The sequence below is a fragment of the Sus scrofa genome, chromosome 6, assembly GCF_054392235.1.
Source record: "Sus scrofa isolate SSC_HxYL_T2T_F1_AM1 chromosome 6, Sscrofa_HxYL_maternal_Yorkshire_Landrace_v2.0, whole genome shotgun sequence".
NCBI classification, from domain to species: Eukaryota; Metazoa; Chordata; class Mammalia; order Artiodactyla; family Suidae; genus Sus; species Sus scrofa.
In genome coordinates this window covers 172,333,202-172,473,231 of record NC_139388.1, presented here as the reverse complement: position 1 = coordinate 172,473,231, position 140,030 = coordinate 172,333,202, and the positions used below count along the sequence as shown (strand labels likewise).

The 140,030-nt window shown below is 50.3% G+C and overlaps 5 protein-coding genes, 3 long non-coding RNA genes and 1 pseudogene across 19 annotated transcripts; 5 read left to right on the top strand and 4 right to left on the bottom strand.

Moving 5' to 3' along the window:
* The first annotated feature begins 19,064 nt into the window (after window positions 1-19,064).
* Window positions 19,065-40,177, top strand: CFAP144 (cilia and flagella associated protein 144). 3 transcript variants are annotated; one of them, XR_014805198.1, is made up of 6 exons: window positions 19,065-19,262; window positions 22,842-22,901; window positions 24,853-24,956; window positions 29,121-30,817; window positions 35,199-35,378; window positions 36,060-40,177. XR_014805198.1 is itself a non-coding variant. In XM_003128082.5 (4 exons), exons 1-4 carry the CDS (start codon window positions 19,130-19,132, stop codon window positions 29,229-29,231), a joined length of 408 nt encoding a protein of 135 aa, XP_003128130.1. In that variant the 5' UTR covers window positions 19,065-19,129; the 3' UTR covers window positions 29,232-32,606. The 3 variants fall into 3 exon arrangements, 2 of the variants coding, with proteins under 2 accessions (XP_003128130.1, XP_003128131.2); XM_003128082.5 differs by lacking the exons at window positions 35,199-35,378; window positions 36,060-40,177 and having other exon boundaries at window positions 29,121-32,606; XM_003128083.5 differs by lacking the exons at window positions 29,121-30,817; window positions 35,199-35,378; window positions 36,060-40,177 and adding an exon at window positions 25,579-26,374.
* Window positions 34,413-42,233, bottom strand: EBNA1BP2 (EBNA1 binding protein 2). The gene is made up of 9 exons (XM_003128081.5): window positions 41,983-42,233; window positions 41,817-41,900; window positions 41,445-41,614; window positions 40,507-40,630; window positions 39,084-39,173; window positions 36,858-36,933; window positions 36,553-36,646; window positions 34,770-34,932; window positions 34,413-34,606 (listed from the first exon to the last, which is right to left on the bottom strand). Exons 1-9 carry the CDS (start codon window positions 42,046-42,048, stop codon window positions 34,550-34,552), a joined length of 924 nt encoding a protein of 307 aa, XP_003128129.1. The 5' UTR covers window positions 42,049-42,233; the 3' UTR covers window positions 34,413-34,549.
* Window positions 42,234-42,281: 48 nt separating this feature from the next.
* Window positions 42,282-104,191, top strand: CFAP57 (cilia and flagella associated protein 57). Of its 5 annotated transcripts, none has more exons than XM_084959093.1 (23): window positions 42,282-42,387; window positions 42,657-42,831; window positions 47,958-48,274; window positions 49,688-49,974; window positions 51,683-51,773; window positions 54,872-55,024; window positions 58,864-59,003; window positions 59,807-59,972; window positions 60,699-60,812; window positions 66,175-66,387; window positions 68,625-68,798; window positions 72,597-72,758; window positions 73,863-74,018; window positions 74,807-74,900; window positions 75,502-75,692; window positions 78,150-78,323; window positions 80,198-80,356; window positions 82,678-82,821; window positions 89,128-89,244; window positions 90,828-90,962; window positions 91,043-91,186; window positions 98,216-98,348; window positions 103,824-104,191. In XM_084959093.1, exons 2-23 carry the CDS (start codon window positions 42,675-42,677, stop codon window positions 104,036-104,038), a joined length of 3,636 nt encoding a protein of 1,211 aa, XP_084815219.1. In that variant the 5' UTR covers window positions 42,282-42,387; window positions 42,657-42,674; the 3' UTR covers window positions 104,039-104,191. The 5 variants fall into 5 exon arrangements, with proteins under 5 accessions (XP_084815219.1, XP_084815216.1, XP_084815217.1 ...); XM_084959090.1 differs by having other exon boundaries at window positions 51,683-51,890; XM_084959091.1 differs by having other exon boundaries at window positions 42,654-42,831; window positions 51,683-51,890.
* Window positions 68,992-69,102, top strand: LOC146403037 (U2 spliceosomal RNA; annotated as a pseudogene).
* A 4,429-nt stretch (window positions 104,192-108,620) lies between the features above and the next one.
* On the bottom strand, window positions 108,621-116,237 carry LOC146403035 (uncharacterized). The gene is made up of 3 exons (XR_014805197.1): window positions 116,189-116,237; window positions 113,048-113,129; window positions 108,621-110,763 (listed from the first exon to the last, which is right to left on the bottom strand). It is a non-coding gene; the product is annotated as an uncharacterized LOC146403035 (long non-coding RNA).
* On the top strand, window positions 115,991-119,251 carry TMEM125 (transmembrane protein 125). 2 transcript variants are annotated; one of them, XM_003128079.5, is made up of 3 exons: window positions 115,991-116,080; window positions 117,436-117,578; window positions 117,947-119,251. In XM_003128079.5, the coding sequence occupies exon 3, from the start codon at window positions 117,963-117,965 to the stop codon at window positions 118,620-118,622; it is 660 nt and encodes a 219-aa protein (XP_003128127.1). In that variant the 5' UTR covers window positions 115,991-116,080; window positions 117,436-117,578; window positions 117,947-117,962; the 3' UTR covers window positions 118,623-119,251. The 2 variants fall into 2 exon arrangements, with proteins under 2 accessions (XP_003128127.1, XP_003128126.1); XM_003128078.5 differs by having other exon boundaries at window positions 117,819-119,251.
* A 9,494-nt stretch (window positions 119,252-128,745) lies between these two features.
* Window positions 128,746-132,238, bottom strand: C6H1orf210 (chromosome 6 C1orf210 homolog). 5 transcript variants are annotated; one of them, XM_003128076.5, is made up of 4 exons: window positions 131,899-132,238; window positions 130,766-130,858; window positions 129,827-129,943; window positions 128,746-129,703 (listed from the first exon to the last, which is right to left on the bottom strand). In XM_003128076.5, exons 3-4 carry the CDS (start codon window positions 129,843-129,845, stop codon window positions 129,384-129,386), a joined length of 339 nt encoding a protein of 112 aa, XP_003128124.1. In that variant the 5' UTR covers window positions 129,846-129,943; window positions 130,766-130,858; window positions 131,899-132,238; the 3' UTR covers window positions 128,746-129,383. The 5 variants fall into 5 exon arrangements, with proteins under 5 accessions (XP_003128124.1, XP_003128123.1, XP_084821507.1 ...); XM_003128075.5 differs by having other exon boundaries at window positions 131,991-132,238; XM_084965381.1 differs by lacking the exon at window positions 131,899-132,238 and adding an exon at window positions 131,326-131,441.
* Window positions 132,081-134,773, top strand: LOC110261245 (uncharacterized). Its single transcript, XR_002345241.2, has 2 exons — window positions 132,081-132,254; window positions 132,575-134,773. It is a non-coding gene; the product is annotated as an uncharacterized LOC110261245 (long non-coding RNA).
* A 1,628-nt stretch (window positions 134,774-136,401) lies between these two features.
* LOC110261244 (uncharacterized) lies at window positions 136,402-139,427 on the bottom strand. The gene is made up of 3 exons (XR_002345240.2): window positions 139,196-139,427; window positions 137,414-137,463; window positions 136,402-136,690 (listed from the first exon to the last, which is right to left on the bottom strand). It is a non-coding gene; the product is annotated as an uncharacterized LOC110261244 (long non-coding RNA).
* Window positions 139,428-140,030: the final 603 nt, after the last annotated feature.

The window sequence follows — 140,030 nt, the reverse complement described above, 5'->3', positions numbered from 1 at the left end:
ACCAAAAAGAGCCTACTTCAGCTTTAAGGACACACATAAGCTAAAAGTGAAGATATGGGAAAAGATATTCCATACAAATTGAAACAAAAGAGCTTGCTAGCTATATTTATATGAGACAAAATAGAAATTAAGTCCAAAACTGTCACTAAAGACAAAGAAGATCATTATACAATAATAAAGGAGGAAATTCATCAAAAATATAAAACAATTATAAATATATGTGTATCTGACATCAGAGCACTTAAATATATAACCAATTATTAACAGATCTGAAGTAAGAAATACGCAGCAAGACAATAATAATAAGAGACTTCAAGGGGTAGAACATCTGGACTAAAATCAATAAGGGAACATGTGACTAGAACTACACTTTAGGCCAAATGAACCTAATAAACATTTATAGAAAATATCATTCCACAGCAGCAGAATAACCACTCTTCTCAAGCACACATGGAACATTCTCTAGGATAGATCATGTGTTAGGTCACAAAATAAGTCTTAACAAATTAAATAAGATTGAAATCATACCAAATATCTTTCCAATCACAGTGATATGAAACTAGAAATTAATGACAAGTGAAAAGCTGAAAAATTCACAAATGTGTGAAAATTAAACAACATACTTTTAACAACTAATGGATTAAAGAAGAAATCAAAAGGGAAATCAAAAAATATATTTAAATGAGTGAAAAGGAAATATGACATACCAAAACTTATGAAGTGCAGCAAAAGCAGTTCTGAAAAGGAAGTTTATAGCAATAAATGCCTAAATAAAGATAAAAGATCTGAAATAAACAACCTAAATTTACACTTCAAGGAACTATAAAAAGAAGAACAAACTAAACCCAAAGTTAGCAGGAGGAAAATAACAAAGATCAGGAGGGAAATAAATGAAACATAGATGAGAAAAGCAATAAAAAAGATTATTAAAACTAAGGACTGTTTTTTTTAAGGTAAACAGAATTGACCAAACTTTAGCTAAATTAACTAAGAAAAAAGAGGGAAGACAAAATTATAAATAAAAGAGGAGACATTACAAGTAATAGCACAATAATACAAGAGACTACAAGAAACTACAATGAACAATTAAACACCAAAAAAACCTAGATAGCTTCAAATAAATGGATAAATTCCTAAAAAACCTGAAACCTACCAAAAAAATTTCTTGAGGAAATAGGAAATCTGAACAGACCAGTAAGGAGAAAGAGACTGGATCAGTATAAAATATTTCCAAACAAAGAAAATCCCAGGACCAGATGGCTTCATGTGTGAATAATACCAAACATCAAAGAATTAATACCAACCCTCCTCAAAGTCTTCAAAAAATACAAGATGAAAAAACACTTCCAAACTCACTTTATGAGGCCAGCAGTACCTTCCAAAACTAGACAAAGCTACTACAAGAAAAGAAAATTACTAGTCAATATGCCTGATGAAGATAGATGCAAAAATCCCTAACAAAATACTAGCAAATTGAATTCAACAGCATAGTAAAAGAATTGAACACCAAAACCAATTGGGATTTATCCCCAGATAAGATAATGGTACAATATATCCAAATTAGTAAATGTGATTTATCACATTAACAGAATGAATGGTAAAAACCATACGATCATCTCAATTGACAAAGTTCAACATCTTCCACAATAAAAATTCTCAAAAAAGTAAGTATAGAAGGAATGTACCTCGACATAATAAAGACCATATGACAAGCTCACTGCTAATATCACACTCAATGATGAGAGGCTGAAAGTTTTCTCCTCTAAGATGAGGGCAAATGGGCCTACTCTCACTGCTCCTATTCAGTATAATACTAGAAGTTCTAACCGTAACAATTAGTCAAGAAAAAGAAATAAAATACATACAAATCAGGAAAGAAAAAGCAAAATTGTGTCTGTTCGCAAATTATATGATATAGATAGATAGATAGACAGACACAGACAGGCAGACATATGTACATAGACAGACAGAAAATTCCACACAAAAAACCCAAATCTGTTACAACTAATAAACAAGTTCAGTAAGGTTGCAACATACAAAATCAGTATACAAAAATCTGTTCCATCTGTATACACCAACAATGAACAATGGAAACAGAAATTAAGAAAACAATCCCATGTATAATAGCATCAAATGAAATAAAATACATAGGAATAAATTTAACCAAGGAAGTCAAAGGTCTGTACACTGAGAACTATAAAACATTGATGAAAGAAATTGAAGACACAAATAAATGGAAAAGTATCCCATGGTCACTGATGGAAAAACTAATATTATTAAAATGTTCATACTACCTAAGGTGATCTACAGATTCAGTGCAGTCCTTATCAGAATTTCAAGGGTATTTTTCACAGAAAATAGAGAAAAAATCATAGGAACCATAAAAGACCTCAAATAACTAAGGCAATCTTGAGCAAGAACAACACAACAACAACAAACTAGGAAGTTATCACTGTGGTGCAGTGCATCAAGGATCCAGCATTGTCTCTGAAGTGACTCAGATAACTGCAGAGGCACAAATTCAATCCCTGGCCCAGCACAGTGGGTTAAAGGATACTGTGTTGCCACAGCTGCAGCATAGGTTGCAGCTGTGACTTGGATTCAATCTTTGGCTAGTGAACTTCCATATGCAATGGGTGTGGCTATTAAAGAAAAAGAACAATAAAACTTGAGACATCACATTTCCTGTTTCAAACTGTTTTATAAAGCTATAGTAATCAAAACAGTATGGTATTGGAATTAAAAACAGACTCCTAGATCAATGGAATAGCACAGCGAGTGTATAAATAAACTTGCATGCATATGATCAACTAATCTTCCACAAGGTTGCCAAGGATACACAATGGGGAAAGGATAGTCTCTTCATTTAATGGTGTTGGGAAAAGTGGATAGTCACATACAAAGGAATGAAATCAGACCCTTATACACAAAAATCAATTCAAAATGGATGAAATACTTAATTGTAAAACCTGAAATTATAAAACTTCTATCAAAAAACAGGGTAAAATATTTTTGATGCTGCTTTTAGCAATGATTTGTTTGGGGGTATGACATGAAAAGCAAAGACAACAAAAGCAAAAATCAACAAGTGGGATTATATTAAACTAAAGGTTTATATAAAGAAAACAATCAACAAAATGAAAGGACAACCTACAGATTAGAGAAATACTGAAAACCCTACATTTAACAAGAAGTTAATATTCAAAGTATATAAGGAATTCATACAACTCAAGAGGAAAAAAACAATCAAAAATGAGTAAAGGAATTGAATATATATTTTTCCAAAAAAGATAGCCAAGAGGTATACAAAAATTTGTTCAACATCACTAATCATCAGGGAAATGCAAATAAAAACCATAGTGAGATATCACCTCACACCTGTTAGAATGGCTATGATTAAAAAGTCAAGGGAGTTCCTTGGCAGCTCAGCAGGTTAAGGATCCAGCACTGCCACTGCTATAGCTCTGGTTACTGCTATGGTGCAAGTTAAGTTGCCACCCCAGGGAATTTCCATATGCTCTGAGTGTAGCAAAAAAAAAAAAGTCAAAAGATAACAAATGTGGAAATGTAAATTGGTACAACCATTATGGAAAAATAGGGACGTTCCTCAAGAATTAAAAATAGAACTACTGGATTTCCCACCATGGTGAAGTAGGTTAAGAATCCAACAGCAGCAGCTCAGGTCACTGCGGAGGTGTGAATCTAAAGAAGTTAAACCCATAAATATATGAATAGAACTGTGGTTACCAGGAGCTGGGGGTGGGAGGAAATGGGGTAAATTTTAGTCAAATTGTACAAACTTTCAGTTATAAAACACATCGTGATGACTTAAAGTACAATATAGTGGTCATAATTAATATTACTGATGGTATACTTAAATTTTGCTAAAAGAGTAAATTTTAAGTGTTCTAACCATACAGCAAAAAAAAAAAAGGTAACTATGTGACATGACGGATATGTTAATTAGCTTGATTATGACAGTTTGCAATGAATGCATGTATCAAAATATCACACTGTATACTTTAAATACATACAATTTTTGTCAATCATACTTAACAAAGCTGAGAGAAAAAAGTATTAGATTTTAGTAAACATTTTTTTCTGCAACTATTCAAGTGGTCATATTTTTTCTTTATCTCATTTAATCTATTTTTCAATATATATATTTAATTTAGCTAAATTGTCAAAATTCTTAGAATAAAATTGTTAAGAATACATTTTTATTGTGCATTGTGATGTCTTCAGATTTGAGGTATATCCTCTTTTCTATTCCTGATATTAATAATTTGTGGTTTTTTTCTTTTCATCATTTGTACTCAGTGTTTAATAGTAATATTAATAAAAAAATAAAAACATAATCAAGTAAATGAATACTGACAAAGAAGAATGAAGAAAGTAATTTTAAAATACATAAATCAATAAAATAGAAAAAGACCATCAAATTTATACATGTTTTTGAAAATGATGACTAAATACAAAGATATAAATGATAGACAACTTACAAGAAAAAAAGATATTACAAAAGACAGTAAGGGTTTTATTTTAATTTTGAGGAAGTACTACATAAAATTTTATAACACCAAAAATCAACTATAATGGAAAAAATAAAAATCATAAAATAAAAAATAATAAAATAAAATTTTATAACGGTAAATTTGAATATATAGATCTAATGAGTAGTTTTTTTAGAACAATTTACCCAGTCAAATCTGCTCAAGAAGTAAAATCTCAAAGTAAAAATCTCAAAGTATACCAAGAAAACAAGTTATTATGTTAGTCAAGAATCTATATTTTTTAAAAAGTCTTGGAGTTCCCACTCTAGTGCCATGGGATCAGTGGCAACTCTACAGTGCCAGGAAGCAGATTCATTCCCCAGCCCCACGCAGTGGGTTAAATGATCCAGCACTGCAACAACTTTGGCTGGGATCTGATCCCCAGCCCAGGAACTCCATATGCTGCAGGGCTGCCAAAAAAAGGGAAAAGAAGAAGCTTTAAAAAATAAAAATAAATTTAAAAAAATCTTGGAGCCCAAGAATGATCCTACTACCCGACTAACCCTTTTACCGAACAGATTCTTCCCATATTACACAAACTGTTCCAGAGTTTTCTTCCAGAAAAGATGGATGCTTCCTTGTTAGGAGACTAATAATATAATTGGAGAAAGAAAGATAATACAAAATGTGAAAGTTAAAAGCCAATATTTCCCTTGCAAATAATAGATATAAATATCCTTAATAAAATATTAACTGTACTGTAGCAGTATATTAATACTGCATCATAACCAAGTAGGATTTACTCATTGAATGCAAAAAGGATTCCAAATTAGAAAATATATTAATGCATTGTCCTACATTAATAGATTTAAAAAATGAAAACTATACACAAGATGAACAAAGAAAACAAAAGTAACATACCTTCCAGTTATTACCAACATAGTCTGACGTCAGGGAGCCTGATTTCTCCAGCTCCATTTTTCTTCCTCAAGATTACTTTGGTTATTTGGGGTCTTTTCTATCTCCATACAAATTTAAAAATTTTTTGTTCTAGCTCTGTGAGGAATGCCATTGGTAATGATAGGAATTGTATTGAATCTGTGGATTGCCTTGGGAAGTACAGTCATTTTGACAATATTGAGTCTTCCAATCCAAAAGCATGGTATATCTTTTCATTTATTTGTGTCATGTTCTATTTCTTTCAACCACATTTTATAGTTTCAGAGTACAGGTCTTTTGCCTCCTTAGGTAGGTTTATTCCTAGATATTTTATTCTTTTTGATGGAATGGTAAATAGAATTATTTCCTTAATTTCTCTTTCTGATCTTTTGTTGTTAGTGTGTAGGAATCCAAGAGATTTCTGTGTATTAATTTTGTATCTTGCAACTTTGTCAAATTCATTGATGAGCTCTAACAGTTTTCCGGTATCTTCTTTAGGATTTTCTATGTATAATATCATCTGCCAACAGTGACAATTCCACTTCTTTCAATTTGTATTCCTTTTATTTCTTTTTCTTCTGTGATAGACACAGCTAGGATTTCCAAAACCAGGTTGAATAAAAGTAATGAGAGTGGACATCCAACATAATGGGGAAAAAACTAACATTTGTAACTGAGGAAAAATTATATTTTTTTAAAAAATCAGCTTATTAATAAACATTTAAGATCTATATGAAGAATGCCACTAAAAATAAAGATAGAATATATATATGAATTGGAAAGCTCAACATTGTAAAGATGTCACTTCTGCAATTTATTAACTCAAAACCCAATCTAAGTCTCAAAAATATATTTATAGAACTTGATTAGCTGATTCTAAAGTTTATTTGGAAGAAAAAAATGCATTAAAAAATAGCTAAAAGAAAACTTTTTCTGCTAGATCAGAAAACATATTAATTGATCGATAAGAGTTCAAAGTAGAATCATAGTTACCTGGAGCATTTGACTATAGTTATGACAGAATTTCAAATCAGCAGGGTAAAGGATGTGTTATTCAATAAATGTTATTGGTACAATTGGCTCTCAGTCTGGAAAAATATTAGATCTCTATTCTCCTCATAACAAAAATAAATTATTGGAGTTCCCATCATGACGCAGCAGAAACAAATCCAACTAGGAACCATGAGGTTGTGGGTTTGATCCATGGCCTCCCTCAGTGGGTTAAGGATCCGGAGTTGCTGTGAGCTGTGGTGTAGGTCACAGATGCAGCTCGGATCTGCTGTAGGCCAGCAGCTGTGGCTCCAATTAGACCCCTAGCTGGGAACCTCCAAATGCTGTGAGTGCGGCCTTAAAAATAAAAAATAAAATAAAATAAAATAAAAATAAAAATAAATTCTTGATAAATTAAGGAGCTAAAAGCACATGTGAAAATGTTAAATATTTTTTATGCTTTTAAGATGTAGGTTGCATTTCTAAGTAAGATCACATATACGCAGCCATAAGGAAAAGGACTGATTGATTTGACGACAACAACAACAAAATGCCCCAAAACTCAAAAGAAAACTATAAAATGGGAGAAAATATTTACAACACATATAATACAGGAAAGAGATAAATATGCATTATATATAGAAGTATATAAATATATAGAATATATATTCAGAATATATATTTTAAAACTCATAAAAAGTGGACTATTATAAGTAATTTTTTAAATTAATATGGTCAATAATCCTTTTTTTTAAATGTCCATTTTATTAGTAATTAGCGGCATTTAAATAAGATGCCAGTTCATCCATCAGGTTGGCCAAAGAAAATTTTTTAAGTAATTGTTAACAAGAGTGTCCTCTTTTACCACTCCTACTGAACATAGTACTGGAAGTCCTGGCCAGAGAAATCAAGCAAAAAAAAAAAAAAAAAAAGATATCAGAATTGGAAAGAAAGAAGTAAACTATTTGCAGATGACATAACTTTAAAAAGCCCCAACGTCCCCATCAAAAAACTGTTAGAGCTAATAAGGGAATTCAGCAAAGCTGCAGGATATATTTGTTTACACTAACAACTGATATTCTGAAGAAAAAAAAATGATTCCACTTAAAACAGCATCAAAAACAATAAAATACTTAGGAATAAATTTAACCAAGGAGTTGAAAGATCTCTACTCTGAAAACTACAAGACCTTGATGAAAGAAGTTGAAGACACAAATAAATGAAAAATATCCTGTACTCATGGACTGGAAAAAGTAACATCGTTAAAGTGTCAATATTACCAAACCATCTATACATTTATTGCAATGTCTATCAAGATTCCAATGGCTCTTTTTTCTTTTTTTTCTTGTTCTTTTTATTTATTTATTTATTTTTTTTTTTATTTTTTGGCCGCCCCGTGGCATATGGAGCTCCCAAGCCAGGAATCAGATCTAAGCAGCAGTCTCCACCTAAACTGCTGCAGCAAGGCGGGATCCTTAACCCACTGTGCCGGGTGGGCATTGAACCCAAGTCCCAAGATACTGCTGACTCCACTGTGCCACAGTGGGAGCTCCTCCAATGGCATTTTTTACAGAAGTAGAAAAAATAGTTCCAAAATTTATATGGGACCACAAAATATCCCAAATACCCAAAGAAATCCCCGAGGACAAAGAAGGAAGCACAACACTTCCTAACTTTAAGCTCTGCTAAAAAGCTACAGGAGTCTCTACTGTGGCACAAGGGGTTAAGAATCTGACGGCAGTGGCTTGGGTCACTGCAGAAGTACAGGTTTGATCCCCAGCCGGGTGCAGTGGATTAAAGGATCTGGCCTCAGACTTAATCCCTGGACCAGGAACTCCCATATGCCATGGGTGTGGCCATAAAAGAAAAAAAAAAAAACTATAGCAATCAAAACAGCATGTTACTGGCATAAACAAAGACACGTAGACTAACGGAACAGCATTGAGAGCCCAGAAATAAACCCATGCATATACAGTCAACTAATGCTTGATATGGAAGCCAAAAATACTCAAGGGAGCAAAGACAATCTCTTCAATAAGAGGTGATGGGAAAATTGGATATTCACATGTAAAAGAGTGAAATTAGACTATCTTACAACACTCGCAAAAATTAACTTGAAATGGATTGAAGTCTTTTTTTTTTTTTTTTTTGTCTTTTTAGGGCCATACCCACAGCATATAGAAGATCCCAGGCTAGGGGGTCCAATTGGAGCTGTAGCCACAGCAACTCAGGATCCAAGCCCCCATATGTGACCTACACCACAGCTCATGGCAACACTGGATCCTTAACCCACTGAGCAAGGCCAGGGATCGAACTCGAGTCCTCAGGCGGGTTCGTTGAATCACTGGACGGGAACTCCATAAAGTCTTAAATGTAAGATCTGAAACCATAAAAATCCTAGAAGAAAATACAGGGGGGAGAAAAAAGCTCTTTGACATGGGCTTGCAAAAGGATGTTTTGGATATGACCTAAAGCACATGCAAAAAAAAATCAAAAATAAAATGTGGGACTACAGCAAACCAAAAGTTAACCCAGAGAATGCGAGAAAAATGTTTGCAAATCACATATTTGATAAGGGGAAAATACTCAAAATATATAAAGAACTCATACAGCTCAATAGCAAAAGCAAAAAAATCTGCTTTAAAAATGGGCAGAACAGGAGTTAGCAGAAACAAATTTGACTGGTATCCATGAGGTCGCAGGTTCCATCCCTGGCCTTGCTCAGTGGGTTAAGGATCCAGTGTTGCCATGAGCTGTGGCACAGATGCAGCTGGGATCTGGCGTTGCTGTGGCTGTGGCTTAGGCCAGTAGCTACATTCCCTTTTGGACTCCTAGCCTGGGAACCTCCCTATGCCATGGGCGCGTCCCTAAAAAGTGAATATAAAATAAAATTAAATTAAAACTAAAATTAAAAGTAAAAATAAAAATGGGCAGAACAACTGACGAGGTTTCCATTTTTCCAAAGACATACGAACAGCCAACAGCTACACTCAACATTATTGCCATATATTAACATATACAATTAACATATACCATCAATCATCCAGAAAATGCAAAGCAAAATCATAACGCGATATCACCTCACACCTGTTAGAATGACTATTGTCAAAAAGACAGGCAACAGCTAGTATTGACAAGGACGTGGATAAAAGGGATCCCTGGCGCACTGTTGGTGGCAACGTAGATGGTCTACAGCCAGTACGGAGAACAGGATGGAGGTTTCCCAAAAAATATATATATATGTATGTATTTATATATATATATAACTACCATATGATCTAGCACTCTCTCTTCTGGGCATACATCCAAAGGAAATGAAACAAGCTATCACAAAAATGTTTGCATTCCCATATTTATTGCAGCATTATTCACAACTGCCAAGATATGGAAAACCTAAATATCCATTAACACTTGAATGGGTAAAGAGGATGTATATATATATGTATGTGTGTGTGTATATATATATGTATATATAAATTATTCAGCCATGAAAAAAACAGGAAACCTTGCCATTTGCAACAATATAGGTGGACTTTGAGGACATTGTGTTAAGTGAAATAAGAAAATACTGCATAGTATCATATATATGTTTCATTTTTTAAACATCAAACTCATAAAAACAAGATCAGAAAAACTGCCAGGAGCGGGGAGAGGGGGAACACAGAGAGAGCTTGGTAAAAGGTGCTACACAACTCCAGCCGCGAGATGAGAAATCGGTGGACCTACCATAAAACACGAGGACTGTGGTCTTCCCATGATGGCCTTGGTCGACTCTACATAATTAAAATTTACTCGGAGCAGAACTTAAATGTTGTCACACACACACAAAATAGCGAGTCTGTGAGACAACAGAGGTGTTCATTACCTAGATGGGAGGAATGCCTTCGCAAGGTGTACGTGTATCCAATCACCGTGACATACGTGCGAAATAGCTTACAATTTTATATGTCAATTACATCTCAAGAAGCCTGAAAAAGGTGTATCTATCTTTTGACCTAACAGTAAAAATAGTATGTCATTTATATCATTATTATATCAGTATGTCCTCCATCTTAAAAAAGAAAATCATATTTTTACATGTTTGTATGTATGTCATGTTAACGCATATATTTAAAGAATCTGGAAGCAGATTTAACCTCTTATGTGGGGACCAGAAGTGAAGTAAAAATCAAAGGAGACTCTTACTTATCTGCGTTGTTTCAACATTTACAGTAAGTGTTTTAAGGCCTACTTGTGTAGTCAGAGATAAGCTAAATTACAAATAATAGCAGTAAAAACACTTCAGTGGTTTCTGATGTAACCAGGCTATCACTGTCACCTTTAAGGCTCCTAAGAGCTCCAATCATCATAACTGACTTGCACGTCAAGGTGGAGAAAACTTCTCAGGTAACTTATGCTACCTGAATTTAGGGCCTACTTTAGGTTTGCGACATGACTTCCCAAGCAAAATCAAAGGCCCCAAACTGAGCTACTGAGAATTCCCCACGAGATGTGCATTAACTTGACACTTCCCAGGAGGATAAAAAAACTGTCAATTACGTAGACTGCTACACTCTCCTAATCCCAATTAAGCCAGAAGAAATGTCTTGATCATGCTTCCCAGGTCCCGCCCCTGCTGTGAGTCTCTAAGTCTACTCCCCAGTTACTGGGAGCCACTCCTGGGCCCCTCTGCCCCAGGAGTGCTCCCTCCAGGCTGTGGCCCAATTAAGCCACAGTTGCGTGGCTCTGAAGTGACAAGTCCTAGGAGGCTTGTTAAGTTCAGGGCTTGAGGACTCAGGAGGAACATCGTTAAGAACTTCAGCTCGTTAAACAACTGGGCCAACAGCTGCAGCTAAGCAGGAAGAGGAGAACGATCCAGCGTCCCTCAGAGGCATCTGAAGAAACTTCTCTTCACTTGTACCTGCCTTGATCCCACGTGTGTCCCCTCGCTACAAAGCACATACCCAAGGCACCGTAACGTTCCCCACGCCATCCCTCTGTTATTTTCATCAGACGTTACATCATCATCTTCACCTCGTCACCCCACCGGTACGCTCATCATCACTTTCAGACGCCACCCAAAAATCATCCTTCCACACTGCATTAGCCTTCTCAGTATCATCACCCAACTCAACACCTCACCATCTCCATCCCCGGCACATCACCCCCAGTACCCCTCAGACACCACCACTCCGCTTCACCACGTCATCACCAGCACGCTTAGAATCACCACAATGACATACACCTGCAGCTCACGACAAGAGACCAGTGTCCTGAAAAGTCAGAGGAAAAAACTTTGTGAGAAAAACAGACACGAGAAATGGTTCTAAATAGCTCTTCTCTGATCTCAACCAAGTACAAAAGATATCACTTACATGTGGAATCTAATAAAAATGATACAGAAGAACTTATTTTCAAAACAGAAACACAGCCTTCCCGGCGAAGCTCAGCAGAAACACATCTGACTAGGAACCATGAGGTTGCAGGTTCAATCCCTGGCCTCGTGGAGGGTTAAGGATCCGGCATTGCCACGAGCTGTGGTGTGGGTTGCAGATGCAGCTCAGATCTGGCATTGCCGTGGCTGTGGTGTAGGCTGGAGGCTACAGCTCCGATTCGACCTCTAGCCTGGGACTCTCCATGTGCCGCAGATGCAGCCCTAAAAAGACAAAAAATAAAATAAAAAACAGAAACGAACTCATGGATTTCAAAACCAGTCTTATGGTTACTATAGATGAAACCACTGGCGATGGGAGAACTGGGGTGGGAGGAATAACACATCCACACGACTGTATAAGATAGATGATTGGTGAGAGCCCACTGCGTAGCTCAGAAAATCTACTCGATAGTTTGTAATAACATATATGGGAAAAAAGAATGGATATATTTACATGTATGACAGATTCACTTTGCTGTACACCTAAAACTAACACAACATTATAAATCAACTATGCTCCAATAAAATTAAGTGTAAAGCATAATATTTTTCTTGAAAAAAAAAGAATAAAGCAGACCATGATGAGAAGTAGCAGACTAAGAAGCACGCATTAAGTACAATAAAATAAAATTTGACACAGAAGTCCAGATATAAACTGAAATGAAGACATAAGTGGGACAACTGACCTTGCATTAGAAATTTAAATATTCCCAGAACACATGGGAAAGGAAAGAAAATTACGGTGATTACAGGATGAAGGGTAGGTTGTGTCAGGAAGGAAGAGATTTTCCTCTACCCTTCTAGGTTCTTCTGGCTAGTCTAAGAATTAAATTGACATAACACAGTTTAACAGGAGAAAATCACACAAGTTGAATAACATGTATACATGGGAGAGACCCCCCAAAAATGAGGGGGGAGTCACCCAAATGGCTGAACCCCTCACCTTATATACACTCTTCAGCTAGGGACGAGAGAGGGCGCTGGGGCTGATGGTTTGGGGCTTTAAAGAGGAGGTGATAATCAACAAGGAAATGAAAGCGTTCCCTCTGTGGCTCAGTGGTTAACAAATCCAACTAGTATCCATGAGGACGCGGGTTCCATCCCTGGCCTTGCTCAGTGGGTTAAGGGTCTGGATTGCCATGACCTGTGGTGTCGCTTGCAGATGTGGCTCAGCTCTGGCTATTGCTGTGGCTGTAGCTGTAGCTACAGCTCCAGTTCAACCTCTAGCCTGGGAACCTCCATATGCTGTGGGTGTGGCCCTAAAAAGACAAAAGACAAAAAAAAAAAAAAAAGAAAAAGAAAAGAAAAGGAAATGCAAAAGCAAATGCTTGACAATGCAGAGATAGCAGGACACAGAGTGGGCGCTGACCTCTCCCAGTTTCCCCCACCACACCTAGTCCATATTCACTGCAGATATCGCTGGTGATAGCTTTATGCCTGTAATAGGTCCTCTACCTAAATTCTTCAGGCAGTTAGCACGAAGGTCAAAGTTTCTTCCTGAGTCTTTTAGGCCTCAGTTGTTTTCAGCCTGAAATAATCCACATGCCAAAGAGATGTTTTGGGGTGGCAAATTTTCTTCCCTACAGTTGCATAGATCCAACTTACAAGTATATAAGAATTTCTAAAGAAGACAACAGTAAAGGGACTAGAGGTATTCTCCAAAGGTATAAATAAGAAAACTTCCTGAATCTCAAAAGTAACACTCTGAAGATCCAAATGCTCCAATGTACTCCAGGGAAAATGGATAAAGTGGTCTATACCTGCACATCACCTGATAATCCACTCCTCACACTGCAGCCAGAATGATCCGTTCAAAATAGGGATCCTTTTTAGGAGTTCCTGTCATGGCTCAGCGGTTAATGAATCCAACTAGCATCCATGAGGATGTGGGTTCGATCCCTGGCCTTGCTCAGTGGGTTGAGGATCTGGCGTTGCTGTGAGCTGTGGTGAAGCTTGCAGATGTGGCTCGGATCCTGCGTTGCTGTGGCTGTGGCATAGGCAGGTGGCTACAGCTCCAACTCGACCCCCATCCTGGGAACCTCCATATGCCGTAGTGCGGCCCTAAAAAGACAAATACATATATATATATATTTTAGATCAGTTTTCAAATATCATCCCCAGTTTTAAATATTTTAATAACTTTCCAGTGCTCTTAAGATAAAAAACAAAGTTCTAAGGTGTTCCTAAGGCCCGAGGTTGGGCCTTACACATCTCCACATGCTCCTCCCTGGCTTCCTGCCTAACCAACCTTTCTGTTCCCTGCACACTAACCTTTCTGTTCCCTGCAGGTGCCATGTTCTCTCTGACTTTAGGAACTCGGGATGTGTTGTTCCTTCCTCCCATCAGTTGCCTCTGGCCAACTCCTACTCTAGGATCTCAAACATCACTTCCTCAAGGGAACCTTCCCAGACCAACTAAATACACCTATTACATGTCCTTGTAGCACCACACACCATTCCACCTTAGCATTTATAACAATTAGGTTTATATTTATTTGTATAATTCCTTTATTACTATCTGCCTCTCCCTCGGAGTATCATATCCACAAGGGCAGGGACCAAGGCATCAAATCAAACTTCAGAGCATTATACAAATAGGCAGGATATACACTGCGGCATGCAATTGGCCCACATATCCTTGCAACACAAAAGGGGGACGTGCAGGCAGCCCTCTCTCCTCTTCCTGCCTTGGGGCGTGGGGGTGGCCTCTCCCGTCAGCCTCCTGCCTTCAGTATTCTCCTGGTAGGAAGGAGGCACGGGTCTCTTTTATCCCCAAAACCCTAGGAGACACATATCAACCTCTCAGTCTCTCAAGGTGCCCCTACCCAGCTGCATTCTGAGACAGGGATGGGGAGGAGGCCTAGAGTTGCTAGAGCTCAGCAGGAATCTCCCTTTGCATCCTGTCTAACCCATTCTCTTGAAGCTTCTCTCACTTGAGCTGTGAGGGGTAAGGGAGCACCCATTCCTCTCTCTCACTAAAAGGGAAAAAGGTAAGACTCAACAGCAGTCTCTCTTAGGAGAAAGATGATACCAAACATTCCTATTTAGTGAACCAATATTTCATATTTCAAGTCTTTTTATATAGTCTACCAGTGTGTGATGATGAGCTGATGCCATAGGGTTGATTCGTGCTTAGCAACTCATTGAGACTCTTTGAAAAAGTGGAGTTTAGCCAAACATTTGATACAACAGGAATGGTCAGTCAACATCCTGCTCCTCAAAGACCACAAGATAGGAAATATAATAGGGAATCAACCATACTCCCACTTTTCTAAAACCAGTGGTATTTTTTAGTGCATTTTCTTTAACTATTTTATTAAGTACAAATTTTGCATGAAATTTATTTATTGTATACGGGTCATTTTGTAGAGTGTTTTTTTCTCTCTTCCTGTTATATCATATGCAGAGTGTTTTTTTCTCTCTTCCTGTTATATCATATGCATTGTTTCCAGTTGTTCCACATTCACTCTGTCCACCGTCTTAAGTGAATACCTAATAACATGAGCAATTTGACAAAACCTTCTTTTGTAAACAATACGAAATGAGTATCTTTACACATGTAGAATTCCTCATTCTTAGACTAATTCTTTAGGAGTGATTGCTAAAATTGATGTTACAGGGAATGTTGGACATATGAATTTTCTGGCCAGTATCCACTTCTATTCTTCCTAATTGTACCTTAAAGATTTTCTCCATAAAATATTTTAAAAGCCCATAAATTCCAATATACTAAGTAGATTCTAATTTTCTACATAAACAAGCATGTCATCAAAGAATAAAGACTGTTTTATTTCTTTTTTCCAATGGATGCTTTTTTTTTTTTTTGCCTTTTAGGGCCGCACTTGTGGCATACGAAGGTTCCCAGACTGGGGGTTGAATCAGAGCTGAAGCTGCCAGCCACAGCCACAGCAATACGGGATCCTAGCTGTGTCTGCGAACTACACCACAGCTCACAGCAACGCTGGATCCTTAACCCACTGAGCGAGGGCCAGGGATCAAACCTGCAACCTCATAGTTCCTAGTTGGATTTGTTTCTGCTGTGCCATGACAGGAACTCCCAACGGATGCTTCTTATTTCTGTTTCTTGCCCAGGGCAAATGGAATAGAAGCAGTGAGAGCAGACATCTTTGTTTTGCTCTTGATCTTAAATCAAGAAATTACTTATGCCCTTTGTCATTAAGCATAAGTTTAGCTGTAGATTTTACAGCTGCTCTTTATCAGGTTAAGGAGTCCCTTTGATTCCTACTTAGCTGAGAGTTTTTGTGAGACATAGATTTTATATGTTGTCAATACTTTTTCTGTATCTACTGAGATGGTCATTTGGTTTTTGGTTTGTTAATATGGTGAATTACACAAGTTTTAAATATTTTGATAACTTTTCTCATGTCAAGCCCAACTTGCATCCCCACAATAAATCCCACTTGATCATGATGTATTATCCTTTTAATATATTATTGGATTTGATTTGTTAAAATTTTGTTTAGCATTTTTGCATTTATGTTCATGGGAGGCATTGATCTAGTTTTCATTTCTTATAATATCTCTGCCTGCTTTTGATGGCAGGGTAATGCTTCCCATATAGAATGAGCTGGGAAGTGCTGTCCTCAATTTTCTGGAAGGGTTGGTATAGCAGTGGTGTTATGTCCTCCTTAAATGTTTGGTAGGATTCACCAGTGAAACTCTCTGGGCTGGAGCTTTCTTTGTGAGAATTATTTTAACTAGAAGTTCAATTTATTTAATAAATAAAGGGCCATTCAACTGAGTCCTTCAAGGAACATAATTTTTAATGTTATGAAACGGTTTAATTTTTCCTTCACAAAAGCATCATGTATTCACTGTTATATTAATTCCCCAATAGTTCCATCTCTTACTAATGCAAACGGTATTTTATTTTTGACTCTATTTTCTGGTTGATTTCTCTGTTAGCTTGGTTTCTGTATCTGATCCTAATTGAGAGACAACCCAGAAATTTTAAGAAAAATCTATAACCTCAGACACTGGATGAGAAGCTAGAGGGCCAAGGCCATAATGTTTTCCAACGCTCTAGTATTCCTCAATACCTGGTCTTGGAGTTTAGAAGTACACTGATGGCTTGGAAGCCAAGGCTGGACTCAGAGGGCCACCGGGCTTGGCTGGCCTGGGCTGAGCTGGGATATGATATGCTCAGGGTTCAGGTCCAGGGCTTCTGGAACACATAAGGAAAGATGAAGCTACAGAGATTCCAATCCCTCCTTTTTCTTGAGACTCTACCTAATGCTAGCCCTGCATGGAGAAAGGGCTACTGCACCACTGGCCCAAGCTAAAGAAAGCTCAGTTTAGCATGGGGAAAGTATAGTCTTGCTAGTTGTCCCAAAGCTAATAATGTGACCTCCCCCCCCAGAAGTTTATGGTTCATTTTCTTCTTATCCTTGGGAAGGTAATGAAGATTCCAGTAGGCTATTTGACTCTTGCTAGAAAAAGGGACCCAGGGAGTTCCCTTCGTGGCTCAGCAGTTAACAAACCCGACTAGGATCCATGAGGGTACAGATTCAATCCCCAGCCTCGCTCAGTGGGTTAAGGATCTGGTGTTGCCATGAGCTGTGGTGTAGGTCACAGACATGGCTCCGTCCTGAGTTGCTATGACTATGGCTGTGGTGTAGGCCCACAGCTACAGCTCCGATTCAACACCTAGCCTGGGAAACTCTATATGCCACGGGGGTGGCCCTAAAAAGCAAAAAAGAAAAAAAAAAGGCAAAGAAAAGAACAAGGCATCCAGGCATAGCTCACAATGACAAGTAACAAAGGTGCTTCTCTAGCTCATCCAAGTGTGATGAAACGTTCACATTTCTGCATGATGTAAGGGTTTATGTCATGAGGTAAGCAGAAAGAAAACACAATGCCATCTGGTCAGATATGCAGTCAGCCAGCAACATTTACCAAACACATCCATCTGTATATATTGTACCAGACAATGGTAGTGCAGAGATGGACTGGAGATATATTCTTATTCTCAAGTAACTTAGTTCTATACAAATAAGTTTAGTAAGTTATTTTAAGCTGCAAATTGGGGGTAGAGCATCACACAAAGAAAAGTTAGGGGCTGTGGATGCCCAAAAGGTTTTTGAAAGGAGCTTAATGTAAGCTCATTATAAACCATGGGTGGGTATTCCCCAGATAGACAACAGGGCAAAGACTCTTCCAGGCCAAGGAAAGGTAGCAGCAGGAGCTAAAGCAAGGATCACCACATCACTTGCTGAGCTCAGGAAGCTACAGACATATCCACCCAACTGAGATGTTCAACATCATGTCCCCAGACCTAAACTCACTGGGAACACACTGTCTTGAAAGGATGCGTGGATGGATGGATGGATGGGTGGGTGGATGGGTGGATGGATGGATAGGTGGATGGATGGATGGGTGGGTGGATGGGTGGGTGGGTGGATGGATAGATGGATGGATAGGTGGATGGGTGGATGGGTGGATGGTTGGGTAGGTGGGTGGATGGGTGGATGGACATGGTGGGGAAGAGCATAGGCTCTGGAGTCAGTGTTTAGGTGCTTGTGAAAACCAGGGGTGGCTCCTTTCTCAGTGTTAGGACTACTTTTTGTTCTTGGAATATAAACTATATGATATACGGTATCCCGAGCCATCAAATTCACAGGAAAAGTAAACTGGCTGCCAAGGGCTAGGGGAAAGAGGCCATGGGGAGTCGTTTAACATGTATAGAAAGTTCTGCTTCACATAACTTAACTATATTTCACACTGTTGAACTGCATACTTAAAAATGGTCCTAAAGTATTTTTAGGTCTAGGAAAGGGTTATTCTCACATCTGGCATAGGAACCGAAATGCCTTCTAAGACGGGAAACCTCTGCTGTTTTGTGATAGACACGGAGGGTCTTGATTCTGGGTATCTGCTTTGAAGTAGGAGAGGTCTCTGACTCCTTCCAAAATCTTTTCTAGGAAATGAGTGGCCAAGGTGAGGTCCAGTCCTAAGCCCATGACCTCTGTAGCCAGTCCCTGGACTGCAAGTCCTCTTCTTTCCAGCAGCTATTCTGTAACAAGGATAGGTGCTGAGAAGCTGGGAAGGTGAGGGGAGCGGCCACCGTGGGCGGGGTGAGGGTTAAAAGATTTGGGGAGGGGGGATGGGAGGCAGGAGTGAGGGCTAAGGGAGGCGGGTAACCGAGCACGCGCGCGTTGCCTGGAGACCGCTTCGGACTCTGTTGCCTGGAGACAGCCTTTGCCTGGCACCAGATGAGCTCCAGAGGCCGGCAGTGAGAGGGGGCGATACTGACCAGACGCAGCACCGGCGGGGCCATGGCTGGACGCCAGAAGGAGAAGGTGATCAGAGACGAGGTCCACCAGAACCAGATCCTGCGAGAACTGTACCTCAAAGAGCTACGAACCCAGATACTCTACACTCAGTATCACGTGAATCCACTCCGCAAGGGTGAGGGGCGCTGCGGGATGGAGGAAGGGAAAAGGGGCGTCCCCTGAAGGGCAGGAGGAGTCCGCAGGGGTGCAGGGCGGGGTGCTGGGCAGAGCACAGCCCAAGACGCCTCTTCTGACCTTGCCTCGCTTCATAGCCGTCAGGAACTACGACTTTGGGGTTGGCGAGGGCTCTCACCCCACATCTCATCAAATATGTTAGAGATATTAAAATGCATCAGTGTCACAATTAGACAGTGTTTTATTGTGAAAAAAATTTGAAAGTCTTTTATAGTATTGCTTTTGAAATATTTTGCAGGGTTTTACGGGGTTTTTGTGTGTGTGTGTGTGTTTTGGTTTGTTGTTAATAAGTTAAAGGTTTTTTTCAGGCTGCTAATACTGTCTTAAGATCTTCGGAAAGCTCAAGAGGGGAGTTCCCATCGTGGCTCAGCGCAAATGAATCTGACTAGAATCCATGAGGACGCAGGTTCAATTCCTGGCCTCTCTCAGTGGGTTAAGGATCCAGCCTGGCCATGAGCTGTGATGAAGGTCACGGACGCTGCTCATTGCTGTGGCTCTGGTGTAGGCTGGCAGCTACAGCTCCCATTCAACCCCCTAGCCTGGGAACCTCCATATGCCAAGACAATAAAAAAGAAAGAAAGAAAGAAAGCAGATTCAAGGTCCATCCCTGATAAAGGGCCTCTCCCCCACTCTTCTCACTTGGCACATTCCTGGGGCAGTTGCATCTGGTCCTGTACCATCGGCTCCTCCTGAATGCCACAGAGTCTCAAATGGAGCCCCAGACCCAAGCCCTCAGCCGCCTCCTGGCTCCCTTCCTCTGGACAACCCGTAGGTACCTCAGACTCCCCCATGCAGAAAACTAGGCTCATTTCACACCCCGACCAGCAACTACCTGAGAGTATCTCGGTTTAGCCACAGGCAGCAGAACCATTCTCTCTTCCCAGTTAGAAGCCAGGGAGCCACTCCTCCGTCTCTCCCTCCCTCCACGCAGCTGAGCAGGCACAGTCCTGTTGCTTCCCCAACATTTCTCTCACCTGATGGGTCCATGTTCCTGCCTCAGTGGGAAACTCCCTCCTGCACGGGGAGGCTTCCCTATCTCGCCTCCCTGGTCTCTGCCCCCTCCCTCCATCCTCATTCCCAAGCCTCAGTTGGTCTGACAGGTTCCTAACTACCTCTTTCCCTCCAGGCCCAGCCCTCCCACCTTCCCTCACAGCTGGCCAGAGCTGCACCCAAGGGCATTTGAGCCTCCAGTCCCTCTGGCAATCCCCAGTGGCCCCACAGCTCCTGAGCTGAGGTTCACCTGACCAGTACAGAAGGCTCCTGTGGATCTGGCTCTGCGGCCAGCCCGCTCCATCCCAACGCCCCTCTTCACCCGAATACTGTTCCCTTAATAAATATTCTCGTGCCTATTCTGCACCAGCCACAGGTTCTTTTCTATCGCACCGTATCTAAATACATGGATTTCCTAAACTGCCATGCCATCCCCTCCTCTGCACTCTCATAAACATTGTTCTATCGTCCTGAACTTCTCCAATTCTGGTCCTGATTAACTGTAATCCACTGCAGCCCCCCTAAGTAAAGAAAATATAGTGTCATTTTTAAAATTGGAATTTGCATAGAGTTAAGGTGACATGCTTAGATATACATATTCTTAGAGGCGATGTTTAAATAGACTTACACATGTGCACAGGGAAATGCACAGCTAAGCAGCATATCCACCTCCTCCCATACTTAATTTGTGTCATGGGCAGTGAAAGTGCAGGAAATGTAGTGTCTTCATTTTGCCTATAACTAAGCCGGCTTTCCCCTGGACCCCTCAGAGGAAAACAAATTAACGTCCCATTCTGTTTAAACTTGGCCCTTTTCAACAATTTCAAGAATCCCTTCAAGCCACGTTCAGGCTTCCTAGGGAAAGTGCTGGTCTCCCAGAGCACATCCCTTGGGCGCATGATTAACATGATTCATTGGGGAATTCCCGCGGCGGTGCAGCAGAAACAAACCCCACTGGTATCCATGAGGATGTGGGTTCAATCCCTGGCCTCGCTCAGTGGGCTAAGGATCCGGTGTTGCTGTGAGCTGCAGTGTAGGCTGCAGATGTGGCTTGGATCCTGCGTTGCTGTGGCTGCAGCATAGGCTGGCAGCTGCAGCTCCAATTCAACCCCTAGCCTGGGAACTTCCATATGTCACTGGTGCAGCCCTAAAAAGACAAATATATATATATATATATATATATATATATATATATATATATATATATATATATATATATATATGATTCACTGGGATTAAGTGAGGAAATAGTAGAGCTTGTTTACACTTATGGAAAAAGAAAGAGGGAGCAGTTTCTCAGGGCTACCTGAGATGCGCCTTCTGGGCTTAAGTCCTAATTTTGCCCCAAATAAACTAACTCTCAACTTTCAAAAAAAAAAAAAAGAAAGAAGTGATGCTTTGTTAATACAGTGGCAATAGTACACAGATACTGTATAAACAGACATTTAGAGAAGTTTTTCACTGGTGAGGCTTTAGGAGAAAACGCTTAGATTCCTTTTGGCCTCTGCTCATTTACTGCTGCCCTGCACCCAGCTCTCTGCACTTGAGTTACTCGGCCTCTCGATGCTTCCCTAACTCTCACCAAGCTCACTCTTGGATCCTTCCCATGTATCTCCACACAGCAAGGTTATTCAGGACTCTGCCCTCACGCATCTCCTTAGAGACAACCCCCACCCCCCGCGCTACATCCCATCATCAACATGGATTTACCCATCTAACCTGTTTATTGCTCTGCATCTCATTTATATTTGCCTGATATTATATGTAAGTTTATTGAATGTCACCACAAATAGAGTGGAAGTTCAGGGAGGACGGGACCTTCTCTGTCGGGTTTGCAGCCCCCTCTCGGCTACAGCAGGAATTACGGGCGGAAGAGATGTCTCTGGACCCGACACCTCTTATACCACGTGGCCTCCTGCGGATATAACACGGTCTCTGGCTGCATCGCTGTAGACCAGGGCTGTCCGAGAGAACACTCCCTGACCATGAAAATGCTCTCCATCTGTCTTGCACGAAATGGGAACCGGGAGCCACATAGGGCTGTTGACCACTTGAAATGTGGCTGGTGGGACAGAGGAATGAATTTTCAATTGTATAACATTTTAACTATTCGAATTCAAGTCACCATATGTGGTGGGTGGCCCCCATACAGGACAGTACCTCTCAGATTGCAAGGTCCTTGAAGGTCTTGTTTCCTAGTGCCCAGCACAATATCTGACACGTGACATTCAAAAATGCTGAATGGGTGTCCAGCCTAGGGTAGGTCTTAAAGGAGCCAGGGAGATCCTGCGGCATATGGAAGATCCCCTGACGATCAGAGCTACAGCTACTGACCTACACCGCAGCCACAGCAACACGGGATCCGACCTACACCACAGCTGATACAACGCCGGATCCTTAACCCATGCAGCGAGGCCAGGGATTGAACCCTCACCTTCATGGATAGCAGGCAGGTTCGTTACCACTGAGCCATGACGGGAACTCCAAGATTACTGTTTTGACTTGAACCTGTGATACTGTTTCTCTCTAGTTCATACAATCGCCAGAAAGCCCATGTCTTGGCATGACAACCTGGAGGAACCTGAAGATGGTAAGTCTGGGGTTTGAGAAGCACTGATACAGAGCCCAGAGAGGCAGATGGCTGGGAGACCCTCGGGGTACTGTCTCCTCCGGGCGAGCCTCGCTCCTCTGCGTGATCATCTGAAAACTGGACTCGTGATGACGAAGCTCACAAGAGACCGACACCCTCAAACAAACAGGCAGTGTATCAGCTGTCAGGCCAGATAACACGATCCTAATGCCCTGACACTGCCTTCATTCCTCCCTTCAGTGCGCAGCCGTGACAGGCGCAGGTGCTACAGTCCCACCGACTGAATTCAAATCCTGGCTCTGCCGCTCATCAGCTGTGGGACTTTGGGCAAACTTTTTCATCTCTCTGAGCCCATCTCAAGAGCACTGTAAGGATTAAACAAAATAGTGCGAGTGCTTCGAACAGCATCTGGTACGTGGTGATCAGGACCAGCTCCTTTGATCATTTTCATTATTGCCACGTAATAGTCACTAGGATGGGGTCACACATCTCACACCACAGTCAAGGAGACGGATAAGGAAATACACAAGTAAGCAGCGGGCAAGGTTGGGATGGCAGCCGCACGGAAGACAGGGGCCCAAAGCAGGCAGTGGAGTTCTGGGCCGTCTTCTTGGAGGAGGTGATAATAGGGGGAGGTGATGGAGTATGGCAGGTGTAGAAGAATGTGGAAGATCATTCCAAGTTATGAGGAAAAGCACAGAAATAAGATGTGAGTAGTTTGGCATGGCTGCGAGACACGGGTGGATGGGGCCACATGGGGGGATGAGGGAAGGGAGATATTTGATGGGACGCTTAACCCTCCCGGCAAGCTCTCCTCCTTCCCCTCCACCCCCTTGGAGTGAGTTTGATAGCGGCAGGATGTAGGATTCCTGTAGGAGGGAAGTGGGGGCGGGGGAGGAGCGAGGCGCTCTCAGCATCGTAGAGACAGACAGGTGAGTAGGCCAACAGAGACCAAGCCGAGGAAGCAGGTGGAGGCACCGGCCTGGGCCTGGCTGGAGTCCGGGGCGGGCGCTGGGGCCTCGTAGCAGTAAGGACAACATCAGGCGGTGAGGGTTCTACACACCAGGCGGGCGTTCGCTTCTAGTCACCTTGTACCCGGGATAAGCCCCGCCCAGGGCCAGGTCCTTCCGCGAGCTCCCATCATTTAATGCTCAGACCCCTCGCTGGGGCCGTTATCTTCCTCCCACTCTACAGAGTGGCGTGGCGGCCAGAGAAGTTAACCCCCGTGTCACGTTAGTGGAAGGACGGGATGTCTGAGTACAAGCCTGCGTCTTCCCTTGTCAGACTGCCTCCCTCAAACGGAGACGTGACAGGCAGGGTAGACTGGAAATGAAGTTTAAGTCCTTAAGCCGGGTACTCACATGTATACCTGGTATTGGCAGCCATACCTATTTCAATACAAAGGATTTGGCCTTGTTTCTTTCAGCCCCATTGCTCACTCTCTCTGCTGCATGACATTGCCCAGACTCGCTCACGCCCCAGGGCCTTTGCTCTTGCTGCCTGCAGCGTACCTCTCCTCTGCCTCTCAGGGCTGGCTCCTGCGAGGCATCCGGGGAGGTCTCCCCTCACCATCCTAAGCAGCCCCCCTGCCTCCACGCCCCCTTGCCTGTCCCTTCTTCCGTTTGCATCACTGTCCGCCACCGTCTGGTTTGTTTTCATACTTGCATATTGTGTCCCTGTCCCCCACCTACACCGCGAGCTTCAGGACGGCAGGACCATGTCCGTCTCACTCTGCTCCACCTCCAGCGCCCAAACAGTGCCAGCACAGAGTTTGTGCCCAACCAGTGTTCGTTGAGAGATGAGAGGAGGAACCAGACACGAGGGGCCCGAGGCTTAGGCAAGCTCTGGGGCTGCGCGCTCTGCCTCTAAGGGCAGATGTGGCAGCATCGGGCCCAGGATCTCTCAGTGGTCCCAAGGCCTGACTCCTTCGTAACTCATGCCTGTCTCCCAGCCAGGTTTCTAAATCTCATTCACCACGCCGCCCAGGGACCAAGGAAGAAGTACCCGGAGACGCAGACTGAAAGCCAAGAGATTGGATGGGACTCAGAGCCCTTGGTAAGTGTGGCTCCCTCACTTAGAAGCTCAGAGGCTGTCCAGTGGTGCCTGAGAGAACAGAGCTTAGGAGTTCCTGTTGTGGCTCAGCAGTAACAAACCTGACTCGTATCCATGAGGACGTGGGTTCGCTCCCTGGCCTCGCTCAGTGGGTTAAAGGATCTGGCATGGCTGCAAACTGTGGTGTAGGTCACAGAGGTGGTTCGGATCCCTTGGGGCTGTGACTGTGGTGTAGGCCAGCAGCTACAGCTCTGATTTGACCCCTAGCCTGGGAACCTCCATATGCTGGAGGTGTGGCCCTAAAAAATAAGACCAAAAAAAAAAAAAAAAAGAGAGAGAGAGAGAGAGACAGAGAACAGAGCATGGAGCCGACTGCCTGGGCTTGAACTCGGGCTGCCACGCATTAGCGGTGTGACCCCGGTAAGTGACCGAGCACTTTGGTGACTTGGTTCCTCCTGGTCCAACGAAGCTATCAGAGCCCTTGTCAGATTGTTCGGAGGATTCAGTGAGGCGGTGTTTGTCAGGTGCTCCGAACAGCGCCTGGCACATGGTGAATGCTGGGGAGGTGCAGACTAAGGAAAGCGTGCTGGTGACAGCCAGCCTGCGTCTCCTCTCGTATTCATAGGTGGTCTCAGGCATGTACGTCCCTTACATCTACAAATCTTGTCCCTTTCTCTGGAAAACGGCAACGACAGGAACGGTACTCACATTAACCGGAAGCACCCCGAAGTGCGAGCCGCCCGGGAAATGGGGTCTTCAGCACACGTCTCCTTGCATGACCGAGGGCTTCTGTGCCTGAGGAAGGAAAGCATGAGTTTGAACAAACAACTTGAACAGCGTCCCAGCACACTTGTCTTTTAACTCAGATTATGTCTTTCCTCACACAGAGGGTTTTTAATTGGGGGAGGGGGCGGGCATACCCATGGCCTTTGGAAGTTCCAGGGCCAGGGGTCAAACCCACACCACAGCCGGGACCTGCGCCACCGCTGTGGCAACGCTGCATGAACCCGCTGTGCCACCGGGAACGTCCAGATTTTAATTTTTAAGTAGTCGAAAGCACCGGTCTTTTCCATTATGATTTCGTACCTTGCTTCAGAAAAGCTTCAACATCCAGAGTTACAGAACAACCAACTGCGCTTCTATATATCCTCCTACGTTGCGGTCGTCAACATTTGGCTTCGAGTCGGTCTGTCTATTTCGTGGAAGATGTGAGGTTGGGGACGCCGCTCCTCGGCTATGTCAGAACGTCCTTCCTTACCCCGAAGTCACCAAGGTCTTAAAAAAAGCAATAATAGGAGCTCCCGTGTGGTTTCACTGGTTAAGGATCCAGAACTGTCAAAGCAGGAACTTCCACATGCCCCAGGTGCCGCCAATAATAATAATAACTAATTGATTAAAAATAAAATGTGTGAAGGCACGGACCTTGCATACCCTCTGTCTTTACATCTGCGGCCCTGCAGCAGCCTCCTGGCCCCCAGGCGTCACTCCTTGGGGAAGTCCCACTCCCCCTTCATGACAGCCCAGGAGTCACCTCTTCCGTGACACCCGTTAAGACACTTCTGCCCCCACATCCCGCTGTGCTTCTTTAGCACCATGAGTCCCTGCTACTGCAGCAGGCAACTCATCAACACAGCGATGTAACACGGCAGCCCTGGAGCTAGACCTGAGTTCAAATCCCCAGCTCCAACTCCACCACTCTCTAGCTCTGTGAACATAACCCCCCCCCTTTTTTTTTTTTTTGCTTTTTAGGGCAGCCCATGAGGCATATGGAGGTTCCCAGGTTAGGGGTTGAATCAGAGCTACAGCTGCCAGCCTACCCCACAGCCACAGCAAGAAGGGATCTGAGCCATGTCTGTGACCTATACCACAGCTCACGGCAATGCCGGATCCTTAACCCACTGAGCAAGGCCAGGGATCGAACCTGCATCCTCGTGGATACTAATTGGGTTCATCACCACTGAGCCACAATGGGGACTCCTGAACTTAACCTCTTTTAATTTCCATTTATCTGTCTCAAAATCAGGATAATAATATCCATACTTGAAGGTTTATCGTGAGTAACTGAGACATATATAAACCGCTTAGGATGATACCCAGCACATCATAAGTGCTCAGTAAATTCAGGCTACTCTGATGCTGAAGAGGAAGAACAGACATGAGGGCACATGGCCCAACTGAGGACCAAGCAGGTGCTTCTCCCGGCGCTTTGGCTTAATCCTTGTTGTCTTAATGTGCGGAGTCATTCTCTACTCTGCTCTCCTCCCAAGAACTCCCCATACCCTGTGGTCCTTATATTTCTACTACAGGGTCCTGACTCTCTCACTGTTTTATACAACTCCAGCTGGGTGTGTGACTACAGCATAGAGATTGGAATCTGGCTCAGTGAGTCGGTTTTACCAGTGAAGAGTGCAAATTGCTGCTCTTTTGCAACAGCTCCTCATCGGATATGGGTATCACCTTGGAGGAGGAGACTTGGGGAGATGGAGAGGCTTCCAGTGGAAACCCCCACCCCTTACCCAAAGGAGGACTGAGTCAGAGGGAGAGGCACGGCTGGACAGCAGGGGAAGAGCTAAATGCTCAATGGCAAAAGGAAGAGGATGGATGGGGGTGGGGCATCTAATATATGCGAATAAGGGAATGGAGAAGGGGCTTGTGGACAAAGAAGGGCCGAGCAAAAAAATACACTCCAAGTTAGATAACCAAGCCACTTAGAAAAATATTGCAAAGTACGAGTAATTTTTTTAACATTTTTCTTTCCATGGCTGTACCTGTGGCATGAGGCAGTTTCCAGGCTAGGGGCCAAATCGACCTGCTCTGCAGCGTGTGGCAATGCTTAATCCACCGAGCAAGGTCAGGGACTGAATCCACATCCTCACAGACACTATGTCAGGTTCTTAAGCCGCTGAGCCACAAAGGGAACTCCTGCAAAGCACAAGTAATTTGACTCACTCTTCTTCATTTTCTTGAAGAGTAAAAGCCTGGGAGTTCCTGTCATGGCTCAGCGGAAACAAATCTGACTAGCATCCATGAGGACGCAGGTCCCATCCCTGGCCTCGCTCAGCAAGTTAGGGATCCAGCATTGCCATGAGTTCTGGTGTAGGTTGCAGACTCAGCTCGGATCTGGAGTTGCTGTGGCTGTGGTCTAGGCTGGTGGCTACAGCTCCAATTCTGACCCCTAGCCTGGGAACTTCCATATGCTGCAAGTGCAGCCCTAAAACAACCAAAAAAAAAAAAAAGGAAAGGCCTGCCTCCCATGGGTACAAAGTACAAAGTGTAGGGGTGGAAATGTTACATCTTTGACCAGCACATCTCATAGGAGTGAGAAGTGAGACCAAGCTTGCAGCCCCGCCCTGCTGGGACTCCCCTCGTCCTTGCAGACTGACTGTGTGGTCCCCAGATCCCTCGTCACTATAGAGTTGCAGAGGGTCTGGAAATGTGCCGAGCCTCCTCATCACTATAAACCTGGGGGCGAGGCCATCCATGGCGCAGGTGGCACAATAAGAAAGCGCACCCAGATGACGTTAGATGCAGGTGTTATGCGACCATAAAAGGGAATTAAGCTGGAATTTCAGAGTGACGTGGTTGGAGGTGGAAGAGGCTTGATCAGCCCCAACTTAACTTAGGGCTCCGTAATCCCCCTCGCAGGACCTTCCCTTGCGCAGGGAAAACCCCTAAACTGGGACACTGTGGAAACCACACTCCATGGATACCACTCCGCCTCTGGTCTCCTGGCAACATTTACTGAAAGATTATCCTTTAAGTTAATTGCACCGTGTAGCTTCTGTGAGATGTGTGTGCTCCAGGGCTCACTCGTCCTCAGTTCTCTGTGTAGCTCCTTCAACAAGAGCCATTCTTTCACTCAGCAAATATGCATGGAGCCGGGTATGTCCTGGATGCTGTTCCAGGTGCTGGGGACACAGACAGAGTAGCGCGTACCCTCATGGAGCTTCCATGCTAGTGTGGGGAAGGGTCCACAGGCCGCCAGGGGCCCAGGGAAGGGCAGCGCCGCCAGTCTGCGAGCCGATTCTCATGCCATCTGCAGGTCTTTTGATGTAAATGTCCTGGTCATTTCGGAAACTGGGGCCTGATTCAAGCCCGGGGCCCTGCAAACCCAGGTCTTCCCCCTTCCCACAGGCTTCTTTCTGACACCTGCCTCCCCCTCTCTAGGTCAACCCGGCACGTGATGACCGCAGGCTGAACCACTTCCGGGTCTACAATGACATCACCCTGTACAAGGCCAAAATGTGGAGCTTGGGAGAAAAAGATCGCCACAAATAGGACGTCAGCAGTGCCGGCAGTCCTTGTCCGGAACGCCCGAAGTCTCTGCTCCCCAGATAAATCCAGATTGTCAAAGCCTGGCTCTGACACATCCTATCCTGGATCTCACATGTCTCCTTCCGCCCTCGTCCGCTGGTTCCGATTCTTAATCCTATAAACGAGTGGGAGAATTCCAGTTAAAGACGGCCCACTACGTGCCTTCCAGACCCCGATAAAGGAAAATAAATGAATTTTTTAAAGGTATGAACCCACAACAGAGAAAACAGAGAGAAACATGAGCAACCAAGGCACGTTTAGAAGGTGGAGAGATGACGGAAGGGGTGGAGGAAAATGCGAAACACGAGCCCAGTGGGGCACCTCTGGGCATAGAGCCCCCCCTCCCGGAGCTCTGGAGAGAGGTCAGGACTCTGGAGGGTGGGGAGGACACCGGACATGGGCGCTGGGAAGTGAGCTGCAGGAAGAGTCACCCACACACCCCAGCACCAGGCATGTAACATCTCCCAAGCTGGAGGCTTACTCTTGGAGAAGTGGGAAAAGCCCAGGGTTCAGGGACACTAAGCAGACATGGGATGGGAGAGAGATGGGAGACTGAAGACAGTCCGGGAGCATCTGGGAAAGGAAGAGAGAACGCCTCGCCCATATATGCCGAATTTGCACCCTGGGTTTGGCGCTGGAGGGCTCCTTTCTAGGAAAACGAAAACAGCTGTAAAGACAAGACCCCCATGGCCTTGTCTGGTGGCTCAGTGGTTAAGGATCCAGGGTTGCTTCTGCTGTGCCTTGGGTCGCTGCTGTGGCAAGGGTTCGATCCCTGGCCCTGGAACTTCTGCATACTGTGGGCTCAGCCAAAGAGGGAAAAAAAGACCCCCAGATGGTACTACCTGAAGGTCCGGGAAAGAAACAGCCAGGGAACTGCAGGCTGCTGGGAGAGCTGCTCACACAGGGAAGAGCAAGGATGCTCTGTGCACCCACCCCGACTCCCCTGTGCTCTGTGTCTCTCCCATTTGGCTGTTCCTGAGTTATGCTCTGAAAGGTGAGGCCACAAACTGCTGAGGTCACTCCTGCTTTGGGCACCAGACAGGATTAAGTGGAAGCCTGCAAACCTGAGTGGCCTCACGCTGGCAAACATCTTTATACAATAAATGATGAGCCAGCTGAATTATGAATGACCACATCGAATCTAGACGTGTACCAGTATCTCATACTCTTTCAATCATTTTGCTACAAAGGATCCACGGTCAATGACCAGGGGGTGACCTGTGATATCACTGAAAGATCTGGTCTCTGTCCTGGTTCCTGACAGAGCTCCTAAATGCCCAGCAATGTCCTAAGTGACAGGGGTGGTAGGACATCTTTTGTTCTAATGAGGTGACCCTTAGCAGCTTCTAGACAGTTCCAGGATGGGGGCTGCTCCCCAGAAGACCAAGCCTTGCTTTGAAACTTGCAACTTTCAGCCCCACCACCCAATTTCTGGGGAGAGAAGAGGCGCTCGAGATCGAGTCAACCACCAATGGCCAACAATCTGGCCCATCATGCTGGAGGGAAATCTCCATAAAATTCCTAGAGTGCAGGGTTTGGAGAGCTTCCAGGTAAGTGAACCCAGCAGGGTGCTGGGAGGGTGGCAGGCCTGAAGAGGGACAGAGGCTCTGTGCACCCTACACACACACCTGTAGCAAATTTTGTCAAAATTTATTGAGATGGCTTGGCATGATCTCAGCAAGCAGGTCGTTTTTATGGTCCTGCGCTCCTAAGCAAAGTGCAAAGTTGCAAAGTAACAGCTTTCTCTTTTTGGGGGGGTGGGGGGGTGGTACAATGTTGGGAAGGAGGTGAAAGCAGAAGAAAGACGGTTGCTGTTTCAAGGTACAGACCTGCAAGCGCACAGGACCACTTGCCGAGCAAACAATTTTGTGATGAAAAAGAATCCGGGACTTAATCTATTTGAAAAATTATACCAGATCATAAAATCAGGCTCACATCTCTGCACATCAACTCATCTACTTCTGATGCCCTCCTCAAAGATACCAGACTTGTGATGATGGATGAATTTTTACATTTTGTCAGAGTAGAAGAAAATGGGAAGAAAAAAAAAAAAGTAAAAATGTTTACTTAGTAGACCAAAATTTAAAATAGTAAGAAACCCATCTTTGGTTTCTTTATAAAAATCAGTGCATGCCTCCTTCTTCTTGTACAACCTGATAAGGAGCAAACGTCTTTCCTATGTCTTGGCAAACTGCTTTACTTTTCTAAAAAGTCTGAATTCACTCCCGACACTTCATCACTTGTACTTTGAATGCCACGAAACATCTCCAAGAGTCCCTTTAATGTGAAGTTTGCTGCCAGTGTCACTACCCTGACACCACCAGCCTCTCCGTCATTTCCCTCCTATGCTGCTAAGTGCACGTCCACTGTTGCTCTGGCTGCATATCTGTCTAGTCTCTAGAACAGCAGCCGCGTCACTGGTTCCCCTGCCACCTGTTTCTCCCAGAACTCCATATCTGTTCTATTCAATTTTCCTTCCAACCTCTTCACGTTTCCTTTTCTCTGTGGTACTTTTGTCTCTGTTGGTCAATTCTCTCTTTTCATTATCTACATTTTTGTAAAATGCCATGTGGGTTTATCACCGGAGATGAGGCGGCCACACAGCTGTACCCTTTGTCACCTGTGCGTGAGTAACAGATGAGCAGAGACCAATCACCCACATACATCAAAAGTGATTTTTTGGTCACCAATCATGATGTATCTTTTATGCAGTGGTTTATGGAGCTGCAGTCAAGTTTCTACTCTGTGCAATTACTGGGTTAATGGCATTTTGTAACTGAAATGTGAAGAGTGTTGTTGAGAAACTGCTGTTCCAACTGCACTTGCACAACTCAAGTCCGTGCACACAGGCCCTGAGCAAAGCAAGAACCCCCTGGACTTGGTAATGAGAACTGCTAGCTCCTGCCTACCTTTCAGTGCATGCAACTGCATTTGAAATCAACACGAGGGCTAATACCGCTTGCAGCCTGATTACTACTTTAAGGGATGGCATGGTAAGAGGAAGGGAGGAGTTCCACAATGTGCACCTCTGGAATTAAGGGAAATTAGTCCATTTACTACAAAAAGGGAGGGAGGGATGGAGGGAGGGAAAGAGAAAGGGAAGGAAGGAAGGAGGAGAAAGCTTTCAAGACCTTTAAAAGTTCTCCAGTCACTAACACGCCTTTGCCCACCAGTGTGAATTGCTCTCAACTTGTTTTCCTTTCTTAAAATTCAGTTATGTCCCAAACATAATTCAAAGTCTCTGAGCTGAGGGTCCTTACTGGAATTACATTACCCCATTCACTACTGTTGTACAGTTGCCAAAATAGGTCAGAGTAAAACACTGGGGTCTTCTGAAAACATGATCTGTTTGCTCTGAATTTTGTTCATTAGAACTAGTACACAAAAACTAAATTCAGGGAGTTCCCTTCACCGCTCAGCAGTTAACAACTAGGATCCATGAGGATGCAAGTTCCATCCCTGGCCTCGCTCAGTGGGTTAAGGATCGGGTGTTGCCATGACCTGTGTCTTGGATCCTGAAGCTGTGGCTGTGGCGTAGGCCAGCAGCTACAGCTCCAATTCAACCCCTGGCCTGGAAACTTCTATATGTCACAGATGTGGCCCTAAAAAGCAAAAAAAAAAAAAACAAAAACAAAAAAACAAAAAAACAAAAAAAAAAAAAAAAACAAAACTAAATTCATTCTTTTCGGTCTACAATTTCAGTATCATTCATTATGAAACCAGAGAGAACCTTTTTTTAATGTACGATGCTACAAGGAACCAAAGCGAAAATGAGTTTTTCTGCCAATAAACAGTGCTCAGGTATCTGTGGCCTCCTTGACAGATGGTTTTGAAACCGGACTAGAGGGAAGGCTGGTACGCTGCCGTCCCTTTCCACTTTTCAAGACGGGGGGAGCCCAACATGTAACTCAAGGCTGACAGGAACCCCTCGACTTTCACACAACTCACTTCACATGGCCTGCCCACCACATCTAACCTGTGCTCAGCTCCCAGCCAGCACTGGGGAACTCTCGACTATGTCCCACTGCTCCAGCAGGCAGACAGTTAGGCATGAGCAGAAAAGGGGGGCATGGGGCCAGCTGGCAGAAAACCATATGTCATGCAAACAGCAGGGTCCACGGGTGGACAGAGAAAAGCCAGAACCGTCACACTGACAGGAAACCGTACCTTCTGGGGTGATAAGGGCCCTGAGGGCAGACAAAGAAGGTGGAAAAGGGTGTGAATCTCCGATGTTCAGATGTACCCTGCTGCTCACTGTGCCTTCGTTACAGTAAAATCAGCTGTGCAGGTAAGAACAGCCATCATACACCGACACCGCGACCCTTTCGATAAAAAGACAAAAATCCCCTCTCCTTTCGGGAAGGTGAAGCTGGGATGAAAATTAAGGAATATGACCCCCAACCCCACCTTCCCAGCGAACATCCCGCCCATACAATTAGATGCCCGGTATAACCGGTGTGCCAAAAAACGCAGGGCAGCTGCCCGCCTCTCCTTAAGAGGTCTATTTATCCCCTAAATAAATCCTCAATTTTCTTTCTCAATGTCCGTCTCGTTTGGTTCCCAGGCTAGGGGTCCAATTGGAGCTGTAGCCGCAGGCCTACGCCACAGCCACGGCAACTTGGGATCCGAGCCTCCTCTTCGACCTACACCACAGCTCACGGCAACGCCGGATCCTTAGCCCACTGAGCGAGGCCAGGGATCGACCCCTCGTCCTGGAACTCCATCGCTGGTGAATTCCTTCTGCTCTGAGACAAGAACCTCTGCTTAGGGACCACCACCACAGTTCCAAAGACATGAAGGAAAGCCTCCCCACCCAGCAAAGAAATCCCACGCAGGTGTACACTCTCACTCCACAGCAGGCGGCACTCTAGCATTTACAGACATTAACTCAAGGCTGACGGGACCCCTCCTGGGTTTGTTTATCATGTCTACAGAAAGGCAACAAAGCACGGAAAACTCAGCTTGCCCCTCGTCACAGTGCAAGGAAGCCGCAGAGCGAGGGGTCAGGCCCAGCGGTCCGGCCCGGGTCCATCTTCTCGACGTTCACACTACTCAGGTGTTGACGATGGATCACCGGCAGTGTTATTTAATATGTAAGGGTCACGTCTACATCTTTAGTCCTGAGTTTTTAACCAAGAACACAGATTTCTTCCAAAAACTTTTCTTTCATTTATCGAAGGAATTTTTACAACAAGAAACCAACAGAAGGAGTCCAACTGTACAGTGAAAGCCCAAGTCTCCACCCCTTTCTCCTGGTCTCTCCATATAAACGCGCTCTTTACTCAGCGGCTTCTGTTCTTGCTCTTCATTTTCTCCCGTGTCCGCTTTCCAGGTCTCTTCTGCAGAAAAAGAAACAGCACGGTGAGGTGAGGGCAGCTGGCCTTCCGCCCCGGGGCCGGGACAGAGGGAAGGAGGGGAGCACCTGCGGGGCGGGTGGGGAGGAGGCAGCCCCGGCCCCTCGGTGATCGCCCCGGCCCCTGGCCGATCCCCCGGCCCACTTACATTTGACCCTTTCTTTCCAGGCCTCTTGAGGCCCTTGCCGTGAGCGGTCCTGGCCCGGAAGCTGGACACATCGTCATAGCTCTCGCGAGTATTCCACTTGGAGCCTTTCTTCTTCCCACCGTAACCAAACTTCTGGTTTTTATAGCGTCGTTTGGCATTGGGCCTGCAACAAAGGGGTCTTACAGGTTACCCTCAGCTCTGCAAATCCTGATGGACTCACCTGCAACACCCTCCGCTCCCGGTCTGTAATCAAGGCCCCTCAGCACGCGTGTTGCCCAAATCTCACTCTCGGCCCTCTGTCTGCTCCTCACATTCCCCGGCCAGCTGGCCTATTTACTGTTTCAGCCACCAGAGCAGGCAAACAAAGCAACAAGCAGGAAAAAACCCAGATACACCACGTGGCTCCCCACTTATCTTTTCAATTTACAGGTTTTAAATTTCTCGGAATCACCCTGTTGTGTCTCTCCCTCTCCATAAACATGGCTAACGTCTAGCCGTCACCCATTTGAAAACCGGTCATCCCACGGAGTCGCCACCCAGCGTACGCAAAGCCACACGTCATCTCCCTTCCGACGGGTTTCACCTCCCGGATCTATGCGCTAACTTGAGGTCGGTGGTCCTGCCAGCCACTCAGCCACCCAGGTCAGGAACCTGGGGTTGGCCTTGATTCTTCTTCTTTCACTGTCCACACTCAACGCAATAACCGAGTCCTGCTAATCTAACCGCTTGGCTATTCCTTTCAATCCATCTTCTCTTCTCTGCCTCCACGACCACTTTCGGATCATTATCCTTGATCTCTGGACTTTTCTGACAGCGCCTGGTCAATTTCCCTGCCTGCCTCACTTACACAAATGCCTCCAGTGTTTATACAAGTACCACTGTAACATTTAAAGCATGAATATGACCAGCTCACTGTTTTGAGAAAGGCCAGCATCTCCCCACTGACTGCTGGATACAGCCCAAGCTCCTCACAGGGCCAACAAACACTACCCTGTACTCAGCCCAGGCCCCCGGCTACAACCCAGCACTCCTAGCCTCACCCTGTACCCCCCACCCCCGTGACAGTCAACGCTGGCCGTGCCTCACACGCAAACCTGCTGTTCTCATCTCTATGCTTTTGCTCATCAGGGTCTTCATTCTTCCTAAAACCCACACATCTCTCTTGTTTGCCTCGTCAATTCCTACTCATCCTTTAGGCTGAGCCCAGGTGGACCCTCCTCCAAGAGAGCCATCCCCTGACCCTGACCCCAGCCCGAATTTCTAAAATGCGCTTCCATTTTACTCCCTCAGCGCCTCGATCACCGCGGGTACTGGGTTATACTGAAATGACCGCTTCCCCAGGACGAGTGTCCAGAAACACAGAGATAAACTAACGAGACCACTAATAACAGCCAACGTCATCTCTTTTAATCCCCCTGACATTGCTCGGCACTGACAGTTTGCTCCCTTTCATGGACGAGGTAATTAACATTTAAAAGATGAAGGAACTTGCTCCAAGCGACCCTCCTAATGGGCAGCAGAGTCCAGACCGGCACCCCAGGTCTGCACTGCCAGACATCACATGGCGGCACGAGGAGTCAGCGTCTACCAAGCACCCACTTAAAATTCGCCAGATCCTGAAAGCACCTCACTTTAACCTTCAAAGACAGATGTGGCTGAACGGGCCCATCACAGGGCCTGTAAGTCTGTCCACAGGCAAAGCCGCACTCTCTCTCTACCCCGAGGCCGCTCCTGGGCAGGGCCCCGCACACACCACCGCCAAGACAGAACCGAACACACGTACCCCCTCTTCATCTGCTGGCCCTTGGCTCCGTCCTTCGTGCTCCGCGCAACAGGCTTCTGATCTCCCTCGAGGAAGTCCAGCTTGTCAGAGAAGCCTGGGAGTGAAGAAGACCTCCGATCAGCACCGTCACGTTTTAAGAAAAGATTAAATTTCCAAAGAGGGATGTGATGGAATCCGTGTTGGGAGGCACACCCTGTCTCCCACACTCTTCCCAAACCTTCCGTCCAGGCTCCAGAGCCCCACCTGTCTGTGAGGCCTTGCAGGTACCCCCGCTCCCCTGCATCCCTAGGAGAGCATGTGCTCACCTTTCTGGTACTTCTTGATGGCGCTCATCATGTGGGCTTTCTCCCGCTGCCGCTTCTGAAGGACCTCTGTTTGCACCTGGACGTGGACACGGGATGTTAGACCCACTCCTGGGCAGCACTGCAGGCGCCTCCGTTCTCCCAGTGACTGGGCTGGGGCAACGGCACCACTCCTGAACATCGACTCCGCGCCACAACCACGCTAAGGCTCTGGGTGTCTTCTCTATATGTCGCTTCAACAATCCGGTGAAGTAGAGGCACAGAGAGGTTACATAACTTGGCTGAGTCACACAGCGAGAAACGTGCGGAGCTAAATAAAATTCACACCCGGGGGCAATCTGCACTCTTATCCCCTGCCACAACCTGCCTACGAAACCACGCAAACCATGTCTATGCCAACATCCAATTCTCCCACTATTTATACTGGGGCAGATTAAATATCTAACTTACTGAGGGTAGGCATGAAAGTGTGAACAGAGAAAACAATCTCCCCTCAAACCAGAAAAAAAAAGTTCTTAAGGACAAAAGGAGAGGCTTCAACTCCAAGGTAGGGTTTTCCAGCTCAGTCTGGACAGGATCACGCTCCGTCAGGGGGAAAGCCTGTCCTGAGCACTGTCGAAGGCCTGACATCCTCCCACCCGCTACCGCCACCAGCACACTCCCCGCCAAGATGTGACAACAAAAAAATGTCTCCAGACATCACCACGTGGTCCCTGGTGAGCAAAACTCTCCCCCAGTAAGAAAGAGAGCCCGGCGGTTTCCTCAAATTAGAACCCTGGGGCTGGCAGGTCCGATTAAGTTCTTCTTTGCTCTTGGCAATTATTTTATGTTAAACCCATGGCCCAGGTCTCCGAGTTGATCTCAACCATCCACAACCACGTCCATCCACTAGACCCACAGATGCCCTCGTGCAGAGCCCAGCACGCTCTTCGGCTCACTCCGTGCTGCTGAGGGGCCGTCCGTGCCATGACTCAACGAGCGGACGTCAGCCCAGCGCCCGGACCACAAGTGTTTATGTCCAAAATGCTGGCAAAGTCTTAGCACCCAGGTTCATCCTCCAAACACACTTTTCTTCCCACAGCCCCCTATTTAATTCCGGGCATCGTCCTTCTCAGGTGACCACGAAATAAATAAGAAAATCAAGAGAAGTTTCAAGGAGGAGTTGCCACTGTGGCTCAGCAGGGTCAGAACCCGACACAGTGTCTGTGAGGATGTGGGTTTGATCCCTGGCCTCACTCAACGGGTTAAGGACCCAGCATGGCCGTGAGCTGTGGCACAGGTTGCAGATGTGGCTCAGATCCAGCATGGCTGTGGCTGTGGCGGAGGCCGGCAGCTGCAGCTCCGATTCACCCCGAGCTGGGGAACTTCCATATGCTGCAGGTGCAGCCATAAAAAGAAAAGAGGGAAAAAAAGAGTTTCATGGTATGCCTTCCGGTTTTACACTGAAATTCAGCCACAGTTCAAACATACTGGTGTCACTTTTTTCTCTGACCGGATAACAATCAATAACATGACGGATTCCTCCAAGGACTTTACAATCACCTAGGCCAGTGGTCACCAAACCAGGGTGTGTACTGGAAACATTTGAGGAGCTTCACGGGAAAGGAAGGAAAATGCGCAAATTCCCAGAGATTCTGAAGCCTAGAAATCCATTTTGAAAAGTTTCCCCAGGAGTTCCTGTCATGGCTCAGCAGTTAAAGAATCTGACTAGCATCCAGGAGGACGCAGGTTTGATCCCCGACCTCACTCAGTGGGTTAAGGATCTGGCATTGCCATGAGCTGTGGTGTAGGTCGCAGATGCGGCTTGGATCCCACGTTGCTGTGGCTGCGGTGTAGGCTGGCAGCTACAGCTCCCATTTGACCCTTAACCTGGGAACCTCCATATGCCGCATAAAAAAGAAACAGCATAAAAAAGAATTTTAAAAAACCAAAAGAAAGAAAGAAAAGTTTCCCCAGGTGACTGTGCTGTGAGGTCAGGTTTCAAAACCACTGATCTGGATGCAACCCTTCACTGCACAGCTATGCAAACTGCAGCCCAGAGAGGTGCACGACTCACCCGGAGTGACCACCCTTCCTCTGGGGACACGCAGGTGTCCAGGAGGGACCAGGCTCATGGACACCGGCACACACACCACTGTGAGGTAGTAAACACGCGACAGAAACATGCTCGGCAATCTGGCTGACAAACACCCTTGGCCCCATCCCATCCGTGCCCGTTTTCCTTCCCACCTTCTTTCCGTATTTCCTGAGTGCTCGCAGTTGCTTAGCCTTTTCTGACTTCTCCATGGCCGCCTGTTTAGCCTGCAGCTTCTGTCGAATCTAAAACAGAAAATGTTGTCCACTCACGTTATTTGAAAACGAGATGACGGCTGCTTAGAGTGCGCCGCGGCAGAGACCAGGCAATGCCAGTTCTGCAAGCTGTAAGGCTCAAAAGAACCTTGTAAATCATCTATTTCCAGCCCTGTGCTTCACACCCGAGGACAAGACGGTCCAAGGGGTAACCACTTTGTCCCAGACACCGAAAGTCTCAGCCTTGGAGCCAGAACTTCAAAGCAACGGTCCTACCCCCAGCGTGCTGTTTGATCCACTAAACAAAACAGCCCGCCTGCTACTGTGCCAGGAAAGAAGACTTCTCTCCACTCATACTGTCTACAAACTGTGGTTAAACTGGTGTGTGGCCTCAGCCCCCGTGCTCAATACACCACATACACAATAAAACCTCAAACAGCTATCAGGTACCTGGCGGTCTGCATTAAACATACGCATTTTAGTTAAAGGATGAGCAGCTGTCAGTTTGAATGAGATCGGTCTGCGCTCACCTCCAGATTAGCTCCCCCGAGTACCACAGAGACAGGAGCTCCCCCAAATCCAGCTTGAGACCCGAGGGAACTATTTAAGTGTATCTTGGGTTAGGGGTTGGTAATTTTCTTCCTCCCAAAGTTGAGTGGGGAACCGAGATCTACCTAACTCCAAATTACACCAAATCTGAGCTGTATATTAATCCCTCATTTTATCAAAGATAAAACTGAGGCCCAGAAAAAAGTTAACTGTCTACAAGTTACAGCCCGGCTCCCCAAGGAAAGGGCAGGAAAGAACTACTGTCGTTCACAGAGAACAGGCCTGTGGTTGTGGGATCAGCAGTTGCAAACTGTTATACAAAGTGGGTAAACCACAGGGTCCTATTGTAGAGCACAGGGAACTATACGCAGCATCCAGTAATAAACCGCAATGGAAAAGAATATGAAAATGTGCAACTGAGTCACTTCGCTGTACACAACACTGTAAATCGACTGTACTTAAATAAAACAAACCAAGAAAAAAAAGAACTGCTGTCTTTGCCACACACTATGCCATGACCGTGCCAGCCAGGAAACGCAAAAGGCCATCTTTACCTCAGGGACCGCACTTCTTCAAGGACCTTCCTCCCCTTTCCTAACTGTTTAACCTAGAAAAAAAGTCATCCTTGTATGTATCCAGTCGGTGGTCAACGGCATGAATCTGAAGTAGATAACAGATCATTTTCCTCTGACAAGTGGCTCCCTATTAATGGACTTAGGCCTGTGTTCATTTAAATACTAAATGAAATAAGCCAGCTGAGTGCACTTAAGCACAAAGCCTCAGTTTCCCAGAGAACACCTTCCCTGTTTCTCACCTTCTGCATCTGCTGATCGGTCTTGGCCATCTCTGCAAAATAGTCCGTGGGCCGCTTGGTAGGGACTTTGAGCTGATGGAGGCGGGGCAGTACCGCAAGCACTGCTGCCTGGGCCTGACGGTAGCTGAAGATACAGGACCAAGTGTGAGAGGCTAAGGGAGAGAGACCTGAAATCCTCCCCACTGTCTCTCATGAGTCACCTAAGGTCAGAGAGCCTCTCAACACCTGAGCTGCACCAGCAAGAACACACATGCAAACAGAAACAGCAATAAAACCTCACTAACTTTTTAGGAGAAATTTAGATGTACACTCTTTTTAAAGGGGGTGGGGATGAAGACTGTTACATTTGGATGGATGGGCAATGGGATCCTGCCATGTAGCACAGGGAACTATATCCAATCCCTTGTGATGGATCAGGATGGAGGATAACATGAGAAACAGAATTTCTATGCATGTCTAACAGGGTCACCTTGCTGTACAGAAGAAATTGGCAGAACATTGTAAATCAACTATATTATAAACAAATGCACAAATAAATAAAGGGGGTGGGGAGGACTGCTAAAAAGAAATTAGCCGTTTGAGAACGACCACTTTAGAAGAACCCATCAATTTACGAATTCCAATTACATATTCTTATTAAGTCACTAAAAAAAGCCCACAGGGACCGCCCATAAGGAAATTCTTATTCTAAAATCAATTGCACACACACAAAAAACTTTAAAACTGAATATCTGAACACACTGGACTTTAAGCTGTGACTGCTGGACCAAGGGGCTCTTCTCTCAACCAGGGAGACTCTCCTAGCTCTTTGGTCCAAAGAAGCCCTCCTCCCGGCTCCCAGGGTTAGGAAATCCCTACTGGCTCACGGCCTCCCCCCTCCTCACTCTCCAGCACGTTCTCGGGGACCCACAACCTCTGCCACTTGAAAACAGACGTACAAGCTCATCTCACGCTGGAAGTCGTCTTCTGGATCAACAGCTTTCGGATCCTTGCTCTGGGAGGCTGACTGAGGGGCAGTGACTTCCGGCACCGGACCCAGGGTCACGTCGAGCCTTTCAACCCACTCCAGATCCCGCTTAAATTCGCCCAGACACTGCTTCAGGCCATTCTAGGAAATCCAGACACGAAGCTCACAGGGAGGAAACAGGCCAACAAACCAAGCGTTAGCCCTCGAGACCCCGACAGGTCGTGGACCCCCCTGGCAATGCGCAGGCTGCGTCTTCTCTGGGACTAGAACGCAGTCTCCCGGGCACAACCGTGCCTCGTGCGCACCCCACGCCCAGCCCCTCCCGCCCGGCGCCCGAGCTCACCACGTCGTTCACGGCCTTCTTCGGCCCCTCTAACACCACGTTGAGGCCTGGCTTCAAGAGGCCCCGGGAAAACGCGTCCTGCAACTACAGGCACGACCGGCAGTCAGTACCGGAGAACCAGGACCCCTCTCCCGTGCGCAGCCCAGCAAGCTCGGCGGACACCTACCTCTCGGTCGGTGACCAGAGAGTCATCAGAATCGGAATCCGAACCTGAGAGCGGGGGAGTATCCATCTCGCAAAGCGCACGTCCACACCCGCCGGAGGAGGCAGCGGAGCCCTAGGTCTCCGCGGCTACAAAAGGGTGCCCCTCGCCGCCGCCGCCGCCTCCGGCTGTCCGGCCGCTGCCCGCCCACCGCAGCTCCACGTGTATCCGAACACCACCAGGGCCCTCAACTCCCCGCCGCCACTCAACCCTCTGAGCGGGACTTCCGCTTCCGGCCGAAGACACACTTCCGGTTTGCCGTCGCTATAGGAACCGCTCCGGCGTCGGAAAGTGCGGGGCTGCTTAGGATCCCTGGGTAGTACCCTGCATCCACGAGCGGTCTGGTGATCCGCAGAGCAGAAGCGACAGGTGGGACGGGGCTCTGGGGATCGTCCGGAACAGGGAGCCGCGAAGGCAAAGGAAAGAGGAGAAGCAGGAGCCGGGTCGAGGGCGCGGAAGGAGGCTGCTGAAGGGAGGTGGGCGGAGAAGGCCCTGGGGGCGGGGTCTGGCTCAGGGGGCGGGGTCAGGGGCGGGGTCAGAGGCGCGTCGCGGGGGCGGGGGGGCGGGGGGGGCGGGGGGGGCTCGGTGGGGGGTGACGCGTGTCTCCGAGCTCCCCACCTGCGCTTCATCTTCAGCAGAACTCTTTACCCGGGACCATGTCCACCGTGGTAGCTCAGTCGCTGCATGTTTTTGGTTTTCGATCCCACGTGGCCAACAATGTCTTCTTCTTCGATGAACAGATCATCATATTTCCTTCAGGAAATCATTGTGTGAAATACAATGTGGATCAAAAGTGGCAAAAATTCATTCCAGGTAAAACACTTTCCAGTCTGACATACGTAACCATGTGTGCCAAATATAATCCCATAATCCCATCCCGACGATTGAGAAGGAAACCTCTTTGACCAACTTGGGATATACCTGTGGTTTTATAAATGTGAAAGAAATATGGGTCTACGTGCCTTATTTGATGTATAGATTAATGAGTCGCACATACACAGCTAAGATTACATGTAAAATCATGTTAATATTAATGCACTTTTTAAACTGTGATTTAATGAAAGAAATATTTGGAAGAGTTTCATGCATCTTCAATATCGCTGTCTTTGAGTTTTACAACAGTTTTCCAGAGTACACCACTTTCATTACAGCACCTTTTGAGTCTATGTGTGATGACGACCCTGGAGGTTTTATCCCAAATCACAAATAACCATCCCTGGTGTGTTCACAGTGGTCCTGCTATTGATTTCCGTGGTTTCCACCATTTAACCACCTGCTCTTTTTCCGACTCCTTTTTTGCATGCAGCAGGTCTTATTGTGACAAATGCGTACAAAAGACTTTTGCGTACAAAAGATCTTTGAGCCTGCCCGTAGGATAGGAAACAGAACATTACCAGTTCCAGCGTTTCTCCCTGATTGCATTCTTCCCACGTGCATGCCCACTCTCACCCCACCCTGGACTTTGCTATTATTCCCTTATTCCTCTGTGTAGTTTTACACGCCTATCTGTGTGGCTTTAGGTAAGATGCCGCTTTTTTTAGTCTGTGCTGTTTGCCAACTTTATTTACATGTAATCATAGTGTATGTATTCTGTGACTCGCTTCTTTTGCTCAACAGTATGCTTTTGAAATTCATGCATCTCGATACATATTAACTGCGTTTATATTATTACTGTACAGCATTCTGTCATATGACTCTAGTATCTCAAACGTATTTATCCATCCTAGTGTCGATGGCCATTTCAGAACCAGCATTTGTCACTGTTACTAACCACGCTGCTACAAACATTCTTGCCTTCATGTGTACGCATCTCCTTGTGCAAAGATGCTCCAGGACATGCACCAGGGCTGAAATTACTGGCTCACGTGGTAGCACCAATCCACACTCCACCAAAAGGCCGTGGCAGGAGGAGGCCATGCCTCCGCCAGGGCCTCACCACCCTTTGCTGTTATTTTACTTCCTAAGTTTTTGCTTGCCTAGTGCTTGAGAAGGGGTATCTTACTGTGGTTTTAACGTGTATTTATCTCATACTAATGAGGATGAATATTTTCACACAGGTAAGGGGCTACTCCTATTTACTTTTCTAGGAAATGTCTTATCTTTTTTTTTTTAATTATTTTCCACGTTTCAGGGGTGGTAATATTTCTAGTGATTTATGGACACACTTTATATATTCTGTATACTAATCCTTTGCTAGATATGTATATTCCAAATAATTTCTCCCAGTTTAGGGCTTATGTTTTCTTCCTCCTTATGATATCTTGATGGACAGAAATTCTTGGCCTTAATGAAGTCAATTTTTTTTTTTTTTGCTTTTTTTAGGGCCGCACACATGGCACATGGAGGTTCCCAGACCAGGGGTCGATTTGGACTTGTAGCTGCCAGCCTACACCACAGCCACAGCAGCCCCAGATCCAAGCCTCGTCGGCAACCCACACCACAGCTCACAGCAATGCTGGATCCTTAAACCACTGAGCAAGGCTGGGGATCAAACCTACATCCTCATGGATGCTAGTCAGATTTGTTAACCACTGAGCCATGACGGGAGCTCCTTAATGAAGTCAAATTTATCAATCTTTTCCTCTTCATGTCTTGTTAAGGAATTATCCCTTACCCCAAACTATTAATATATGTCCTATATTATCTCTTTGATGCTTTACACTTTTGCCTTTTGCCTTCTAGGCTCTGGGTTAGGCGGGTAGTAAGTCTATGAGGGGGATAGCAAGGAGATCAGTGTGGCTGGAGTTGGTGAATGGAGGAGCAAAAGGTGAGGCAGAGAAGTAATGGAAGCAGCATCCCATGGACTTTGAGGTCAGAGCTCCTACTCTATGCGAGATGAGGAGACATGGGGGATTCTGGGCAAAGCGACATGATCTGACTTATGTTTCAGCAGGTGCCTTCTGGCTACTGTACAGAGAATAGATTTAAGGAGCGGGCAAGGGAGGAAGCAGGAGGTCAGCTGAGAGACTAGGGCTATAGTCCAGGTGAGAGAACATGCTGGCTTGGAGCAGGTGGTAGGCAAGAGGGATGGTGAGAAGAGATCAAAGCTGTATTTTGAAGGTGGTGGTGACAGGTTTCACCTGGAAGAGAAAAGGAAGAAGCAGGGTTTTGGCCTGAGCAACCGGAAGGATGGAGTTGCTGTAAACGGAGACAGAAAAGACTGGAGAAGGAGCAGGTTTTGTGGAGCACATCCAGAGGGTAGTTTGGGCTTGGTAAGACTGAGGTGCCTCATAGATGTGCAGATGGACTCTTAAATGAGCACTTTGGTGTCAGGTCTGGATTCAAGGGAGAGAGGTCCAGGCTGAGGGTAGACATTTCAGGGCCATCAGCATAGAGACAAAATATCAAGTGCTTCGAATGGATCTGGTTCCCCCAGGGAGGGAATATGTTTATGAAAGAGAAGAAGCCTAAACCTCCTACATTTCATGCTGGGGAAATGAGGAAGAACCTGCAAGAGTCTTTGAGGGAGCAGCCAGAAAGATGAGAGGAAGTCCGTAAAAGAGATGAACAGATTTCAAGGAAGGGTCAGTCGTAACTGGGTTAAAACAATGGGAAATCATTTACAAACCCTGCAAGAAGTCAGCCTATGTGAAGCACCCACTGGGTGCCAGGCATGCTGATTGAAAGACTGAGTAAGCAACAAAGCCAGGGGCCCCAGCCTCCAGGAGCTCTCAGTATTGTAGTGGGGGCAGGTCTGTAGTCACATGAGCAGGACTGTGTAAATGAGCAGGTCATGTGCTATGCCAGGCACAGCCCTGGCGCAAAAGCACAGAGCGGGGAGGAAACTGTGCTTCCTCCAAGCGACCTCATCTACATGCACACGTCCCAGTCCCCACTGTGACCTTTACCTGGAATCTGTATTTCAGTCCGAGCATCTCCCCCAGCTTTCATCGCCTCCCGCTGCCTGCTGGACTTCTCCACTTGAATGTTCCACAGTGTGTACCTCACCAGCAATAGACCCAGGATGGAATTTATCACTTCCTTTTTTGCCCTCTTTCCGTGGGACCCCACCTTGCCAGATATCCAAACACATGATAAAGATGTGATTACAAAAATAATGTAGACCTAGGACAAATATCCCAGAAACCCAGTAGTACATATGTAAATGAATTTCAGTGTATAAATGAATATATAAATGCATTCAATGCAACAGAATGTGGCATTAGTAATAGTGCTAGGACAACTAGTTAGGCATTTGGGAAATAGGAATCCATTTAAATCCTCACTTCAAACCTGTTACTGTCATGAAGCTGAGAGGGATTAAAGACTTCAGTGTAAAAAAAAATAGAAATCATAAAACACTGGAAGCAAATAAGCATGAATAAATCACAGCTCTTTGGAAGGGCTGTTTTCAGCGAAAACTCGTGGATGCCATCTTCACCATAACCCTAACCCCCCAGGCTGTGCCCATCCCAGGTGTCACGCCACTCCCATCGCCCAAGCCAGAAACCTGAAGGTCTTTCATTGCTCTTTTCTCTCCATCAGCCCCTCATCCCGGCCTCACTGAGTCCTCCTGGTTTTGCCCCTGAGCATTTCTGCAACCTCCCCATCCCATCGCCCTGCTGCCTCCTGTTACATGTTGCCACCGTGTCTCCTGGTTTTTGAACTAAGCTGCTGAGGTTTCCTTCCTTCCTGTGCTGTCTTCCACGCAGTTGTCAGAGGGATCTTTCTCCAGCCCACATCGGACCCTTCCTAAACTCTCCCGGAGCTCTCCCTTTGACCTCCTGGTAAAGTCCAAACTCTTGCGCAAGGCTCTCGGGGACCCAAGCCCTTGGTTCTTCTCAGAGGCACAGTTACACCTTGCAGCCCTTCCAGGGAAGCCCCGCAGGCAGCTGCAAATTGCTGCAGCCTGTGTGGCACAGCAGCAGGGGCCCATCCTGTCACTTTCTAGCACAGCTTCCCTTGCTGCCTTCACTCTCTGGCCATGGGCTTGTGTCAGGCCAGATTACCAGGAGACACAGCCTGGGCACCAAGGCACTTCAGGGACCCAAGAAAATATTTTAATTTTAATTTATTTTAAAATCAGAAAAAAATGAATACTAATGAATCCAGCACGGGTTATATTCCTCTTTAAGCAAATAGGTCATAAAATACAATTTTTACCACTTTTTAATGGAGGAAGGGGCCCATGAAAGCAAAAGTGCCTAAGTGCCTAGGGCTCAGGAAAATTGTAACACAGACCTGATTACATTACCCAAACAAAGTATTTGCACTTTAATCTTCATGTCAGGCTCTGCTTTCTAAAGGTCCTTTGCTTTCATTCTCATGCTTGTTACCTCATGGTTACAAGAAGACTGCTCGATCGCCAGAGATCACCCCTATAGTCCAAGAAAAGGGGTCACAGTGCATCCATCCTGTTTTTCAAAACAGTATAAGCTTTACCATGAAGCCTGTCCAGGTGACCTCTGCATCCCTGTGACAGCCAGAATGTCACATGGGTCACCTAACTGCAGGGGAGGCTGCGGAATCCACTAGTTAGCATCTCAGACTGGAAAATGGAGGAAGAGTACTCAGTGCTGGCTGCTCAGGCCATAAAGGCCTCTGTGATCTGACGTTCCTCCACCCTCCAGACCCACCTTTGGTCATGCCCGGCTCGCAGAGGATGCTCATCCATCTCCCACTGTGTATGACTGCCTCGCCATCCGTGACCTTCTCACATCCCCACCTCGGCCCTTCCTGTCCTGCCCCCTCACCCCATCCCACCGTGTCCGCCACAGGCATCCTTCCCCGACTTCTCCTCCCATCACAGCCTCAGCGAGGGGCCCATCCTACTTATTTTCATACTAGCCCAGACACAGCGGTACCAAGGGACGCAGGAATGGACAATTCTCTGTCTCTCACTTTCTCTGATTGCGTGAGCAGGTCCCGCTGTGCCTGGTCATGCCGAGTGGTGATGAAAGCGTGATCTCCCCTCATCACCACCTCTCCTTTGTTCGCAGGCTCAGACAAGAGCCAGGGCATGCTGGCCTTGTCCATCAGTCCCAATCGGCGATACCTCGCTGTCTCCGAGACTGTGCAGGAAAAGCCCGTCATCACCATTTACGAACTGTCGTCCATCCCTTGCCGGAAACGTAAAATACTCAATAATTTTGACTTTCCAGTTCAGAGGTTTATTTCCATGGCTTTTTCTCCAGACTCCAAATACCTCTTGACTCAAACATCACCTCCAGAGTCAAACCTTGTCTACTGGTTGTGGGAAAAACAGAAAGTAATGGCCATCATTAGAATCGACACTCAGAGCAACGCCATCTACCAGGTGCCTTCCAGCATAACAAATATTCCTCCCCCCCCCCTCGTTATAGAAAATACTACGAGCTGTCTCTTACTGAATGCGTTCTAAGTACCAGGAAGAGTGCTATTTTCATAACATGCATTGTTAAGTTTAGCCTAACAGTGCCACATAAGGTATTCAAAATTATTGCTCCTATTTTACAGATGAGGGAACCAAGGCCCCAAGATTTTGGCAAAGGCCAGGGCTTCCTGCCCCTGGGGCCCGTGTTCCCTACTCTGGCCCAGAACCGCTCACGGGTTACACGTCAGGCCCAGAGGTGGTGGATCAAACTTGCCCTCTCTGCCTGGCCCTGGCCTCTTCTGAGCAGCATCGCTGGGCGGTGAAGACTTCAGGAAGGTGATGGGAAGTTGTAGTTACATGAAATCACACTCACACGGAGAGCAGAGGCTTCTGTCATGGCTTGAGGGCAAAATGAAGAGGACATGTCAGGAAGCTGGTTGGGTCCCAAGGAGGCGTCATCTTGGAGCAGTCAACCCAGTCTAGGATCTAGTGCTAGTTTTACAAGTTCAAGAACTCAGATCTGTTCGTGTTCAGAGATACTGGCCAGAAAGGGTCTCAGTCATAGACTCCGTTTTTCTCACAGCAGCTGGCGTGTGAATCGGCGTGTCGCAGCTGAACACACATCACTTCTCTAGTGTCATAGAACCCTTGGGAGGTGAAATTAGTAATCAGGAGGTTGCCTGGTGATCACAGAATCAGAGCAAAGGCAGGTGGAATCTGAAAATTACCTCATCCAGGCCGTGATGAGGTGTGATGCGGCTTCTTGCTCAGAGCAGGGAGCACCTCCTCTCAAACAGACTCAGGACGCATTCACTGGACACCTGCAATGAACTCGGCACTGGGAATCCAGAGACAAAAAAGCCCCAGCCCCTCCAGCAGCTCTCCATCCGGGGGGGCTGACCGTCCACCGCCCAGGACTGCACTTTGGGGTGAGGGTAGAAATAAAGGAAACATGAACAGAACTGAGTTCTTGAACTTGTAAAACTAGCACTGGATCCTAGACTCGGTCTCTGACATGCGGTTCCTTCCCCCCTGGACAGGACTTGTAAACCTGCCAGGCTCTTATTTTTCTGTGTGTTTAGCGGAACCTTCACTCCCTTTTGTTGGCACAGAGTTTGGTGATTGTCAAGACCTGCTCATCCTGCTTTGGGGCCTTTGTCAGATGACGTGAAGGTTTCCTAGTTTGAGTCCTGCCCTACAAACATAATGGATGGGGAGTGGTGCCCTTGTCAAACATGGTCCCAAAACAGTACCATCGAGTGATGTTTAAAGGCTCCTGTGAGCTTCCTGGAATCACTAGTAATTAGTAACCTGGGAAGTAACTCCATTGAGTTTAGTCTTACATACCTTTTCCTTTTAATCGTTCCCATTTGACAGGTGAGCTTCAGTCCCCAGGATAACACTCAGGTTTGTGTCACCGGCAATGGGATGTTTAAGCTTCTCCGTTTTGCTGAGGGGACCCTGAAGCAAACTAATTTTCAGAGGGGAGAACCCCCAAACTATCTCGCCCACACCTGGGTGTCTGAGGACAAGATAGTTGTTGGCACTGACGCGGGCAGGCTCTTCCTCTTCGAGTCTGGAGATCAGCGCTGGGAGACAAGTATCGCGGTCAAGGAGCCCACCAGCGAGACCAAGAACCTGGGGGTGATCCAGGAGTCTGAGAGGTAATGGCCCCCCCGTGGGCGGGGCTCTCAGGATTACGCTCATGGCGCTCATCACAGCACAGGGCAGCGGCCTTCTGGAAGAGCCACGCCTATCCCCCTCCTAGGGGTCATCCCCATTCAGAGGCAAATTTGACAGTCATGACCATGGCTTAGATACAGTTCTTTTTATTTTTCTACCTGACCTCTTTCTATGTGCATTTTAGTAGAAGCAGTCTTCAAAACAACAGATTTTCAAAACTGTGTTTTCTAGCTAGCGCCTGCCTGGTGTACTGAATCTATCATAACGTCCCCCGAGCCCTTGCAGTGTGCAGGCTCTGTGCTTGGGGTCGGGGTCCTCAGGACCTTGGAGTTGGGTAGGAGGCCTCAGGAGACGCGAGGAGATGCTGTCAGTCAGCCTGACAGAAGCACATGAGCTAGAGTGCGACCAGGATGGAGCTGGCACTTTTAGCCCTGCTGCAGCCAGTGAGAGCCATACCCATGCGTGTTGGAAAGTACCGCCGTGGTTCTAGACCCTGCCTTACACACTTCATGTGTATTCCCATCTGAGTCTAACCCGTGCTTTACGGTACATATTATTATCACGCCCACTTTAGAGACAAGGAAACAGAGGCTCCAGGAGGTTGACTCACCCCGGATCACAGCACTGTGAAGTGACAGGTCAGGACTCAGACTGAGACCTGTCTAACCCCGGAGCCTGCGCCTCGGCCACCATGGCGCACTGTAGGCTCTTCCTCCTCAATGACTTTGGCGTCACCCAGTTTTCACTCCCCCACCCCCGTGATGATGACACGGCTTTTTGGTCGTGATGATGTTGAGAAATTCTCAGTAAGATCCTATGCCATCCAGTTTGCTGTGTTCGCCCTCTTTCAGAGGGTCCAGGGCTCCAAGAATAAACAAACTCCTGAACTTGGCCCACACGTCCCCCTGCCCTGACCCACCTTTAATCTGGGGCATCCTCTCCCGCCTCTCTCCCCCACGTGCCACATGCACGCTCCTGCTTCTGGGCTTGGTCACTATTCCTCTTTGTCCTTGGGTCTCAGCTGGGAGCCTCAGCCTCTGCGCATCTCAGGCAGGTGGTCCTCCTCTCTGACTGCCCTCAGAACATCCTGTCACCTCTGACCAGCAGCTTCCATCCTACTCAGAAGCCCCTAAGAGTGCTCATCACACGCCCTGTAGGCTCTCGGCGTCTCAGGGCATGAACTGAGTCAATCTCATCTACCACTGTTTGATGGAGTCGTTAACACAGCCTAACTCCAGTAAACGATGTACGAAAGAATGAAGGAGGAAGAGGGGGAGGGAGGAAGGAGGTTGGAAAGGGAGGGAGAGAGGAAGAAAGGAAAGAAGGAAAGAAAACAGTGGGAAAGGAAGGTGGGAAGGACGGGAATGGAAACCTAGATTCAGATTCAGCTCTTCCGCTTACTCATTTAGAACTCAACCCCTCCGAGCCACTTTTCCCCCAAACAACCAAAGAAGTGAGATAGTAACAGTGACTGCCCAGGGTCGCAAGACGTCCACCCAAATGTGTGGCCCTCCGTCTTCCATGGAGGGGCCAGCCTTCCCAGCCAGAGGGGAGCAGGTGGGTCATGGAAAGCCTCTGACACTGGCTGGTTTCTCCCACACCCAAGGACGGCCCTCTTCCTCATCCCCAGCAGAACTCACCTCCTTGGGATTGTCTCTGTTAACTCTCTGTGCTGTTTTCTTTTTCCAGCCTGATCCAGTTTCCAACGCTCACTTCCCCAGTCCCTTCCTGCGAGCAGGTCACGATGGCCAGCAGCCGCAGCCAGCTGTCCCCGCCCCAGGTGTTTGCCATTGCAGCCTATTCTAAGGGATTCGCCTGTTCCGCCGGGCCAGGGAGGGTTCTACTGTACGAGAAGGTGGACGACAAGGAGTCGTACCGTGAGAGCAGGGAAATCCGGGTAAGGGGGGGAGGCGGGGGCAAAGCTGGGGCCCGACTGGCATTTGTTCGGGGGCAGCAGGGCACCGACAGGGCGGGCGTTGGATGGGGAGAGGCCGGGGTGCTGAGCAGAAAGGGACTTGAGACATTTGCCTGCGGGGAGTTTTAGGATGGGCTGGGCAGAATCGAGGTTAGAATCAGGGAGATCTGGCTCTGAATCCTGGGAGAGGACTGTGGCAAATTCGGTTTTCTCTTTGAAGATCCGTGTTCCCATAAACTTGTGTGATTATGATGTCTCTGACACTTCATGTCGAGAACACTGCCTGGTGCGAGCATCCAGGAACGTTCGTGGAAGAAATGACACAGACGGTGGAGGGAGAGCTTATCTGTTTGGGGAAGAACCGGGAAGGCCTCAGGTGTTTGAGGCTAATCTTTGAGGAGGGGTCGTAGAGGGTGGGTGACATTTGACAGGAGGAAAGAGTCAGGAATTCCAAGGGGAAGGGACAAATTAGGCAAAGTCACCAGTGATGGAGAGCAGGTGCTGTGTTTGGGGGAGGTCCGTTGCCCAGTGGAGGGGCCTGAAGTCACTTAAAGGGAGAGAGAGGAGCTGCGAATGGTGAAAGGTGGCAAATAGAAACGCCAGCCTGGAGAGCGTGTGTGTAATTCGGCAGGTGTCCTGTGTCCGTGGAGAAGCATTATGCTTCAGAAAAGTAACCTGCCTGTGTTGCCTGGTGCGGGTGATTTGGGGGCATTGGATGCGAAGTGGTTAATTACCCATGGAATGAGTTAGACCTGACTCACTTTTACTGGCTGAGTGACTTCACATGGGTTGCAGAATCTAGAACACTCGTAAGATAATGGCGCATCCCTGCTGGTTATCAAAAGAATGGAACAACAGCCATGTAATCACTCTGTGTACTGCCTGTGCTCGATAAATGCATTAGTAGCTATCCTTGCCACGATCAGGAGTTAGTTCTGAGGCTTTCAGGTGAGGGCTCGGCAGTGAGGCGCACAGAGAGCCTTTGCAAAGCTTAAGTCCATAGGACGTTCCCTGAGCAGATGCAGGAGCCCAGAGATGAGCAGCTCTCAGAGAGGATGCGCAGGCTGTGTGCTGCATGCCGGGAAAAGACGCCAGGATGAGGGGTGGGTGAGAGCAAGGCAGGCGGTGTCGGGGAAGGAGCACGGTGAGTTTACTTGCCTGTAATTCATTCTTTTGTGTGTTTATTCACTTAACAGATGTTTATTGAGTGTTTCCTCTGTCTCGGGCTCTGTGCTCAGGGCTGGGATACAGTAGGGAAGCAACCACAGTAAGACTTGTCCTTAGAGCTCAATCAACAAGCAAACAAATATGAACAGCTTGTCCGATGAGACCAATGGTGTGAAGAAAATCAAGCCAGGAAGGCACAGGGAGCAAGAGGGCGTCTGTTCTAGAGCCAGTGTCCAGGGGAGACCTCGCTGAGGAGTGCTGACTTTTGACCAGAGCCCAGGATAAATTGAAGCAGTTGGAAATGTGGTTTAGACCTTGTGCGTGAGATCGGTCTGTCCATCTCTCTCTCTGTCTCTCTCTCACACTCACACACATACACACACACACACACACACACACGTAGTGCTTGCCTTCTGTCTCGCACATAGACTCTGCTTTATTTTCACTACTTTAAATGTTTATTGTTGTAATTACTTTACTACTGTTGTGTCTTTGAACCCTCATGTTAGTTTAAAATCACTGAGCGAGGAAAACAACAGTGTCCTGAGGACAAAACTTAGCATTTCCAAATTTCAGGAGTGAGACAAGAGGAGAACCCAGCAGGACACTGAGAAGATCCCCCACTCATTCATTCAACACATGTCTGTCTTGCCTCAACCACAGGCCGGGCTCCATGCTGCGGCCTGCGGTGGGAGAATCAGTCGTGGCCACTCCCCTCCTGCACCTCCTTGGAGGAGGACCAGGAGGCAACACCATCCGTTCACTGCTGTGTGCCAGGCGCCAGGAGGTGGATGTGGGCACACACCAGGTCCTCAGGCTGCAGGCTCCCGTTCTACTTTACCGCGGTGTGATGCATGTGACAACCGAGGGGACCCCGGGTGCTGAGGGCACATTGAGAGACTGTCAGGGCCCACCCAGCCCAGAGCCGTCAGGGAAGGCTTCCCAGAGCCCTTGCTGTCCCGGGGAGTTGACTTCATGAAGACAGGTTAGGAGCTATATAGCAGACAGAGCTCCAGGCAGAGGGAGGGCAGCACAGGAGCCCAGGGCCTTCTAGGGAGGTGGGTGCCTAGGTCACTGCCGTAGGTGCTAAGAAAGCCCAGAAGGTGAGGGCCGAGCAGGGCATTGGGCTGTGGTGATAAAGAAATTTCTAATGGTCACGAGGACAATTTCAATACCTGACGCCTTGGAAACCACGTTATAAGAGGTTAAGAACGGGGTGGAAGACAAGGAAGCGGAGGTGGTACATGCAGACCCGCCTTTTGGGAAGTTTGGTTGCTAGTGGAAAGAGAGCAAGAGCAGGGAAAAGGAAATCTGGTTTTCTAATGTCCACTGGGAACTCCAGGCCCCGAGACTGCTGGCAGGAGCTGTGGGACCCCTTCTGTTCTCTGCCCTGTCACCCAGCCCACGTGGTAGAAGGGCTGCCACCTTCCCCTCTGCTGCCCTGAAGCTCACTGTGCACCTGGTGCAGGTGGGCGCCCGCACTGGGCCCCCAACGGCCAGGGGAGAGTGGGAGTTAGACTAACACCTGTCCTGAGGGGGGATCTCAAGTTGAAAGGCACAAATTTACCAGTTTCACCTGTGCCCCTGCTGCCTTATCATTCCGCCACTAATGACTTAGAGGTGAGTATGAAGCCCACGGAAGAGGAGGCACCCCAGCCCCCCCTTCTCCTCACCTAAAGAGGAGCCAGGAAGCAGAGCCAGGAGTCTGTGAGCTGCACGTATGAGAGGCTCCAAAAGCCCAAGGACACCCCGATAGTGCGTGGCCATTGCTGAGCGCTGTCCCGTGTCCTGGGCAGATTCCTGTGGACCCTCAGAGCAATGACCCAAGTCAGTCCGACAAGCAGGATGTCCTCTGCATGTGCTTCAGCCCCTCTGAGGAGACGCTGATCGCCAGCACCAGCAAGAACCAGCTCTACGGCATCACCATGTCCCTCACGGAGATCAGCAAGGTGCGTCGCCCCGGCAGCGCTCGCTTCCTGCTCGGGGAGTGCTTACCAGGGGCACATTTCCACCCAGTTCCTAGTGTGAGCTCATTCACCCCTTCATAGCAGAGCACTAGAAACTCTAATTTCGAGACGTCCGGGTGGAAGCACACTGATAGCCGGGGCGGGGGTGGGGGAGGTGCGGGCTGCGGCCTCTGCCTCTTCGATGGACGCCTTGGAGCTGTCTGTCAGCTTGTACGTGTCTTTCACTCAGCACATACCCTTGGGGAGCTTCATGCACGGCTCTCTCTGCTCAGAGATGTTTGGTTGTTGCTTGTTGCTTTTTCTTTTTAAATGACAAAGGAAGGCAGTATAAATACACTACAGACATTGCAACCAAAAAGCCACATTCAAGATAAAGCAAATGGAGTTCCCGTTGTGGCTCAGCAGGGTTAAGGACCTGACATTGTCTCATGAGGATACGGGTTTGATCCCTGGCCTCGCTCAATGGGCTACGGATCCAGCTTTGCCACGAGGTGCAGTGTGAGTTGCAGAGGTGGCTTGGATCCAGCGTGGCTGTGGCTGTGGCTGTGGTGTAGGCTGGCTGCTGTAGCTGCACTTCCACCCCTGGCCCAGGAACTTACTTATGCTGAAGGGGTGGCTAAAAAAAGAAAAAAAAAAAAAGGATAAAGTGAATGTGCACTCGTAAAAGGCTCACTTCATAAAGCAGACGTTACAGTTTTAAATTCCTATGCACCTGATAGCATGGACTCAAAATAGACCAAGCAGACTTTGGCAGAACCAAAGGAAAGGAAAATAAACCACCTACAATCATAACAGGGGAGTTTTATGTATATTCCTCAGTAATGTTTTTTTTAGAATAACAGTTGTATCGAGTTATAATTCATATACAATTCACCTACGTAAAGTGTGCAATTCAGGGGGTTTTGGTGCATTCACAGAGCAGTGCAGCCATCACCACAGTCAATTTTAGAACATTCTCATCGCTTCAAAAAAAAGTATGCCCTTTACCTATTATGCTCCCTCCATGCCACCTGCCCCCTTCCTAGCTATAGCCAACCAGTCATATCTTTGTGTCTCCACTGGTTTGCCTTTTCTGAACATTTCATACCAATATGTGGCTGGTTTCTTTCACTTAGCATAATGTTTTCATGTTTCATCCATGTTGTGGCATGGATCAGTACTCCATTCCTTTTCATGGCCAAATAGTATTCCATTGTGTGGATATACCACTTTGTTGATCTAATCATCAGTTGGGGAACATTTCCGTGGTTTACACATTTTAGATGTTATACATACTGCCACTGCAAACATTTGTGCACAGATTTTTGTATGGATGTATATTTCCATTCATCTTGGGTATATACCTAGGAGTGGAATTGCTGAGTAACATAGTAACTCCATATTTAACCATTTAAGGAACTTCCAGATCGTCTTCCAAAGTGCTGTACTATTTTATATTCCCATCAGCATGTATGAGTGTTCTGATTTCTCTGTATTTTTGCCATCACTTGTTACTGGATTTTTTTTTTTTTTAATGGCTGCACCCAAGGCATATGGAAGTTCCTGGGCTAGGGATTGAATCTGAGCCACAGCTGTGATCTACACCACAGCTGCAGCAACACTGGGTCCCTTTAACCCACTGTGCTGTGCTGAGGATCAAACTTGCACCTCCACAGAGACCTGAGCTGCTGCAATTGGATTCTTAACCCACTGTGCCACAGGGGGAACTCCCAGGACTGGGCTTTCCGACCACCGTGAATCAGCATCTTCTTTCTGCCACACAGCTTCAGCCCACACTCTCCCCTCTGCCTGGAGCACTCTTATACCCTCGCCTTCCCCACCTTTATTCTTGCTCATCCTTCAGGGGAAAAGAAGCTAACAGGAATGTGAGAGTAGAGATGGGAGGTTGAGGACATTGGAGAAAGAAGGAATAGGAGATGGAGCAGAATGGCAATAATCTGCGCCTGTCCCCTACCCCAGCACAGCACCTCTTATTGACATAGATAAGGATGGAGTGGACACAGGTGATGTATAAGTGGGGGAGGGTCTGGATTTGAGTTGAGGGAATTCCCAGCTCAGCCTTTGCCTTGGTTTGTGAACAAAGTAGTACACCTTATTAAATCTCCCAGTCCTGGAGTTCCCGTCGTGGCGCAGTGGTTAACAAATCCGACTAGGAACCATGAAGTTTCGGGTTCGGTCCCTGCCCTTGCTCAGTGGGTTAACGATCCGGCATTGCCATGAGCTGTGGTGTAGGTCGCAGACGCGGCTTGGATCCCGAGTTGCTGTGGCTCTGGTGTAGGCCAGTGGCTACAGCTCCGATTGGACCCCTAGCCTGGGAACCTCCATATGCTGCGGGAGCGGCCCAAGAAATAGCAAAAAGACAAAAAAAAAAAAAATTAGTAAATCTCCCAGTCCTGGGAGTTCCCACTGTGGCACAGCAGAAGCAAATCCAACTAGCATCCATGAGGATGCGGGTTCGATCCCTGGCCTCGCTCAATGGGTTAAGGATCCAGCGTAGCCACGACCTGTTGTGTAGGTCGCAGATAAGGCTCGGATCCTGTATTGCTGTGGCTGTGGCATAAGCCAGCACTGTAGCTCTGATTTGACCCCTCGCCTGGGAACTTCCATATGCCATGAGTGTGGCCCTAAAAAGACAAAAATAAATAATAAATAAATAAATAAACCTCCCCATCGTCACTGCTCATCAGATGTCCCAGGAATAATGGCCCTGATGACAGACACCTGGAATCTACACAACTTGTGCGATAGGATGCAGTTTCACTTAAAATCATCTACCCACCTCTCCTGCCACTGCTGGTAGAGTAATACAGTCTCTCAGGAGAGGAGTTTGGAAGTTCTCAGCAAGATCCTCAAACTCATTCTCTATTTTGCCCTGTATTCCACTTCTGGAAATGCATCTGCTGTGTGGGCCCCAGCCTGCTGATAGTGAAGCCAGCAGCGAGGAAAGCCACAGGGGCGGTGTTATATCTCCAGCAGGCGCCCCGGGCGTTCCCCCTACCAGGGCCAGTGCTGTGGCTGGACCAGCCCTTTCCATTCTTATTACGATTGCAGGATGCACGTTAGCCTAAACCATCAGGGAACTTTGGGAACAGGATCTCTTGCTCACGGGTTCTGGAGGGTACACAGCACGCCCACAGGCCACATAGTGAGGTCGTGGGTAGAGAGAGGCAGATCTGGGGTTCTGCTTTTAATTAGGGTTTGAGGGTGCGGTGTCTAGGGTTTGGAGAGTTCACCATTTATTTAATGAGAATTTAGCATGAGAGTGGGAATTAGGGCACAGAAAGAAAAAAGTGGGGTCACTAAAGCAGTCGGTTATTTAAGTTATCCAGGGCTTTCTGAAAAAGAGATCTTCAAGGGTGGGGGGGCTTAATTCCGTGTTTGTGGGATTGTTTTGCTAGTAGCTGTGTCATACAACTGGCGATATCTTTATTCAAGACCGATGTACATTGAAACAGATGCCTTAAGACTCAAAAGCTTAATGTCAGGTACACCCCGGTGTCTGAGGAAATAATCAAGAATGCGTGGTCCATCGTTACCCCGAAATAACAAAACTGGAGACCATGTCACTGTACCCCACAGTAGAAGAAGAATGGCCAGATTAAACTCTGGTATGTTCAGAGCATGAATATTTTATCGCCATTCAAATGATATTTTAAAATAATAATAGCATAGGAAAATATGCATAATGTGAAGGCAATCTGCTCACGGCCTGATTCCTGCGCACCCAGGCTAATTAACATCCTTAAGTGGTAATGCGAGCTAGAATGTGTAGCCAGCCTTTCGCTTCCTCTGCCCCAGCTCATTCTGTGTGATTTCTCCAGGGGGAGCCTGCCCACTTTGAGTATCTGATGTACCCGTTACACTCAGCATCCATCACTGGTCTAGCCACTTGCATCCGCAAACCCCTCATTGCCACCTGCTCTGTGGATCGGTCCGTTCGCATCTGGAATTACGAGTCCAAGTAAGGAATGAAAGGCTTTGCTACTGCGGTGTGCAGGACTTTGGTTGTTAATTTTTTTCATGTGAACTATTTTAATGAGAGAGTTTTAAATTTTAATCGCTTGGAAGCTTTCAGTTGGAAAAGGTTTTTTTTTAATCGTCAGCCAAACCACTTTTGTTTCTTTTCTTTTCACTCTTATGTGAGCTAGAAAAATCACTTGGTACTTTATGTTTGCTTTGTGCTAGACACTATGCTAGAAGCCAGGGACGTAAAGAAACACTCCAATATCTCACTCCCTTGCATACCCTCCTGTGTCCTTCTAGCTCTCCTCTGCCCTCACTCCCACTAGATCTGCTGTTTGCCTCGTGGAGCTCTCCAGATTGGATGCCTGCTTTTCAACCGGCATCACCGCCCCAACCACGTGCAGCTCCCTAGCTGATCTCCCTCTCCTGACATAGCTTCCCTGAGATGCGCCAACCTAGACTGGCCCCACGATGTAACTCCTTTGCTCTTGTATGTAGTTGCTGGGGCTGCTAGAAAAAAAAAAAAAAATTGTGCAATACTTCTGATCTGGGAATCTAAATGGAGCTGTGCCTTCAACATCACTGAACAATTCCTTGATCAGTCCCCCAACTTGCCATACTCATTGCTGGACACTATCCTCAAGTAACCAAAATCTAAAGAATAAGAGGCATCAGTAATTGAAAGTAATAAAGTATCTCAAATGCTATGATAAAAGTATGTACTGGATACAAGAGGGGCCCCTGAGCCCTAATGGGACTTAGTGGGCTAGACTTATGTTCGATAATTTCTCTTTTTCACAGCACTCTGGAACTATTTAAGGAATACCAAGAAGAAGCATATACAATCAGCCTTCACCCATCTGGACACTTCATTGTAGTAGGGTTTGCTGACAAACTACGCCTTATGAATCTACTCATTGATGATATACGTTCTTTCAAAGAATACTCTGTCAGAGGGTGCAGAGAGGTAAGAACTGCCCGCTGGAGATAAAGGTCCAGTTTCCTGGAAAGCCAAAGCTGAAATATCAGGAACTAACCCACCTGGGTAGGTCGGACGGAAGACTGTCTTAGAGAATGTTAGTGGCTTTAAAAAAAAAATCCAATTCTCCCACCAAACTTATTGAATATTGATTGGTTCTACCCCCTTTTTCTTAATGCCCACCAGAATGTTTGACTGAACTAAACCTTGTGAGGTCCCACCTTCCATTAGTCCACCCTGGGACTGTGGAGTAATTTTTTAAAAACATCGAAAAGAAAGTTATCACAGAATCAGAGTCACAGCTGGAAAGGCAAGGTGGGCAATGGGGAGTGGCCAGGGGAAATGAACAACCATGAGAGGTGGTCGCAGTCCATCAGATTTCCCCGTGATGACATACGGAATCAAGACAGTGGTGTTAGGAATTGCTTCCCTGCCCTGAAACTTCTTCCGCATTCAGAACAAGTGCTCTACCCTCTGATCCAAGCAGCTTCGTGACTAATGCACATGGTAATGTCAGTATCTTGGCCAGGATGAGCCACAGGACTAGTGAAAGTTCAGACGTCGGCCAGTTCTCAGTGCTGTTGTCACCTCTCCCCGGTTCCCAATGCTACACATGGTTTCAGCCTAAACTCTTTAGGCAAAGGCGCTCTTGATGATAACCGCCAAAGAGGCTGCTCTACTTTCGTCCTCCTCTCTTCCCGTATTTCCTTGTAGTCTTCCTTTAGCAACGGAGGCCACCTGTTTGCTGCAGCCAGTGGGAATGTGATCCACATTTTTTCCACCACAAGCCTGGAGAATGTCTTGAACCTGAAAGGACACACAGGGAAGGTAAGTGAGTGTCCAGTGTCCAGAGACACAGAGGCAGAGAGCCAAGCATCAGGCCAGCCAGTGGGTACAAGTGAACAAAAGAGGAGTGATTCCTTCCCTCTCGGAGGTCCCTGACTACTTGGGGGGAAAAGACCATACAACAAATGCACAAACAAATTCAATTACTAATTGTAGTCAATTCAATGAAAGAAGCACATCAGTTGTCATGAAAATACGTGATAAGGAGTTGGCATGGAAACGATGAAGTAGATTGGGGCGTTCACAAAGGCTTGGTCCTCAGGAGTGGTTAGGAATTAACCAGACAGTGACAGTGCTGGTGGGGAAGATTTTTATAGGGACCAGAGAGCCTGGGATGGGAGATCACTCGGGGTAGAGAACTATCTGTGGGGCTGAAACATGGGCAGCAGGAATGAATCTTGGCACAAGCCGAGACTGGTGAGGTTAGCAGGGGCCCGAGTTCATGAAACCTTGTAGGCCTTTTAAAGAGTTTATACTTTATCCATATTCCTTGAAATCATTGAAGACTTTCAGGACAAGAAATGGTATGACCAGGTTTGCACTTTAAAAGATTACTTTGGCTGCAGAGTAGAGATTGCACTGAGAGACCAGAGTGGGAATGGTGAGGAAACTGTTAATGTCTGCACAATAGATGGCAGTGTTTGGGACTAGGACGGAGGTGGTACCTACAGGAAGAACTGGATGGATACAAAATGTATTTAGGAGGTAAAACCAGTAGTTCCTGAAGATAGAGTGGAGCCTGGCAAAGATTGCAAGAGTTAAGAAGAAACCAGCAGGTGAATTTGGAGAGAAAAGGCGATAGGGAAGGAGAGACATTCTAGGCAGAAGGACAGGTGACGGAGGATCGGAATGGGAGTATAAAATATGATGGTGGCTTGTGGTTTATAGGGCTGGAACACTGAGCACATTTGAGGCGTCGTAGAAGAAGGCGCCGGGAAAGTTGGCTGCATCATAGAATGTGTAAGGAATTGGACATTAGTCCACAGGCGATGAGAGACTATTGGAAGGATTTAAGAAAGGAAGTAATGGGATGAGGAAGATAATTCTCCAAGCAGGACTGAGGATGGATTAGATGAGAGGTGAGTTGGAATGGAGGAGACCAGCCGAGAAGTGAGGGTGAAGGAGGAACAAGAAACTAAGCCATGGCTTTGATAGTAGGGACAGAGAGAAGAAAGCTATTAAGTTCCATTTTGGACATGTTACATTTGGTGTGTCTAGGAGTATGCTATATAATGGTAGAGGTCATAAAGAAGTCAAGGCTAAAAATTATGACCTAGGGGATTAGGTGGTAGGTAGTGGAAGTCAGAGGCATAGATTAGGTCACCATGGGCTCACATGGAATCCGAGGTCTTGGGCAGGAGACAGGTGACCAACATTTTAGGGATCTGGTAAAAAAGAGAAAGTCTGCCAATGAAGATACAAAGAGAATCTGGAGTCAAGGAAAGGTATCATAGAAGCCAGGGAACTATTTTCCAAAAGGATAAGGTAGTCAGTGGTATTAAATGCCAGAAAAAGCTGCTGCGAAGTCCAAAACGTAACCATTGACTGTAGCAATTAGCAGGTCATAAGTGAAAGTGCTATGAAGTACAAGCAGTATTGAGAGCTGCTGAGCTGCCTTGGCTCCAACAGCGTGACTGTGGAGATGCAGATGAAAGCACACCAAGTAATGTCATGTTCCTTTTAGGACTATGCACATCCCCAAAGGAGGCCCTACCTCACCAACCCAGGAGAGCAGCCATTTGCTTCATCACTTTACAAGATTTAATAACACTTGTTTCTAATCGGGGATATGTTAGGCTTATGTGTGTAATAGTAAAAGAAAGTACAGATAGAGCGTGTAGCTAAAGCCACGCATACAGGGAAATTTATAACATTAAATACATACATATATTGGGAAAATGAAAATCTATGATATAACCATCCATCTCAAGAAATTAGAATGGCAAATTAATTCAAAGAAAATAAAGGAAATAATAAGAATAAAAGCAGAAGTTAATGAAAAGAAAACATTCACAAGGGAGTTTCCTGGTGGTCTAGTGGTTAGGATTTGGTGCTTTCATTGCCATGGTCCGGGTTTAGTCTGTAGTTTGGGAACTGAGAGTCCCACATCAAGCTACTGCACGTAGCAGCCAAAAGCAAAGGAGAGAAGGAAGGGAGGAAGGAAGGAAGGAAGGAAGGAAGGGAGGGAGGGAGGGAGGAAGGAAAGGGAAGGAAGAAGGAAGGAAAACATAAGACATTTACATAGCAACTATAACAAATAGCACACTTGATCATGAAATTATGAAAGCATTCTCTCTGAGATAGAGGACAAAACTCAACAACTTCTGTTAGTCTTGTCCTGAGTCCTATCCAATGCAATAAGGCAAGAAAATGAAATACACCTTACTCCATGAGGCTGTCATAACAAAATAGCACAGACTGGGCAGCTTATAAACAACAGAAAATTCTTCTCAGTTTGGAGGGTGGGAAGTCCAAGATCAAGGTGCCAGCATCGTCAGGAGAGGGTCCTATTCCTGGTTGCAGATTTCTTATATCTTCACATGGTGGAAGGGGCGAGCTAGCTCTCTGGGGCCTCTTTCCTAAGGACATTCGGCCCATTCATGAGGGGAGCACTCAGGACCTAATAACCTTCCAAAGGCCTCACTTCCTAATACCATTATCTTTGGGGTCAGGATTTCAACTTATGAATTGGGGTTGGGTGGTGAGAAACTCAAACATTCAGACCACAGCAAAAATTAAAGGCGTGAAGGTTGAAAAGGAAAAAATAAAGCTATCACCATAGACAAAATAATTGGGTATATAGAAAATTCATCAAATTTGCAGATACATTCACTATTAAAATTAGTGAATCTCTAGGAATATTTTTGTGGAAAAAGTATATTTAAGTGCACTTTTATATAATAATGACAGACAATTAGAAAATGCACTTTAAGAGGTGGAGAGGAGGCTGAGAGGTGGCCGAGGACATGGCTGACAGGAGTCATGGAGACACCCAAAGAGGTAGCCTGTGGGTCAGAAGACTGGTTGCTTATAAGGAAATTGAGAAAATATGTAAATATGTTGGAGATCACAGAAGCCAGTCTTTCACTATTAGAAAAGGGAGTTATAAATATGGAAAGGGGGAAAGGCTAGAATGATGTTTTTATTTGGTTGTTTTGTTTAGTGACTTGGCTGAACTAATTCTGAGAAGTCTTTTTTCTTTGCAGTGTGCAGTCTGGGATGTCTCTGCTCAGATATTTTTTCTTTTTTGACCTTTTATCCTGGCCACCTAGGGCTTGCCCCTGGGTTGACCTAAGTCACTTATTAGCCATAGATTATGCTGAAGCCCCCTTAGCCAGTTAGATTTGCACCCTTTACTCCTGGGTTGTGTGGCTTAGAGGCTGCTATTCACAGTTCATGGAGTTTATGTTTTTGCTCCATGTTTAGCCATAGATTAGTCATTTGGAGGTTTTCTCTCTGATTGCACCTGAGAGAGTGTAGCCTTGGCCATGCACACAGCTTTCCAGGCTGCCGGGCATGAGCATGATTTTATCTCTAAGCCTGACTTCCTGGGAAATGCCCCTGGGTCAGGAGCTTATTATTCAGTTAGTGTTTGGTCATATGTTGTGTTGAAACCCCTTGTGCCTTTGAGGCTTCTGCCCTTTGTTAAGGGATCGTTGTGCAGCCTAGGAGATGCTTTCAAGTGTTTCCCATGTCCTGCTCTGATGGCTGTTGATTTGGGTGCAGCCTAGCACGTACGCATCACCTTCCTAATACCCAGATTGTCCAGGATCACAGAGGGCTTGACTGTCTCTTTCCCTTGTTCTGTTAAAATCCTGTTGCTCTGGTATTCTGCTTCTATCAGGGAGTTACCAGCCTTCTCTAAATGGCCCTCCACCTAGATCTCCTTCGGTTTATATGATGCCCATAGGATGGAATTCTCCATGCTCTGTTCCAAATAAGGCAGTTTCCTCAAGCAGAGCTGTGGAGCTCCGTGTCTGATGGCTGACTCCCCCCTGAGAAGAACCCCTGCTCCACCTGAACTGAGGGAAAGGACATTCTTTTCCAGGAGTGACATTCCTACTCTGTGAATGGCACTTGCAGGAGGAAGAGGGGTGGGATCCCTCATCTTTTCAGCTCTCCCCTCTTGGTATGGGACCTCCACCCTCTGAGTTCGCTGGGGCACCAGGGTTCTCGTGGCATGGAGCTCACACCAACACGGGGGCACCGGCTGGGGAACAGAGATGCAGGATGAGGTCCTCTTGGCCACACCTGCGCGGAAGAGAGCTTCTGGGTGGGGATAAGAAATACATCAGGTTTCCCAGGGTGTAAACGTAACCAAAGATTGAGATCTAGGCAGAGAGGGAGCCCTGTCTTTTGGCCACACCTACCCAGACTACGCAGGAGTGACGCCTACAGCTGCGGAGGGTAAAGGAGCAGGTTGTGGCTTACATGCCACACTCTGTTCCTGCTGAGATTGAATGGACTTTCTTCAATGAATGTTTCTACATTTGCTATATGCCCTTAGGGCCATTTCTAGAGACTTTAAATAAATGCTTTTATGAAAGTTATAGTTGATTTACATTGCTGTGACACTTTATGCTGTACAGCAAAAGTGACCCAGTCATATACACATTCCCTTTCTTATGTTATCTTGCATTGTGGTCTATCCTAATAGACTGGATATAGTTCCCTGTGCTGTACAGTAGGCTGTTAACTATTTTATGGGGGATAGGTCAGCTGAGGGCCTTACTCTGCCATTTGCAAGTATCCTCTATCTTTTCTTTCTTCTTTTTTTTTTGGCAGCTTCCTGTGAATATATAATTATTTCAAAGTACAAAAATTTTTTGAACATAGAAATGATTGTAGCATTATAGGAACTATTGTGATTCAGCCTTTACGTCCATGAAGTAAAATGAAGGCGTTCCCATTGTGACTCAGTGGGTTAAGGATCCAGCATGGCCACAAGCTGCAGCGTAGGTCGCAGATGTGGCTTGGATCCGGTGTTGTCATGGCTGTGGCGAGGGCCTCAGCTGCAGCTCTGACTTGACCCCTAGCCCAGGAATGTCTGTGTGCCACAGGTACAGCCATTAAAAAAATTTTTTTCATGGGAATGGGAGCATCTCTTCTACAGTATTTTGTAAGCACCTGGGCAAAGGGAATGTTAACATCCCGCGAAGCTGTGGTTTGTGTTAACTGAAGGGCACGTACCAGCAAAGGACGCTCTGCTTCGTTCTAGCGGGACGCATAAGAGGTTACCCTCTTTTCCATGGGAGGTGTGTGTGTGTGTGTGTGTGTGTGTGTGTGTGTGTGTGTGTGTGTGTGTGTGTACACCCCTAACTAGGTATGTCTTCATCCCCTGTAGATTCGTTCCATTGCATGGAACACGGATGACAGCAAACTGATTTCTTGTGGCACAGACGGTGCTGTGTATGAATGGAATCTGTCCTCAGGAAAGAGAGAGACAGAATGTGTGCTCAAGTCCTGCAGCTACAACTGTGTCACCATCTCCCCTGATGGCAAAATCATCTTTGCTGTTGGATCAGACCAGACTCTCAAGGAGATCGCAGATTCTTCGGTGAGTCTGCCCCTGCCTTGCCTCCCAGCTGCTCTTTGGATCTGCAGAAAACAGCCTCCTGTGTTTAGAGCATAAAGTGTGAGGGAGGGAGAGCCTCGGAGAAGAAGAGCCCTTCTTCTTGGGATAATACCTGGCTCCTCATTCCTCCAGGACCAGCCCAGATATTGTTGCTTCTGGCATTTCCTACCCGGTGCCCACCTGCCTGGGGCAAATCGTGGGGCCCTTTTCCATTTCTCCTTTGCTTGCGTCTGTAACTTCTCTCCCACCCTGCAGGGATGGAGGTTAGTGGCTTCTCTAAACTGCATCTGATCTTTGATCTGCACATACTTGCATGGGGTCAAAACAGAACTCCAGTTATTGCTGTCACCTGAGCTTGCCACCATATTTGTTGGACATCCCCAAACTCTGAAATCTTAGAATTACCACATTGGCTCCAAAGAGTGGAGGGAGGGGGGAAGAACACAGCAGGAACCCTTCCAGCAATGTGGCTGTGTCCTTCTCCACAAGCCCAGCTTGGGGCAGAGCATCTTTCCAATGTTCCCCTTAGCAGCTCGGTCCTAATTCTGCAGTGGTTCCTATGGTGCATCATCAGGACGAAGCTCCTTCAGGACAGGCCATGGCTCACATGTCTTGGTATCCCTACCAGCTGGCGCAGTGCATGGCCCACAGCAAACATTCAGTAAATATTTGGTGGCTAGGTAAATGGGTGGGTTGATGGATGGTAGTGTGGATGGATAGGCGGACGGATGGGTGGATGAGTGAGCCAAAGAGTAAAAGAATGAGGGCATATCCATCGTGGCTCAGCGGTTAACGAATCTGAGTAGCATCCATGAGGATGCAGGTTCAATCCCTGACCTTGCTCAGCAGGTTAAACATCTGGTGTTGCCGAGAGCTGTGGTGTAGGTTGAAGACGCGGCTCAGATCCTGCGTTGCTGTGGCTGTGGCGTAGGCTGCAGCTCTGATTCGACCCCTAGCCTGGGAACCTCCATATATCACGGGGGTGGCACTAAAAAAAAAAGAAAGAAAAGAAAAGGAGTTCCCGTCGTGGTGCAGTGGTTAACAAATCCGACTAGGAACCATGAGGTTGTGGGTTTGATCCCTGGCCTTGCTCAGTGGGTTAAGGATCCGGCATTGCCGTGAGCTGTGGTGTAGGTTGCAGACATGGCTCGGATCCCAAGTTGCTGTGGCTCTGGCATAGGCCGGTGGCTGTAGCTCCGATTGGACCCTTAGCCTGGGAACCTCCATATGCCGCGGGAAGTGGCCCTAGAAAAGGCAAAAAGACAAAAAAAAAGAGAGAGAGAGAAAAGAAAAGAAAAAGAAAAAGAATGAGGGTGTTCCCGTTGTGGCGCAGCAGAAATGAATCCGACTTGTAACCGTGAGATTACTGGTAAAGAGTGAACGCGTTCTCCAATAGTATAGTTTTGTTTATATAATGGATATTAATAAATGTTTGCTGAATGAATTTATGATCCACATCCCAATAATAGTTTGATACACGGTAGCAGAGCAGTTCAAAAGCCTGTAGTCTCGGGGCCTGACCACCACCTAGTAGGTGGGTGAGTTGAGGCAACTTACCTAGTAGCTCTATAACTCTGTTTCACCATCTTTTGTTTTTTGGGTTTTTTGCTTTTTTGCTTTTTAGGGCCGCATCCACGGCATATGGAGGTTCCCAGGCTAGGGGTCCAATCGGAGCTACAGCTGCTGGCCTGCGCCACAGCCATAGCAACACCAAATCCGAGCCTCGTCTGTGACCTGCACCACAGCTCATGGCAACGGCAGATCCTTCACCCACTGAGTGAGGCCAGGGATCAAACCCGCAACCTCATGGTTCCTAGTCGGATTCATCTCTGCTGTGCCAGGAACTCCTGTTTCATCATTTTTAAAATAGGGACCACAGCAACTACCTCAAAGGTTTTTGTGAGGATTGAACACGTGACAACCTGTAAAAGCCATAGGACAGTGTTGGACACGTAGGTTCTGGACGGAGGTTTCCTGTTTTCAGTGTCATTCCTGACTCCCAGAGCTGTTTCCTCATTGGTCAGGCGGCCCAGAAATACGTAGTTTGTGCCCTTGATGCGCTGGTTACTATGGCAGATGCCAAAAGGAATGGGAAAAAAATACATTTTAAATCCAGAACTGGCCCTAATATTGCCGTTAGAAGAGAGGAGATGACGCAGAGACACTGGGGACGTGGCTCAGCCCCGCCCGCCCGCCGAACAGAGCCGGCTGTGTTCCAGGTCCTTCGAGAGATGCCAGCGTTCGATGTCACCTACACAGCGGTTGTCATCTCGCATTCCGGGCGCATGATGTTCGTGGGCACGTCGGTGGGAACCATTCGTGCAATGAAGTACCCGCTGCCTCTGCAGAAAGAATTCAACGAGTACCAGGCCCATGCCGGTCCTGTCACCAAGGTGAGGGGACCTCTGCTCAGGGGCCCAGACCCAGGTCTCGATAGAGCCACCCGGTCCTGCCCTCCACACACCTGCTGCCTCCCTTCAGCCTCCCCTTATTTATCCATCCAACCCGATGGTCCGTAAACATTCACCGGCTCTTAAGAGTCTTTGTTTAAATGATTCCCGGGAATTTAGCCTAAGAAGTAATCAGATCGCTTCTCGGCCTTTCAGCTAAGATCAAGTGGAGTAGCTGTTCTTATCGGTTTAATATCTGACACATCCTCTATCCGAGGACAATATACTAAACACAGTGAGACACCAACATCATATGCTGTCACTCACATGTGGAATCTTAAAAAAGACACAATGAGCGGACACTGACTCAGAGACTTTGAAAAACTTAAAGGTTTCCAAGTGAGACAGGTTGGGGGGTGGGGGGGTGCGCTGGAGGTTTGGGATGGAAATGCTATAAAATTGGGTTGCGATGATCGTTGTACAACTATAAATGTAATAAAATTAATTAATTTGAAAAATATTTAGGAGTTCCCGTCGTGGCGCAGTGGTTAACGAATCCGATTAGGAACCATGAGGTTGCGGGTTCGGTCCCTGCCCTTGCTCAGTGGGTTAATGATCCAGCGTTGCCGTGAGCTGTGGTGTAAGTCACAGATGCGGCTCGGATCCCGTGTTGCTGTGGCTCTGGCGTAGGCCGGTGGCTACAGCTCCGATTCAACCCCTAGCCTGGGAAACTCCATATGCCGCGGGAACGGCCCAAGAAATAGCAACAACAACAAAAAGACAAAAGACAAAAAAAAAAATTAATAAAATAAAAATTAATTGCAAAAAAAAGATTTTTTTCACATCCTACATAGTAAAAAAAAAAAGAAGAAGAAGAAATACTCAGAGATACACCTAAAGATTTACATACAGGGTCGTTTGCCACATTACTTTGCATACTGTTGGGCCCTTTGAGAGAGGCTGTGGGCCCTGCCGCCCCAGCTGCCCTCAGGCCCATCCTCGACTCCCAGCTGCTGGGTGTTGGCTGCTAATGACTCTGGGCTCCCCTTTGGTCCAGAGTCGCCCTGGACCAAAAGGAGTCCTGAGCCCGTGCCCCTCCCTGGGAGTAAAAACACAGGCACACATTTTTGTAAATTGCCCTTCCATCCCCCCTGTGAGAAAGCGGGGTCGGTGTTTACATGCAACCCTGCCAATCAAGCCCTGGGCAAACGTCTGCCTCTCTCCTCCCCTCTCTTATCCCCGACTGAACACCACTGACACCTGAGGTTATGCCCCAAACTCTACATCAGTTTGCCTGCAGACACCATCCTTATAAAGAAAGGATTTTTCATTATAAACTGGAACATTCCTGTACCGGGCCTGGGTCTTGGGTCCAAAGTAAATTACTATGAACATATTCGTATTTGCTTCAGAACCACTGAGTTTTGTGGGTGTTTACTTTTCTGATTATAAAGCGACGCATGTGTATTTTAGGAGTTAAAGTCCTCATAGTTCTCGCTGCGGCTCAGAGGGTTAAGAACTCGACGTCGTGTCCATGAGGATGAGGGTTCCATCCCTGGCCTTGCTCAGGGGGTTCAGGATCTGGCATTGCCACGAGCTGCGGTGCAGGGCGCAGATGCAGCTTGGATCCAGTATTATTGTGGCTGTGGTGGAGGCCAGCAGCTGCAGCTCCATTTCAACCGCTGGCCGGGGAACGTCCATATGCCACAGGTGCAACCACAAAAAAAAAAAATCTTCACGATAGCGTTATCGTTAGTACATTGATGCATTTTCTTCTACCTTTTTGTACGTATGTTTTAAAGATATTAAGATCATACTCCATGTATATTCCTTTGCTTTTTAAAAAGTGAATGTTGTGAGCATTTTCCCATGTAATTAAATGTTCCTCAAATGCATGGTTTCAGTAGCCATGCAAATATTCTATCACATAAGGGACCATAACTTAACTCTTCTCTTACACTTCATCATTTAGGTTATCCTGTGACCTCCAATGAGCATCTTAGTCCATAGGTCTCTATGAGCATCTCTGATTATTTCCCAAGGCTAAATGCCAGACAAAGAGCAAGTCCCTGAGGGAAAGAACATGGCTTTTTTTTTTTTTTTTTTCTTTTTTTTTTTCTTTTTTTGGCTGCAGCATGCAGTGGCTTGATCTGGGATCTCAGTTCCCAGACCAGAGGTTAAACTCAGGCTGCAGCAGTGAAAGCACCAAATCCTAACCCTTAGACCACCAGGGAACTCCCAGCACCACCATTTTTAAGGTCCTTGACCCAAGTTGCTAATTACAAGAAGACAGTTTCCACCATTGATTCTTTAGGGTTCTCTTATTGTTTTGTTTTGTGGGTTTTTTTGGTCTGTCTTTTTTTTTTTTTGGCCATTTCTTGGGCCACTCCCGTGGCGTATGGAGGTTCCCAGGCTAGGGGTCCAATCGGAGCTGAGCTGCCAGCCTACGCCAGAGCCACAGCAACTTGGGATCTGAGCCACGTCTGCGACTCACACCACAACTCATGGCAACGCCGGATTGTTAACCCACTGAGCAAGGGCAGGGATTGAACCTGCAACCTCATGGTTCCTAGTCGGATTCATCAACTACTGCGCCACGACGGGAACTCCCACTTTTTGTTTTGAAGTCATTATAGGTTCACAGGGAAGTTGAAAGAGAGTGTAAAGGCCCTGGGTGTCTGTCCCCGTTTCCCCCGGTAGGCACGCCTCATGCAACCATAGTACAATGTCAAACCAGAGAATCGACACTGGTACATGTGGGTGTGGGGTCCTGTGTCATTTTTCACATGCACAGATTTGTGGAACCACCACCACACACAGGACACAGGACTATTCCAGCACCGCAAGGAGCTCCCACGTGCTCCCCTTTGTAGTCACCCACCACCTTGCCTCGTCCTTGGCAACCACTAATTTGTTTTCTATTGTTATATCATTTTGACGCCTTGAGAATTTTGTATAAATGGGGTCCTATAGTATGTGACCATTTGAGAGGAGCGTTTTTTTCACTCAGCATAATACCCTTGAGCTCCATGCAGGTTATTTCATTTATCAATATTTTATTCCTTTTTTTGCTGAGCAGTATTCCATGGTAAGGACATACCATGATTTGTTTAACCTTCTACCTCTTGTTGGCTATTTGAGTTCTTCCCAGTTCGGGGCTATTACAATGAAACTGCTATGAACAACCATGTCCTGGCTTTGGTGTGGACCTAAAAGTTTTTATTCTCTAGGATAAACTGCCTAAGACTACTCTTCTGGATCAGATTATAAGTGTGTTTGTTTAAGTTTTTAAGGAATGGCCAAGCTGTTTTCCATTCCTACCAGCAGTGCATGAGAGATCCGGTCTCTGCATCATTGCCAGCATTTGGTATTATCACTATTTTTTATTTTAGCTGTTCTAATAGGTATGTAGTGACATGGCATCATAGTCTTAATTTGCATTTCCCTAATGGCTAATAATGTTGAACATCTTTTCGTGTTCTTATTTGCCTTCTGTATTACTTCTTCAGTGAAACATCTCTGTATCTTTTGCCCACTTTCTAGTTGGATTACTGGTTTTCTTCTTGTTGAGTTTTAAGAGCTCTTTATATAGTGTAGATAATAATTGACTCTAAAGATTCCAAATCCACAGAGAACATAGAGTCTAATTCTTTTCTTCGTTACCGGAAGCCCGTGAGGTTTCCTGTCTCATTCTTTTCTAAGATCAAGTTTCCTCCCCAGGAGGCCGTGCCCAGCCTTGCCTAGAAGGAGGTCTTGCAGCACGGCTGGCTCAGCCCTCCTCTCCGTGCCCTTTCTCCTCAGATGTCGCTCACCTTTGATGACCAATTCCTGCTGACTGTCGCCGAGGATGGCTGCCTGTTTACCTGGAAGGTCTTTGATAAGGATGGTCGGGGAATCAAGCGAGAGAGGGAGGTGGGCTTTGCCGAAGAGGTGCTTGTTACCAAAACAGACATGGAGGAGAAGGTAAGAATTGGATCTAGTGAAAAGGGACAGAGAACTTCCTTACCAGGCTGCCCAAAGTCCTGGGACCAGCCTTCGAGCCCCTCCACAGCCTGGCTTCACCTCTGCCCAGCGCAGATGCCCACAGCCCTCTGCAGGTCCCCACCCACGCCCCCGTGCTGTCCTTGCTGCCACCGCATTCTGAGCCCTCCCTACCCTGCCTGTCATTCAGCCACATGGTCATCTTGACATAACACTGTGCTCTTAGCCCGTGAACTGCCTCTCCTCTCTGACTCTTGAAGGGCAGGAACCATGACATTTAATCCGCTTGTATAACCTGCAGTTTCCAGCACGTGCTAGGCACATGGGAGACAGTCCTATTTACAGCATTAAAGTGACAAACTGAATAGTCTAGTTGTAACTGTGAAAATAACTGCTGGTTTTTAGAACCTTCTTTAAAAAAAAAATTCTGACGTTCCCCTAGTGGCTTAGCGGAAACGAATCTGAGCAAGTTCGATACCTGGCCTCACTCGATGGGTTAAGGATCCGGCATTGCCATGAGCTGTGGTGTAGGTCACAGATGCGGCCTGGATCTGGCGTTGCTGTGGCTGTGGTGTAGGCCAGTGGCTATAGCTCTGCTTTGACCCCTAGCCTGGGAACCTCCACATGCTGCTGGGGTGGCCCAAAAATGGATAAACTTATAGCTAGTGGGGAATGAAGACAGAAGACAATACACAAAATACTAGGTAATATTAAAAAGTGCCAAGCTCTAAGGAAATAATAATAAAAAGTGGAGCAGAGTAAGGGCAGCGGGGGTGGGGGAGTCAGGAGTGCTGGGAAGGGGAAGGAAGCAGGATTAATCATGTGGTCCAGGTGACATTTAGGCATATTTGAAGACGTGAGTTTTAGCATAAAGCCTGTTACATAGCAGAGCTTGCCAAATACACGTTTTGAGGAAGGAGCTCATATGTCCCTTCGTTTCTGGTCTGTGCGTCTTGCTCAGAGAGATGACACCTAACTTGGAGTCTGTGCAGAGCTACAGGTCTCAGGTCGCTCAGGGCCACAGGTGTCAATAGTCCGGTTCACCTGTACTGTGAGCGTTCTTAATTCGGTGTCCTCTTCCCAAAGGCTCAGATTATGTTGGAGCTAAAGACTCGTGTGGAAGAGTTAAAAATGGAGAACGAGTATCAGCTTCGACTAAAGGATATGAACTATTCTGAGAAGATTAAGGAGCTGACAGACAAGTTCCTCCAGGAAATGGAGTCCTTGAAAACGAAGAACCAGGTCTGTTGAACCAACAACCACAAATAGCATGAAATTTCCTCTTCGCTCAAGACAACTGGCACGTGCTCAAACAATAAGACATACGATAATGTGTGATTTTAAAGCGTAGCTGATGACATCGGAAATGCTTACAAGGCAGTGCTAAGTGGGGAATAAGCTGAATATAAAACTCCCAGAGTTCCTGTTGTGGCTCAGTGGGTTCAGAACCTGACTAGGATGCATGAGGATGCCGGCTGCCGGTTTTATCCCTGGCCCCACTCAGTGGGTTAAGGCTCTGGCATTGCCACAAGTTGCAGCATCGGTCACAGATGCAGCTCTGATCCCATACGGCTGTGGCTGTGGCTGTGGCATAGGCCAGCAGCTGCAGCTCCGATTCAGCCCTTAGCCTGGGAATTTCCATATGCCAGGGTGCGGCCCTAAAAAGAAAAAAAGAAAAAAAAAATAAGAGAACACTTTCTTAGAAGCTGACACATTAATGTACCCATGGATTTAGTTGAGAGCAATGTACTGGCAACAGAGGGTTCAAATCAAATGGATCTTTATCTTTCCACCTGGAAATCCATTTGGTACCTGTCCCAAACAAAACTCATCACTGACAAGACCCGTTTAGTAGAAGCTTCGAAGTACAGACCGTGCAGAACTTTCAGAGCACAATATGAGCTGGGTGCAAAATAAGGGCTTGGGGAATGTCTGGGGTGAAGGAGCCTCTCCCTTGTGTGACTGGTTCTTCTCGTAGTGCTGCTTCCAGCAGATGGCTGGACGTGAGAACATTTGACTCTGTGTCTTAGGTTTTAAGAACGGAAAAAGAAAAGCAGGACATCCTCCATCGTGAGCGCATAGACGACCTCCTGGACAAACAGAGCCGGGAGCTGCAGGACCTGGGTGAGGCCATCCTGGAGGCCACTGGGCAGAGGGCGGGCAGGGGCGTTCGGGGCAAACGTCTGAGCAGCCTCCAGATTCAGCAGAAGCTGCGGTCTGTTTATCCCCTGGAACTCACTGTAGTTTTTACTCCTGTGTATTTACACACTCCGCATGTATTAAACACCTACTGCATGCCAGTGGAAGATACAGAAAATGACAGGTTGGGATAGACCGCCTGGGGCCCCAAACTCACTTGGACTTTGCTGGCTGCTCTAGGGAATCCCCTGACCTCACCAAGCCTCCGTTAACTCTTCCATAAAATGGGAGTGCTGGTACCTGTTTTGCACACTCGGGCATTCTTTTTGGCCCGGAGCCCCCAAACACCCCTCTGCACGTTGCTGGAAGCCTTTCTGCCTCGACATCGAAGGGAAGGAATGGGGCTGCCTGGGGAGGCGATGGCACGGGGGCAGAGGAGCAAAATGATGGTCATTTGAATCTTGACTCCACAGGTAGAGGCTCCAGCCGGTGCTGGAAGGGGGCGGAAAGGCAGCCAAGGCTCTTGGCTGTCCTTGAGCTTGGTGCTACTGTCCCTCCCAAAATAACCTTCCTTGCTCCTCTCCAGAATGTTGCAGCAACCAAAAGCTGCTTCTAGAATACGAGAAGTACCAGGAGTTGCAGCTCAAGTCCCAGAGGATGCAGGAGGAGTATGAGAAACAGCTTCGGGATAACGACGAGACCAAGAGCCAGGCCCTAGAGGAGCTGACTGAGTTTTACGAGGCCAAACTGCAGGAGAAAATCAGCCTTCTTGAAGAGGTACTCACAGGAAACCGAGCTGGGCCTCCCTCTCATGGTGCCACTCTGCAGAGCAGGCCGGGGAGCAGCCCAAAGCACCGGGGCGCCTCGCCTGGCCTTCTTTTCCTTCCCCGCCTTTCTTTCCGAGGGTGCTTCAGTCAGCCTCATTAGGTACTGTTTTTCTATTTGCTTCCCTGCAGTCCTGTAGCTGAGCTGGAAGGTGCTCAGCTTTTGAGACTGAAATTCACCAGGGACCAAGTTCCTACCCATTGTTCTCTCCTAACTGTACCTTCGAGCCTTAAACACTGGGAAGAGCTTTCTAGAAGAACCTGGAGAGGAACTGGGGCCCTGAATGATGGGGAAAGTGGTTGCCTGGACTTCTACAAGATGAACCCAGTCCCTCACGACTCAGCACACACAAGCTGTGTCTTCTTGGTTTACCAGCCTGAGTGCTGGGCAGTCAAGCGAAGTCAAACACGGGGCCTGGGAGTTCCCGTCGTGGCACAGTGGTTAACGAATCCGACTAGGAACCATGAGGTTGCAGGTTCGGTCCCTGCCCTTGCTCAGTGGGTTAATGATCCAGCGTTGCCGTGAGCTGTGGTGTAGGTCACAGACGCGGCTCGGATCCCGTGTTGCTGTGGCTCTAGCGTAGGCCGGCAGCTACAGCTCCGATTGGACCCCTAGCCTGGGAACCTCCATATGCCGCGGGAGTGGCCCAAGAAATGGCAAAAAGACAAAAAAAGAAAAAAACACGGGGCCTGGCCCTCCGTCGGGTGAGAGAGGCAGTCATAGACCCCGATAGTCAACCGGGTGTATGCGGGACCACCAGGGAAAGTGGACAAAGGGTCCCTCCCCCGGCCTGCAAGGCCAGGACAGGCTTACAGGAGCTACTGAGATGCAGGAGACACGTAAGCTGGAGTGACCAGGAGGCGGGGAGACGCAGGAGGTTAAGAGCATCCAGGCAGAGAAAGTCATGGGATGTTGCGGCAGTTTGGGTTTTGCCAAAACGTCGTTTCCCAGACGAAGGAGAAACTGAGAGAGGCCAGGTGGTCCCCTTTTAGGCGTGGAATGCTGGTAGATGGTGTGCTGAGAATGAGGGGGCAGGAGAGCCAGGAAGCTATGGAGGAAATTTTGAAGGGAATGAGCAGGGGGGAAGACCAAGAAGCGGACAGGCAGGTCTGTAGCTGAAGGCCCAGCCGAGGTTTGGGACACGGATTCCGGCAGCCTTCATCCTCCAGGCTGGGTGCTTTCCCATCACAGGCTCGGCAGGTAGGTGCATCAGCCAGGAAGTCATGGAGCAGCCCTGACTCCGAGCTGGGGCTGCACTGGGTGGCACCACAGGAAGTAAAGGTTGGCTGGCGACCAGCCACTGGGTCCAGGCCACGGAGGGTCGGTGAGGATCTGAGAGCCTGTGGAGGAATCAAGACCTGGCCAGGGGACGTCGTGAGGCCGAGAGCTGGGGTGGCATGCCTAGGGTCCTACAGAGACGTCACCTGTGCTCGGAGAGCAGGACCTGTGTTGTAAGACTTCAGAGGTGGCCCTTCCAGGGGACGGGCCTGAGAGTGGGTGCAGGAAGACAGAGGTCAAAGCCCCAGGAGAGGCTCTGGGATTCTCTATAACCAGCCTGACGATGGCAAGGAAGACGGCGACATCCGGGCGTCTTCAGTAAACTGGGAAGATGACCGGGCGGGGGGACTGGAGGCGGTAAGGAGGAGAGACGGAGGCCCCGCAGACTCTGCAGAGGTTGAGCTCTGACCCAGCAGAGTGGGAGCTGAGGGGATACCACCCCCACCTGAGCCCTGCCGGGTCCAGGGCCGGGGTGTGAGGGATGTTCCTTAGCTGCCCCACCCACTTCCTTCGTCCCATTTCCTGCGGCCCCATCCAGCTCCCCCACATCCTGCCATGCGGAGCCCCTGGGAGTTTGCTCCACAACCTCTGAGCCTCTGCTCGGGCTGACTCTTTGTCACCCGGCCACACGTGTGCACCTCGCAGACTCAGGACAAGAGTCGCCTCCTTGAAGAATTCGTCCCTGACCCTCCCCCTCCAGACACAGGACCAAGCCTCTTCCTTGTGTGCCCAGGGTCCCCAGACCCCTGTTGCCCACGTGGCTTGCACAGCAACATCATGGTTTGCTAGAGTCTATTTTTAGGGCAAATGCATCCTCCCAGAGGGGAGAGAGGGCTGCCTTCCCCCCAGGACCTCCCGTAGTGATGACAATTTTGAGTCAGTAAGATTTCCGCTCAGAACTTTCCTGGGGAGATTTCGGCCCCCGAGTGCCGTCTTGTTAACCTGGCTGGGAATCTTTCACTTTTTAGCAGCATCTCCCAGACCAAGAGCGGGAGCTTGCGTACTAACCCTCGGTCTCCCTCCCCCACGGTAGGCCCTGGATGCTCATCTCGTCGCAGGTGCTCTGAGCACAAAGGTGCTGCGTGCGCCCTGCCCCCGGGCCCACACTCTCCCTCCCTCTCTCTGAACCAGGCACAGGAAGATGTCAGGCAGCAGCTGCGCGAGTTCGAAGAGACCAAGAAGCAGATCGAAGAAGATGAAGACCGGGAGATCCAAGATATCAAAACCAAATATGAAAAGAAGCTGCGGGATGAAAAGGAATCGAACCTGCGGCTTAAAGGAGAAACGGGCATCATGAGGAAGAAGGTACCAGGCTCTTCCTGAGAGGCTGGGGCGGGCAGAGGAGGCACAGGCTGGGTGGACAGACGGAGCCAGCTGGCGCGGGTCTGCCTCGCGTGGCCTGGAACAGGTGTCCTCCAAGGGGGTTTGGAAAGGAGCGCTGGCTGCTGTGAGGGCGCCCCCCGCCCCCCGCAGGGACAGGCAGGCAGATCCCTGCCACATCCTCTGTGGGGGTAACCGTCAGGCCCCCTCTTTCCCGTTTATAGGGGCGGTAAGGTTCACCATGACCTGGGCTTTCATTTAGTAGCAGGTGGGATTTAGAGTTTCCAGAGCTAAGCCTTTAGAGAGGAACGGAGGTCTTTGGAGGTGAGAGAGATACCAAGTCGGCCTGGAGGTGTCCTCAGGTTCTCGGTGCAGTCGGGCACTCCTGTTAAGATTATGTGCATGGGCAGTTCCCGTCGTGGCCCAGTGGTTAACGAATCCGGCTAGGAACCATGAGGTTGCAGGTTCGATCCCTGGCCTCGCTCAGTGGGTTAAGGATCTGGTGTTGCCATGAGCTGCGGTGTAGGTCACAGACATGGCTCAGATCTGGCGTTGCTGTGGCTGTGGCGTAGGCTGGCAGCTGTAGCTCCGATTAGACCCTAGCCTGGGAACCTCCATATGCTGCGGGTGCAGCCCTAAAAAGAAAAAAAAAAAAAAAACAAGATTATGTGGGTGGGACAAGATTTGGGGGTATAGGGAGCTTAGTTTACAAGGCAGGGGAGGTGTCTGCAGTCACTGATGGTTGAATGAGGAGGCGTTCAATTCACAGATCCTGGAGTTCCCACCGTGGCACAGTGGCCTAAGAATCTAACTGCTGTAGCTCAGGTTGCTGCAGAGGTACAGGTTTGATCCCTGGCCCAGCACAGTGGGTTAAAGGATCCAACCCACTGTGGCTTGGATTCAATCCCTGGTGCAGGAACTTCTATATGCTGTGGGTGCAGCCATTAAAAAAAAAAAAAAAAAAAAAAATTCACAGATCCTTACAAAATTGCCCAAAAACCAGCTTCACTTTTAAGGAACCAACTCCAAAACGAGCTCACCTGCCTTCCTATTAGAAATCACACTACTGGAGTTCCCTGGTGGCCTAGCGGTTAAGGATCTAGCATTGTTACTGCTGTGGCACAGGTTCAGTCCTTGGCCCAGGAACTTCCAAATAACTTCTGCCTGCCACAGCCATGGCAAAATAAATAAATAAATAAATAAAAATAACATTAAATGTTTTTAAAAAAAGAAAAAAGAACACTCCTAGTCAGTCCAGAGGGATTGATATCTTTCTTTTTTTTTTTTAGTGCCACACCCACAGCGTATGGAGGTTCCCAGGCTAAGGGATGAATCAGGACTGTAGCCACCAGCTTACACTACAGCTATAGCAACATGGGATCCGAGCCATGTCTGCAGTCTACACCACAGCTCACAGCAAACCCAGATCCCTAACCCACTGAGTGAGGCCAGGGATCCTGCGTCCTCATGGATGCCAGTCAGATTCGTTTCCACCGAGCCATGATGGGAACTCCAATATCTTCCCCTTCTTTGCCGTGACTAAGATGGCTCTTCGGGGCCAATCTCTGTGACCTTGATGGGGCGTGGATTCCAACCTTTCAAGGTCAGTGTGGTCATGGAAGACTCTGGATCCCCTGGGGGAGCTGGTCTCTGAGGCCTCTCAAGGCAGATAGTCCTTCGTCACATAAGGGGAGGGGCTGGATCTTCTCGGACGGAAGACAACATTGTCCATTTGGCCTGGGGAGGTCCCGGCCGTCCTGAATTCTGACGGGGAGTCTTAAAATCTACAGACAGTCGGGAGGAAGGGGGATGAGTTCCAAGACTTTGGGGGTCTCTGTTGCTGCTCTTTGTGCCTCTAGTTCAGCAGCCTGCAGAAGGAGATCGAAGAGCGAACCAACGACATTGAGCTCCTGAAGGGAGAGCAGGTGAAGCTGCAGGGGGTCATCAAGTCCCTGGAGAAGGACATCCTGGGCCTTAAGCGGGAGATCCAGGAAAGAGACGAGACGATCCAAGACAAGGTGAGGGCACATCCCATGTCCTCCCCCCACTCCAGCCCCGATGGGCCCCGGCGGCGAGGACCAGGCTGCAGAGACAGGGTCCCTGCCTTCCCGGAACCTACTGATCCAACTTGGTGGGCGTGAGCAGCTAGCGAAGTGCCTACTGTGTGCCTGGCACTGGGCTGATTGCTGCAAACACATCTCATTCAATTCCGCCAACAATCCCGGGGACCATGATTGAGCCAGGTGCGAAGCTCAGGAACCTGAGTTCCAAGGGTTAAGTGTCTTGCCCAGCGTCGCACAGCTTGTAGGTGACAGCTTTGGGATGAGAACTCAGTGCTGACTGCCCAGCCTCTGCTCGCCACTGCGCCAGGCATCCCAGAGGGACCATCCCATGGGCTGGGGACAGCTCCCCCACCCCATCGCCCGTGTGTTCCCCCTGGTGGGAGAGGAGACCCCTGCAGTTGGCCCTGTAACTGCTGGCTGCCCCCAAAAGCGGTATCACTTTCCCCCAAAACACTGAGACAGACACATGACACTTTGTGAGGCTCACCACCTCAGTGTCCCAAAATCTCCTCTCATCCTCCCGAGCAAATCCAGGCTCCGTCCCCTCCCCCCTTCCCCTCTGCTCTTCCTGCCTTCGTCAGACATAACTCCGGGTGTTTGAGAATCCCAGCTTCAGCCTGGCCAGCGCAGGCTCTTCCACTGACCACAGGACCTCAGGCAACTAATCCAAGCTTTGTTTTCTCACCTGTGACACGGGGCCCTCGGGGCCCCTGATAAGGATGAAATGAGACAGGGCCTAAACTTAAGTTCAGCAAGTGAGTGTCTGTGTTTGCATCTGGGCATTTTTTAGGGAGAAGCCAGAGCTCCCTGCGGAGCCTCAAGGGGTCGGGGGAGGGTGGGCCAGCAAGAGTGGAGACCTGCTGACCTAGAAAATCACACCAGGCTCCTAGCACTCCAGCAGCCCTTCCTTCCCACTTCCCGTCTGGGCTCCCTACCACCGCACTCTGGAGTGGTATCACTCTCCCACTTAAAATCCTTTTGGGGCTCCCAGTTGCCGGGGGCAAGGGCCAACAGCTGTTCTTCGGCAAAGGCCTCGGTGGTAAATATTTTCGTCTTTGTGGACAGTGTGGTCTCCAACACACCTGCTCTGTTCTGCTGCTGAGCGAAACGCCAGCCGTGGACAAGACAGGAATAAACGGGCTTGGCTATGGTCCAGCAAAACTTTAGGAAGACAGGCAGCAGGTCAGATTTGACCCATGGGCTGGAGCTCGCCAACTCCTGGCCTCCTGGATGAATTCTCACCTCGAACCCAACAGACAAGACCTTTGCCTCCTTCCCCTCCAGCCTCTCTCCTCACTGCCCCCGTGAACCACCGCCTGAACTCACACGCGTTACTCTCAGCATCCTCAGGACGTATGGCACCTTCCTGCCGCCTCTGCCACACCTGTCCCAATGTACTAGTCCATTCTTGATACATCTGCTTTCCCAGCTGGGGTGTTTCTCCTTAAGGGCTGTAGCAGTGGCATACTTCTATTTGGACTCGCTGACCTTGGCAAAAGGTCTCCGTTCAGTAAATGTTTGATACTGGACAGACCTACATTCCAATGACTCTTACCTTGCGACAAATTACCCCAGAACTTAGTGGTGAAAAACAACAACGGTTTTATTACACTTGCAGATATTGTGGGTCTGGAATTTGGACGGAGCTGGCCTATCTTTGTCCCCGATGTCTGGGTCCTACTGGGGCTCTCAGTCGGGTGACTCCAGCAGCTGGGGGCTGGGAGGCCAGCATCCAAAGTGGCTTCTTTGTCTACATCTCCAGCCCCTGGGGCCAGGATAGCTGAGAGGTTGGGCTCATCTGGGACTGTTGACCAGAGCCCGTGTTCCAGGTGAACTGGGGGGAGGCTGCTTGGCCTCTTCTGATCTAGTCTGGGAAGCCATGCAGCGTCCCTTGAGCTGCATTCTTTGGATTACAAGCAAACCGTAAGTCCAGCCAGATGCAAGGGGAGGGACTCAGACCCTACCTCCTGATGGAGAAGCATAAAGTCACATTGTAGGAGAGCCTGTGGGAGAGGTGCTGTCTGGGAGAGCTGTGGAAAAGTCGGTCACAACCCAAATCTGAACGGGCAAGTGAATGAATGAACTCCTGGCACAGAAGCCGAGGAGTCCGCGCTGCCCCTGCCCCCCACCTGGGTGGGGGGAGCCAGCCTTTGTGTCCCCCCAGTGAGGAGAGCAGTCCATGGCCTCCTCAGTCAGGTCACAGGATTGTATGTACTCTTGGCCTTAAAGAGGTTCCATACCTGGGCCCCCTGATGGCTCTTTCCTCTCCCCCACAGGAGAAGCGAATCTATGATCTTAAAAAGAAAAATCAAGAACTAGAGAAATTCAAGTTTGTGCTCGACTACAAAATAAAGGAGCTGAAGAAGCAAATAGAACCTCGGGAGAATGAGATCAAGGTGATGAAGGAACAGATTCAAGAGGTGAGGAGCCATCTGGACACCGGCGCCCCCTCTCTGACCCTGCTGGCTGGCGGGCGGGGGCGGGGGCGAGCTCCCTCACAGCCCCTCCCTGCTCCCAAGGTGTGAGCAGCCTCCACTCCGCAGAGGAGGCCACGGGGAAGGCTCAAGGGCCGTTCAGTGGTGCACAAGTGAAACGCTTTGGGCCTCGGGGCGGGAGGGGGGGCTTTCGCCCTTTTCCCCCACCCGACACAGTGCGCATGCTCTGGGCCCTCCTCGGGAACCCGCGACTGCAGGGCCTTCAGCCACCAGGGGGCGGTGTGTACTCGGCCACCAGAGTCGCCACCAGACCGTCCGGTGCCCCGGATTCAACATTTATTTTCTCAGACTAAAAATATTGAAGGGGCCCCTCCGCGAGGCCATGGTGCTTGGACTTCACCTGATAAGGAAGGAGAAGCCATCAAAGGCTTTCGAGCAGGAGAGTGGCAAAGTGTGTGTGCTCTGGGAAGCAAACAGGACGAAGGCAGAGAGGAGAGAGATTAGAAGCAGGGGACAAGGGCTTCTGAGAGCGGGGTTCAAGTGGTCCCCTTCAGCTCCTCTGCCGCCTACACCTTGCATTTCCTGAAGACCTGGGTTTACCTGTCAGGCTGCCCACACTGGCCAGAGAGCAGCTGACCGTCGGGTCCACACTTGATCTAAGCCTGAACTCCGCCTTCCCCTCCCCCAGTTTCCCCCGTCTCGGGCGGTGGCATACAGTCCCCCACCCCCCGGGGTCTGCAGGTGGATGTGGAGAAGCCGTCTTGGTTCCTCCCTTGGCCTCACTCCTCTGTCCAGATCCCCTAGGCCTGTCTCCCATCCAACCCTCCTTCCCCCTCCGCGGCCGTCACCCGGGTCAAAGCCTCCGGTATTTTTCTTCTGGACTTGACTCCAGCCTCTGGTTTGGTCCCCACACAGAGGCCCCAGCCAACCGCCGATGGTGTCCCATCCCACCTAGAATAAAGCCCAGACTCCTCACGGAGGCCCCTGAGGCCCTGTGTGAGCCCACCGCCAGCTGCCTCTACAGCCGCGTCTCCGGGCTCCCTCCCTCACTCCAGCCTGCAGCCTCCTCTTGGTTCCCTGGACAGGCTTAGGCTCCCCCGTCTTCACATGTCTGGCTTCTTCGAGTCTTTCGCATCTCAGCACACGTGTCACCTCTTCGGGGAGGCTCCCCCTCCCCACCTCCCTATCCAAAATAGCCTCCTGCCCCCCCTCCATCTTCCCTAACTGTGCTGCCCAAGACTGAAAGTAAAAGAGTACCAGGCGGTACCGATGGCCCAACTGGAACTGGTTCCACAAGCGCTCTGGTGGAGGAAAGCAAAGCCTTTTCTCCAGGAGGCCCAGGAAAGAAGCCAGCCGGCGGGATCAGTCCAGGCCCGGGGCAGCCAGAGACGCTCTGTCCTTGTGACGGTGACTTTCTCCCTGGCCTCTGGGATAAGGCAGGAGATTCCCAGCTGACCACCGAGCTGCCTCCTCGGGGCCTCCTGCCATTCTTGAATGACTTCAGGGCCCAAGAATGGCAACCTGAGAAGATGAGAAGGAGCAGAGGCCCCACCTGCCTAGAACGCCCATGCGCTGCAGGCCCCTGGCAGTCGCTGCCCCTTCCTGCTCCTCAGTTGACGTGTTTGTCAACTGCATTTAAGGTCAGGCCAGTTACTTTCCACAGTGATGCGTCTGAGAGATTGTTTACTTTCTCTTCTGTAACTGGTCCAACCATGGCTTTGACCCTCACCAGGGAATGTCACACCCGGGGCATGATTCCAGCAGAAGCCTTCCTGCCCCAGCCCACGCGCTAGTGGCTGCCAGGGCTGATATCTGGGTCCAGTGCCTTCTGCAGGGGCCTCTGGCCTGCCGGCTCCCCTCTGAGGTCGGACAGATTAGGCTGTGAAATTCCTTTCCCTGCAAGAAGAAAGCTGCCAGCCCTGGGCTCATTGGTGCTGAGCCTCGGTGCCTGGAAAGAGACCGCGTTCCTGACTCCAGGAGCTCCCGCACAGACACTCTTCCAGCTTCTCTTTGATGAGATAACACTGTCCCCTTCCTGGGGCAGGAGTTTCCAGAACCTTTTATTTCACACTCTTTTATGTCTTTGTCTAGTGCGCATTTCTCCTCCTCAGCACTATTAGCCCTCTGTGGTGGGTAATTCTTTGTTGCGGGCGCTGGCCGGGGCATTGCAGGGTATTTAGCCGCATCGCTGGTCTCTACCCACTAGATGTCAGTAGCAACCCTCTCCCGCCCCCTCCCCCAGATGTGACAAGAAAAACGTCTCTGAGATATTGCCAGATATCCCCTGGGGGACAAGATGCTTCTCCTCTGCCCCCCCGCCCCCCGTGAGAATTGCTGAATGTGATAAGTAACACATGGAAGAGGAGATGGAATTTCCACACCAGGGAACGATGCTCCGTCCCAGGTACTGGCCGGTCTCCTGGCCGTCCCTCCAGCTACTCAGATTTGACATATTTCACAATTTTTCTATGAAACAGGATTTTTTTAAATTTTTTATTAAAGGATAGTTGGTTTACAACGTCGTGTCCATTTCGGCTGTACAGAAAAGTGAAACGGGTTATTTTTATTCTCAGTGTAGTCTGAGGCTTTGCTTGTGTCACTTCTTTCTAAACTCATCCGTCATTGCTGATGTGAAGATTGTGGCAAGAGAGGCCCAGCCAGCGGCAGACACGCAGATGGACCTTGGAGAAGCCCCTTTCTGTCTTGCAGCTGCCATGTTCTCGGTCCAGGGCACCAGCCTCTCTCCTGGGCCACGGCGGCAGCCTCCTGGCCAGGCTGCCTGGCTTCTCTCTTGCTCTCTCCAGTCGAGCCTCTGCATCGGGCCTCCTGAGGTGCACATCAGATCAGGCCACTCCTTGGCTAAGACCTGTCAGTGGCTCCCTGAACTTTCAGGATAAAGGCCAAACTTCTGACCAGTTTAGACTTCTGGCCATGATAAAGGCCGAGCTTCTCGCCATTGGGGTCCTGTATGACCCAGGTCAGCTGGCCCCTCCATCTCCTCTCCAAGGGTGGCTGGACCACTCACAGCCTGCAGAGATGCGCCAGGCTGCCCACGCCTCGGGTCCTTTCCGTGCTTGGCTGTTCTCTCTGCCTGAAACTCTCCTTCCTGATTTGTCCTCTAATCCCCGCTCCTCCCACGCATCCCGCCTGAGTGTCCCTTCCCCGGGTGCCACCCTCACCTCCTGTGTGCACACAGGGCCCTTCTCCGTTGACCGCAGGCAGTGCTTATCCTCCTCCACCTGACCTCCTTCACTTCCCTCCAGTCCCTCTGGACCTGGGGCTTCTTGAAGACAGAATCTACCTCTCAGTGAGGTCTGCATCCCTCTGCCCATGACAGCTGCCAGCCCTTTCTAGGGGATACATTCTTTCCTTAGCTCTGCACATACCCGCATGCGCTGCGTATCCTCGACCCGGGGGCTCCACACGGCTCTGCCAACATGGCACCTTTATCTTAGTCTTCTTCCAGAGGGCAGGTTGTTTCAGGCCCCCCTTCCTTCCCGCACGGTTGCGTCCTCTGGTCTTCGACATCTGTGATGCATCATGCGTCCTGTGCATGTGTACTGAGTGCCACCGTTATGCCAGGCCTTGGGTCAGAGGGCTGCTCTGTCTGTACAAAGTGCTGCCCAGTCACTAGGCTAACCTTCTTTTAAACACCGCCCCTTCCTGTCCAGAACCAGGATGTGGTCGTTAGGGGCTCCTGGTCCCCTAGAAGCTGGCCGTGAAATCCAACCAAAGAGCCTGGATTGGCTGGAGTGGCTACTCCACCCAGCCATGAAAAAAACTCAGTGAACTTCCCCATCCCCCCAAAACAGTCACAGTCAGTAAACCTCTCCATTGTCAGAACACTCCAGCGGGAAGGGCAAACACACACAATATGTCAGAAGGTCAGAAATGACATAAAGCAGGCTCACAGGTGGCGGGGCTGGTGCCTTTGTAACAAAGGGATCAGGGGAAGCCTCTGAGGGACTTTGGTGTGTCAATCGGACGTCACTCCTTTGCGTTTGATGGGAATCACATCAACTGAGAGCTCACTGCAGCTGGTCTCATCCTCATCGGAAGCTCCGATAGTCTTTGGTTAATGCAAATGCAACGATGAATAAAATGTCTTTCAGAAGCTCACTGGTGACTTTGCTTTTTCTTTTGAAGATGAGATTCTCAGTTATACTTTTTAAGGCCTTTCAACACAATGATGAAGCAAAGATTCCTTCTCGGCCTCCTCTTTCATGCCACATGCTTGCCGATCCCTGAAAACCTTCTGCTTTAGCGTCGGCCCTGACGCCTCGTGGCCCCAGAGGGTCAAGATCCACTCCCACAGCTTCACAGTGTAGACCATGAAAGTGTTTCCTGCACAACTTTGCCTCGGGCTCCAGGTTCCAGTGCGCAGGGTTTTCAGTTATAAGGAATTGGAGCAAAGGTCATGAGCAAGCTCGCAGGAATAGGGAGACTGAGAGGGAAGATTCATAGCCTGGCTGTTGACACACGTGATCTGGGCTAACATCAGCCAAGGGGGTGGTGGGCTTTGGGGATGCCCAGGAGTAAGAAGAAAGGGCTTCAGAGTTCCCGTGGTGGCGCAGCGGGAACAAATCCAACCAGGAACCATGAGGTCGCAGGTTCAATCCCTGGCCTCACTCAGGAGTTGAGGGTTGGGCGTTGCCATGAGCTGTGGTGTAGCTCACAGACGTGGCTCCGATCTGGCGTTGCTGTGGTGTAGGCCAGCGGCTACAGCTCCGATTGGACCCCTAGCCTGGGAACCTCCATGTGCTGTGGGTGTGGCCCTAAAAAACAAAAAGACGAGGAAAAAAGAAAGGGTTTCACCCCAGAGTGGAAACTAGAAGGGAAGTGCCCTGCAGGCAGGAGAAACATTCCCACTGAAAGACAAGTGAAACTTTCCACAGAAAAGAAACTCAGGGACTTGGAGGTCAGACTTGTGGTTGCCAAGGGGGAGGGGGCGGGAGTGGGATGGACTGGGCGTCTGGGGTTAGTAGATGCAAACCATTGCATCTGGAGCGGATAAGCCATGAGATCCTGGCGTACAGCACAGGGAACTCTATCCAGTCACTTGTGACGGAACATGATGGAGGAGAATGTGAGAATTGTATATATGTATTTATATGACGGAGTCACTTTGCTGTACAATAGAAATTGACAGAACACTGTAAATCAGCTATAATGGAACTAATAAAAATCATATAAACCAAGATAAAAATAATAAAGGCAGCAGTACCCCCCCCAAAAAAAAACCCACACAAATGGAAAATAATTACACTGCGGCAGTGCAGACAGGACTAGAAACATACTGTTACCTCAATAAAGACTTTCACGTGTGCATATTTCTACTCCTGCTCCTGTTGGCTTCCATTTGTCAGCATCCCCTTTGCTCATGTTGCCCTCAGCCCCCTTCCCTCACTAGTAACCTCTGCTCCGTTCTCTGTGTCTCTGTGTTTGGTTGTTTCATTTCTTTTGTTTGCTTTTTTTTTCTATTCTGAATATGAGTGAAATCATACCATATTTGTCTTTCTTTGACTTATTTCACTTAGCGTGATACCCTGGGCATCAATCCACATTGCCGCAAATGGCAAATTTCATTTTTTTTATGGCTGTGTAGTATTTCGCTGTGTATGTGGGTACCACAACTTCTTTTTGTGTTTTTTCTTTCTTTCTTTCTTTTTTGGCCACCCCAGGGCATGTGGAGTTCCCAGGCCAGAGAACCAATCCCAGCCACAGTTGTGACCCACCGCACAGCAGCAGCAACGCTGGACCCTGAGCCCACGGTGCCGGGCCAGTGCTCTGGAGATGCCGTCAACCCTGCTGCACCACAGTGGAAACTCCAGTACCACATCTTCTTCATTTGTTCATCTGCCGGTGGGCCCTTAGGTTGCTTCCATATCTTAGCTATTGTAGATAATGCTGCAACGAACACAGGAGTGCGAGTATCTTTTCAAATTAGTGTTTGGGTGTTCTTTGGGTGAATACCCAGAAGTGGGCCAGCTGGAGCCCGTGGAACTTCTGAACTTTTTAGGAACCTCCATACTGGTTTCCACAGCGGCTGCCCAGTTTACATTCCCATCAGAAGTGCCCCTTTCCTCACCCACATCCTCCTCAACCCTGGTTATATCTTGCTTTTCTGATAATAACCATTCTAATAGGCATGAGGTACTATCTCATTGTAGTTTTGATGTGCATTTCCCTAATTACTGACAATGGCCATCTTTTCGTGTGCCCGTTGGCCATCTGCATGTCTTCTTTGGCTTACTTTCTTGTTCTCGACTCTTTTCCCCTTGTTCTCTGCAGATGGAAGCTGAACTGGGGCGTTTCCATAAGCAGAACACCCAGCTGGAGCTGAACATCACGGAGCTGTGGCAGAAATTGCGAGCCACGGATCAGGAGATGCGCAGAGAGAGACAGAAGGTGTGAGCATTTTCAGAGTCTGGCAGCTCTTGGATTCAGGAGCTGGCACCTGTCTGCAAGGGGCAGCTGGCTTCTAGGAGACAGAGCCAGCCCATTGCTAAGATACATTCCCGTTTTAATTCGCCTTCTTTGCTTGCTCACAGCACTGCCCTATTTCAGGCCCATGTAAATTTACACAACTGAATCCATCTGAGACTATAAAACGACTTTGGGTAAAGTGATGGAGGAGGTGGGAAACCAGTATTATAGGAATTCTCATAAGCTTAGCTTGTTTGGCCTGGGAAGGAACATTTCAGAGAGAGCATCTGTAGTCGGTGGTTAAAGGCTTGACTCCCGAAACAGTCCCACCAGGGGGACCTCAGAGATCACCTATCCCAGTCTCTCCGTGTGATAAACAGGGAAGCAAGGTCAGAGAGAGCAGGAGGTTAGAAACTTCACCCGGCTCCCATGGCTCCTTAGCCCATACAGAGCCAGTACTGGGAACCCAGTCTTCTGGTCCTGGGCCAGAACTTGACTGCACCCTCACCCCCTGGCACAGGGCCCCTTGTGAGGTCGGTAGAATCCGACTGACGTTTCCATCCCCCACATTAAGCACTGACTCTGGACCGTGTGATTCTAGACGCTGCAGAGCTATCAACGTGCACTGACACAGAGTCTGCCCTTCACGCACCGAAAGGGCTGGCAGGTGATCTGTGGCCCGTGCATAACCATTATCATTTAAGGTAGAAATGTGTGGAATGTCAATAAAAGACCATGGGAGCAAAGCGAAAGGAAGGAGGGGTCTCTAGGCCAGGGGCAGGGGAGGGTGGGTGTCCGAGAAAGCATGATGGGAGACGGAGGATGCAGCCCCTGTGTGCAGATGAACCAGTCTGCCCAGTTTTGTCATTATCGTCCTGCCCACTCACAGCAGCCCTCAGGAAGGAGAAACACCGGATGAGCTGTAAGGGGGCCTGGAAGCCCCGGCCCGGGGATGTGCAGGAAAGGATCCATACACTCCACCTTGGCTCAAAAAGGAGTAGGTGCCCACTTGTGACTCCTTTGGTCCTTTAAGGCCTGTGGTCCTGAAAGACGCCCAGAGTCAATAAGGGAACCGGGGAGTTCCCATTGTGGCTCAGTGGTTAATGAACCCAACTAGTATCCATGAGGGTGCAGGTTCGATCCCTGGCCTCGCTCAGCGAGTTGAGGATCCGGCGTTGCTGTGAGCTGTGTTGTAGGTCACAGATGTGGTTTGGATCTGGCGTGGCTGTGGCTGTGGTGTAGGCCGGCAGCTGCAGCTCTGATTCAGCCCCTAGCCTGGGAACTTCCATATGCGCAGGTGCCATCCCCAAAAGACAATAAATAAATAAGTGAATCAGTGTGGTGGCTTCTTAAAAGATGCAGCTGTTCAAGCCAGGAGCACAGGAGTTTTAGTGCATCCACCTCCAGGCTGTGTGCTCATCCAGGTCTCGCGGCGGCTTCTAGCCCCTGGCTGTCACTGTGTGTCCCAGATGCTGTGTCTCCTGTCCCTTTCTGAAGCCCCAAGGCTGCAGCCCCTGCCCCTGGAGAGTCCCTGCAGGGCCAGAAATCAATGCCTCTGGTTGCAGGAGCGGGACTTGGAGGCACTGGTCAAACGGTTTAAGATGGACCTGCATAACTGCGTGGCTTACATCCAGGAACCCCGGCTGCTGAAGGGGAAGGTCCGAGCTCTCTTTGAGAAGTACGTGCAGCGGGCAGACATGGTGAGCTCTGCCTCCCATTCCCACCCTCCCCGGCCCCCCCGGGCCTCCCCTCCCTCACGGCGAGCCCATCTGCCCGTCAGGTGGAGATCGCAGGGCTGAACTCGGACCTGCAGCAGGAGTACGCCCGGCAGCGGGAGCACCTGGAGAGGAACCTGGCCACCATCAAGAAGAAGGTGGTCAAGGAGAGTGAGCTGCACCGCACCGATTACGTCCGCATCATGCAGGTACCTGCACGCGCGCCTCGGCTCCCTGGGAGGCTGAGCTGTCAGAGATGAGACAGCCTGTCAAGGGCCCCTCTGAGACCACCTGTCCTCCTCAGGGTCTCCAGATGTCCCCGCCAGCTTTCCCCAGAGCTTTCTCTTCGACTCTCTCCTCTGACCTCCCAGAGCTCATCCTGGGGGTGACCATGGCCCAGAGCCCCACCGAGGGGCTTCTCTAGGCATTTCCATGCCCGTTCTTTCCCCACCAGTGCCTGTTCATTTCTGCCCCATCTCACTTCACCAGGCACCTGTTTCTTTTTTCTATCCCATCTTCCGCCAAAGCACCCTTGTGTCCTGCCCCATGCCTTTCCTTGACCCCTGTCCCCTCTGGACCTTCATCCACGTGACTTCAGCTCTCTGGGTCACTCTCTGCCTTCTCCTCTCCTCTGTCTCCAACGCTCCTCTCACCGTCCTTTGTTTGGCTGCTTTTTATTCTGCAACGTGAATCGCATGGTCCCTGCCGGCCACCTTTTCTCCTCCTCCACCTCCTCTGGCTTTTCTGGTGCCTCAGGTCCCTACTCTTATCGCTTGGGTCCGGAGCCAACCACATCCACCCTAAGAGCTGGCCTCCCTGTGATTTAATGAGCTCGCACGACCACCTCCCAGGAGCCTGCAGAGGGCTGTTCCGAGAGCTCGACCCCATTACTGCTGCCTCCGCTTAAGCGCGTTATCCAGACTGCCAAGCGGAATTCTGCTGCCAACTTCTGCTTGGGTGTCAGTATCATCTGAGGCAATTAGAGAACATCGGAATCCCATTTATAAGGCACATACCTTTTTATGTTCGTATGCCTTTAATGCCATAATTAAAATGCTGGGATGGGGACGAGCTGCAGTTGGGTGGAAACAAACCAGTTCCAAACACAGATGGGCAGAGCACAGTGCAATTCAGGCCAGACCCAGGCATGGCGGGTCTCGTGCCACCTTATAACCAGCCCCTGCTTAGAAGCGGCCCACACCATCAGGCAACCCACGGCCCTGCTCCCGGGCCATGAAAGCAGTCAGAGACCCATAGAAGGAGTGGATCCCATTGGTGGGACCGACCCTCAGGCACCAGCAGCTGATGTGCAGAGCCATCGCCAAGGGTCTGGAGCATCCCCAAGTGTGGAGAGCCCTCAGGGGCACTGCAGTGCTGCAAGCTGGGCAGGGGGCCAGGGCGGCTACAGGAGTGGTTGTCAGCTGGTGACATTGCTGAGCTCTCATCTGTGACTTGCCACCAGAGCACAGACCTTGAGGGGTCCTGTGAGGGCTGGGTCCCTCTCTCCATGCCAAGCAGACACCCCGAAAGGAAAATGTCAAGCCTAGGAGAAGAAGGAAAAGGGAAGAGAGTGCAGAGGGTGCGAGCACGAGCTTCAGCATGAGGCTGTTCGGGGCAGTCAGAAGGTCCTCTTTTGCTCCCCCCAGACTCCAGAGGCCACATGCCCCCCCCCCCACCGCTGCTGGGCCAGGGCTGAAGGGAGCAGAGACCCAAGCAGGGCCTCTTCCCAACCCTGCCACTCCCTGATGGCCGGCAGAGGCAGCCACCAACAGGGAGACCTCCCCGAGAGTCAGTGTGCTGCAGAGCCGTGTGGGTGCAGAGATGTGCCACAGGCAACTGCAGGGGCAAGAAGGGTCGGGAGGCAGGGCCCTGGGTCCCCACCCTCAAACAGGGTGCCCCTTTGTTTATTAAAGTGGGCTCTTGTAAGGTGGTTTTTGGAAGACTTAAAAAAAGAAAAACTTTCAAAGCCACTGTCCTGGATGGTAAAAATTGTTTCCTTAATTCTTTGATCTCAAGGGCCAGGCGAGGTGTCAGGGCAGGTGCAAAGAGCGCAGCCCTATCTCCCTACAGACCTGGTTTATCCTCCTGTCAGCCTGTGAAAGGGGAAGTAACAACTTCAGCAAGTTCCTGGGAGGATGGAAGGAGATAAGCAATGCAAGGCATCCGGCACCGGCCCTGTACAGAATAGATGCTCCAAAGAAATACTGTTTCCCTTCCCTTCTTCCAAGCTAAGGATTAATTCAAGAACCAAGGCAAGGAGTTCCCATTGCGGCACAGGGGTAATGAACCCGACTAGTATCCATGACGATGCAGGTTCAGTCTCTGGCCTCACCCCGTGGGTTAAGAATCCGTTTTTGCCATGAGCTGCAGCATAGGTCGCAGACGCAGCCCAGATTCCACGTTGCCGTGGCTGTGATATAGGCTGGCAGCTGTAGCTCTGATTCGATCCCCTAGCCTGGGAACTTCCGTACGCTACAGGTGCGGCTCTAAAAAGCAAAAAAACAAAAAGAACCAAGGGGAAATCCAGAGTAGGACAGCCTGGAAGGCCATCACAGCACAAGCCAGGGGTGTCCGCGGGCTTGGGACATGGGCATGGGGCCTGTATAGCTGATTCTGGACCCCCGGGCTGGTGGCCCGAGGCACCTGCTGCCTTGATATGCATTTGTGAGGAGCTGCATCTTCAGGTGCCAAGGCCCTGACTCTTAAGTCTCCAAAGGCCAAGAGAGGCTGGGGCAGACATGGCACCCGAGAGAAACTCATTAGAACACACAGAAAATAAGGTCACCGTCTCATTTGTATGCTCAGACAGGAGCGCTGGGCCTCCTCAGTCCTTCTCCAGCAAGCTTGCAGATAGGAAAATAAGAGCTGCCATGGAATGCAGACATCTAGGACACATACCTTCTTTGTTCAGGACATGTATTTTTCAGGCTTCTTCCATGCCAAGCTCTGAGCCTCCAAGGTGAATGTGGTTGTGCCTAGAGAGGCGGGCCTCGGTTAGAGGAGTGGCATTTGAGCCGGGCCTTAAAAGGTGGGTAGGAGGGCTGGGCGCCAGATGAGGAAGAGCCTTCAGACGGAGGGCACAACCGGAGAAGAGTCAGAGAAAAGAGAAGCCTGTGGTGTGTTCGAGGGCCCAGGAATCCACCAACCTAACTTTCCTACAGAGCATGGAGTGGGGACGAAGGGCCCTCTGGACGGGCGGTTAGCTTGGGGTCATGTTGAAAGCGCTTTCTGTGTTGCACCAAGAAGCGTGCAGTTTCTCTTACAAACGGGTGCCACCCAAGGTTTCTTAAGTAGGTAGGGATGTTACCTGCGCGGGAAAGGTTACCTGGATGGGCAAGGTGGAAAGGCCGGGAGGGAAGGCAGGTGGCAGGAAAGCCCTTCAGAATATGAGTCCCATGCTAAAGGGAGATGACAGGCCTTGGAAGGGAAAGTCGGGATGTCCACAGGCATTTCAGCGTCGAGACGACGAGTGGGAGCGTCGGCTTGGATGGGAAAGAAAGGTGGAAGGGGGGCAGGAAGTGGTTCATCTGCGCAGTTAGGCAGGTAACGATCCCACCAACTGTGGGCTCCACAAAGATGCCCCTGATGTGGGGCTCCCAAGTTGTGGAAATAAATCTGGGGCCCCTCTCTTGCCGCACGAACAGTCCCTGCCAGGTTCTTAAAGGTGTCAATTCAAGGCAGGCCAGTAGGGGGTGCTATAGGCATTTCCTCGCTGTGCCCTCCTCCCTCCCAGGATGAAGTTCTGTCCGTGGGTGCCCGTCTGGGGCTTGCTGGCATTGCCCTTGACCAAAGGCAGTCTTGGACAGCTTGGCATGGCCTCTGTGCTCAGCAGGCTTTCTATAAAGCCTGACCTTGGCATCCTCGAGCCAGGCTCTCTCACTTACCCCAAGACCTGCCATTTGAGGAACCCAGGTCACAGCCCCCCTGCCACGGGGGAGCTGGGTGGGGGCCTGGAGGGTTGGAGGGGCGTTCGTAGGCCATGCTGACCAAGGACGGATCAGGAACAGAAAGCTTAGCACACTCGTTGCGTTCACTGAGCTTCACCTGACTACCCAAGGCACGTGCGCGGAGTTGGCCTCAGTGTGACCTCTGAAGCGCCCCAGAAAGCACTCTTAAGGGAGCCCCACCTGTACTTTTCAGGGGCTTCGGGGCCCTCATACTATGTGAGGTGTTGGGATGGAGGCGGCGTAAGGGGTGAGAGGCGAGAGCCTGGGGGTCAGCAGGCCGGGATCCCAGCTGTCCCCCCCCCGTGGCCCTGGTTTCCTCCTATGAAACTGAACCTAGTAAGCCCTTCTGCATAAGGTGGCGGTAGGGATGAAACGAGGTCACATATGCAAAATATTTGATGCAGGGCAGGAATCTCGCCAATCCTGGCGGTTATCGTCTCGTTATTATCACCATCCAGCCTTTGGCGCCTTGCTCCCTCCTGGCTCTGGGCCTGGAACCCTGTCCCCGTGCCCTGCCTCCACGGGGAGCCCTCCTCACCCTGGCCGGCACCCCCCTTCACACTCCCGTGGCCTCTCCCTGCCCTGGATCCAAGCTCGGCCTCCGGTGTCTGGCACAGTAGGTGCCTGCTAGGCATTCAGGGTCTGGCTCTCGGGTGATTTTTATGAACGAGCGAACGAACAGAACAGAGGAATCGGGCTGCATTGAGTCGTGGGCCTCAATCACACTCTCAGGCAGGTGAGGCGTGTTCCGGAGACCCATTGAGGAGGCCAGCTTCACGGAGGTGCCCAGGGCTGCCGGTGGGGTCAGAAACAGGCATTCATATCAATGGTGCCAGGAGCCAGAAGCCCCGGTCGTGGTGGCAGGGGCTCCCCTTGAGGCCACTACGGTCATGAAGGGGAGCGATGCTGGGAGCTGGTGAGGGCCAACGAGATTCAGTCCAGACCCAAAGTCCACAGGGTTGAGTGACGGAATGACCGACTGACCAGGAGGAAGCGTCTGAAGTGTTTCTGGAGAGAACTGGCTTTTTCAGTCACTCATCTTATACGGATTACTGTCACTTTACTGAATCAGGCAGGGAGTGAGGCGAAGTGACGCCAGCTCGGAGGAGTCAAGGGGGCCCCTGGCGAGCCCGTGGGCCCAGGGGGTCCCCGAAGCCTCCCAAGACCCTCCTGTCTGGTCTTCCCTGCTCAGCCCTTGGCCCCTGGTTGCTCACGTCCTCTTACTCAGCCTGGAATCCATGGCTTTCCTCATTCATTTGCTTTTCCCTTCCACAAATATTTACTGAGCCCTTCTTACAGGCCAGGCCGAGTCCAAGGTCTTAGAACCCAATGAATACGTATTTCACGGATCGAGTCGCGAAACAAAGTCAGAGAAGGTCAGGTGGGAGGAAACGGAGCCTGCGCACAGGAAATGTGGGAATTGCATCCCCAAGGCCTAGGTTGGTCACTAGGGTCAAAAATCAGGAGGAAAAGGTGACTTTATAGAAAAGTAGGTACAAAGCCTAGCCGGCGAACGAGGGGTTGGCAATAATTGGGCTTTGCATCCAAGAGGGAACCACGTTTGTAAATGCAGGATGGGGAGGCTAAATGATAGACTGAAAATCGGAAGGTATGTCTGACCTGCTCAGATAAAGAGGCTCCAGGGGCAGGACTGTCGGGGTGTCCCCGTGCGTGTTCCCTAACAGAGGAGGCTTGTCGGTCTCGCTGACAGCAGGGCTGGGGATCCGCCTGTCCTCCAGGCCCAGACTCCACCCCGGGACTGCAGAGAGAGGCCCGCGTGGAAGCCCTGCTTGTTTCTGGCACAGGCCGGTCTTTGGTAGATGTAGCCCGTGTCTGCCTCTGTCGCTGCTCAGACACCCAGGGGTCCGGCTCCCGCCCCTGGCAGGGGCCTGCCACTCAGTGTCTCCTGGGAGCCGGTAGAAATTCAGCATCTCAGGAGCGGCTCCAGACCCACCGAGTCAGAAGTCACCTTGAACAGGCCCCTCGGGTGACTCATGTGCGCCGTTGTGTGAGAGCTGCTGGGGTGGACGCGCTGAGTTCTGAGCTCCAAGAACAGAGTGGCCTCTGGCGACAGGGGCGCCTCTGTGGGGCCTCCCTCGGGGCCTTGGGTTGTGTGTGAAAAGGCCAGCGAGGCAAGAGAGAAGAAACTGCTTGGTCCAGGGGCACAGAGCCCCTCCCCCCGGCGAGCAGCAGGCCCTGCCCCGCCCTCCTCTCTCTCTTCTCACCTCTCCTTGGTGGTCCAGAGCTGCCGCAGGCCACCCCACACACCAGCCAGGTTCTTTTGTGCCTTTCTCCCGCTGTTCCAGTCATCCAGGACCCCCTCCACCCTCTCCTTGGTACCTCCGTCAAGCCTCTGCCCAGAGGTCCGTCCCTAGGAATCCGTGCTGGTCACTTGCACAGGGCTAAGTGCCTCTCCTCCGTGCCCCACGCCCCCATCCCGGCAAGGTTGCCCCCTCCCTAAACGGTGCCCAGATCCCTCACTACAACCGCAGCTGCTCGGGAGCAGAGGCCACGTCTTCCTTTCGATAAATAGAGCTCGGGTCCAGGGCAGTGCCTGGCCCATGATAAGCCCTCAGTAAATGTTGGACGGATGGATATTTGCCGAACACTAACGAGAGAAGTGAACTTCCGATGGATGCAGTTAATGTTAATTGTGCCTTTGTTTCTCTGTGTTCCTCACTAAAAAGTGTGCTGCTGAGAGCGGAAGCCATGTCTTACTTCTGCCTGCATCCCAGAGAGGTCGCAGATACCATACAATATCATAAATATATATATAGTTCAGCAAATGAATGGGGGGAAGTGAATAAAGTATAGCACAGTACTTACGAGCTCAGAGCTTTGGAGCAAAACTGGGTCCGAACACTGGCTGTCACTTGCTAGCTGTGTAATTTGGGTAAGTGACATAACTTCTCTGTGCCTCAGTTTTCTCTTCTGTAATAGAATCTACCCATTGTGTTATTATGATGCCTCCGTGCTTTAGGTTCATAAAAAGTGCTTAGACTAGCATTATTGTTCCTGCTCATAGAAAGAGCCTGGATGGATGGGAGTGGTGCACGCTGTCTGTATCTTACCTTGCCAGAGTCCACCTGGAGGTAGGTCAGCTGGTACCTCGAGAGGCTGACCCATGAGCCAGGGGAAGGACTCAGGCCACAAGGGAGAAACCAAAGACTCAGTGTGGGTCCCAGACCAACCCTGAAGGTTCTCCACACCCTCTTCCCCAGGCCAGGGCAGGTCCTGTGCCCACTCATCCCTCGCTATCTGCCCTCACTCTCTCCCCCTCCCTTTCTTCAGGAAAATGTCTTGCTGATCAAGGAGATTAATGAGCTCCGCCGAGAGCTGAAGCTCACCCGCTCCCAAGTCTACGACCTTGAAGCAGCTCTGAAACTGACCAAGAAAACCCAACCGCAAGATGTGACAGAGAAAGGTAATTCCCCTCGTGGCCCGGAAAGGTGGGCATCGGGTCCAGGGACCAGTGGCAGTCACGAGCAGGTCTGGCTTTGGCTTCCAAAGCTGCCTCTCCTGAGTTTCCTCCTGTGATGGGTCACATCCACCCCCTGGCCTCCTGGGCACCTCTCCATGCCACTCACCTGCTCGCCAAAGGATGTGTGAGGGCCCCAACACGTTCAAACCCTTGCAAATCCAAAATCCTTGGCGTTAGCTCGAGTTTCAGAATTCAGAATCTTTCCGATCTTAGGAAGAACACACTATACAACATCCCTAGAAATCTGAAATCAAATACACTGTTGTTTCTAGCGTGAACCATATGAATATCACACCAACCTACCTGATTTTTAAAATGCTTTCCATTTTTAGAGCTTTTTGCATTTCGCAGCGGTGGATAAGGGATGATCCACCTGTACAATCAAAACAAAGGCAAAAGAAGGATGGAAAGGAGAGGGGAAATTTACACTAGAAACGTTAACTGCGTCAGTCACCGCAGGGATAAAGTCCCTCTGAGATGCTGATAACCAAGGCGAGAGGGGGGCAAATGCGATGGTTTACGTAGCTCTTCTACAGAGAAAGGAAGTTTCTTTTTCGGAAGAAACTGACCTCTCCCCAGCACTCAATTCTACGAGAAACTTCATGTGTGGAGCCTGACAAACGGCGTCTCAAACAGCATAACTGGCAGTCTTTAGGTTTTCAGACAATAGCAACTTTCTTCAGGTGTCCCTTTCTCATCCGGACAGTCTATAAAAACCCAGGGTGTAAGGTATGGCTGTGGCGAATTAAGCCAGCATCGTTGGGGTATATTGTCTTCTGATGGTTTACATTCGGGACTAAAGCTCGGAAACCGTGATGAACTGAAACATTCCACAGCAGCGAACCAGGGCTTTCAAATGCCAGTCCCTTCATGTGCCATGCGTGCGCAGGGGACTGTCACTGGGGGAGGGTGGCTGAAGGATACGTAGGAACTCCTTGCGCTATTTCTGTGACTGCTTCTGAGTTTTAAATTATGACAAAGTTTACACACGTATAAATACATATACATAATGGTCTCACATGCAGTTTTGGTTAGAGTTGAGGGGAAGTCGAACTGAGTACCCGTTCTGAGTAGACCCAGTACCAGCTCTAAAGAACTGACGCAGGAGCGCAGCACGTGTTATAAAGAGTTGAGGACCTGACTTCCTGGAGGCAAAACCGTCTTTGTTTGGAGACGAAGCATAGACATGTCCATGAACAGTTGCGAAACTTCGCTTTCAAAGATATTTCAAAAACGTCCAAGCAGCCTAGCAATTAATCAGTTGAAACGGCCTCAGGGTTCTGTGCGGTACAGGTAGGTTCTTCTCATTACTACAAGGGAAATGGTCAGACGTATATAAAAATTGAAAGAAAAATCAAACGAATTCCCATGAATCCATTCCCCAGCTTGAACAAGTATCCATGCCTGTCACTCTTGCTTCATCCGTACCCACAGTGCCCCCAGCTGTCTCCTTACAAACACTCAGTAGATTATCCGAAGCGATTCAAACATCATGTCATTGGAGCGACAGAGCTTTAGGCAAGAAGATTTCACCTGTAACATGTGAAGACAGGTGTCTGCCCTGATGATGAACTTAAGTCCGATTTTGACTTTGACCATGAGGCCACCAAAACAAGTTCGCCTAAAATATATATCGCCCAAATTGTTTAAAATTGACCAATTCAGTTATTTTCTTTTTCTTTTTTTTTCTTTTTTCTTTTTCTTTTTTTTTTTTTTTTTTTTTTTTGAGGGGGGCAGGAAGCACATACACAGCCTTCAGAAGTTCTGGGGATTGAACCCAAGCCGCAACTTTGACTCAAGCCACAGCAGTGACAACCCCAGATCCTTAACCCCTTGCACCGGGGGATCTTCCAATTCAGTTTTTTTGTTTTTATTTTTTTAAGAATTCTTTTATTTTATTTTGTTTTGTTGAGGGCCACACCCAAGGCACATGGAGGTTCCCAGGCTAGGGGTCAAATCAGAGCTGGCCTACGCCAGAGCCACAGCAATTCAGGAGCCAAGCCACATCTGCGACCTACACCACAGCTCACGGTAATGCCGGATCCTTAACCCACTGAGCAAGGCCAGGGATCGAACCCACAACTTCCTGGTTCCTAGTCGGGTTCGTTAACCACTGAGCCATGACGGGAACTCCCTGGTTTTTTTTTTGTTTTGTTTTGTTTTTTAAGAATTCTTTATCTGGAGTTCGGATCATGGCACAGTGGAAACAAATCACTTTGGGGAGTACTGACATTCTAGATTCAATGCCATCCCTTTTCACAGAAATAGAAAATCCATTCTAAAATTCACCGGAAGTCTCAAGGTACTCCCCAAATAGCCAAAAACTCTTGAAAAAGAACAAAGTTGGAGGCCTCACACTTCCTATTTCAAAACTTATAGCAAAGCCATGGTAATCAAAACAGTATAGTACTGGCATAAAGACCGAGACCAATGGAATAGAACACAGAGCCCAGAAATAAATGTTCACGTCTATGGTCCAATGATTTTCAGCATGAGATCCAAGACCACCCAATGAGGAAAGGGAAATCTTTTCAACAGATGGAGCTGGGAAACTGGATGTTCACACGCAGAGGAGTGAAGCTGGACCCTCACTGACCTCATATACAAAATTTAACTCAAAATGGACCACGGACTTAAGAGCTAAAACCGTAGGAGTTTCCACTGTGGCTCAGTGGGTTCAGAATCCAACACAGTCTCCACAAGTTTGACTCCTGGATGTGAGTTTGACCCCTGGCCTCACTCAGTGGATTAAGGATCCAGTGTTGCCACAAGCTGCAGTGAGGTCACGGATGTGGCTCAGATCTGGTGTTGCTGTGGCGTAGGCCTGCAGGTGTAGCTCCAATTCAACCCCTTGCCTGGGAACGTACATATGCCACAAGTGTGACTATTTTAAACACACACACACACACACACACACACACAAAACCTTCTGTGTATCTCTCGAAGGACACAATCAGCAGAGTGAAAGGCAACCTATGGAATGAGAGAAAAATATTTGCAAATCATACACATAATAAGGGGTTAATGTCTAGAATATATACAGAACTCCTATAACTTCTCCTCCCTCCCCCCAAAAAAAAGAGATTTAAAAATGGGCAAAGCACTTGAATAAACATTTCTCCAAAGAAGATATACAGATGGCCAACGAGCACACAGAAATGCTCAGCATTGGAGTTCCCATTTCGGCTCAGCAGTAGCAAACCCAACCAGCATCCATGAGGACGTAGGTTGGATCCCTGGCCTCGCTCAGTGGGTTAGAGTTCCAGCGTTGCTGTGAGCTGTGATGTGGGTCACAGATGTGGCTCAGATCCAGTGTTGCTGTGGCCGTGGCGTAGGCCAGCAGCTACCGCTCCCATCACCTCCTAGCCTGGGAACTTCCACAGGCAGCAGGTGCAGCCCTAAAAAGCAAAAAAAAAAAAAAAAAACAAAAAACAAAACAAAAAAAAAAATCTCAGCATTACTAACAATCATTAGGTAAATGAAATCCAAACCACAGTGAAATCAAAACCATGAGTGCCTCACACGCATTAGAATGGTTACTATTAAAATGAATCAAACCAAAAAGAAAAAACAAAACGAAACCAGAACATAACAAATGCTAGCAAGGACCTGGAGAAACTGGAAGCCTGGGTGCACTGTTGATCAGAATGCAAAATGATACAGCCACTGTGGAAAACAGTAAGGTGTTTCATCCAAAAATTAAAAATAGAATCACTATGTGAAATAGATATTGCACTTCTGGGTTTAAACCCAAAAGTCAACGCAGCGTCTCAGAGATGTTTGTACTTCCATATTCATAGCAGCAATATTCACAGCCGCCAAAAGGTGCAAGCTGGCCTGATTTCCATCAATAGATGAGGGGTAAGCAAAAAGGGGCATATACACGCGATGAAAGATTATTTGGTCTTAAAAAGAAGGACCTTCTGACATGATACAGCATAGATGAGCCTTGAGAACCCTATGCTAAGTGAAGCAAGCCAGACACCAAAGGACAGATACTGTGCGACTCCACTTATCTAAGGTTCCTGGAGCCACATTCATAGAGACAGGAAGTAGCCTGCTGGCTTCTAGGAGCTGGGAGCAAAGAAATGGGAGGTCGTTTAGTGGGTGTGGGGTTTTTCAAAATGAGAAGACTGTGGGAGGTGGGTTGCACAAGAGGCCGAGTGTCCTTAATACCACTCACCCTCCACTTGAAAGGGGCTAAGCTGGGGAATGTTAGGTTACATAGATTTTGTTTATTAGAGTTGATTTACAGTGGTGTGCCCGTCTCTGCCGCACAGCGCAGTGACCGGGTCGTGCATATATACATTCCGCTTCTTGTGTCATCTCCTGTCATGGTCTGTCCCAGGAGAGCGGCTACAGGTCCCTGTGCCAGGCAGGGAGACCTTGTTGTTTATCCATTCTAAATGCAAGAGTTTGCATCTCCTGAGCCCAAACTCCCAGTGCCTCCCACGCCCTGCCCCATCCCCCTTGGCAACCACGGGTCTGTTTTCTGTGTCCATGTGTCAGTGGGTAAGTTGGTCTGTGCCATAGTTTAGATGCCACATGTGAGTGGCACCACATGGTATGTGTCTTTCTCTTTCTGACTGAACCTCTCCGAGGATGAGACTCTCTCGTTGCAGCCACGTTATATAGATTTTACCACGACTTTTTTTCTAAGTGCGGAAGAGCAGTTGGAGTAACGATTGACGGTCCTGAGCTGGAGGAATGAGAGTTTGCCGCCTCTGGGCCGAACGTCTGTCCGGAGATGGAAAAACCCAGAACTTGAATCTCATGCTCCTCTTTTCAGGAGCACTCAGTGGGCCATGAGGACTCTGGGCTGCTGGGTTATTTCCGGTTTGGGCTGTGCAGGCTGCCAGGGGCAGCGGGTGGAGGCATTTCGAGTACCGAGGGTGCCATCGAGGTGGCAGGAGAAATTCACGGTGGGCCTAACTGGGCAGAAAAGGGAGTAAATCTCAGAGGAACCCCTTTGGTAGGTAAAACCTGGCAGACGAGGTCTAAATTCAGTCAAAAAGAGGCAAACGATGCGCTGGAATGAAAGCGCCTGGGTGTGAGGAGAGAGGGGCAGCCGCAGAGTGGGTGCTGAGCTGGCGTGCCCAGCACTTCAGTACCGAGAGGTGAGCTTGGCAGGTCAGGGAGCGGGATGAGCTGTGGACCCTCGGAGACACCAGCATCGCCCAGGCTGAGGCCCAGGACGAGGGTGGCCCTGGGATGGGAGGACGGCCTCAGGGAACTCACGGGAGTGAGCTTCCGACCCAGAAGCGCTAGTGAGGGGTCCCCGCCCGGGAGCTGCTCCGATGCTCCGTAAGCGTGTGTGGGGGAAGGGCTTGGAGGGGGAAGGGAGGGGGAGCCGCTTTCAGCCAAGCTTTGCAGCAGTCCCGTAACAGACCCCTGCTAGTCCTGCTCTGTCCCCTGCAGTGTCCGGCGAGGACCTCCCTGGCATCCCTCCTACCATGAGACTGAACGCGCAAGAAGAAACGGGGAGAATCATCGAGATGCAACGCCTGGAGATCCAGCGCCTCCGAGACCAGATCCAAGAGCAAGAGCCGGTCCCCGGGTTCCACCCGCTGGCCGGGATGCGGCTGCCTTCCCTGCTCAGGTCGGAAGTGGACTTTGAGGTGCAGACCAAGTGACCGGGTCCGGTGAGCCGTCTCCAGCCACCCCAGAAGAAGCGCCGTGCTCCGGTCCCCAGACTGACTCTGGGCCGCGGCCCCTGCAGCTCTGACCACACCAGCCTTGCTCCAGGGAATGTGGGACTTGGGCAGAATAAAGGTGTTTGCCCACAACTGCATTTGATTCTCTGCTTAGCCCAGGAGCCAGGGACAGGGGAAAAGAGAGAGGGACCCTGAGGCCTGGGGGCGGTGGGGAGGCATTGCTCATCCAGAGCCACTGCTGCTGGTCCCCGTCCTGGCTTAGGGCTGCCTGTCACTGCAGAGATTCCCGCGCCCCCTTTCCTCCCTGGGCCTGTAGGGCAGGGCCGCCTGCCTCTTCTGACCCACTTGCTCCTCTGCCAGCCACATGAGGACCAGACAAAGCCTCCTACGTTTTCTTCTGAGTTATGAAACAAGTGAAATTTTCTGGGGATTTTCAGAAGGTGAGGGTAAAATCATGAACACGACAAAGTCAGAGCTCTCCCACGTCGTCCATTGTCTGCGGACCCTGGTATCAGGACTGAACGCGAAGCTCTGCCCTTCTTTCTGTTGCCACCCTGCCTCTCTAGACTTATCCTCCGTCTGCAGGGCCCTGCCTTGCAGCTCCACTTCAGGGGGTGGGGGGAACCTCTTCCTCTGGACCCCAGCCTGGGTGGCCCAGACATAAGTACCGGCAAAGGTGGGGTTTTGTGCACTAAGAACGAAGGACTAGAACCCGGCTGTCTCTGTCTTCTCCCACCCGCAGAAGTCAGACACCCTTCTAATAACCAAATAACAAAGATTAGGCTCCGGGTCTCTGCTGGTCCCTGCTGGCTCTCTTAAACCTGGCATCTCCGAGGCGTCCCCCACCTTCCCCAGTCTGCTTTATCCCAACTCTGGCCACTGGTCGTGGGCTCGTTTTCTCAGTGAGAGCTGAGACATAGCTGTCACATGAGGCAAGGGCCCCCTGAAGGCTGGGGACAGCAAAGATGCAGGGCAGAGACCACGAAGCAAAGTCTATATAGGACTCTCGCTCCTTAGCAACCTCCCACCCCGCCCACACCCTGTCGCAGTGGCCAGCTTGTCCCCTCCAGAGCAGTGTGCCCCCCTTCTATGTCCTCTGCCCACTGGGAGACCTGGCCCAGGAGCAGGAAGCAGTTCAGTATCCTCTGACCGATTCAGCCACCGCAGTCGCCCAGGACATGACCGAGCCGAGAAGACGGGGCCCCCCCGGAACTCAGGCTTCTCCATCCCAGACTTTGACCCTTTGCAGAAGAAACTGACTCCGAATGAGGCGAGGGAGGCCAGTGGGTCCAGGTGGCACAAGGTCATGAAGGTACATGACAGATAGGAGACCGTCCAGAGGCCAGTCCTGAGCCACCGAGAGTCACTCCCCACCACTTCCCCAAGCTCTTGCCACGCAGGCTCCTTCCAGTTCTAAGAAAAGCTAAGTTCTTTCTTGCCTCTAGGTCTTTCCACATATACCCTTTGCCTGAAAGGCTCTCACCGTCACCCTTCCCTCAGTGAACCTCTCCTCATCCTTCAGATCGTAACCAAAAGTCACTTCCTCAGAAAAAACTCTCTTGGAGTTCCCGTCGTGGTGCAGCGGAAACAAATCCGACTGGGAACCATGAGGTTGCAGGTTCGATCCCTGGCCTCACTCAGTGGGTTGAGGATCCGGTGTTGCCGTGAGCTGTGGTGTAGGTCCCAGATGCGGCTCGGATCCCGCGTTTTGCTGTGGCTGTGGTGTAGGACGGCGGCTACAGCTCCGATTCGACCCCTAGCCTGGGAACCTCCATATGCCGCGGGTACGGCCCTAAAAAGACAAAAACAAAAAAAGAAGAAAAGAGACATTCTTGATCCTTCCTCCCCATCGAGCCTCACCTCGTTCTTTTCCTTCCTAACCGTCACTGTAATTTGTCCGTTCAGCTTGATGCCGCCTCTCCTCCTAGGCTCTCAGTTCCCCGGGCAGGGGTTGTGACTGTTATCTAAGCTCAGCTCGGATATCTGCCTGGGACACTGGCCGAGGGGCCTGAGGGTCCGTCAGGAGGCCACTGGCTGACCACATGTGAGAGGGTCAGTGCTGAGGCCGAGATGGTGGCTACAGAGATGCGGGGCAGAGAGTTCTGACCTAAGGACTGGAAGGAGTTAGCCTCGCGAGGGGGAGAGAGAGGGACCCAAGAAGAGGGAACATGCAGGGAAACTGGGGCTCCTGTGAGTCTGAAGGAAATTCACTGGCTGGGAAGCAGCAACGTTCAAATGACAGATTGTTCAACTTAAAAAGGCCTTAGGAGTTCCCATTGTGGCTCAGTGGGTTAAGAACCTGATATAGTCTCCATGAGGATGCAGGTTCCATCCTTGGCCTCACACAGTGGGTTAAAGATCTGGTGTTGCCACGAGGTGCCGCTCAGATCCCGCGTTGCTGTGGCTCTGGCGTAGGCCTGCAGCTGCAGCTCCCATTCAGCCCCTAGCCTGGGAACCTCCATATGCCGCAGGTATGGCCATAAAAAAAATTTTTTAAATAAAAAAAAATAAAAGCCTTAGGATGAAGATCTCACATTTCACCTACAAAGTGGGCCTTAGATTGCCAAGGAGGCAACCAAAACCAAGGAGGAGTGAAGCAGCTGGTATGGGGTCACAGTGGGACCAGGACTGCAGCTCCATTTGCCTCATAGCATCCACATCCCAGGCTCTAAAGCCAGCCCTGCAGGGAAGTCTCAACAGAACACTGGGCCAAGTTGGGGCGGGGTTGGGGGGGGGGTGTCAGGGGAGGTCACAGGAGTGTGAGGCCAGCAGGGTCTAAACCAGAAATGAAAGGAGAACCCAATGCCTAAGCCAGTGGCTGGCTGTGGTCCAGCTGGTACGGATGAGGTGGGCCAAGGGAGAGCCCCACACGAGCAAAGACTGGCACCTCAGCCAGCAGGTCGGCAGGATGCTTTCTCAGAGGCGCAGGGGTGAGCACAGCTTCTTGCTAGCATATCTGTTCCCATGGCAACCTGCCAGGTCGTGTTGGTTGGGTGGCTGCTGCACCTCCTCCACTTTGCCTGTCCTGACCTCATGGCAAGGTTCTCACCCCACTGGTACCACCTCCTCCTTTCCAGGCTCCTCGGGCCAGTTAACCCCTCACTGATGGGGTGGGCTGGACAGCCACCTCCTCCTGCTGGTCACCCAAGGGCCCAAGCATTGGCAGAGGGACTCTTGTTCTTCTGGGTACAGTCCACTGCTGATCTCTGGGACTGAGTCAGTGCTGGTGTGACAGCTGTCCCTTTGGCGCTGCCCTTTCGCTGGGCCCCAGACATTCTTCGGCTCTCCTCCTGTTCTTCTAGAGTCTTGGCGTCGGCTGTGGCTGGCAGTGTGAGCTGCCCAGCTGAGCCTCCTCCACCCTCCTGTCCTCCCAGCACTGAAAACCCTGCCCCGCAGAAGTTCTGACTTCAGTGTCTACCTCTCCCCAGGGCTTCTCTTCTTCCTCTGTTTCACACATTAACATTAGGTTGTATTAGAGTCTCAGACGCGGCACAGGGACGGGGCACGAGATAACACTGCCGCATTGGGAGGAAAATCTATATTAATCGAACCTAGACTTGGGATGAGACATCCAATGAGAAGGGATAAACGCCCATGACAATTAGTGTAAGTGCAACCCTGTTGCCGAAATCGCGGCTGCCTCTGTACGCCGATGCCAAATAGAAACGCAGAGGCAGAGTTGGAGGAAACAGAAAAAGCAGTTTCATCACCAGGCACAGAGCGGGTCGTGAGGAGTCTTCAGCATCTGAGGAGCCGGGCTGATCAGCTCATGGGCCTTTTCCGGATGGGTGGGAGGTGAGGTCACTGGGAGTCAGTGTCATCAACCTTCTGGTTCCAGCTGGTCTGGGGTCTCCATTGCTGGTGGGCAGCATCCAGCACCCAAGCCCCCTGGCGGGGGCTTCGGCACCTGCGAAACAGCTTCAAGGACACGGCTCAGAATATGATCTATCGTCTTTGAAGAAGTGGAGTCCTTGACTCTTTTGAATGGCTGAATTACGATCACTGTTTGCTTTTTTCGCTGCACTTTTTCACTACTCTGATTAGATGGGTTCTTTGACTCAAGTTTTTCTATAGATAAAAGGCTGGTGGAGGACATGAGTCGGGGTCCCCTCAGGGGAGGCCTCCCAGGGTCCTGTTCGGTTACGGCTCTAGAAGAATACAAATATTTTGGCTTCATGGAGCTGCTAGAAAAACATGTTTGAGAAAAATGGAAGCATCTGAGTGTCACTCCTCCGGAGTCAGACGACAATCGTCATGAAGGACGGAGGCGTCAAGGAAACTAAATGCGGCTTCAAAACAAGGAGAAACAACAGGCTTCTCGGGATCCCTGTTATTATTCTCAAAACTAAAGGACTAGTGTGACTAAGGAACCGCTGACCCTGCACGCATCTGCCATTTAAGCAGTGCATTTCTTTTGGGTAATGAAAACCTGCTTCCTAGAAGGGTTTTCCGGAAGAAAAGATGAGGATTTGCTGAAGTTTTTAACCTCCCACGTTTCCCCACAGATAAGGTTTATTATTCTGCCATTCTGCTAAAATTCATCTTAGCAACGCAAATAGTATTGGTTTATTGCTTCAGTTTATTGTTCGTCCATGGTTTCTTTAATTTTTAATAGATTTACAGAAATGAGACAAATTATTTGCATTCTTTTCTTATAATGTAGGATTAAATATTCTAAAATTATGACTCCCACTGTTATACAAGTTGCATTATATTAGATATGTATAGTCATTGTTATGTATTTTTATCTATTATTAATAAATATTATCAATATTTCATAGCATGTACTATAAAATATTTTCTGAATTGGGAGGGGTGTTTGGCTGCACCCAAGGCATGCAGAAGTTCCCAGGCCAAGCATGGAACCACACCTCAGCAGTGACTCAAGCCACTGCAGTGGCAATGCAAGATCCTTAACTTGCGGTGCCACAAGGGAACTCCTATTTTCAGTTGTTTCGAGAGTAATGAATAATCTTCAGCCTAGAAGAGTTGCTTTTTGTTTTTTTTGTTTGTTTGTTTGTTGGCAATACCTATGGCATGCTCAAGTTCCTGGGCCAGGGATCAAACCCCAGCCACAGCAATGACACCAAATCCTTAACCACTAGGCCACTGGGAAACTCCTAGCAGTTTTCTAGTCTGAGTTTTCATCTCCTTTCAATAGTCCCTTCCTTTGCAAGAATAAAATTCCTCCATCTTATTTAGAAAATTCTAGGAGTTCCCATCATGGCTCAGTGGTAGCAAACCCAACTAGTATCCATGAGGACTTGGGTTCGATCCCTGGCCACAACCAGTGGACTAAGGACCAACGTTGCCATGAGCTGTGGTTTAGGTCACAGACATGGCTCAGATCCCACGTCGCTGTGGCTGTGGCTGTGCCTGGCAGCTGTAGCTCTGATTTGACCCCCTAGCCTGGGAAATTCCATGTTCCTCAGGTAACGAATCCGACTAGGAGCCATGAGGTTGAGGGTTTGATCCCTGGCCTCGCTCCGTGGATTAAGGATCTGGCATTGCCGTGAGTTGTGGTGTAGTTCACAGACATGGCTCGGATCTGGCATGGCTATGGCTCTGGCGTAGGCTGGCAGCTGTGGCTCTAATTAGTGCCCAGCCTGGGAACCTCCATAAGCCGAGGGTGCGGCCCTAAAAAGCAAGAACAAAAAAAAAAACAAAACCCAAAAACTACACCAACACTTTGTGGCTTAAAGCAAGAGTCTGACTTGGCTTATCATTTTATAAGTGGGGAGTTCCAGAAGGACTTCCCTTGGTCCTTGATCTCAGCTCTATGTCGCAGCAGCTGGGGAGGGTGACTGAGGCTGAAGGGTGGACTCCAAAGGAAGCTCCTCACAGGGCTGGCACATTTTAGTGGCCATCAGCTCCGAGCTCAACTAGAAACAAGGACTTCTTAACAGGCAGGGCATAGCCCTTCTCAGAGAATGAGGCTGGGTTTCAACTCCTAGGGGAGTTTAAGTTGCCACTCTCTTTAGTCCTAGGCCCGGAAATGCAACATTATAACTTTTTCCATATTCTATGGGTCAAAGTAGTCTTAGAAGCCACCCAAGCCTCCAAGAGAGGAGGCAGAGACCCCTGCCCCCGGCCACTGCCTCTTACTCAAAGCATGACCAGCCATCACCAACCGGCTGCTCCCAGCAAGGGCTGCAAGGGGCCTGGTGAGCCTGGGAATATCCGTGTGTCCAGCTCAGACCTCCAGCAATCATTGCTCTAGGTTTGGAGTGAGAGGTGAGAGAGAAGGCATGCCAGGACCAGCTCATTCTCCCTGAGCTCTGTTGGGGCGAGCTCCCCTAGACCTCAGAGGTTCTGGGGTCTGCTTATGCTCTGGCTGTGTCTGAGATGCCATCAGACGCCCCTGAGCTGAGCGGGCCTGGGGAGCAGCTTCACAAGGAAGTAATTGCGCTCTGTGCCAGGCAGCAGGAAGGCAAGGATGGCTGATCAGCCACGATGACCCGTCACGTATAAGCATTTGTAGTTCTTGCACATCTACTATGTGTCACGTGCTGGGATTTGGCAGGGCAGCGAGTGTCGGCCAGAACATACGCAGCGGCACCTACTGTGCTTAGAAACTGGGAGTCGGGAGTTCCCTTGCGGCACAGTGGGTTAAAGATCTGGCATTGCCATTGTGGCAGCTCGGGTCACCGGTGTGATGCAGGTTCAATCTATGGCCTGGGAATGTCCACCTGCTGTGGGCGTGGCTGAAAACAAACAAACAAACAAAAAACAAATAACAGAAACCAAGTCCACCCATTTTAAGCTAAAAAGGAGAAGTTTATTATCTGGATTTAGGTCCGGGAGGGGAGGTGCCCTCACGGAATCTTAGGGCAGAGATACCACCAGGCCTTAAGAAGGACTTGAACCAAGGCCTGGGTCATAGCTGGACCTCCCCCCCCCCTCTTTTGCTCTTGCCTCTCTGTTCAGCTGGAGAGTTCGGCTGACTGAGGGGACCCTTGGCATCCCATGAGTAGAAGCCCCCAGGCTGACATGCGATTGCTAGTCTGACTTTAAACTGCCAGAAGGGCTTAGCTTGAGTCTGGGGCCCACCTCTATCCCATCAACTGTACCCACAGAAGGGGGTCACAGAATATAATCCTGGTTCCTGGGGTTCAGCCCTAGAGTGAGGTTGGTCATTGAGGGTGGGGCAAATACTCCAGAAGATGTCACTCTCAGACGCCTGTCATTCGTGGAACATGGGGTGGGGGCGAGGGGCCTGGAGCCATTGAAGACCTACTGTGGCACCTGTCCTGTAAGCCCTTTATCCTCCAGCTGCCCTTCAGGGCGGCGGAGACCGGACTCTTTTGCTCAACACTGTACCTCCCGTACCTGCACAATCCCTGGTCCAGAGAAGGGAGACAGTAAATGTTTGCTGGACGATTGTATTATTTAATTCCCCCCCCCAATCTATTTAGAGCAAGTTCTATTGTCCCCATTTTACAAATGAAGAGACTAGGACACGGGGACATTAAGACATTTTTCTGGAGTTCCCGTTGTGGAGCAGCATAAACAAATCCGACTAGCAACCACGAGGTGGCGGGTTCGATCCCAGGCCTCATTCAGTGGGTTAAGGATCCAGTGTTGCCATGAGCTGTGGTGTAGATCAAAGACACGGCTCGGATTGGGCATCACTGTGCTGTGACTGTGGTGTAGGCCAGCAGCTGTAGCTCCGATTTGACCCCTAGCCTGGGAACCTCCATATGCCGTGGGTGTGGCCCTAAAAAGCAAAATAAATAAATTAATTAATTAATTAAATTAAAAATAAAATCTAACTCTTTTTTAAAAAATGACATTTTTCTAAGGTTGCAGAGCTAGAGCTGGGATGGGGTCCTTCAAGGTGCATGTAGTTCCAAACTCAGTATTCTCTCTATTATTCATTCAACAAGCATTCACTGAACACCTATGTTATGCTGGGCCTGTTCTAGGAGCTAGGATGCACAACTCCCTCCCTGTGTGAAGCTCATCTTCCGCGGGGCTAGTCAGACAATATTCCAGACAGATGAGAAAAACATGCAGCATGTAGACAGCGACACATGCTAGGGAGAAGCACAGGAGAATGAAGGAAGTCAAAGAACTGAGGGCGGGGAGGCAGGAAGGAGGGGAAGCCTGTGATGTTCCACCGAACTGCTGGGAAGTCTCACGGAGAAGGTGCCATGCGAGCCCTTTCCAGAGGGACAGCGAGGGAGGGAGCCACGTGGGAGGAAGCATTCCCGGCAGAGGGAACAGCCAGGGCAAAGTCTCAGAGCCAGCGCAGGCAACAGAGGGACAGCAGGGGTGACAGAGAGGTCTTAGAGAGGGCGGGAGGACTCTGGCCACTGCGTGGGGGACTCGAGCCCAGCAGGGACGTCACCTGCTCCACCTTATAACCGGACTGCAATAGCTTCCAGGTGGAGAAGAGTCTGAGCTGGGAATGTGGTAGGAGCAGGGAAGCTAGGCTGCAGGGTGAAGGGACCAGTTAGAATCTGCGCTCCCTGCCTGCTGCTGCCTTTCCACCCCGAGAACCCCACCCCACCCCCGCCTTCACTACCGTCCATCTGAGCTGCACCAACAGCCTCTGCTTTGGGGACAGAGTTCAACAGCCCTGCGGGAGCCTGCCTGACCACGTTCGCTCCAAGGTATTTGACAAGATCCAGAGTGAGTGCAAAGTCGTCCTCAGTCAATGTTTAAACGCAGAGAGCTTTTCGGCGTTGTTCCCTCCACCCAAAAAGTTCCCTTCGAACCCCCAGGGGAAGCCGGAGAAGGGGGGATGGCATGCCTTCCCCTGCCCAGCTCTATCTGGGCAGCTGACCCGAGGGTCTGTTTGGGAGCAGTCCCTCCTCGGACCCGGAGGAAAAATAAACATCAGACGTGCCAGAGGAGTACCCGGCGGCCGGGCCCTGCCAGGCCCCTGCCCTCGTTTGTCCCGGGACAGGGAATTCCTTTATAATGCTTTGCCAAGGGGCACACCTCCACGTGGTTGTCCCCAAAATCCAGCCTGCCCCAACTTACCCTTGAGGGAGAAGTCACCTAGAGCTGCACCGTCCAGTGAGGCAGCTGCCCGCCGCCTGTGGCCGGACTGAGCAGAGAAGACCTGCAAGTATAAAACACAGCGAATTTCCAGGACAAAATAAAAGGCAAATAGGGAGTTCCCGTCGTGGCGCAGTGGTTACCGAATCCAACTAGGAACCATGAGGTCGCGGGTTTGATCCCTGGCCTTGCTCAGTGGGTTAAGGATCTGGCGTTGCCGTGAGCTGTGGTGTAGGTTGCAGACTCGGCTCGGATCCCGCGTGGCTGTGGCTCTGGTGTAGGCCGGTGGCTACAGCTCCAATTCAACCCCTAGCCTGGGAACCTCCATATGCCGCGGGAACGGCCCTAGAAAAGGCAAAAAGACAAAAATAAATAAATAAATAAATAAATAAAAGGCAAAGAGCTCATTAATGATTTGCATGTTAAAATGAAAATATTTGTGGCTAAAAGAAAATGATTTTACATTCTTTGTTATATTATCTTCCATGATGGTCTGTCCCAGGAGAGTGGATATGGTTCCCCGTGCCATACAGTAAGACCTTAAGGTTTATGCTTTCTAAAGGCAATGGTTTGCCTCCACTAGCGCCAAACACCCAGTCCACACCACTTCCTCTTTCCTCCTCCTCGACAACCACAAGCGTGTTCTCCATGTCTGTGAGTCTGTTTCGTAGACAGGTTCATTTGCGCCATGTTTAAATTCCATATATAAGGGACGTCGTATGGTATTTGCCTTTTTCTCTTTCTGACTTAGTATGAGAACCTCTAGTTGCATCCATGTGGCTGCAAATGCCATTATTTTGTTCTTTTTATGGCCGAGTAGTATTCCATTGTGTATATATACCACATCTTCTTAATCCATTCATCTGTCAATGGACACGTCTTTTCAGGGTTGTTTTTTTTTTTTTTTTTTTCATGATTTCCTTTGCTGTGCAAAAGCTTGCATGTTTAAGTCTCGTTTGTTTATTTTTGTTTTTATTTTGATTGCCTTGGGAGACTGACCCAAGAAAGCCTTTGTGCAGTTTCTACAAGAGAATGTTTTACGTTCTCTCCTAGGAGTTTTATGGTGTCGTGTCTTATGTGTATGTCATGAAAGGGGTGTAAAGAAAAATGTTATTGTATCAGTTTCACCTGTCTCTTTTTACTTTTTTAACCTGGTTACTAGACAATTTTAAATTACGTAGTGTGGCTCGTGTAACCTTTCTGTTAGATGGACGGTCCTGCTCTAGTTGTCACCAGCCCCCGCAGTCACCTCCACAGAGCAAGGAGAAACCTGGACGGTCCAGCATAATTATTTCGTGTGCTGATGATGGACTGACACCTACGATTTTGTTTTCTTGCCGATTTCATACACACCAGGAGGAGCGGGAGCAGGAGGCCCGACCAGGGGTTCCACCCAGCCTGGGACCACCTCCACCCAGCCCCCCTCGCCACTGTGTGGGGTGTGGTGCCAGCTTCACCTGTTAGAGGCAGACCTTGTTATACTCCAGAACCCTTCAAATGCCTCACCAAGGCATTCAAGGCCCTGTGCCACGTGAGCCAAATTTGTTTTTCCAGCTTCATCTCACAGGCTCCCTGCTTTACACCCTACACCGTGCTGTTGACACATTTATTCAGCATTTACTGGTTGATTACTTCCCATGAGCCAGGCACAGGGCTGCCTGCCGAGGTCACCACGATAGTTAGAAAACAGGCGCTAAGCTTGTACTCACCGGGAACCCTGTGTCTGGGGGGTAACGCCAGGTAAGAAAAGAAGGACCATGAGAGCGCATGCGGTGAGAGTGGTGGTGAGGGAAGCACGGGGTGGGGTAGGGGGCATGGATGCCCCAAAGAGGTACCTAAACCAGTCTGGAGCTCAAGGAGGGCTTCCTGGAGGAGGTGACATCTCTGTTGAAGAAGCTGAGTTAACCAGACTGAGGCTGGGGGATGGTAAATATCCCAGGGAGAGGGAACTGTGAGTTCAAAAACCGACCGGAAGGGCAGAGCAGGGCAGAGCCTGCATAACTGAACGATGCACATTCCAGCGAGAGGGCAGGGGCCAGGGGCAAATGACTGGCCTACTGTGGGTGGCAGGGGTTTTGTAAGCCCTGCAAAGGAGTGTGGAGTTTGTCCCAAAGGGTTCATTCTGCACGTGTTTTAAGCAAGGGAGCTCCTATTTCTCCTCCGAAAAGCCTCCCCCCCTCCTCCTCCCTGTAAGCTCAAAACCCACCTCCCCAGGTGGGCCAGACTCCCCTGGGCAGACACTTGAGGTTCAAAGGAGAATGGGCGAGGGGCTTGTGGGCTCTGGCCCAGGGGAAGCACCAAGGGATGGAGGTACTGGGGCTGGGTCCAGGGGTCAGCTGGTGTTGGAATCTGAGGCTAAGGCAGGATATGAGTTTTGGAGTGGGGATTTGGGGGCTGCATTCAGGAACAAGGGTCAAGGCCGAGGAGGACGAGGTTGCAGTCTGAGACCTAATTCCAGAATTTAGAATTGAAGTTTCAAGCCAGACTGGGGGTTGAGATCCAGGGCTGGGACCAGAATGGGATTTGGAAATGGGGCTGGGGGAGAAGGTTGGCATTTGAGATTCAGGGTTCAGCTGAGATGTGGGTAGGGGCCTCGGTTGGAGCTAGGAATTCTGGTTAGTGTTTAAAACTGCAGTTGGGATTGCGTTTAGGGCTGGAGCGAAGGCTAAACAGGGGCTGGAGCTGGGGGATGGGTTCGGGCCCAGGCGCTGGGGCTGATGGACAGCATTCCTCCCGCTGCCCAGATCTGGGAATTGTGTTCGAGCCCTAACAGCGGCAGCCAGAAGCCCCTCCCTTCCCAGGAATGCCTCAGCCCAGCTGAAGGAGCACTGCCACGTCAGCCAATCGGCTCAGGCCCTGCCTTGAAAACACCTGTTGGTCCCCCTCCCCCTCCCTCCCTCGGGCTCACCTAGGCGCAGGTGAGGCAGATGAAGCACCTCCCCCGGAAACGGAGCTGGAGCGCCCCACCTGACGGCCCTGCTAGCTCAGATCGGATCCAGCACTGCCAGACTTCTTGTGAGTGCCCCATGGCCCCCCCACTCCCACCCCCCGACTTCCTCCCAGCATTTCTTCCCCCGAGAACCTCCAGGCCACCCCCAGCCCAGGCCTGCAGTCCCAGCACACCTGTGCAAGCACCTTCCCGACCAGCAAAGTCACAGCCCTGGGGAATGCTGGGACGGATCCCAGGGCCCCTCCCCCCTCGGGGGCACCTGCCCCTGCCCCTCCCACCCTGTGTGCCAGGCAGCCCCCGCCTGGTTGAGGAGAACAAATACCTCATCAGAGGTGTAACCCGCGTACAGCCACTGAAGTCATATTCCCGGGATGACCCAGGACTTGTGTCCCATGTGCGAAGCCAGAGTCCCATCCTGAATTCGAGGAGAGAACACTGATTTTGTTTTTCTTGCCTATTTCATACGCACCAGGAGGAGAGGGAGCAGGGGGCATGACTAGGGGTTCCGCCTGTGTCCTTTTATTCAAAAAGCATGCTCGGGGCATCTTTGCGGGCCCGAGAATGCCCACCGGACCTCTGGCCTGGAGATTTTAATGCCCCCACCCCTCAAGATAAAGCCTATTGTCCTCACTTGTCAGGTGAGGAGGCTGAGGCTGCAAGAGGTGAACTCTTTGGGGGATTCTCCGACGGCCCCCCAGCCCCGCTGCTGACTAACCCACAGCCAGCCCTCTTCACAGGAACACACCGTGTGAACTGGGGCTCCTGGCATGCTGGGGCCGGGCTGCTGTATGTTGCCCCGTGGGAGTCCGGCTGACTGGCCTCTGGAGGACCCACTCAATGAGGAACCACTGTGAGGGCCCTCGGCCGGGTTCCCACGGTGGCAGGGACTGAAGCCGGGGGTCCAGTCCAGAGCCTTCCTTCCCTTTGCACCACTTTAGAGAGACCGTGGAGGAGGATGGGGGGCGGGGGCAGTGGGGAGACCAGGGGGGAAGTTGGGGGGATGGCGGTTGAAGGGCAGAGGCGGTGGGACGGGGGGCAGGGAACGGGATGGAGAAATATTTCAAGCGGCATCCGGGACCTGCACAAGCAAGGCATACCAGGGGAGGAGCAGGCTCGGGGTGAGAGGACAAGCTTGGGTCGGGACCTGCTGCACCGGAGGTGCCTGTGGGACGTCAAGGAGACAACTGCCTGAGGAGGCAGGCGCTCAGGAGGGGAACCGGGCTTGAGAAAGAGAGGGATTTGGAAACCAGCCGCCACGGCTGAGAGACAGGATGGGAAGTTAGGGGGGAAGGGTGTCAGAGATCGGATCCTGACTCAGAGAAGGAGCCGCAGCGCCAAAGAGAGACGATTCAGGGTCAGGCCGCTGGCTCCAGAAGGGTTAAGTCATCAGCCCCCTCCCCCCCCACGACCCTCCCCCCAGGAGCCAGCGGTGACAGCTGAGGCCATGTGAGTCCTGAATGAGGCTTTATCCGAGCCTGCATCCAGTGCCCTCGTCCACCGTGGCACCAGCTCCCTCGGCCAGCCGGGATGGGACAGGCAACTGAGAGAGCCAGAGCCAGAAAGGTCAGCGGCTGGGCAGGGGGTCCCTGGAGGGGCGGGGGTACCCTGCATGGAGGGAGCCCTCCTGGGGTCACTGGGCAGGCATTCCCCAAGAGCAGTGCTAGGGAGGGGCTTTTCAGGGGTGGGGGTGGGGGATGGCAGGGGACATGGGAGGATCCCCAGGGACCATCCCCGAGGCGGCCAGGAGACACCACGAGGGACAGGTGGGCTGGGGAGACAGCGAGTCCGATTCTCCCCCTGCAGGCGGTGGTGACCATCCCCTGGACCGTCCGAGGAACAGGACTCTGGGCCTCTAGCTGCCACGCAGGTGGGGGGGGCTCCAGGCCATGATCCGTACCTCTGACCCCTGACGCTGCCCTCTGCCCTTCTAGCGGTGCCAGCTCAGCCATGCCTGGAAGAGAGGCTCAGGCCCCACTGGGCCGGAGGCTGCCCCCGGATGTGCTGGCCGAGCAGGTGGAGCTGTGGTGGTCCCAGCAGCCGCGGCGCTCGGCACTCTGCTTTGCTGTGGCTGTGGGCCTCGTGGCGGGCTGTGGGGCGGGTGGAGTGGCCCTGCTGTCCTCCACCAGCAGTCGCTCGGGCGAGTGGCGCCTGGCGGTGGGCACAGTGCTCTGCCTGCTGGCCCTGCTGGTCCTGGTTAAGCAGCTGATGAGCTCAGCCGTGCAGGACATGAACTGCCTCCGCCAGCCCCACCACGTGGCCCTGCTGCGCAGCGGCGGAGGTGCCGACGCCCTGGTCGTGCTGCTCAGCGGCCTGGTGCTACTGGTCACCGGCCTGACACTGGCGGGGCTGGCCACGGCGCCTGCCCCTGCCCGGCCGCTGGCGGCCATGCTGTCCGTGGGCATCACCCTGGCTGCCTCGGGCGGGCTCTTGCTGCTGGGCCTGCTGCTGTATCAGGTGGCCGTGAGTGGACACTGCCCCCCGACGCGTGCGGCCGCCCCCTCCACCCACAGTGGCCTCAGTGCCAACAGCAGTGTCTTCAGCATCTCAGGACAGTTGTCCACTGGTCAGCGTCACGAGACCACATCCAGCATCGCCAGCCTCATCTGACCAAGCCCGAGCCTGCCTCAGCCTCCACAGAACCGTGCCTGGGTGCGAGTGAGTGTGTGTGCAAGTGTGTGTGTGCACACTCATGGAGGGAGAGTGACTCTATGTATATGCGTGTCCCCAGGACTGCCCAGCCCTCCAAGGGACTGTGTGATGAGGAGCCAGCATGCACCCACACACCCACACCACGGAGAGGGGACTGCTCCTCCCTGGGGCTCCCGGAACCCTCAGAGTCTGCCCATCTGGCCTCGGGGCAGAGAAGGGTCTGGGATCCCTGAAGATCCTTGGCCCCTCTTCCTAACACCCCTCAAAGCCAACTCTGTAACACCCGCCACGGCTTTCCCCAGGGGAGGCCACTGCCCACACCAGAGACTGCCCCAGTGAGCCCCCTTCATCGAGGAGGCTGAGTGGTGGCAAAGTGAAAATTACACAGGCTCCGGAGTGGCGGGCCTGAGTCTCCCCTCCACCACTCAGCAGCTGGGGGCCTTGGGCAAGCGTCTCAACCTCTCTGAGACCCGGTTTCTCAAGAGTCGTGGGTGTGCTCGTGGTCATCCATCGTTAGGATCGGACGATCTCACGTGTAGAAGGTCCAGGCACATGGCAGATGTGCAATAAAAGTAGTGGCTGCTGTTGCTGGTGCTGCCTTTATCCAACCACCTCCCCTCCCTCCCCCGACAGCCACCGCCCCCCACAGCCGCCCCTTCCAAGGCGAACATCTCCTGAACATCTCCTGCCCGGCTCAGGCTGACAACAGGTGCCTTGAGGAGTTTTCTTATGGTGCCACAGGTTAAGGATCTGGCATTGCCGCTGCAGTGGCTGGATCCCCAGCCCGGGAACTTCCACATACCGTGAGCACGACCGAAAAAATAGCAAATAAAGTGCCCTGAAGGTGTCCTTAGTCAGGCCTGGGGCTTCTCCTCAGAGGCGCTAGGAAGCTGGAGGGAGAGGAGGTAGAAGGACGCTCAGCCTAAGGACGCCGGTGGGTCTCTGATCCCAGGGAGAGGGTGGCGCCGGCAGGGAAGAGGCGGAGTCCTAGCTTTTCTCACGTGCTGATTCAAGAAGCCTGAAGTATTGGGGTTTTATCAGCTGGTTTCTCTGGAGGCTGTGGCTCCCCACCCCACCTCTGAAACTGGCACCTCCTGGTCTGTGTCGTCGTCGCTGCACCAGCTGGCCTGCCTCTGCGCTCTCAGGCAGGGGAGGGGTGTTTGACCCCCGCTTAGACGTAAGAGTCCCTTCCTGCTTGGAGTCACCCCAGGAAGGTGTCTCCCCTCCTGGGGTGGAGGCAAGAATAGAGGTCCACTGGAGAAGCACCCAAGAGCCTTAATTACTGTCGCATCACTTCCTGCTTCAAGAAGCAGATTACAGGAAGCCCCACGGAGGTCACCAAGAGAGGCAGGGACGCCAGGCAGCCATGTCGCCTAAGGGCTGTTGAGCTGCAGAGGCTCTCGGGAAAAAACTGCATTAAGCTGCCAAGATCAATGCAGTTTCTTGGAGAAAACACTGAGCTGGTGGATGGGGGGAAGGGTGTTGCCAACCCTGAGAGGGGCCGCATGGGTAGAAGGAAGAGGGCATGTCCCGTGTCGCTGGGAATTCCACAGCTCTCCAGCCTTCACGTGTTCAAAGGGGAGCCCCTCTCCTCTCCACCTCGAACGAGACCCTCCCTTCGCCCAGCATCAGGGTAGAGACCACAGGTGCTGAGGTCCCCCCTCCTTTTGCAGGCTACGGTGCAGACCCCCCAACACCCCTGGCTTTCCTCTCCCCTCAACCCACCCCACCCACTGTGTGGGGCCCACCACGCTCTCCCACTTCTCGTGGGCGCCTGTGCTCTCCTCTCCTGCCTTCATTCTCTTTAAGACCCTGCGCTCAAGCCACCTTCTCAGGTGCTCTTCCCTGACCCTCTCCCCCTGAGCCAGCAATTTGCCCCTTTGCTATGCCCAAGCCCTCCACGTAGACGCCCATCTGCGCTTCTTTGGCTGCTGGTCTCCTTCTCCAGGCAGGGAGCACCTCCTGGCTGGGTCTGCGTCCTGCTCTGTGTGTCACCTAGCTCCTGACACGGACCTGGCGCACGGTAGGACGCGGGCGGGTGGAGGAAGGACTCAGCCGGCTGAGACCCACCTGCAACTGGGAAGAGGAGGGAAGGGAGCCCGCTGTCTGCTGCTGGCCCTGAATCTTTCCCTCCTGAGGTCCCACACTCTCTGCCCCAGAAACTCGCATCCTTCCTGGGCTCCCCAGAGGGAGCTCTCCATCCATCACCCAACTCCTGGGCCATTCGAGGACCACAGATCCCTCTCCATCCTATGAAACAGGAATGGAGCCTCGTTTCCATGGAGATGGGATTGAACGCTTTCACAAGATTTCTAAGAGAAAACAGAAACACAGAGGCCGAAAACTTGGGAAGGGGAAGGGGACCACAGGATAACGTCTGAAGGAGCCGCTACTGTGGGTCCGGCCCTTGTCAGGCTCACCCGGGAAGGAGAGCATGGTTCCTGCCCACAGAGGACCTATTCCAAAGGGCAGTGGCAGTCGGCATCTACACACCCAGCCGTAACACGAGCTGAGTGCTAAGAGCTGGGCGGAGGCCCCAGGTAGGGCAGAAAGGCAACTACTTCCTCATTCACCAAAGCCGACCCATGACCTCCCACCTCCAGCCTGTTTGCTCAAAGCATCTCTCACTAAACCTCATCTTGGTCCCCGTCGCAACCAGTCACCACCGGCCCCTCTGCTCTCTCTCTAAAGCAGCCCCTTCTGTCTCCCATCTGATTAAGGTTCTGTGACCCAGGAGTTCTCGCTGTGGCTCAGCTGGTTACGAACCCGACTAGTACCCATGAGGACCCAGGTTCGATCCCTGGCCCCACTCAGGGGGTTAAGGCTCCAGCGTTGCCGTGAGCTGTGGTGTGGGTTGCAGACGTGGCTTGCATCCCATGTTGCTGTGGCTGTGGTGTAGGCCAGCAGCTGCAGCTCCAATTCGACCCCTAGCCTGGGAACTACCATATGCCATATGTGCAGCCCTAAAAGGCAAACAAATAAGCAAACAAACAAAAAATCCATCAGTTCACCCACTTCTTGGCAGAGTCCACAACCCCTTAGCCCGCTGCCCCAACCTTTGGTCCCACCCCTCAAAACAAACCTCGGTGTGGATGAACCCCTCCATCTTCCTTCACGGTACCTGCCGCCTCGGCGCAGCAGGTGCTAGAGAAACCCACACAGCCTGGTGTCACCCTGATGCCCCATCAGCCATCTCATCCAGGTCTGAAGCTCAGCTCCTCTGTTACGCCGGGTCTCCCTGGCCGGCTTCTGCTCCTACACGGCCCTCGGCTTCTCTCCACTCCCTTCGCACCCCAGCATCCCCCCTCCGCAGCCCCCATCGCTGCTCTCTGCAGACGACTTGGCCTCCCTCGTGGTGAGAAAATGAGAGCCGTGGGGCGGGAAGCCTCCACGTGCCTCCGCGACATCCCTCCCTCTACTTCCATCTGTCAAAGAGTCCCAGCTGAGGAATTTAGACTTTGTCCCCAGGACGCCAAGAAACAGGAAGACTTTAATTAGGGGAGGACTCTGACCAGCATAGAACGGTGGCCTCGCTGGCTGCTGTGTGAAGCCAGGATTGGTCTTAGGAGAAACAAGAGTAAGAAGAAAGGGCCAAAGAGTCCCCAGAAGGGCCGTCTCGGCTGGCCCCCGAGGGGTGAGAGAGAGCTGGCCAAGCTAGGGAGGTTGGGAAGAGGATTCCAGAAAGAAGGAATGGCAGAGGGGCCCCGAGACAAGAGAAGCGGCCCTTTGGGTCTCTCCTGGGCTTCAGGGCCTCCCTAGCGCGTGGCACGGTTTCTTAAGGCCGTGAGGAAGCCAGTGAAGAATTGCAAGCCAAGGAATGGCCTGGCCAGAACTCTATTTTAGGACAATGATTCTGCCTCCCGCAGAGAGAATTCATTGGAAGGGGCAAAGATGGAGGCGGGGAATCGGTTGGTTGGTGCCACCTCGGGATGTGAGATGACAAGGGAGGAGCTTCTCAGACCTGGGGGGGGACAAACAGCACAGGTTCGATGGGACTGACGGGTCTTTGTGACTGACCAGAGGAGCTTCTTTAGGATGGGACAGATGCGATGGGTCCTTGTTGATAGAAAGAGAATTTTAAGATACAAGGTAGAGTCTCTTAAACGCCCCTGAGTGGGGAGGAAGGGAGGGCGGATCCAGGCCCCCAGTGGGGGGACTGGGCTCACCGATCTCCTGTCCTTCGTTTGATAGGAGAGAAGGAGGAATGTGGACACGGGTAAGTTTGTGGGTTTTGTAGAAGGAAACTGACCAATAATGACCCTCTGCGTGAGGTAGAGGCCATTCTAAGGAGCCGATGTGGAGATGGACCAAGAAAACAGCAAGATTGCCGGAGGCCTTGTGAGCCCACGGGAGGCTGGAGACCCTGCATGAATGGGGCATGGCCTGGGCCATGGCGGGGTTGCCTCAACAGCACACCAAGGGCCGGATGCAGACCTCGGGCTGGGGTGTCACCTGGAGTGTGCAATGGTGACATGATAGGGCAGGAAAGCCGAGGGGAACGGCAACAGAGAGGTTGATACAAAGGGCCCTGTAACCTAAAGTGGTGTTGGGTGAAGAGGAAAAACAAGGAACTGACAGAGAGAGTGTAGAATGGTCTGGACCTCCTAGAGGCTCCCTTGGGGAGAGTTCCCTTGTGGCTCAGTGGGTTAAGGATCCGGCGTTTTCACTGCAGAAGCTCAGGTCACTGCTGTGGCACAGGTTCAATTCCTGGCTCAGGAACTTCCCATGCCAAAAAGGCACAGCTGAAAGAAGGAGAAGGAAAAGAAGAAGGAGAAGGAGGGAATTCCCATCGTAGTGCAGTGGAAACAAATCCCACTGGGAACAATGAGTGTTCAATCCTTGGCCTCGCTCAGTGGGTTAAGGATCTGGTGTTGCCATGACCTGTGCTGTAGGTCACAGACATGGCTTGGATCTCGCGTTGCTGTGGCTGTGGCGTAGGCCGGCGGCTGCAGCTCCAATTGACCCCTAGCCTGGGAACCTCCATATGATGCGGGCACAGCCCTAAAAAGACAAAAAAAGAAAAAACAAGGAAAAGAAGAAGAAGCACCACTGGGTAGCGGATGAGGTGGACAGACGGAGACAGACCACTTGTTCCTCCTGGGTCGTCTGGGTGTCTGGATACTGAAAGAACATGTTCCGGAAACTTCCAGATCAGTTCCGGTCCAGGTGGCCCTTCCATCCCATCTTGTCACCCCCCTCATAGGATGAGGCACACTGAAAGACATGAATTAGAAGCTCTAGGAGTTCCTGTCGGGGCTCAGTGGTTAACGAATCTGTCTAGGAACCATGAGGTTTCAGGTTCAATCCCTGGCCTCGCTCAGTGGGCTAAGGATCCGGTGTTGCCGTGAGCTGTGGTGTAGGTCATGGATGCGGCTCGGATCCTGCGTTGCTGTGGCTGTGGTGTAGGTCAGCAAGCCGTAGCTCTGATTAGACCCCTAGTCTGGGAACCTCCGTATGTCTTTCAGTGTGCGGACCGAATCTTTTCTGACCTGAGTCCTGGGAAACTACCATTTGAATCCCAGCCCACATCGAATTAGGAGGGAGGAGGCTTGGCAACTCTTTCTTCAGAGTTAAGACTGATCTGTTGTTGGGAAAATTGCCCTGGACGGTGCCCTGGAGTGTGCCCGTGAGGATATGGCTAATGCTTGCCGTTGCTTTGCTCTGTTCACGTGTCACTCATGTAATCCCACAGCTGTGTGAGGCAAGGACTGTTACAAGCCTCCTTTTCCTGAGAAGAAATGGGAGCACCGAGGGGGTAGGTAACCTGCCCGAGGCCACACAGGATGTAAGTGGCAGAGCTGGGGTTTGAATCCAGGTACTCTGTGCTCTCAACTCAGCTTCTTTGACATCATGTCTGTGGCTTGTGCGACCCCTGCCTTCGGCCTCCACGCAAGGACAAAGGGACATAGGATGAGGCTTTGCTTTGGGAGCAGCAGGATGCGGCAGCGGTGGCTGGGCTGTCCCCTGCAGTCAGATCTGGGTTGGGGTCCCAGGGAAGAGAAGGTAGTGACAGCTGCTGAGGGGTGAGGACGGGATGCAGGGCAGGGGACAGAGGGGGGCCAGAGTCTGAAGCCAGAGGAGGGCAGACCAGAGGGAGCCCTGGCTGAGTCCCCAGCCTTCCAGCTGGTCCCAGCATCCCTGGGCCTCTGAATCTGGACCCTACAGGTGCCCCCTCCTCGTGACTGGCACCAGGTGTGCAGAGAACAGCAGGAAGCACTTCTCAGGGGAGTCCAGCAGGGCCTCTCTCACGGCCCCAGGTTCTCGTGACCCCGACACCCTGCGCAGCCAGGCAGGCATGCTGTCCACAGCAGCTTCTGAGAGGAGCCCTTCCCTGCCAGCCCTCCTTGGCGCTGGGCTTGGGAAAAGTGACTTCTCACCTGGGCGGGGGCCCATCCCTCCACTTGGATCTGACTCCAGTCCCAAAGCTGTAACCTTCCTGGCGCAGACCTGCAGGCAGCGCAGCCCCTCCGGGTGGGCCTTGGCGGTGCACAGGAAGGCAGGGGACAGACCCAGCTGTCTTCCCAGCAGCTCCTCCCCCCAAGAGGCCAGGACTCACTCTGCTATTCAGGGTCCTCTCCAGGGTCTCAGGCGAGGGCAGCCTCTGCCGTTGTCCCCCCCACAGGGACTTCCTGGGCCTGCGAGGGTCAGCCGTCTCTGGCCTGGGGAACAATTGCTAGAGCTGAGCTCCCCGCCTCCCTGGCTGCTTCTCCCCAAGCTCTCCTGCTGCGTCTCCCTCTGTGGACAGTGTTTCCTGCTCCATCCGCTGCCCCCTCCCTGGGGGTCTTATTCACTCCCAGGGCCCAGTGACCCTACGGCCGGTAACTGCCAAACCCATGTCTATAGACGGGACTTTGCCCCGTGAATCCAGCTGCCCTGGGAGCGCCCCCTGGAAATCCCACTTCCGGCATTGAATCCTCGCGCCCCCAAAGCCAGCTCCTCCTTAAGCACCCAGCCAACTAGAAACCAGGGCACCTTCTTTGACCCCTACTCCCCACATCCAGCAGCCAAAAGACCTGTCAACTCTGCCCCTGTCCCATCTCTGGAATCTCGGTTCCCTGTGCCACACCTTAGTTACATCTAATCACCTCTCTCTCTAATCCACCCCCACGCAGCATCACCCTCTTTTTCGGCACTGCCGCGGGCACCCTCACACCTCCACTGTAGGCTTCCTTGAGCTCCTGCCTTTTTCCCAAGCACCCACCCCCACCTCAGTCCGCCCTCGCTTTCTCTCTCTGCTGGCTCTTTCCTCAAAGGCTAACACTGCATCCAGTGGACGGATGCGCATGGCCGCCCAGGTCCTGACCACTTCCCCTTGTCTGGCCGGGACTGACCTGGAACGAAGAGGTGGGCTCCCCAAACCACAAACGGGCTGCAGGAGCCTTGCCCCCCCTGGTCAGATACTCACCCCAAGCTTGACCCAAGCTATAGGCCCATCAGAGTCTATCTCCTCAGTACTTGAAACCCAGAATCAAGAGTTTGGGAGTGTCCGTTGTGACTCAGTGGTAACAAACCCAACTAGTATCCATGAGGACACATGTTCGATCCCTGGCCTCATTCAGTGGGTTAAGGATCCAGCATTGCCATGAGCTGTGGTGCAGGTCGCAGACACGGCTAGGATCCTCCGTCGCTGTGGCTGTAGCATAGACCTGCAGCTACAGCTCCGGTTCGACCCCTAGCCTGGGAACTTACATATGCCACGAGTGCAGTCCTTAAAAAAAGAGAGAGAGAGAGAGAGTTTTCGAATCCTGGGCATGGAGTCTTTTATTTATTTATTTATTTATTTATTTATTTATTTATCTTTTGTCTTTTTTTAGGGCCACCACCTGCAGCATGTGGAGGTTCCTAGGCTAGGGGGTCCAGTCAGAGCTGTAGCCACCGGTCTACACCACAGCCACAGCAACGCCAGTTCTGAGCCACATCTACGACCTACACCACAGCTCATGGCAGTGCTGGTTCCTTAACCCACTGAGCGAGGCCAGGGATTGAACCTGCAACCTCCTGGTTCCTAGTCGGATTTGTTTCCGCTGCACCACAATGGGAACTCCCCAGGCATGGAGTCTTATAAATGCCCATGAATGACAGAGCACTAGAGGTCCCATGCCTGACCTCAGGTGGCTGTGCCCTCCTGCTTCCTGCCATCCTGAGTCAGCTGTCTCTTTAATTCTCCCCCAGATTCCTCTCCTTTGCTTATAACCAAAAGGAGCTTAACTCAGGTCTCTGCCATCCTGAAACTGCCTTCCCGGAGTTCCCGCTGGGACGAAGCGAGATCATTGGCGTCTGTGCAGCCCAAGGACCCGGGTTTAATCCCCGGCCCGGCACTCTGGGTCAAAGGATGCACAGCTGCAGCTCAGATCTGATCCCTGGCCCGGGAATTCCGTGTGCTGATGGGCAGCCAAAAAAATTTAAAAAGGAAAAAGAAGGTAGGAAAGAAGAAAGAAAGGAAAGGAAACTGCCTCCCTTGCCCCAAACTCCCCATCAGCAACTACGTCCCGGTCCTTCTTCTCTCTGCCAAGGTTCTTGACAAAGTCTCTCACGTCTAACTCCACCCCCTCACCTTTCATCCACTCACCCTCAGCCCGTGGTAATTCAACAAAGTCAACAAATATTGACATGGCATCAGCTGTGTGTGAGACCCTAAGAATGAGGGGCCGCCTGTGGCCTCAAAGAATTCACCCTTTAGCCCAGTATGGGGTAAATGCGAATTTGAATAAAGATTAAAGTATTGGTACAGCCACTTTGGAGAACAATATGAAGCTTTCTTAAAGAAACAAAAATAGGAGTTGCCGTCAGGGGGCAGTGGGTTAAAGGATCTGGCATTGCCGAAGGTGTGGCATAAGTTGCAGCTCTGGCTCAGATTCAGTCCCTAGCCTGGGAACGTCCATATGCCGTGGATGGGGCCATAAAATCTTTAAACACTTTTTGATTAAAAATTTAAAAAACCGAAAATAGAGCTTCCCTATGATTCTGCAATCCCACCCCTGGGTAGATACTTAGAGAAAACCGTAATTTGAAAATATGCATGCACCTCAATGTTCATGGCAAATTATTTACAGCAGCCACGACACAGCAGCAATCTAGATGCCTATGGACAGAGGAATGAATAAAGAAGACGTGGTGCGCATACACACACACACACACACACACACACACACACAATGGAATATTACTCAGCCATAAAAATGAAATAATGCCATTTTCAGCAACCCGGATGGATTTAGAGATTATCACACTACGTGAAGTCAGTCAGAGAATGACAAATAAACGATATCACTTATATGTGGAATCTAAAAAATTGATACAAATAAACTTATTTGTAAAACAGAAACAGACCCACAGACATAAACAACAAACGTACAGTTACCAGAGGGGAGCGGCGGCAAAAGAGGGATAAACTAGGAGATTGGGATGAGCACATGCACATAAAATAGATCATCAATAGGGACCGACTCTATAGCACAGGGAACCACACTCAATATTTTCTAATAACCCATAAGGGAAATCAATCTGAAAAAGAAAAATATATATGTGTGTGTGTGTAATCGAATCACTATGCTGTATTCTTGAAAGTAAGACAACATTGTAAATCAATTATACTTCAATTTTTAAAACCCACACATTTACTTTCAAAAAGATCAAGATGCGGAGTTCCCATCGTGGCTTAGTGGTAACAAACTCGACTAGTATCCATGAGTATGTGGGTTCGATCCCTGGCCTCCCTCAGTGGGTTAAGGATCCGGTGTTGCCTTGAGCTGTGGTATAGGTTGCAGATGCAGCTCAGATCCCAAGTTGCTGTGGCTGTGGCGTAGGCCTGCAGCTGCAGCTCCACTTCCATCCCTAGCCCAGGAACTTCCATATGCTGCAGGTGCAGCCATAAAAAAGAAAAATAATAGCAAAAAAACTAAATAAGATCAAAATTAAACATGACAAGGGACTGATAGAGAAACTCAAGTGTTATGGGAGCCAGGGGCTCTGGAAAAGTCTCTCAGGGAGGGGATGTCCAGGCAGGGTCACAGCTTTGAGAGTCGCGCAACATTTTCATGCACAAATTTCAGTTCGGGAAAATAAAAAATGAGTGACTTCCTTTTATTCTTGTTTAAAGTGAAAATAAATTTATTAATACCTGTGGAAACAGAATATATTATAACCATTTCGATTACCCACTTTATTGATGGGAAAACAATCTCAGTAAGAAACTTGGCACCCTGGTTTTCATCTGCTGAAATGGGACCGTCTGAGCGCATCTGAAATGCTGGCAGGTGGGCAGGCCACACAGGGTCGACTGGCCAGGGATTTTCATCACTGTTACAGAGGATGAGCGCATCCTCTATGTTAGGGAGAACAAGAGGGCAGAGAGGCAGAGGAGCAAAAGAAACAGCAGCGTAGGAGGGGGAGGAATCCGAAGGAATTGGCTCAGTAGGGAGGAAGTCAGGGACCAGTGACAAAGGAAACCAAGGGCTGGCAGAGACCTGATTTCACGGTCAGGCCCTTGGTGGGCAGTATCCTGAGGGCGGCAGGGAGCCATTGAGGGCTACTGAGCAAGGGATGGTCATGCGTGGTTCACTTTGGTGCCTAGCATCAAGGAAGGGACACTGCTCTCCTCCCGGTCAGCCCTGAAGCCCTGGCCACCAATCCCTGAGACTTGTGGTCCCACCGAGGAGTATCTGCCAGCCTTAAGCTCTCAGGCTTCGGGGTGGGGGTGGGCAGGGCCAACGACAGGGCTCAGAGGGAGAAGTGATCCCTGCTTCCCTCCAGCCCCAGCCCGCCAGCCCCGGGCTGAATGTAATTGTCCTCGATGAAGCCATCATCCTCCTCTTCACCCACCTGGGGGCGGTTCCCCTTGCCCGTCCCAGACAGCGGGCGGTGCTGGTAGCTGGCGCGGTATTTGCGGCAGAGGTGGCATTTGGCAGCAAGTGCAATGAGCAGAGAGAGGACCACGGCTCCCAACACAACCCCTACCAGCACAGGCCACGCCCGGGCCCCGCCGCCCGGTCCAGGGGCCACCGCTGATGTTGTGGGGAGCTCCGAGGGCCCCACAAGGGCTGCAAAGAAAGGGACGGCATGACAGACGGGGCCCTGGATCGGCTCCCTGGGAAACCCGGGAGGAGAGGGGGCCAGGTCCTCCCTCCGACCCCCGCCTCGGCCTCCCTCCCGCTGTCACTCACTTCCGTTTGCCTCACTCATGGAGGGGCCAGAAGACACTGGTGAGCCTCAGCCTCTGCCAGAAGAGCCCAGGCTCTAAGGAGACTCCCAGCTGCCAGGCAGCCCCGGAGCACAGAGTTCTAGAACATACACACACGTGCGGGTGTCAGGGACGGCCACAGGCCACGCTCACAGCCGTGCTGAGACGCTGCACAAACGCTGGAGACCGGGCCACTGACCATAACCAGTGGCCCACACAGGAGCAAAACAAGCCGGACCATGGAAACCGGCTGTTGGTAAGGCAGCATCAGGAAGTGGCTGGGGAAAGAACTCACGGCTGGAACTCACTGAACACAACTGATGATTCGGGCATCAGAATGTGCTCCCAGAACCCTGTAATGTGGGTACAAACGTTACGCCCACCTACAGGTGAGGCCTCTGAGAGGTGCGCTCACTCAGTCGACGGCCCAGGATCTGAACCCAGGTCTCAGCCCCCAGGCTGCTCCTGGGCTTGGGAAACTGAGGCTGGGAGGTGGGGGCAGAGGCAGTCCAGGCTTCCAGAGGTGGGACAACTGCATTTGCTTGGAGCGAAGGGGCCAAAGCGGAGCCCATGCATGGATGACGGCGCCAGTCCCCACACGGACAGGAGCCCCCAGACACAGTCAGGGCAGCCCTGGCCCTGCCCCTGAGTCAGGAGCCCTGCTCCCCCACCAGGCAGCGCCCCTGTCCATTCACCTCTGTCCCAGGGGGTGGGGCGCTGCCTTCAGGGAGTAGCTAAAGGCAGGTCAACTGCATCAGGAAGTTCTCTGGCTGAGAGTCTCCGGGGCTGGGGAGGATCTGGAGGAGCAGCTGAATTAAGGGACTAACTGGAGGAAGAGCATCGGAGTCAGAGGAGCAGCTGGGGGAGCAGCACTCGAACCTGGGGAATACCCAGAGGAAGAGCGTCTGAGTTAGGGAAGTACCTGGAGGGTGAACAGCCGGGCTGGAGACAAGCTGTGGGCAGAGCGACTGAATCAGAGGGGGTTCTGGGAGGAGCATCCAAGCGAGGGAAGGACCTAGGAGAGACGCGCCGACTTTAGGGGACAGCGGTCATATTCTCTCATATGGCCGTCCTCACGCCAGCCTCCTCCTGCCTCCCAGCGGTCCCTGAGCCCCGGGAGCTCTTCCTCTCGATATCCCTTGAAGGCCTGTGGCCCTCCCCTGCACCCTGACCCCACCGCCCACCCAAACCAGCTTCGTCTTCCATCTCAACTCTTGCAACAGCCTCCGAACACGTCTCTCACCCCTTCCTCAGAGGGATGACGGGTCTGGGACCCAAATCGGACCCCATCAGCCCCCTGCTCAAAAATCCTTCGAGAGCTCCCCAGGCCCTTGCAGTCCAGCATTCATTCCCTCCCTCAGTTCCCTACACACACACACACACACACACACACACACACACACACACACACACACGCCTCGCCTCACCCTCTTGTTCCCCAGCCTCCCCCTCCTCAGCTGTGGAGTCCCCCATCCCCCATACCTGCCTGTGACGTTGTCCCAGGACCCCCTCCTCACCCCCTCACCGTCCTGCCCCGTCAGTCACAGTCGGCCAGCTCCTAGACGGGAGCTCTCTGGGCAGGGGCTGGACAGGTGAATGTGTGCCCAGGGGCTGGCAGAGAACTTGGCAGTCAGCTGCTCAGTGCATGTTTGTGAGACGTGAGAATACGGGGGTGGGAGGGCTTAGAAACGAGAGGTAAATCATTCACTCATCCACTCATCAACAAACATTCACTGGGTGTGCACTGTGGGCCCCACACTAGGCACTGGGTCCTCAGAACAAATTGCTAAATTGAAATGAGTTGAATTGAACCTGCTATTTCTAAGATTTCACTTGGACTCCTTTCCTTCCCGCCCTGTCCCTCTGAATTCTTGCCAACAAAACACACAAACACACAGGCACACATGCTATCACTGCACCCCTTCTGGTCCCATTTCTTCCACCGACAAACACACCCCCACCCTGATTTGTGGCTCCTTTCCTGCTCCGAGGAGCCCCAGGAGATCTGCGGGTTCCCCCTCCCAGCCCCCCAATGTCTTCCCTTCTGCTCCCCACCTGGAGGAACTGTGCACAGTCCGCGGAGGAGCTTCCGGTTAGGGCCGGCAGGACCAGGTGAGGGGGCGGGCCAGAACTGTCGCTTGACTCACCTGGGGACGCAGCGGGCAGGCGGGGCCTAAGCCGCAGGTGAGGGCGGAGGGCAGCGCCTCCAATCGGGAGGACTAATTCTACATCTTCCCAGCTTTTGCCGAGAACCTTCTGGCGCAGGCCTCTTCCCCACCTCCGGTGCTGGGGCGAGGGGCTCGTGCAGCTGGGATCCAGAGAGGGGGCCCACGGACCCTAGGAGGGGCAGTCTTCGGCAGGCAGCCGCTCCGGCGGGCGGCCCTGATAAACAAGTGAATTTCCGGTAACAGGTACAAAGTCCAGACTTGAAGCGGGAGCTCTGCAGGCCTGTGAAGGCGGCGGACCGGAACCGGAGGGGAGGGGGCAGGCATGCTCCGGGCAAAGCCAGAGGGACCAAGGACACTCGGAACTGCTGCCAAAATGGGTGTGTGCGTGTGTGTGTGTTAGTGTGTGTGTGTTTGTAGGGATGTGGAGGTCACTGAATAGTGTGAGTTCAGAGGTCTTTTGAGTAGGAGCCCCCGTCTGGATCTCAAGGATTCTGTGACCCCACAAATCTAGGCTCTGAATTCTTCTTTTTTTTTTTTTTTTTTTTTTTTTTTGGTCTTTTTAGGAAAAAAAGGTTCCCAGGCTAGGGGTCCAGTCGGAGCTGCAGCTGCCAACCTGCACCAGAGCTACAGCAACGCGTGATCCCAGCCGCGTCTTCCACCTACACCACAGCTCACGGCAGCGCAGGAGCCTTAATCTCTGAGGGAGGCCAGGGATCGAACCCGCGTCCTCATGGAGGCTAGTCGTATTCACTAACCGCTGAGCCACGGCGGGAACTCCCTGAACTTCTGCCTTCTGCCTTTTCCCTCTTCCCCAAGTCTAGTGCCTCCCTGTTTTTTTTAGACCCTCAGGGAGTCACCTTCCCAGAGCGCTCATCCCCCAGCAAGCCCCGCCTCCCCTTGGCAAGCTCCACCTCCACCCCACAAGCCACGCCTCCCCACTAGCTCCACCTATCACAGCTCTTTTCTCATTATCTTGTAAATATCTTGTAAATATTTCTTCCCCTTGCTGCCTCCCCTGTGAGCCGGGGAGCTCTCCCAGGATGGGGCCAAGTTTGAGCCTCTGGATTCCCAGCTCCTGACACTGGGGAGGTTCTCAGTAAGCGTCTAGGGGAAGTGTTCCAGGAGCTTAGCCACGCTGGCCCAGGAGTTCGCAGGGCACAGGGGAGCAAGGCCTGCGGCCAAGGGTCTGCAAGTGGCCACGGTACTACTGCGGCTGCAGTGCAGAGACCGGTTCATGCAGGACCTTGAAGATCTTGGCACCGACCTTGACCGCGTACTCTACACGTCACACTGTGTGCTGCAGCCACACCAAACTGCTCTCTACTCCTAGAACCCACCAGGCTCTCATCTTCCAGGCTTTGCCTGCACTCTTCCTGGGACCCCTGCTTTCCTCCAACACCCCCCCCAACATGTCCACCTCCCCCTGGCTGACGGTGCCTCCCAGGCCCCCTTATCATTCAGGCCCCAGATTAGATTAGATTAGATCCCTCTTTATCTAGACGACCTCTCCCCCATTTTTTGTACTTTTAGGGCCACACCTAGGGTATATGGAGGTTCCCAGGCAGGGAGCTGCACCTGCCGACCTACACCACAGCCAGATCTGAGCCACGTCTGCCACCTCACCACGGCTCACGGCAACGCCGGATCTGAGCCACATCTGCAAACGACAACATGGCTCGTGACAACGCCAGATCCTTAACCCACCAAGTGAGGCCAGGGATCAAACCTGCGTCGTCATGGATGCTAGTCAGATTCGTTTCCGTTGAGGCACGCTGGGAACTCCCTAGACCCCTTCTAGATTCTCTCCTTCTTTTATGCCCCTGGAAGACCCTGGCCCTTCTCCTTCATAACCCTGACTACACAGTATGGTGTTTTCTCTTTATTGGGCAGAGTCCCCTGTGAGCCTATAAACTCTGGGGGTAGGGTCTGTGTCTATCTTGTTCCCTTCATATCCCTTATATCTAAAATGACAACAAAAAATACTCCTGAAATAAATGAATGGGAGGAACGTGAATATACCCTGGATGAGGCGTGAAGAGCCGAGGGAGGTTTAGGGTTTGGGGTTTTGTTTTTTTTGTTTTGTTTTGCTTTCGAGGGCCACACCTGTGGCATATGGAAGTTCCCAGGCCAGGAGTCAAATCAGAGCTACAGCTGCCGGCCTACACCACAGCCACAGCAACACCAGATCTGAGCCACGTCTGCCACCTCACCACAGCTCACGGCAATGCCGGATCCTTAACCGACTGAGCGAGGCCAGGGATCGAACCTGAGTCCTCATGGATACTAGTCGGGTTGGTTATCACTGAGCCGTGATAGGAACCCCTAGGGTTTTGGTTTGATTTTGAAGCAGGGAAATCATAGGATTCAGAAGACATCCACTGAACGCCTACCACGTCCTCAGCTCTGGGTCTGGCGTTTCTTTTATTTGTTTTTAAATTGAAGTATTCATATAGCATAATCTGGTTCACATAACAAAAAATTCACCATATCAGTCAATTAGTCATTTTCAGCTCACAAGGTAGTGACATTTCGTACATGCCGAATGCTGCACAACCCGCACTTAGCTAGTTCTTAAACATTTTCATCACGCAGAAGGGACTCCCCCTACTCATCAAGCAGCCACTCCTCATTTCTCCATCTTCCAGCAACCTCAAATCTGCTTTGTGTCTCTACAGATTTGCCTATTCTGGATATGCCACGCCAATGTAATCACATTTGCACCAGCTTTTTAATAAACCAGTTCATGTAATGCTCCTAAACTGTACCCCAAGCTAGATGGTAATTACTCCCCTAACAAATGAGGAAAATGAGGCCATCAGAAGGTAATTTGCATGAAGCCCCACAGAACAAAACAAGCAAAGGTCTGCACATCCATCGGCCAGCCATTTAGTCTATGACTATTTATCACATGCCCACCACAGAGCCACAGCCAGCCCATACAGCACACACTGGAAAATAGCAGAAGGCAACTTGCTAAATGCCCCTGCAGCATGGACAGCAAGGGGCAAGCTAAATATGAGTACCTGCCAGCCCCTCAGCCAAGAGCTCTGATGCAGTGAACAACCTTTACAACCTTCCAGGGCAGCCTGGCAACCGTGTGGCGGGCTCTGTGCTTGCAGCCGGGGACCGAGTTCCTGCCACCATGCAGCTTTCATTCTGGTGGTGAAGAGAGACAATACACAAGGGAAGAAAGAAATGCAGCCATTCCAGATGATGGTTCATAATATGGAGAAAGTAAAATGGAGTAAAATAAAATTCAAGTAACGGGGTTGGGGAGGGGCTGTTACTTTACATTAGCTCGTCGGAGAAAGAGGAGACTTGCTGAAGAGGGGATGTTTGAGCTGAGGTCTGAATAGCATTAGCAATATGCCAACATCTGGGGGAAGAGCGTTCTAGAAAGAGGGAACAGCTGGAGAAGCAAGAGCATGGCTTGTTCGCACAACAGAAGGAGGTTGGCTGTAAAAAGGTCGGTAAGTGGGGAAAGATGGGAGAAGCTGCCGGAGGGGCCTGTCCGGGGCCAGCTCAGCAGGGGGCCACGCCAGATCCTTCCTCTGTGTGATGGGACGCCACTGATGACCAGCGTAGGGACCGAAGGACTGGTTTTCTTTAGCTTCTGTGTGAAGATTGGATAAGAAGCCAGGGCAGAAGCAGCAAGGCCAGTTAAGGGCTGTTGCCAACATCCAGGAGAAGGAGAATGTGGCAGAAATGCAGGGAGGAGCTCGATTCTGAGCGGGTTTTTGTTTTGTTTTGTTTTGTTTTTCTTTTTACGGCTGCAGCAGCAGCATATGGCAGTTCCCAGGCCAGGTGTCGAATCAGAGCTGCAGCTGCAACAACCTATACCACAGCCACAGCAACACCGGATCCTTAACCCACTGAGCCAGGCTAGGGATCGAAACCGCATCCTCACAGAGACAATGTTGGGTCCTTAACCCACTGAGCCACAATGGGAACTCCAATTCTGGATGTATTTTGAAAGTGAAGCTAACACGATTTGCTGACTGGCTGTGGGTGTGAGAAACAGACAGAAAGCCAGAATAACTCCAAAGTTTGGACCTGAGCAACTAGGACGGTGGAGTTGTGGGGAGACGCTGGAGGGGACAGATTTGGGAGGACAATCGGGACCTCGGCTTTGGATGTCACTCGTGAGATGCCCATGAGACACCCAGGCAGCATACCCAACAGGTGGTAGCATGAACTAGACTGGAGGCCACAGAGAGTAAGGAAGGCTAGAAATATAAATTAGGGAAACCAGTCAAATGTGCATGGTTTTTAAAGCTGGTCATCTAGGGTGAGACCCCAAAGAGAAGGGCAGAGAGAGAAGAGGGCTGAGGCCTGGGCCCTGGCGCACTTGGAGAGCAGAGATTGGTCAGGGGGCACAAGCGGGAAAAGAGACTGGGAAGGGGCCAGCAGAGTAAGAAGCAGACCTGTGAGAGAGGTGCTCTGGAGGTCAGAGAAGAAAGAGTTTCAAGGGCAAGGGCTTCACCAGCTATGTCAAATGCTGAGGATAGGCAATCTAAGATAACATGAACTGAAAACTGACATTGCATTTGGCCGTGTAGAGGTCACTGGGGACTGAGATGAGAGCAGTTTCACTGGCGTGTCGGGAACAAATGCCCAGCTGGAGTGCTGCGTGGATAAGGGAGCAGAAGAGGCAGAAACGATTCCTCCAAGGAAGTTTGCTGTAAAAGGAACAGAAAAATGGGGCCGGCGTGGGAGGTGGATGTGGGATCAAGGGGAAAAAATGTTTAAGGCTAGGAGTTTTTAGACCAAGTGTGTGGGCTTGTCAGGATAATCCAGGAGAGGGGGACACTGATGATGCCAAAGGAAGAGAGAAGGCACGATGGGGTGAGGACCACGCAGGCACGTGACTTCAAGCACACAGGCGGAGGGCTGGCCTTGGGCGGGAGCGGGGAGAGTCCCTCCGAGGACACAGAGCCTCAGGTGAATGATGAGCCTTAGGGAGTCTTCTTCCCGTGGCTTCTGTTTTTCCAGAGACATAGGGAAGCCATGTCATCCGCGAAGGGTGAAGAGTGGGGAGGGCTGCTGGGGTTCCGACAGAAAAGATACGATGAAAGTTCATCCTCCCGGGGCTTTGGAGAAACAGTGGTGGGTGGGAGGCGTGCCAGGCAGCATCAGTGGGAGAAGATGGAGACTGGAAATTAATGAGGATGGGGGGCCGGGCAAGTCTGAGAAAGCCAGAGGGGGGCAAGCGGGCCAAGCCCTAAGCGAGGGAGGGGTTGCCATGATAGCCCAGGGAAGTGAGAACGGGGTCGGGAGCTGGGAGGAGTCCTGAAAAAGGTGGTAGGACTGAGGGATGCGTAGGATCGACTGCTGGCATACTAGAGAAAGTCGAAAAAATAGGAGGTGTTGGGGAGATGGTGGCATATGGAAATGGAGCTTACCCACTGGAGCCCCGTGAAGCTCTAGGTGCAGGTCTTGACACAGACAAGGCCTAGGACATGAAGCATGGAGCGGTACTGAAGCATGTGAACTCAAGCTTCTGAAGCAGAGGTCTAACGACTATGTGCCAAAAGCTCAGCCCAGGTCTTGTGACACTAGGTCCAGCCCGTTTCCAGTTACACCCCAATTCCACCCCTCTGCTCCTATGAGTAACACTTAGCATCAGATCCCCGGCCTCGCTCAGTGGGTTCAGGATCCGGTGTTGCCGTGAGCTGTGGTGTAGGTCGCAGACGCGGCCCGGATCCTGCGTTGCTGTGGCTGTGCCGTAGGCCGGCTACAGCTACAGCTCTGATTCAGCCCCGAGCCTGGGAATTTCCGTATGCCACGGGTGCTGCCCTAAGAAGAAGAGGAGGAGGAGGAGGAGGGGGGCGGAGAGGGGGAAGAGGAGGAAAAGAAGGAAAGACGATGAGGGCAGGGAAATGCATGTGCACACCCAGTCGCAAATATGCTCGCAGGCCTGGCAGGGAGTAAGTGCTCAGTAAAATGTTGAATGAATGAATGGTTGGAATTCCAGGGGGCTCCCTTCCTCTCTTGGGGTTAAGAACCGGCGCTAACCCTTCACACGCTGTGTTCAGGAACCTCTCTTTGGTTATACACAGGTGCCCCTTTGAACAGGTACCGGGCCTCTTCTTTGCAAATCTCTGGAGACTGGCCGCCCATTTCCTGCTCGCGGTCACGTCCAGCCTCCCAGAGGTGGAGGCAGCACCACCCTGCCCTCTTCTTCCTTCATTCAACACCCCCCCCCACCCCGCCTGGAGGCTGGCCTCGCCCACTCCTGTTCTGCCAGCGCCAACTTCCTGGACTCGCCCAGCATTCGGAGCAGTCCCTGAGGGGATAGGGCTTGCAACTCAGTGAGAACGAGCTCTGTGAGCTGGTCCTCATGGAAGCAAGGTCAAAGGACATGTCCCCAGCAGCGCTGCCCGGACCTGCACCTGATATAAGGGATATGCCTGGAGATCAGCGCTTATAGTGTTCCCTCACTTCCTCGAGGCGGACCGGCCTATCTGGGGCCATGGGACATCGTGCAAAGCCCTGAGGGAGAGCTTCCTAAGCCTCCTCTATCCCGACCACGCCACCCGGAACCTCCAGTTTTGGTGCCTCATGTGTCACCCCATCGAACATCCGGGTTCGCCGGACAACTTCTTCCCAAGCTGCCAGCTCCATCTTGCCACCCTGGATTTATATGGGGTTTTTTGTTTGTTTGTTTGGGGTGTTTTTGTTTTACTTTTTAGGGCTGTACCCATGGCATATGGAGGTTCCCAGGCTAGGGGTCCAGCCTACACCACAGCCACAGCAACGCCGGATCCTTAACCCACAGAGCGAGGCCAGGGATCAAACCCAAGTATCCGTGGATTCTAGTCAGGTTCATTAACCCCTGAGCCATGACGGGAAGTCCCTGCCACCCTGGATTTATAATTCGACATCCCATGTGCCCAAGGTAATGAGTAGCCATCTGTGGCCCCTGTGATTAGTTATCTCCAAGGAAACCCAATCTTGGAGGAACGGAACACAGCAGACCCGGTAGAGGACAACTGCATCCTCTCCTGAGGGATGTTTAACGCCCCTGCAAATGGCCAGAGGTGGCGGAACAGCTGGACACAGCAACCCCCCGAGGCTGCTCCCCCCCAGCCCTGCCTCCCTGGGGCGCCCTGCCATAGGAACGGTCAGCCATCCCACATTCTCACTTTCTCCTGGGGTCTGGAAAGAGAAAGAGTCAGTCCTACCTGAGACCGGGGTACCTTTGGGGACATTCCCAGATGGAAATTCTCTGGTGGCTGGCACCGCCCATTCCTGGGAGGAGGCACCCCTCTCTGCAGTGGCAAGAGAGCCCACTCCTGCATGCCCTTGCACGCACACCCGCTCTGATCTGCAACTAGAACAAGCATCCCTTTCTCAGGGTGAGGGCAAGGATGGAGCACCCACTTGCCTTCAGGGGAAAAGGGTTTTAAAAAGGGTGGGACCTCTTTGTGACATCGGTGACATCCCTATGTCACCACAAATGAATCATGAGGGCTAATGAGCTTGTGTTGTCAATGCTCCTTATCCTCAAATAGCATCTGAAGTGAGACTGAACAGCCAAGAAGCCATCCCCTTGGTCCAGCCAGGCTGTGGATCCTGCAAGAACCAAGTGGCCGTGGCCAGTGGTGGCAGCTTGCTTTCATAAAATGCGCTTTGTATTCTAAGTAGCCTTGCTGTTGTTTGAGGCCAAGGACAATGAGTCATTTGTGTCAGGCTGCTACTGGTTCTAGGATTGCAGAGTGACCTGGGGTGAAGCAAAAGGACCTGGTGTACATTAAAGGCAAGACGCCCTGGAAACTCCAGCCTGCTCATCTCTGCCCGCCCACCTTTGCCTGCAAAGTGCCCCTGCTCGATCATGACACAGCATAGAGATGAGCTCATTATTTTTCCAGAATAAAACCTCTAAAGCTTTCTGAGCACATAAGGGTTGGCTTTTTAAAATCATTGTTAAGACTTTGGAGAGGACACGCAGATCGGAGCCACGCCCTGTGATTGCTGGCAGAGCCGTTTTCCCGGCTCGTTCTCTTCGTGGGACCGGTG

Excerpts from the sequence above, each read along its gene's own strand:
- CFAP144 (XM_003128083.5), top strand. The coding sequence starts at position 19,130 with ATGGCTGGACGCCAGAAGGAGAAGGTGATCAGAGACGAGGTCCACCAG. Across the intron at positions 19,263-22,841 it reads CGTGAATCCACTCCGCAAGG|TTCATACAATCGCCAGAAAG; the intron begins GTGAGGGGCGCT and ends GTTTCTCTCTAG. Across the intron at positions 24,957-25,578 it reads GATGGGACTCAGAGCCCTTG|GTGGTCTCAGGCATGTACGT; the intron begins GTAAGTGTGGCT and ends TCGTATTCATAG.
- EBNA1BP2 (XM_003128081.5), bottom strand. The coding sequence starts at position 42,048 with ATGGATACTCCCCCGCTCTCAGGTTCGGATTCCGATTCTGATGACTCT. Across the intron at positions 39,174-40,506 it reads CCGATCAGCAGATGCAGAAG|ATTCGACAGAAGCTGCAGGC; the intron begins GTGAGAAACAGG and ends TTTCTGTTTTAG. Across the intron at positions 36,647-36,857 it reads CATCAAGAAGTACCAGAAAG|GCTTCTCTGACAAGCTGGAC; the intron begins GTGAGCACATGC and ends CTTCACTCCCAG.
- CFAP57 (XM_084959090.1), top strand. The coding sequence starts at position 42,675 with ATGTCCACCGTGGTAGCTCAGTCGCTGCATGTTTTTGGTTTTCGATCC. Across the intron at positions 51,891-54,871 it reads GTGAGAGCAGGGAAATCCGG|ATTCCTGTGGACCCTCAGAG; the intron begins GTAAGGGGGGGA and ends TGTCCTGGGCAG. Across the intron at positions 74,901-75,501 it reads CCGGGAGCTGCAGGACCTGG|AATGTTGCAGCAACCAAAAG; the intron begins GTGAGGCCATCC and ends GCTCCTCTCCAG.
- TMEM125 (XM_003128079.5), top strand. The coding sequence starts at position 117,963 with ATGCCTGGAAGAGAGGCTCAGGCCCCACTGGGCCGGAGGCTGCCCCCG.